At 36.1% G+C, this 144,179-nt stretch overlaps 7 protein-coding genes and 2 long non-coding RNA genes across 10 annotated transcripts in view; 6 read left to right on the top strand and 3 right to left on the bottom strand.

The window, feature by feature from the left end:
- Nucleotides 1-6,681: 6,681 nt before the first annotated feature.
- Nucleotides 6,682-40,924, top strand: LOC104897079 (nuclear pore complex protein NUP160). Of its 2 annotated transcripts, XM_010683894.4 has the most exons (28): nucleotides 6,684-6,895; nucleotides 7,057-7,261; nucleotides 7,940-8,072; nucleotides 8,202-8,466; nucleotides 8,558-8,618; nucleotides 8,843-8,991; nucleotides 11,624-11,709; nucleotides 11,892-11,996; nucleotides 12,243-12,340; nucleotides 13,685-13,805; nucleotides 16,080-16,262; nucleotides 16,439-16,631; nucleotides 16,757-17,328; nucleotides 18,232-18,394; nucleotides 22,463-22,740; nucleotides 22,847-23,034; nucleotides 28,450-28,520; nucleotides 28,606-28,952; nucleotides 29,336-29,404; nucleotides 29,485-29,800; nucleotides 30,109-30,234; nucleotides 31,679-31,787; nucleotides 32,034-32,105; nucleotides 32,258-32,372; nucleotides 34,842-34,949; nucleotides 35,596-35,733; nucleotides 39,983-40,156; nucleotides 40,242-40,924. In XM_010683894.4, exons 2-28 carry the CDS (start codon nucleotides 7,080-7,082, stop codon nucleotides 40,281-40,283), a joined length of 4,464 nt encoding a protein of 1,487 aa, XP_010682196.2. In that variant the 5' UTR covers nucleotides 6,684-6,895; nucleotides 7,057-7,079; the 3' UTR covers nucleotides 40,284-40,924. The 2 variants fall into 2 exon arrangements, 1 of the variants encoding a protein (XP_010682196.2); XR_008970005.1 differs by lacking the exons at nucleotides 35,596-35,733; nucleotides 39,983-40,156; nucleotides 40,242-40,924 and adding an exon at nucleotides 32,877-33,113 and having other exon boundaries at nucleotides 6,682-6,895; nucleotides 34,842-34,890.
- A 2,334-nt stretch (nucleotides 40,925-43,258) lies between these two features.
- Nucleotides 43,259-44,995, top strand: LOC130591700 (uncharacterized). Its single transcript, XM_057395379.1, has 3 exons — nucleotides 43,259-43,381; nucleotides 43,463-43,540; nucleotides 43,981-44,995. The coding sequence occupies exons 1-3, from the start codon at nucleotides 43,289-43,291 to the stop codon at nucleotides 44,833-44,835; spliced, it is 1,026 nt and encodes a 341-aa protein (XP_057251362.1). The 5' UTR covers nucleotides 43,259-43,288; the 3' UTR covers nucleotides 44,836-44,995.
- A 138-nt stretch (nucleotides 44,996-45,133) lies between these two features.
- On the top strand, nucleotides 45,134-46,546 carry LOC125499079 (uncharacterized). The gene is made up of 3 exons (XR_007275744.2): nucleotides 45,134-45,360; nucleotides 45,437-45,908; nucleotides 45,995-46,546. It is a non-coding gene; the product is annotated as an uncharacterized LOC125499079 (long non-coding RNA).
- Nucleotides 46,547-54,945: 8,399 nt separating this feature from the next.
- Nucleotides 54,946-55,389, top strand: LOC104897114 (uncharacterized). The gene has a single exon (XM_057395797.1). The coding sequence runs from the start codon at nucleotides 54,946-54,948 to the stop codon at nucleotides 55,387-55,389; it is 444 nt and encodes a 147-aa protein (XP_057251780.1).
- Nucleotides 55,390-72,417: 17,028 nt separating this feature from the next.
- LOC125498556 (protein FAR1-RELATED SEQUENCE 8-like) lies at nucleotides 72,418-73,380 on the bottom strand. Its single transcript, XM_048646786.1, has one exon. The coding sequence runs from the start codon at nucleotides 73,378-73,380 to the stop codon at nucleotides 72,418-72,420; it is 963 nt and encodes a 320-aa protein (XP_048502743.1).
- Nucleotides 73,381-85,612: 12,232 nt separating this feature from the next.
- Nucleotides 85,613-86,854, bottom strand: LOC125498555 (uncharacterized). Its single transcript, XM_048646785.1, has one exon. The coding sequence runs from the start codon at nucleotides 86,852-86,854 to the stop codon at nucleotides 85,613-85,615; it is 1,242 nt and encodes a 413-aa protein (XP_048502742.1).
- Nucleotides 86,855-113,343: 26,489 nt separating this feature from the next.
- On the top strand, nucleotides 113,344-115,640 carry LOC125499028 (uncharacterized). The gene is made up of 3 exons (XR_007275689.2): nucleotides 113,344-113,454; nucleotides 114,336-114,402; nucleotides 115,409-115,640. It is a non-coding gene; the product is annotated as an uncharacterized LOC125499028 (long non-coding RNA).
- A 2,280-nt stretch (nucleotides 115,641-117,920) lies between these two features.
- LOC125498554 (uncharacterized) lies at nucleotides 117,921-118,778 on the top strand. The gene has a single exon (XM_048646784.1). The coding sequence runs from the start codon at nucleotides 117,921-117,923 to the stop codon at nucleotides 118,776-118,778; it is 858 nt and encodes a 285-aa protein (XP_048502741.1).
- A 22,735-nt stretch (nucleotides 118,779-141,513) lies between these two features.
- Nucleotides 141,514-144,179, bottom strand: part of LOC104897080 (general transcription and DNA repair factor IIH helicase subunit XPD) — a 12,415-nt gene continuing 9,749 nt past the window's right edge. Inside the window, exons 9-12 of the mRNA XM_010683895.2 lie at nucleotides 143,050-143,128; nucleotides 142,886-142,962; nucleotides 142,351-142,459; nucleotides 141,514-142,210 (exon numbers count right to left, since the gene is read on the bottom strand). Coding sequence (XP_010682197.2) covers nucleotides 142,091-142,210; nucleotides 142,351-142,459; nucleotides 142,886-142,962; nucleotides 143,050-143,128 — 385 coding nt within the window. The 3' untranslated portion in view covers nucleotides 141,514-142,090. The remainder of the gene's footprint in view (nucleotides 142,211-142,350; nucleotides 142,460-142,885; nucleotides 142,963-143,049; nucleotides 143,129-144,179) is intronic.

The raw sequence follows: 144,179 nt of genomic DNA on the forward strand, positions 1-144,179 counted from the left end.
ACACATATAAAATGCACCACTTGAGATGGAAGTGAGAGAGAAGAGCTGCAACGATGGAGAATTTCCAAGGAACATGGGAAAACAGAGTAAGAAAGAGAGAGGGGGGGGGGAGAGAGAGGGAGGGTATATAAGGGAGTTATTTTTGGAGGGAAATGGATGGGAAAAGAAGAAAAGAGATATCACGTGCAACGCACATGATTAAATTAAATGACTCAACGCTGGATTATGGCGAGTTAATTTAAAATCTAGCCAAGGTTGTCTTATAAAAAAGTCTTAATCAAAGTTTTATGATGTTAGATTTTGTTTAAAAGGTGGTCATTCACAATAACTGGTTTCAAAAGGTTATTTTTCAAAAAAAAAGTACAATTTTATTTTTTAATGCTAATGAGCGACTAAGTACGGATATGTAGACGTGATTCAATCCAAGTGGGCACCAGTCTAGGGGTGTTCATAGGTGGTTATTAACCGTCCCGAAACAACATTTCGATTCGCTCTTTTTTGCGAACTGTAACCGTTCAGATTGGTTATCGCCTAAGTGGTTAACCGTTTTTCAGGAAGGTTTTCCGGTTAACCATTAACCATTATTTAAGTTATACTATTATGTTTTACTTAATTTACATATATATTTTCTGATTTTTGTGCATATATTGTAATATTATATATACTCTAATATAAAATATATTATAAAATAGATAATAAATCCATTAGAAAACATAGCTAACGGTAAGAATTCACTATATTTCCTAATTATAGTGTTTATATTAACATTAGAGTTTACAAACAATTACATACTTTATCTAATTATTGTAACTTAGTTCAAATATTAGAATTCGGGCCTGTTCGGCAAAAGTAGTTGTTGGGTAGCGGTTGGCTGTTGGAGTAGCTGTTAGCTGTTCGGGTAGCTGTTAGCTCTTAGCTGTGAAAGTAGCTGTTTACAATATAAGTGTTCGGTAAAAGTAGATGTTATGCTTATATATGATAAAAATAACATATTTTTTTAATTATAATATTAGTTATAATTATATGATTAATTACTATATGGTTAAATCAAATAATTATATTATGAACAATATGCATTATTTTACTTTTCATAACAAATAAATTTTAGTTGGATTTTACGACTCTTAATATAGTATTCAAATGTATACACTTTATAAAAACTAAAACCATCTTGTAATGAATAAAATATGAAAAAATATTATTATTTCGAATAATTCAATAATGTTGTATAGCTCTCCAAATAAATTTAGCATAAATTTAAAATTAGGATTGTGAAACACTAAAATAATAAAATGGCATTCATATGCATTAACTAAAAAGCAAAAATAGTCTTCATCAGGAACACATTCTACAAAAACTAATTATATCCTTTACATTAATTTACTTGGCTACGTTTAGCTCGCCATAAAGATTCCGCTATACAATCACGAATAATCTGCATTTCAGTGGAGCTTCCCGTTCTAATTCCACCATCTGAAGTAACATGAACATCAGGAAGCTCCAACGAGGGTATAAAATCAGGATACTCCTCTAAAACTCTAAAAAGAGGGTCATTAGGTGAATTTATTCTAATATAGTTATGCAATGCAAATGTAGCAACCATAATTTGTATTTGTGTCTCAACATTATATTGTGGCATGTTAGTAAGTACTTTCCACCTCTGCTTCAGGACTCCAAAACATCTCTCAATGCAACTTCGAAGAGATGAGTGCCAGCGATTAAAAGTTTCTCGATCATCTCGTGGAGGTGTGTGTTTAAATTGTTCTAGATGGTACCTTTTTTGGGATATGGTACCAAATAACCCTTTCGATCTGGATACCCTTTATCAGACAAGTAGTACTTACCTACATGAAAATTTGATTGAAGAAAAAATAATTTATTAGCATGTAACACATGTTATATTCCCAAATTTGTAAAATTATATTCGAAACATAAAAATGATTTGTAAATAAAAATACCTTCAGGTGGCTTAGGAAAATTTAATTATGGAGTTTCAATCGCATGAAGAAAAACCCGAGTATCATGTGCTGAACCTTCCCAACCCGCTGATACAAATGTAAAACACATATCAAAATCACAGACAGCCATTACATTAAATGTGGGAATTCTTTTCCTTCCTCTATAAGGCATTTGTTGATCCTCAGGTATACATGTTGTTATACGTGTACCATCTATACATCCAATACAATCCTGTTTGAATATCATATAAATCCCATATTAGACATATATAAACATTATAGTTTTATACATATATAGGACACAAATAGAAACCTTAAATAAAATGTACCTTAAAAATGGCATATTTGAGCTATTTTTGCAGGCACACTTGTGAAATCGGGATCATAAGGCTTTATAATATCATGTGCAAGACTCTTCACCTTTCGACAAGAAATTGAATTAAGAAGTTCATGAATTGCTCTACTAACAGAATCACCAGAACGTTGAAAACGCTCACCAAGAACTCTATTTGAGGCACCTTGAGCAATTGCGTACAAAAATATGCCGACTTTCTCGAAAATAGGCATGTTACTACTAGCTTTCAACCCATAATTTAATGATAAGTCCTTACATAATCTCAAAAATAATTGATGCTCCATCCTAAATGCATTGACACATCGAATAGGGTGGCCATTTATCACTTCTCTCATCCACATCTCCCCCGTTAAAATTGAAGTCATGCAAGGTTCCTTGTAAATATACTTATAATAATATGTAATTATTAGAGACATTGTGTACGCTATTGCAATACACATTTTGCGTTTTCTTTCGACATTTATATTATGTTGAACCTGTCAATTATGAAGCAAACCACAATTATATGCACCATAAACAAAGATTTTAGTAAATTCATATGAAATATAAATTCAACTACATCCTCAAAAGAAAAAAATACAAGAAACTTATTATCCACACACTTCAAACACAATAAAAACATGTAAAAGCAAATAAGAAATTAGTCTTAAACTAAAGAAGCTTTAATGCTTGTTTTCTCGTGAAGCAAGTATTGCAACCACTTAACCCTAGTTTCATCATCCTCCATACTAAAGAAGACTTCCCTACTACTAGGATCCTAAATTACAGTAGTAGCATAAAATCACAAATCACTACATTTTTCTAATTCATAATTTTCTACCATACGATTAAGCATTTTCATTGCTACAGGGATTGTGGACATAGATGGATCAATGCTATCAATAGAGCTGCTTTTACTCATAAGTTTGACACATTGTGACATTTCACAATTTTTTTTCCACGCCTATTTGGATTTCTTTCCACTTGAAACATTGTGATCGACCATTGTCTTTAATGAATTGAAGGCATACTTCACACAGGATGATAGTGTCCTCATCTGTCCACTTAAATACCTCTTTCGTCCCTTCTTTATTACTAGATGAAGCCATCTACGTATTTAACATAACCATGAAGAATATAAAATCTTAATTACCAAGCTAATTAATAGCAACAATAATAATAGAAACAAAGCAAAATTTATTGAAGGAAACAAAGAAAATCATGCTTAAGAAGATAAATGGATAAAAATCTAAAAAGTATTTAGCGTATAGATGCATTTTCTTGGGATGATGTTAAAGGATTAGATCGTAAGAGATCTACTAATATATTGATGATGCAATTGACATATAGCTTCAATCTTGTTTTTCGTTCATCTCAGTATGTTCACCCCTAACAAATGACTACTATCTGAACCTAATGGCTCTCCTTTTACCTATCCTTAGCCCGAGGCCAAGGTTTGCCAAATTTCAGATGCGTATTGAGTTCAAAGAGCATCAAGAATACTAGGCAGAATTCTGACAAGAAATTTAAAAGCTCTCATACCTACAATCTTCCAACAACTAAGTAACATTGTCCAGTCACTGAACATATTAGACAAAACTGAAGCTAAAGTTTAAAGATTATAAGATTTGGTTGAGATTATAAATGGTAAATAAGTCATTAAAGAGATTTCTCAATGAAAAAGTATCAGACTGCTTGTACAAAGGAGTTAAAGAAAGATGTGTGCTGCACGGAAGCCAAAATATGCAGAAATACCTTGCTAGTACATGTACAACCATACATCACATAGCAGGGAAAGTAAATTGCCAAAAAAGCTTAGGTTAATTTTCAAACTAGATAAATACAGGCCAGGGGAAGAGCAGCATATAATGTGTGCACGATGACGCCTTTTCACCACAAAAGTCCGAACAACTCCTAAACAGAATTCTGCAATCTTAGATGGGAGAGGAGTCTCATAGCTCACTGGTCATATAAGTAAGAAATTAAAGCATTTAGATGGGGTTAAAAAAACTCGAGGTTCTAGGTCATATTTACATTTTTTACGATTGCATACATAAATTAAAGCACTGCTAATTGTGACTCTTCCAACCTTAATGATGTTATTAGTTAAGCTAAGAAACTTAAGATATTAGAGTTGGTACAAGAATCCTTTCAGAGTCTTCAGGAAGTAAAACTATTAAAGAAAATATACAAATCCTTCTCAAGCAGTCCAGGGAAAAAATGAATTCGACCCCAAAAAAAGATGTCTAAATTTTTCATAGAAGCGCAATTATAATCTGATGAGATAACTGCAACAATTCCCATTAACTGTTCTCATTTCTCATACATAATCTCCAATCTCGACTCTGTTGCTAATGACCGAGACTAATACTCTACAAAAGCTACTGTAAACGAGCTATCGACATATATGATACCACCTGTGTCCTAGTTATTTGGAACTTGGGAGGGAGTATTACCTAATACCCTAATGAAAATTTTAATAATGAAGAAACAATAAACAGTAGCAAAATTGGAAACAAGATGGGTCCAACAAACCAAGATATCAGTACAGTGGACCAGTTAAAAGAAAACATGAAGAGTAATTAATTTTTATCTCACCCTTTCTAATCAAGGTTCATAGGCATTTGTTTCGAATTTCAGATGGACTTAAACACCAGATACTTTACTTCATTCCAAAACTATGAGAAATTTGAGCTGTGCACAAGAAACTCTAAACACCTTTGACCCTCTTTTTAGAAATAGTGACTTACTACTTACTAGCCTTCAAATCAATTCATTTTACCACCTAAAACTTCTTTTTTAAGATGAAAAGAAGAGAGTCTAATAATTCAATTAAAACAGAATTACAGCTTTTGGAACAATTAGCCCACTGATGAAAGGTTTATAAAATCTGACATAAATTAAACCATGAGATAACTGCAACAATTCAAAGGCTAAATTTATACTGATAAGTTGTACATCTACCAATTCCTCTATAAAAGTTGATCAAAGAACAGTGTTCTATATCTACCAATGCCTCTATAGATGCGGATCAAAGACCTAATTTAAGTTCTAGAAAGAATGAAAGAAATGATAAAAGGGAGTAGACAAAAGAAGACAGCCTTCTCCAGCTAACAAGAGAACAAAGGGAACATATGTACTTATGTCAAGAGGAAGAACAATGGATAGAGAACTCTGATTATAGTTTCTTTTAGTTTTGAGCTGATCATGGAGTTTTTATATGTTAAAAAGAAGTCATCTCGCAAACAAATTAATCTAATAACAGTAACAATTAAGCTCATCAATACAAAAACCACTTAATTCAATTTCCTCAAAATCAATCAAATTAAGCTCAAGTCAAACACCCCCAAAAAAAAACCCCAAATCCCCACAACTAAAACCCAATCAAACCCATTTTTTTTTTCCAATTCAACTATTAAAATCATACTCACTTAACAATCGATCAAACAAAAACCATCAACCCCCCCCAAAAAAACCCAAAACCCCCCACAAACTACAAAAAATCAGCAATCAAATTAAGCAACCAATAACTCAGCAATAAAAAGGTAATTTTTGAGATAAATCACATACCTTGGTTTCAGGTGATTGAATCTCTTCTAATAATTATGAACACAATGACAAATGAAAGAATCTGTACCATGCAAAATTCATACTTTAAAAGAAGAGGAGCAAAAAACTCTAGTCATAAAGTTAAATATAATGCAAGAGAAAGAGGAATTATAGACTTACCTGGAGGAAGAAATTTCAAGATGATACTGTGAATTCCCAAAGAATTTGTAAACGTATATATAGCACCTGAAGAAATTTCAAGATGATACTGAAATGTAGAATATCACGCATAGAAGAAGTTATAGCGCCTGAATAATAGAGATTTTGTTAATCCCAAATTTTCATCCATAAAAAGTGGAATTTTTTTCAAAGATTCAAGGTTGTAGAGTGATGCGCATCAGCTATGGAGGATTGGAGGTGTGGAGATGAGAATCAGTCTTCCATAAATTGTCACCTTATTTTTCTCTGAAAAAAGAAAAGAAAAGAGTAGAACACTGCTACCATAAATTGAACGCTATAAAAGATGACGTTTGGGAAAAGCTATCCAAAAGCTACTTTAAATTCCAACAGCTACTCCAACATCTACTACGCCAAACACTTAATTAGTGTTTTGACCTAGTCAAAACACTAAAAGCTAGTGCAAAAGTTGTTGTCGAACAGAGCCTTAATGTAATTGAATGAAAATGTTCCACAATAATTAAATAGATAATTTTTTTTTTCAATATTTCGGTTAACCATTCACTCCAAAATAATAACCGTAATCGTTTAACCGTTGATTCTATCGGTTCGGTACCAAAGTTCCCCTCCAGCACCCCTTCATCTGCACCAGACCGCGCTCAGAAGTTGAACAAAATAAAAATTTGGAGTAGCAGCAAATGCTAATAATAGCTTCTGCACTAAAACCCCAACTCCACTCTCTCCCCTTTAAACTCTAAACCCTACATCCTCGTTACCGGTATATCTCCCTCTTTCAATGATTCAAGCTTAGTGTTCTTCCCGATTTTCCGTTCAGATTCTTCACTAATTCAATTGCATTCGTATTCTCTTCATCGAGGTATTAAATTTTCTCTCTCCTCACAAGCTTTAATTTAACTTAATTGTTGTCAAATTATCGGAATCAATTGCGTTACTTTGCTTTATTTTTGGGTATTAAGCTTAAAAGTTCTTAAATTGGCATCAAATTAATCATCTGCATTTGGGTTTTCATGAGCACAGCACTGAAACTGCGGTGAGAGAAGATGGGAAGGAAATCATTAGTGGGAATGGAGGTGCCATTTATTGGCAGTGATTCAGTTAAGTGGGTTGAGGCATCGGTCCCCGATACGTTTGCTTCTGCTTCCGGTTTGCGGTCTGTAGCTCCTCCTACCGAAGATTGTGCCTCCTGTTCTATTATTGGGACTCCTCCAACCTATCTTATTTGGTATTTTCTCTATCTCTTGTCTTTGATGTCGTTTAATATATTGTTCTGTATTTTACATATTGGACAGTGCCCAGCTCGTGGCATCAACGATTCCTGGAGCACGCCAATTAGTTAATGACAGTGTTTGTGGGTTAATGAATTGTCCTTGTTTTTGTAATTATCCAGATGATTCAAATAGAAACAATTGGATGTCCAAGCTGGGCTTATATGACTGTAACCGATAATCATTCTGCTGCCATTTGATGTTTAACTTCATTTTTTACAAATTTGGAATGTTAATTTTGGTCTCTTTTGGTTAATTTTGTTCATCTCCCGAGCTAGACACTTGAAACTCCTGGCGTTGTTTGACATGTGAAAGTCAAGAGTTAATGGCAATGCGGTTGCCACTTTAACTGTTAACTTGCTTTTTGATGTGTGGGCACTTATAAGAGTAATATGCACCTGATTGTGATGAGGCGGAGATTCTCAAAGGAGCTAAACGAAAGCTAGAATTAGGTTTTAACAATAAAGAGTTCATGTCAGATAGTTTGAGGGTTCAGCAAATTTTATCAAAAGAATTACATTTCTACAGTTGTATTGTGTGTTTGACGGGGTTTTGTATCGACATGATACTGATTGACTTGACATGGATGAATCACTGATTTGCAATCTTTTAATATGTGCCCATACTTTTGTTAGGCGTATTTGTGAGAGACTGCCTCATGCTATTGAAATACTGGAGCTTAATGCTGATAAAGACACCCCAAGGGTCGGTTTGCGTGTCCTTTTCCCGGAGGCGTTGTCTTCTTTTGCTTATATATGCAAGAATGAGGTTTTGACACTTCCCTCTTGTCGTAATGTTGCTTTTAATTGAGGTTTTGTGATTTTATGCCCAACTTTTTGAAGTTCTCGGAATCATAACATAAGTATTGCAAATTTGTCTCTCATATGCATGTGACAGATAAATTCTGCTTATGGCGATGTGTATCTGCTGTACGTCTTGTCAATCTCCGGCACTGCTTACCTTCTTCGACTCAAGAATATCTCTGCTTATGCTGTCTCTTTCATTTTCTCATCTAATGAGATTCTGCACTTTGATACAAATCTCTCCCCTGACTGCTCACCCATTACTGCTGCCACTGCAACAACTGGTTGTTTTATTATTGGGAGAGATGATGGATCAGTCAGTTGTTTCAAACTTGGTGTGCTTGACGAAAATGCTCCAGGTAAAACTTTCTGTATTCCATACTGCTACGTATGCGATTTATAGGACATGGCTTCTTTCTTTCCCGCTCATTGTTCATGGTTTAATTCTAGGTTTCATGTACGAGTTGCGTGATGAGGCAGCTTTAAGTCGCTTGTGGGGTCTAATGTCCAGGTGCTCTTCTGCATCTTGTCCTTGCTAGTATCTTTATCTGTGATCTATTGAAGGTTGTACTAATCTACCTTAGGATTTTTACTGTCAAGCTAGGCCTCTCCTGATGATATATTTATGCGCAATGCTTGACTGATTCTCTTGGTAGTTGTTTCAGATTTTCCTTCAATGGATCACCAAGACTCTGTAATGGATATTAATTTTAGCTTTTCTTAATGAAATTGCAGAAGCAGGTTAGCTGGGTCAGTGAGGGATTTAGTGGTTTCTGATATTCATGGCAGAAAGGTTGTGTTTGTGCTCCATTCTGATGGATGTCTGCGAGTATGGGATCTTCACCGTCATGGCAAGATTTTTAGTCAATCTTTAAGTAGTCCAGGTATGATTTTGAATTCAATCATTCTTAATCATCTGTGAAAATTCCCCCTCAACTTGGATGAATTAAAAAACAATAGTGAGTTTTGCGAAATTTAAAGTACCTTAGATAGTTAAATACTCGTGAATTCATTGTGGTAAGTTGTACATCACGTATGAAAATGACAGGGTTGGAGAGGGACAGCATGATGTTTTAGAATTGATTTTCTAATGAAATTTCCTGTGGGATACAGTGTATTTCTGGTTGATTTTTGGAATTTTGCTTCTAAGGCTTTCTCTGGATTTAGACTGTTGGAGTTTCTGTACATTGGGGGATATCATGTTCATGTCCTCCCTGCTGTACTTATTTCTTCCTTGGTCACTTAAATCTTCTTTACCTACTTCGCGGTCTTCGCCCCCATGTAAAAAAGGGTAAGAAAATTTCTGACATTTTACTTCAATGTCTGATACATCAGTTATTATGATTATAAGAAGAAATCCGTTCGAAAAATGTTAAGCAATTTGGAAGGAAATTGCTGAATGTATTTCATACTTGAATAAATCGTTAATGAGATCTGACACTCTAGTGCTCTTTCCCTTTTGGCAGTTATGTTTAGCCTTGTTTGTTATTATCTGGGTGCAGCCTATTTTACTCGACTAGGATAAAGTTAAGTACTCAGCCGTTTCTTGGAAAAATGTTCCAGTTTTTGGTCCTTAATGAAGTATCACGATATGCGTCCAACACAGGTACGTGAAGAAATTAAAAGTGTCGGAGTAACATAGGTGCAGCCTGCCTTCTTATGTAAAAGATGGTCTCTTAGCTTCGGAAAGAAGGGCAAATACATGTTGGCTTGCTGAAGTGTTTATGTTGGCAATTTGGTGGTCCACTTGGATGGAAAGAAACCAATCAATTTTTTAGGGCATAGCCTCCCTTATTAGGGTTTGAGTTCCTCTTTTTGTGGATTTATTTATCTCTGGAGGCCAGTGCAAAAAATACCTGACTAAATGAAATAGCTTTTTCGGGGTATCTACTTGCTTGGATGTTCTTGGGTTTTGTGGTTAGGAAGGCGAAATAAATATTTAGAGTAGAGCTATGGGACACAGGCTATGTGCTATAGATTCTTGTACTTGCTTGGATTTGGTTCTACTCTATGGGAATTTTGTGCAATTGCTCGTGGTGATATAAAATGTGAGTGACATGCTATTGTTTTTCTTTTTATGATTTAACTTAGGAAAGGACCTCATAATTAATTTTGTGTTTTCAAGAGCCCAAGTGGGTAGGAGAAAGAACTAGAATTATGGGGGTATAACTTCAGGACATGATAAGCAGGTGTTGACATTATCATGGATGCTAGGAAAAATATCAATGTAATCGAGGTATAGAGGAAGGGTGAGAGGATTATAAGAGTAAAGATCATATGTGATAGAGAGATTGCGCATATCGATAGTGCTTATGTGCCTCAAAGTCGGTGTAGACTTCACTCTTAAAACTTTACTTTTGGTAGGATTTAGATGACGTAGTTCAAGGTATCCCCCACACAAAAAAGTTTTTAACTGGTAGAGATGTAAATGAAAATGCTGGGTTGGGGGGGGGGGAGTTGCAATGGTTTTGAAATTGTTCATGGGGTTTTGGATATGGGAGAAGGAATGAAGGGGTAAGACCATTCTATATTTTGCTAGTCGTATGACCATATCTTGACTAAACATGTTTCAAAAAGCTGGATACACACATGGTAACCTTTAGAAGTGGAGAAAATGCATCACAGAATCATAGATAGATTTCCATGTGGACAACCATCGGAGATAAAATCTCTACTTATGGTGACCCTTAGATGTGGAGAAAAGGCATATCGATAGGATCCATGTGGAACCGGAGATAAATTCCTTACTCATGCAAGCAATTCTGATAATTATGTGATTAGGGCTCTGACATTGTTGTTGCTCTTGGACAAAGACTCCTTGTCCTCTAGTAGTGTTCCTGCTTTATTTATTAATAGAAATTCTGTTTATCTTAAAGGCTACCTCTTCTTTGCCTTTTTTCTACCATTACCAACTGCTTCTATCATCAACAACTACTACTAGCCTATTAGTATTTATTGTTTATCATCTCTGCATAAGAATGTTCTGCGTGGCTTTTTCCATACAATCTCTCGTGCTAGAACATCTTACCCTTAAATGCACCTACTACCTGTATTAGTAACTAAATACTACCACTAGCTTAACAGCTTATTTTTTTCCCTCTTTTATTCAAATGTCCTTCTACATGGCTCATCCTCACAGCCTCGCTTGCTGAATACATCTTGACCTCTCTAGACATTCTGCTAACCTTTTCATCTCTTTATCAAATTGTTCATCCTGATTGGTTTTTCTTCTTGTTTTGTTGCTCTTTGTGTTCTTATTTCCTTCTTCCATTGAACTCTTTGTTTTAAATATCTTTGGATCAAGTAGCGTATGATGTGAAGTACACTTTAATCTCTCAAGACCTCTCATGCGGGGATCACCAACTAAATGTTATCTGTTTTGTCGTGTCTTGGTAGGAATCCCCTTTCTTTTAGGTTGCAGGTTATACTGTTATACTGTTGTTGAAAATTGCATATGATGATTGGGATGGCCTATTGTAGTGTTTGGCATGCTATCACAGCCGGTTTTCTTTTTAGGAAGTACTTTCTTACGGCTGTGGGTTGGTCCTGTTGATGTTGATGCGCTTACAATCCCTCTGGCGATTATGTACACACAATCCATGGTATGTACTTTTTTCATGTCTACAAGCCATAATATTATCAGTAGATTATGAGTGTTCCCGGTTCTCTATGCTCGCTGTAAAATTTTCTTCCGTCTTTGTCCTGCAATGAGTTTATTATAATCATCTTTTTCTCCATTTTAGTAGTTTCTGATACAAAAATGGCATCTGTTTAAACTGTGAAGGGAGTGAACACACAGGGAATTGGGATCTGTAACCTCAACATCTCCTTAGGAGAGAGGTATATTTTGTCACTTGGTTCATCAATGCAGTATATCCGTTTGTATCAGGTAATGAAATTCGTCCCTTTGCGTACTCTGTAGTGCTGATGTTCTAATTTTTTTTTTGGTCATGCCCCTTCCTGTAAAGGGCTGCACGCTTGCACCCCCTGGTTTCTTTTCTGTTCTTTCCTTGTTACTTATCTCCCCAAAAAGTTATTCCTATTTCCTAGTTATATTCTGGTATGCGGTCTCTTACTTTCTTTTTAATAACAAAATGTTCTATTTGTCTAAGTGAAAGTAACTCCTCATGTTTAGGGGAAGTTGATTGATGTAAAATTTTCATCAAAGAAGATATGGGTTCTAAAGGAAGATGGGTTGCTGGAACAAGACTTGACTTCTCTAAATATTGACGCGTAAGTGGTACTTGTGTATTCTCCTCAGACTTCATTTTTACTCTGCTCATTATCACATTTTTCATCTGACTATGCCTTTGCACATTTTTGCATGATGGCTAAAAACTGCATTGTTTCCTCTGTCTGCACAGATTTTTTCTTTCAATTTTTATCTATTGTACTCCTTCCGTCCCTCAATAGACTTCTCATTTCTCCTTTTCATGTTTGCCAATGCACATTTTGTATCATTAATATCTTCATTTACATATTAATAGAAATTATAAAAGTTTGATTTTTGTAATGTATACAATGAGACGAATCAAACAAGAACTCATATGACTATGTATTTTCTTATATATAAGAATTTTTTTTGGAAGATTTTCTTACTTATGAATAGTGCCAAAATTAGAAATGGGAAGTCTTTTGATGGACGGAGGGAGTATTAGAATAGTACTAAAAACATTGAAACAACGAAATGCGGAAACATTCTCTGATCTTAAGATTCATCCAGACTTTGTTTTCCTGAACATTTGTGATAGAAATCCGACGATAAAAGTTTGTGATCATCATTAGACTAAAAAAATTTGCTGATACTCTTTGGAGAAAAACGAGTTATATAATATTGCTTCTGATTTTCATGTAACACCAGTGACCAGTATGGAATTTAGGGTATATAGAAATCTCTGAAATTGAATTCTCAGCATAAATGCATAATTACAAATGCTCTTGTATAGAATGGTGGAAGCTAGATCTCTTTTTGCCTTGAGACTGTTGGCAAAAAAAATCATTGCGATTATGTCAATGAATGACCTCGCTGATGTTTTCTAAAACAATAACTCCCACTGTAGCTTAACGACTGTCATTCTACTGTTTTAGGGATATTATTTTGGAGTCATAATATCATATTAAGTGTGATTCCACAATTTAAATGTATATGTAATGTTGGCTTAAGGCGGAAGCCTTATCGGAGGCATTGAGGTAATCTTTATGACTTGGATGTTGCATGTATTTTTTTTACTCACTTTCCTTCCCTCAACTTTATCTTCCCAACAATACCAACAGGAGGAGTATAGTCACACTTTCTTTACCTCCTTGATTTATGTACCCAATTCTTTTTGAAACTTATCAATAACAGAAGTATTTGGACATCAACTCTTAAGATCCAACTTAATTGATACAAGTCTTATGGTATCTATAGTTAGAGGAGAGTAATGTCATGCTTTGAAGTTTGCTGTACTGCTGTATGAGACTTGTTATAGTTTGAATGAGGTCTCCTGGATGGGTGACAACATAATATGAGATATATTTATGTGTGCACATAGATTTTTATGACCATTATATTCACTTATGTATATTTTTTGGTAGGGAGAAGGGTCAGTGTTACTCCCTGCAGGAATCCTTCATTGCAGAGCAAATGTTTCAGAGTTCTGAGCATTCCCTGGATGATCTTTACCAAACCACCTGCTCAATATTTTCTTCTTCAAAGGTATTCCCATTATTTATTAAATACTATAGCATGTCTGTTACTTTTTGGTCCTTATGTTAGTTCATATCGGACCCTTTTTGTGCATTCCGTTCATTTAATGCACTTTTTGTTACCCCTGCACTACATTCGGGGGGGGGGGGTCTTGAGTGTCCTCCTGGCTTACTTAATCAAATATGTGGACGAATCATTTCAAGGATGATTGATGAGAAAGAGAACAATCGCTATTCATTTACTTGTATGAATGCTAAAGCCAAGGTTAATCTGACATTTGATTTTTTATTTTTTTTTTTTTTTTTGTTACTCAATTTGCATGAATCATTGCTAACTGCATTCCAGAATGGCAAAACCCAGGTCTTTTACATTTGTTTGTTGCTGAACAAACTAATGCATGGACCAAAGAGGTGAAAGTGGTCACTCAAGTCCATTGGCGGAGCCAGGATTCTCAAAGTGGGGGGACAAAATCTGACCGTTGGGCATTCGGAAAAAAATTAGAAAAAAAAACACTACAACACAAATTGTTTAATACTTGTTAGAATTAGGTGAATGTGAATCACTTGATATTTCCTATTAAATTGTTAAACATTAATTAATTACATGTCAAACCAAACTAGTCAATTATAAATCAACTCATATTTACAATTTCCAAATTATAAATTCGAAATTGCAAACTAAATAAACCTAAAACATGAATCAACAAATCACCTCAATAGATCATGATTCATGACCAAACCAACAACAAATCAATTCAAGTATTCAACAACCATAAATCCATAATCACAAATTCACAAATATCACAACCAAATAATGTAAATATTACCTAAAAAACATGAAATTAAAACTTTTTTTTTTGACAGGGAAACTAAAAAGGTTCTAGAAATTAGAAAAAAACAACTTACTGCCACTGGTGGGTGGTGACGTGACTGGACGACTTGGGCGTCGGGGTTGGTGACTGGTGTGAGGCATCCTGCGACTGGTGGCGTGACTCGTCGAGTCGTCGTTCCTCATATCTCCTTCGTTCGTTTGGCAGTTTGGCTGGGTAGTGGGTTGAGGTTCCCTCGAACTTCGGTGTTTGTTCCACACGGCTTGTCGTCGTCGCGGCTCTGGCTGGCGGTGGCTCGTGCCTCGTGGCAGGAAGTTTATAGTTAGGGTTTCAAAATTCAAACTCTCTCTCCTTCCTTAGTTCCTTAGTTTCTCTTCGTTTCAAAATTTTGTTTCACGCTCTCTCTATCCAGCGTCCTTCCTTCTTGGCTATTACTTCTAAAGAGAAAGGAGGATTCTCAGTTCTTTCAAGAGAGGCTATTATGACATAATGCTGTATTTGAGGAAAAATGGTCGGTGGGGGCTTACATGGTATGGGGGACAGTGAATTCTTGGCCGGGCTGCTTTGTTTTTATACAAGTGCCTATAGAAAGGTCAGTGAGAGGAGAGAGAGGAAAGTGGAGGAAGTGAGTATAACCAACGACAGATGGTGATTTTGTTGACCAATGCTCCTAAGTCCTAACACTTTGAATGTTTATGTTATCTGTATGAAATTTGAAAGTCTCGCATGCTATGCGAGAAAAGACAGTAAAAATGATAAGAGAGAGAAAGGGTGCTGTATAATTTTTAAATAAGTTCGTAACAGGTCAGCCCTTCCACCCCACCCTGGACCTCAATGCTGTAAGGGGATAAATTGGGTCAGCAAGATAGGAGAGGGAATATCTGAAAGCCGAATTTATGAAAGCAGAAACATCCCATTTGACTTACCATTCTTATAATGATTACACTTATTGAGCTAAATGGTAGTGTTCGAACTCAAGACCCGGAACTCGATCAAATTTCTTTAGTGTTGACAAGTTTCAAAACTGTATAACTCCAACTTGTAATTAGGCCCTGTTCTTTTGGTCTTATATCAATTTAGCTTAGCTCCATAATACTAATTATGATAATAATAATAATAGTAATAATAATAATAATAATAATAATAATAATAATAATAATAATAATAATAATAAACTTGAGAACTAATAATCATAATAATTATGATAAGCAACCAACAGTAACATTTTGATCCTGAATTCCGAAGGGAGGCTTTTTATGTTACTATTATCCCTCCATCTAAAAAGGAAGAAACATCCACATCAATAGCTAGCCATCTGTAAGATGGTAACCACTCGCAAACTGTAGATGCAGTAAAGTTCTGTTTTTAATTTTGTGCTTCTGTAGTTCTGTGAGTGTCATATGTTGCTCTTGAATTTCTTTTGCTGACTGCTAGTTTTTTCTTGTAATATGCAGGCACAAATCATTGGATTCGTTTCATCTATATTCTTACGCAGGCTACTGCATCCAGGGGTGTTTAATAGTAGCGTCTTGCGTTTGACATTAGAAGATTATGACAAACGCTGGACCGATATTGAATTTCAGGCCTTGACCATCGATGAATTGAGCAGGGAAATCCTGTTGCTGATTGAACACGAGGTCCTTATAACACCCTATATTTCTGTATTTTACTTATTTCTCAAGATAGGAAAAACTAGCAGGGGGGAAAAGGTGATCACATAGAGGGAGGATATCCAGCTTTGTCCATCTCTTCCAACTTATGAAGTTGCAGAGAGAAGATAGGAGTTTATCTAATTAATTTTATCATGTACTAGGCCATCAGCAGAACTTCATTTTCAGCTTTTAAATGCTGGAAAGAATTTTGTTCACGGTACTTTGATCGATGGTGCAAGAGCAATACAGCGCTAAGTTTGCTTGTTGATTCAACCAGTGGAGCCGTTGGATTGATCAGAGAAAATGGTGTTTCTCTATTTCGTTCTCTACAGGATATCGAGCTGCTTGTGTATGGTTGGCCTTCCATCCTCATCTCCTAGTAAATTTGTCTTGGCTTAAGTATTGTATAGACATTTGTTTATTTTTTGCTTACTGTGCTTCTGGCCCTTAAAATCCTTAAAATTTCTATCTTCTGCTAGGAAATTTTGAAGAGCTCAAAGATTTTCCTAAGTTTGGGTTTGATGTGTCTAGCAATGGTCTTGAGCGTGAGATATTGTTTGAAGTGCTGCGCTGCTCCAGGCTTTTAAGTGGACGATTAGGCCCAGCTATTTCACCTATTTTCTATGAATCAGTAGTTGGTGTATCAAGTATCTCTTCTGAGGATATAGTGCCTCGCTTGCTGAATTCTGTCAAATGTGGTCATAATGCATCTGATGCAGTGTCAAATGTATCAGATATAGGAGCTGATGTTCTTCGAAAAAAGGAGCTTTCAGAGCACAAAAGTTTAAGGAAATTCACCATGAATACTCTAATATCAATTCATGGTTTGTGTGATAAAGCTAGTGGATGGGGCAGAATTTTGAATGTTATAGAGAGCTATTTAAATCTTATAGTACCTCGTAAGCCCACAGAAAAGATGGATTCAGATTTGGTGTTGAGTGCCAATGTATCCATCATAGTTCAGGCGACCTCCCAAGTTGCTGAAATGATGTTCGAGTCCGCGTTGAATGTACTTCTGTTCTTAACTTACCTTTTGGACATCAGTGGCCAGGTAATCGATGATGTCTATTATAATTTGATGTGTATGAATGTTGTTTTGTGCTTCAGATACTTGCATTCTGGTAACTAGGATGTTCATGCTGCTGTTTCATTCAGTTTTAGAGCAAACACAAACCTGACCAAGCAAACGCTTTGGCATTTTGTCAAACTGCACCAAACGTATTGTATAATTTGTTTTGGTATAGTGCTATTGTGGTTTGATCATATTTTTCTTCATTATAAGTTGTATAGTGCATATATAGTAATACAAAATTTTCTGCGGACAATGCATTTTCCAGAACTTGAATTGTCCCAAATCAACAATTTTAAGCTTATACCTTACCTATAAAGACATGAAGAAAGCATACAAAAGAAAGTTGCATTGTTTCTTTATTGTTTAGAGTTATGAGTGTCAAATATTATCATTATTATAGTTTAACTATTAAATATCTTATGCTTTGCAAATTAAGAGTACTTCTTTTTACCTTAAAAAGTAGGCTTATTTTGAATATGGGACACCCAAGATCAAGTCACAAGTACTATAAATTCATACTTTGTTTGCTCTTATAAAATTGCAACGTTTTGACTTTCACGCTTGCAAACACATAACTTTGACCATTATCTTTATTACTTTCTCCAACCAGCTATCAAGGTACATAGTTTTTAATGATAAGTAATTGTTGGCTATCAAGTTTTATATTATTAAAAAGGTAGATGTGATCATGTGATAGGAGTTATTGGAGTATTGTTGAATTTAGAGGAGAGAGATTCCCAATGTATCCATCATAGCTGAGGCGACCTCGCAAAAATTGCTATGTCATGGTTGTCATCAAACCCCCCGCACAAAATAAAAGTAAAAGAAGCTTGCATTGACACCTATGAATAATTCTGAAAATCCTGATTTTGCTTGTTATAGGTTCATATGCAGCCTGATGATATATCTAAAATTCAGCTTGAACTTATTCCTATGATCCATGAATCAATTGCTGAGTGGCTTATCATCCATTTCCTGACTACGATGCCATCAAAATCTTATTCAGCCGAAGATTTCAGCTCTCAGTTATCGTCTTTGAAGATAGGTATGGCTATATTTTTATCACTACATTGGGTCTGATAAATTGTGTAGCACTGTCTCTTGATTGATTATAGTAGTTTACTTGGGCTTGTATCTGTCTGCTTGAATGTTGTTTCCTTATGTGACCTGGGGCTCTCTTCATCTATCTTTTAGTGTGTGTTTGTCTATATGCTGTTGTGAAATTATTTTTTCATGTATAGTTTTATTAGGTTTTTTTTAATACCGCAAGTGAACGGTGTCATAGCACATGCGAGTCAAACTCGTGCAAGATTAAACACTAGTTAATTCTAGACTATGAATTAGCTACAAAATTCAAATATCAAGAAGAGTTTATTAACTAGTAACTAAGCTAATAACAATATATGACAAACTTTGATATATATGATCATTAAAACACTAAGATTAAGCATCACCTATGTAGGCGTGTTTTTATACGCCTTACGCGGTGTGAACCCGTATCCAACTACCTCATTTATGGGTTTTATTGAAAAATATTTTCGAAGTCACCAACAAGTCTTAAAGGAAGGCTCATAAACCTAATTGGATATTTGGGAAACTTAGGGACATTTTAGGGACTTATCCAATATCAAATTTCCCGTTATAACTTCATTAATGGTCATGAACCAAAAATTGAGTTTGGGGGTGAGGGTACGAACATGATCATGAATCACGGTCACTCATTGCTGACCTCTACTTAATATCGATTCATAACAAGTTTTATGCAAAATAACAATCATATAATATTTCCAAGCACCCTAAAAAATAGGTTGGTTCATTAAACACATATAAAGATATAAAGACCGTTCTTTTAGTGACAAGTTATTAAAGATTCACATCATGAAAAGATTGTTAATAACTTCAATAAAATAAATAAGAAAAGAAATATCAAGGACCCTCATAAATATACCGGTGTGGCTTCTCCATGAGAGAATAGCAACCTTCAGGAGGAGCAATCATGAAGCATTCAACGAACAATCGAAGTATGAGTATGACTATGTTTATGTGTTTGTATGTGAAAGTATAAGAGTATGAGAGTGATCTTAGTATGTGTAAAAGTGTATTTTAAAATCTGGAAAACGTTGGCCTACTTATAGGAATTTTATTTTAAAAAGATAAAAAATAACATTGCACGGCACACACAATTAAAATTACTAGGTTCGTAATTAAATTATCCAATTATTTTATTAGGCATTAGAACAATTTCTTAGGTCTTCATTAGCAATAATAGGTGGTGAAAGCATAAGCATAATGTTCATAACAACATATACAAAATAAAAAGGAGAAGAGATGAAAAATGTATAGAGAACGATTATTTATTAAAGATTCACATCATGAAAAGATTGTTAATAACTTCAATAAAATAAATAAGAAAAGAAATATCAAGGACCCTCATAAATATACCGGTGTGGCTTCTCCATGAGAGAATAGCAACCTTCAGGAGGAGCAATCATGAAGCATTCAACGAACAATCGAAGTATGAGTATGACTATGTTTATGTGTTTGTATGTGAAAGTATAAGAGTATGAGAGTGATCTTAGTATGTGTAAAAGTGTATTTTAAAATCTGGAAAACGTTGGCCTACTTATAGGAATTTTATTTTAAAAAGATAAAAAATAACATTGCACGGCACACACAGGATTGCGTGGCATGCACAAGCTTTGCGTCCCTCGCACGGCTCTGAGCGCAATTTCATGTGCGTCACACGCAACTCCATTCTGGGCGGTTTTTTATTTGATTCAATTTTCCTAAAGAATTTTTTTTAATCTCTATCAAATAATATCTTTTTAAATCCGAAAAATAGCTATTTTAAATAGATAAAGTATCAGTTTAGTAATAAATCCTTCATTTTCATAATATCCTTGAAAAATATTTATTTATTTTTGAAAATATTTATTAAAATAATTGATCAATACAATTAATCATCATGAATAATTAATTGAGTTTTATCAAAGGATTGGGCTCAAAATAATTAATTTTGGGCTCAAAAATACAATTAATAATGAGGAATAAGTAATTGCGCTTTAAAATTGGATTTTGTCTTTAAAACAAATAAACAGGCTTTATGATTTTGAAAACGGTTTTGGGTCTAACTATTCAGATTGCTCTCCCTTAGATTGGAACAATTAAGATCGCGATATGTATCATCATGGGGTACTCAAATGGGAAGACACGATTATGTGTCTACAACCACTAATATGAATTTGATCAAAATATAACTCACATCCTAGTTATTCAATTATAGCTTAGGCGAGATTGACATTCTCTTATGACTCAGTATTTGCGAATCGAAACTAAATCCTTAGTCATTCGTCAATACCTAGAGCTCACTTTCGTGATAGCAAAAGGCCTAATTGACATGCATGTCTCCTATTTTCATGGCTTACTTACATAATTAGAATCATAAAGAACCATGTCAAAAGAATTCTCAATCCTAGTTCTCACCTATTTTCATGGAAGAATTCAAATCAATGACAAGATTATCTAAATTAAGACCCCACTTTCGTTGACAATATAAAATTAGGGCTAAATCATAATGCAAAATTAACTATAAGAACAATTTTATTAAACCCTATGCATATGATTCAATAACATCGGAATTAAAGAGAATCTATATGATCAATCAATACGAGAGCTTAACTCAATTCTAGATAAAAAGATTACTCACTAATAATAGAAAAATCAATAAACTTAATTGAAAACATAATTATAATAAACAAAAGAGAAGGGAAAGAATAAAACTTGATTAATAGTACTTGAATGGAAGATGAATCTGAAATTTTGATCAAACAATCTCGAATCTCCAAAATAGCAATAGAAAATAAACTAGGCTAATATGGAAAACCTAGGGAGAAGACCTAGAGAAGAAGATAACGCACAACTTGAATAATAAATAACTCTCTGACCTAATTGGAAAACCTCTAATATAAGATTGTATCTCCTAATAACAGTAGAAAACTAAGTTACAAGATAAAGAAAGTCAATTCAATCATTAAAAGAGTGGAGTTCACTAATCTGCGTATGCGAAGCCTTAGAAAACAGTGTGAACTTGAATGCCCATACCTTCCAAAATATAACTTGCATTGGGCTCATGCAATCTATTATAGGAAAGTTCTTCAAGTCTAGTCTCCAATGCCGGTGGAATCATCCAATTATCATTATCGATTCAAAAGTTATGGATGAAAGAGAAGACATGACTCAATTTTCACAATTCTTTTATCAAGTTCCAACTTTGTTTTGGCTCCAATTTGCACTCAGATTTGTACATAGCGATACTTACCAATGTAACTTCCTTTCAATTGCTCCTAAATACTTAAGCTTGTCCGATAATACTCTAATTATGTTCTCCTGAAATTCATTAAAAAACACCAAAAAGACACAAAAGGAGTAATATTACAATTCACCTAAATGTTCTTAAAATGCAACCTAAATGCGTCTAAAAACTATATAAAAGTACGAGACATCAAGTTCACATTTACTATTCAACAAAGAGAACGAGTAGTCCGCCTCTAAGTAGAAGACTAAAAGACAATGTTCTTATCACGCAGAAATGAAAGATAAAGGCTGTTCCAGAAAAGTTTGCAAGGCATAAGTCCAAATTTCAAAGTGTGACCAAGAAGAACAAAGAAAGCTTTTACAGGAGCACTTTTGACTGAAGATTGTCCTTCCTTTCGAAATGAACACCCCCCGAATGGCCATATAAGCAAAGAGCCAAAGGTTTTTTTACTTCTGTTGACCCTACCATAGCCAACGTAAGACCTGCAGGTTCATAGGAACTAGACAATCAGTAATCCACTTCAAACAACATTGAACTTCTTGATGCTTTGTTTCTTTTGTGGGAGACTTACTCTCTTAGATGCACTTCTGTTGATAAAAAGGAATATGCACTGTGTTTCTGAAATGTGCTGGTATGCATGATGTTTGACAAATGAGGGACATTAACCATGTAGAACCATGTGGTGCTGTCTGAATGAATATATGTATGAGTGTATGACCAAATACCCTTATCAGGGTATGGTTTGCTGCTTTACTCTCATCCTTATACATCCTGTGTCCTCATTTTCTTTTGCTACAGATAACGACACTGGTAAAAGATTATGGACTGCAAAGCTTGGTTCAATTGACTTCACCCTGGCCTATATTTTGGTATTGGATGCACAGGGTTCATCTGAAGGGTGGAATTCTCAGTATCTGAGTGATCTTCCTAATCCAGGAAGCTTCATTGATTTAGTTCAGCATTTCAGTGGTTGGCTAGTTTGGGGCACGTCTGCTGAAACGCCTTTATATGTTTTTGGGCATTCAACTGAGATTGCGTTGAGCCTACTGAGACATGGCCAGTATAATGCCGCTGAGGTTCGTTTCCCTTTTTTTTATGCTTTATCTAGACAGGCAGTCATAATCCTATTTAATGTTTGGCTAAATCTTGTCATCCTGTTACACCTACATCTTTTGGTAATAGAATTTGCTCATGATCTTGGATGCCCACTGGAGAAATGAGAAGTCATCTGTAAGTTATCAAAACAGTGATGGCCAGTGGTGTGTGCTCCATCATCTTCGAGGATGTTCACTTCTTGCTCAGGCTCAATGTGGACCATGTGGAGGTTCAAAGGAGAAAAAAGTTTGTGAAGCCATGAGATGCTTCTTTAGGTAAAATCTGTTTGTGTACCTAATTTTCTTCCTCCCTCTCTATCTATTTTCTTTCTTGTCCTTTACTGAGTGGTTTCTCATATGATTGCTTTTGTAAACACTAGCAAAATTCTCTTGAAACTCTTTTTTCCTACCTATCCCCATGAAGTTTGTTACGTGATTATCAGATTGAGGAGAGAGAGACCATCTGTTTTTGCATTGGGTTTGCTCGACTTTTTTGGCTCTAAATTCTTTGAGTTTGTGGGTATGGAGTGGGTATCTCCTGCTTCTCTCTTGTCCCTTGAAAATTAGCATGCTGGATTTGGTAGCCATAACAGGCAGAATTTTCTTTGTCATTCTTCTTTAGTACTGTGGTTATGGCTGGAGAAGAATGATAGTCGTACTGCATCTTGTAATAGAATAGAGCAGTTTGTTGGCCTCTCTTTAGTTATATAGCTTTGTGATTTGTAGAATATCTGTGAGTGATATTTAGCGTCATTGATACTCTTTCTCCTCATCTTTCAATGTCTATTTAGATGGAGGACAACTTGTCCACTTCTAGGACGCTCTTTTATTCTCCTATGGTGGTGGCCTTAAATAGCCAGAAATCAGAAGTCAGGTCCTTTGTAGACTGTTACTTTAATGTTGATACGAGAGCCTGGAGAAGGTGCTTAATACATTGCCTTTAAAAGATAAAAGAGGTTAGTCCAATCATCCACCAAAGATGATTTGGTGAATCACCCCCTACTTCCCAGCTAGGGAGGCGGGTCAGGCACTCACTGAAGAAGAAATCTCATCTTCTTTAACTACAAATAATATTGAATTACGAATTTTTGAATTCACATAGAGTCTAACAAGCTGGACTTAACGGATCAAATCTAATTCAGATTGGAGGAAGTCGGAAAATACACCTGGTTTGTCTGCTTTGCATTTACTATTAATGAATCCTTTATTGTGAAAAAGAGAAATGTGAATACGTGTCATCTTTTGAAGGGCCTCTTATATTGGAGTCAAACCTGTGTTGCTAGCTTGGGAATTGAGAAAGATTCAAAAATACATCTTCCTTTCGGTTTCTCTCATTCTAGCAACTTCACAGTCTATAATCCGCCAGTTGTCACAAATGCAACTGCAACTGTGCATCAGAACCATGATTGGATTTGTACCCGCCACCCGGTGTCTCTGGTGATGGTGTTTATTATCGAGAGACGTTATACTTGAGGACAAAATATATGCGCTTCGCCTCCGAGTTGCATATAGGTGACTTTCCCTTAATTTGTTTATTAGTTTCCTTTATATATTCAGAAAGGAAAAGAGACAAAAAGAGATTTTCGGAATTTTAATATATCTCTGATTTATTAGTTTGTGATTTGTAGGAGTTTAATATTAATTGGAAGAGTTCCCTTTGTAAATACTTTGTGAGGCACAAGCTTGTGGACAATGATAAACCATGATATGTTGAAGATAACTAACCATGTAAGGCTTGTATCTCTGGGAGAAGTGAGTTTTAGTGGAAGTGAATTGAAGTGGTTTGATATCATGCGACGTTATTCTAGAGTTTTTGAGAGTAATACGGCCATTTGCACCACCATATTGATGATAGCCAAAGTAAATTATTTGAACCTTCTAAGTCCACAGTTCTTATCTATTGTATGGTTGACTGTTGTTTTGTATCAGATTAAGAGTGACTTGGAAATAACATCTCTATTGTCCTAGGGGTAAGGATGTTTACATTCAATCCTCCTTACCTCGACCTAGGACAGAGCCGCTTTGGAGGCATCGGGGTGATTTTGACGTTTATGAGAATGATATGTGGTTATTGAACTCCAATTCGATGCTGAAAAGAATTATGCAGGGTGTTGATAGTGATGAGTTCGGTGACATAAGTTAGAAGCATTTTCAATATGGTAGTGTAATGTTGTCAGAATTTAGCTTTAACGTGGCATGTTCTCTCTCTCCCTCTCTCTCTATATATAGTAAGAATCTTGGGAGTTGTAAGAAATCGCATGCCTCAAAATTGGAAAGTGGCATTAAGACGTGAATTATGTCGACTTTTTTCACAGTTCCGAAGCTATAGTGGTGGATTCATGATAGAAGTTCTACGTTTGTGTTACCAAAGATAGGACTGTTAAGTAACATTTGGTCTTATAGCGAGCTTATTGATGAATGTTTCAAGCTAGGAAGAACAATAACAGCAGGGTGGTAGAGATTCTAGGTGCTGGAACTCGAAATTGCGAAAACCTGGTAAGCCTTAAGCGTAAACTGAATGTGCTCACAATGCTATCCCCTCGTTGGAAACATCTTGGTCTTTCGTAACGTGTGGGTTGGGGATGTTCACGCGTTCATTTTTACTTACAGGAATGGTAAAAAGGATAGAAAAATGGGAGGTAAGATAATATTAGGCGAAAAACCATTTGGGTTTTGCTAGATCAGCCTCGAAGCAGCTAACCTCTCTGTCTCTCTCCCATCGCAGTCCCATTCTCTCGGTCTGCTCATCCAACCACTGGAAACCCCCTGAAGTATGTGTACGGCTCTTTATAGGCTTTAGTGGTGTTTGAAGGCTTGACCTCACTGGTTTCTTTCTTTCTCTCCCTCATCATTAAAGGCTCTGAGACAGATAAGGCTTTTAGTTTTTACAGAGAACGCAAAAGCTATTTCTAAAAACGGTACGGGCAAAGAAGTTGAGAGTGAAACAAAATAGAGGGCATTGACATTCAAAGAAAAACGAGTGGATTATGAGGAGCAGTAAACTGTGGAGTATACTGGATTGTGCTTTTTACACCCAGTTCAATGAAAAGTTCTATAGGTTATAATATTTTCAAATTTATCGGACCATTATGTTCAACAGTTGAGATACTAATTACTAATGCAGTTCAATTTGATAAGATTCTTTTGGGAAGATGTATTTTTTTTTTTTTTTACTTTCTTTCCTTTGTACTCTTTGAGACTTTTGTGACACATGCAAAGGCGCCTTTGATTTAGTATTCATCCCTTTGCTTGTCTTGTTGAGTTCTTTTATCCCGATTTAGTGATCAACCCTACATTACTTGTCTCTAGTCCTTTATGTATCTTGTATGCAAGCCTAGATAGTGAGTAGCATCGAAGTTGATGATTAGAATTTGTGTAATGGTATTTTGGTCATTTTGAAGGACATGCAATTAAAATGAAATGCATTTGATATGATATAAAAAATGAAAGAAAATGAGAAGAATTATAAAAAAAGGTTCTGTAAATAATAATAGAATGTGAAAAAGTCAAAAAATAAAATTTTCCAAGAAGTCGTGAATTGAGAAGGGTCAAGTCAACATTCTTGGTTTTGACAAGGAAGTATGCTGTTCAAATTTCTAGTAGGAGCCTATGTTGCCTTTGCTTCTAATGACCATAGATATTGAACTGTTTTTCCGCCACTAGTTGGCTTGTTGCACACTTGCACCACATTCCCAAAATCTTTTCTCTACCTTTACCTTATCACGTTATAATCCTTTGCAATTCCTCATGATCTATATGCATCTTGTACCATTCTTAAGGGGAAAATGAGACAATAGTAAAGTCAAAAGATAATACTTCATTGACTTCCTCTTGATACAGATTTGAGTGAAAATTTATAACCCATAAACACATGAGAGGAAGTGTGCTCGCCTAAAACGAGGCTTACTAGGTGTACCTAAGTCTAGCTTGGAGGAAGGTTTGTGTTACTACACACTGAGGCATACCACGAGTGCATGAAGTTCTATGAGGTTTGATCAAGGGTCTAGCTGAATCTGAAATTATAATTTTATAATCTTTCAACTACCGGGATATCATATTCTCTAGGTTGTATGGTTGAAATTTATGATTATTGCAATGAAGGTTGGATGTTTGAGTGGTTTTTGATTTCTAGTTTTTTGAAATGCTGCTTTTGCATTTCGTGCTATCTAGGTTCCAACTGGCTCAAGCTAATGATGTTTTGGACTGTACATTCTATCATAAAAACATGATGAAGGCTGAGTTTAGTTTCAGTGGCCACCAACTTGGAAGCCGGCAATTGTATATAGCACTGTTGGTAAATTCAACTCCTTGTGGTCAATTGGGTTAAGGTCATCGATAGCTTCAGGGTTGTACAAAGTTGGATTGTAGTTAGCATTTCAAATGCTTTTGAATGAAACATTGAAGCCAGGATTCGATCAAATCATGAGATACCAAAGGAGGATCTAAATCAAATTACAGTGTCATATGGTGATGGAGGGACTTATTAGGAGCTCTATACAAATCTGCTATTGCTAGTAGACTAGCAGGCATAATGGTTACAAAGCAATTAGATATTGCATGGCAATGTGTCAGCTTGTAGATCTTTGTATGCTCAATCTTTCTAGTGGTGACTTCGTAAAGCTGTTGGAGCTGGTATTGAGTAGGATTCAGAAAGAAAATGTCTAATTTACTTGTTTTGTGCCAATAATACGTGAAGATTTTATGTTAGAACACAATTTTGATAATTCTTTTAGAAGAATGACTATGTAAGTTTCTGAAGTCGGGTGATTTTGCTTTTATTCTTGCTGCTTAGAGAGAGATAGAGGACCTGATGACGAGATGGTTTAGAATATCACGGTAATATTATAAGGCATTTGTGATACACCTTAGACCTTGCTCCTAAAGTTTAATCAAAGAAAGGTAATACAATCCTATCTTTCTCTTTGCATTTGCCATCCAACCCCTTCATTTCTAATTATAAGGCATTTTAGCCAAAAGTGTTTGTTTTTAAAATATAAGACATTCTACAATACCAATATAATCAAATGCAGCTTTAGAATATCAAGGTACCAATGCTATATCTAATATCAGTTGTTATTGCCGATAAAAATTAAACTATAGTCTTCTAAATTCTTAAAATGTGTAGAATTGGTTAAGATGCCTTATAATTAGAAAAAGGAGTGAGCAGTTCAGAGAGGTCTTTGTGTTCTTTAATCTATTGTAGCAATGTTGCTTTCCGTCATGCGTTTTCCATTGTTTTTCCATCATTTGGCATTTCAGTCGTCATTCTTGAATTTTTTTGAGTGAAAGTTGAAGAGCGATCAACTATTCCCCTCCATAATAAACAAACAAGAAAAAAGAAAAGATGATCATTTATGTATCCACGCTGGAATAAAATGAAGTTATATGGTTTTGCACAAATGAGGTGATGCGTTGCCCATTTATACAAATAATTTGTTGCTTCATCATCTTTTTTAACCCACTCACCACTGCCTATTGCTTGCTTGTATGTGCATCTTTAGCTACATGTCTCTCCGTCATGTTGAACAAGAGCTCTCTAGTAAGTGATATGCTGGTTGGTGGAAATGTATAATTGTGCGTCTTGAATTTATGGTACCATTGATGATTGGACATCTGTATTGAACACCTTGAAAGATGCAGCTCTCTAATAGTTCCATCGTGATTCATGGTCTAATAATGTTCTGTTTTCAGGGCTTCATCTGGAGAAGGTGCCGCTCATGCACTGCAGAAATTGCCAAATGAGGCTGGATTGTCACATTTGGGTATTTACATAGTTAATGATATTTTATCAGCCTCAGTGGTGTCTCTCTTGTCCTGCTGATTGTTAATGCATTTTCTTGAATGCAGATGAATGTGTATCTGCTGCAGCATGGAAGCTTCATTATTATCAATGGGTTATGCAGAAATTTGAGCAATATAATATCAGTGATGTCGCTTGTCAGTTTGCTCTGGCTGCTCTTGAGCAGGTAGATGAAGCTGTTGTTCCTGATGGTAATGCTACCAACGTCATTTTCGCTAATGAATCTGCAACTGCTATTAAGGGGAGGCTATGGGCAAATGTTTTTAAGTTTGCCTTGGACCTCGATCAGTACTATGATGCATACTGTGCACTAGTTTCAAATCCTGATGACGAGAACCGATTTATATGCTTGAGGCGATTTATAATAGTTTTGTATGAACGTGGTGCAACAAAGGTTAGTAGTCCAACTATTAGTTTTATGTCTGGTAAGCCAACTTGTTGAGAATAATTGTTTTAAAGCATTGATAAGCCCCACCCAAGGGCCAATGCCCAAGGGTGGATGCTGTCCCCGGGAATAGGAGCGAGTTCTGTTTTGTCTGGATATATAGAATCTATATTAGTAAATTGTGTTGGCTTCCTCTAAATGGCTGCCACATCCACATTTGTTAACTTGCTTTCTTTTTGAAGGATGGATGTATCCACTTCAAAAAACTTCCAGTTTTATGCCTGTATATCCGCTGAGCAATTCTAGTTTATGTATGGGATTTGTATTGAGGAGCACTTCTATCATCATGGAATAAGTGGAAAAATTGATTTTTCCTTCAATGTTATATGCAGATTCTCTGTGACAGCCATCTTCCCTTTATTGGTTTAAATGATAAGGCTGAGCAAGAGCTGGCTTGGAAGGTAATTTGGCAGCATGTCAGAATTCTTTTTTGTTTTGATTTTTAAACTGCTTGTGATTGCGAATATTCTCCTATATGCAGGCAGCATGCTCAGATATATCAGCGAGGCCAAACCCTTACAAGCTGCTCTATGCATTTGAGATGCATCAACAAAATTGGCGAAAGGCAGCAACGTACATATATTTATATTCTGCTCAGTTGAAAAATGAAATGACACTGAAAAGTCACCAGAACACTTCACTTGCTATTCAAGAAAGGCTGAATGGAATTTCCGCTGCTATAAATTGTCTGCATCTTGTGCATCCTTTATATGCCTGGATTGATTATCAGATTGGCCGAAGTCATTTGCAAAGTGCTTCTCATCCATCTAAGAAGGCTAGGACAGAGGAAGAACAATGTAACCATCATAATTGCAATTTATTAAATGTCTTGCTCGTCTAATGTTGATATTGCAATTTGTTTTAGCCCCCTCATGTCTTAATTGTCTTGCTAGTCTAATGTTGATATTGCTATTTGTTTTAGTTCCCTTAACTTCAAAGTTTCTCTCTTCTTGGGAGAAGTTTCTGATTCTTCGACTAAAACCTTTTACTGTAATTGGTTTAACTTATGTTAATCTTCAAAATATCTTTTTTAACATTTACTACTCATGACTTTTGGTGAAGTTACAGAAGGCAGATGTTGACTTCTTTTAATTTAATGTGGCAGATGGAATTAATGTCCAGGCTCAAACCCAGGACTCATACATTGGTATTGAGAAACTTGAAGATGAGTTTGTGGTGACATCTGCTGAATATGTGCTTTCCCTGGCAAATGTTAGTTGGACGCGTACGGGTAAGAGCCTTGATTTTGTGCATCTGTGCGATGTGTGCACTTCTGTGAATGTATGTGCTTGGTTATGTGTCCATGTGTTCTGTTACTTCTCTACCAGGGTCAGGGGTAGTTTATTTTATACCTGTCTCACTTTAGTCTGATTCAGGTTTGTCTCTGCTTGATTCTGTAACTCTTTTAAGGTGGCTGGAAAATTGTTAAATCTTATTCCATAAATCCAATGTTGAGGGTCTTTGCACCAGTGATTATGAATAAGTTTATTGGTATGCTACCTTGTTTTACTGTGCAATTTCTATCCTATTCTATGGGGAAAATAACACTCGAACTCCCCATCTCCGGGAGGGGGAGGGAAGAACATCTTCGAACCTGCAACCTCAGGCGTGGAAGGGAGTTAGCTGACCAGAAATTAGATCCAGGCTCCCCAAAAGCACACGGACACCAATTTTTTGAAACAAAAACCTCCCAGAGGACACATGTCGACTTCTCATGCGAACTTAATAGGTTGATTTGAATATACTTGGATTTCAAGTGTTCCTTTTTAGATAAACAAATTGTATAAACTCTAAGAGAGAAGAGCACAGTAGAGAAAGAGCCCTTGAAAAAAAATCAATTGGGAGAAATAATCATGATATCATTCTTGATAGCATCGAAATAAAATGCCTGGAAACCCCCAGATAAATGGCTCTGAGATGTACATCTTTATAACACTAGGCTTCTTGACTAGTACTTATATTGCAAAATATTCTGGGATTCCTCCCAGCATGAAGCCTGATGGGTGGCCTCGTATATCAAGTGAAATAGGAACTTTGTTCACTTATTTCTTTTGATGTTCAAATCACTCTCAGGTATCCTGCAGATTGACAAAACTGGAGGTAAGTTTATATACGCAGATCCCTCTAAACCAAATAACCTCTAAATGAATTTGTCACCTTACTTGGTCATTCTCATGAGCAGATCTGCCCTTTTTCGCTATGGGTGTCAACTGACACCCCTACTTTTATTTTAAAATGCACCTTTACTATACTTTTTTTTAGCCTTAAACAAATAAAATTTATCAACTATTGCCAATTTGTGCTGAGCCATTGATTGATTCTTTAATGATTTAGTGTAGCTGAATATATAATTCATTATGCGTTCCTTCTAATAATTGACTAAAGCCAGTCATTTTCCCTCTAGTTTCCACCTTTTATTCAGAGGGTCTATTCTTGGATATTGATGAATTTGTTCATTATTATGTTGGATGATCTATGAATTTCTTAAAAGGAATTATTATGTGGGATGATCTATGAATTTCTTAGAAAACAGCTTCCAGATCAGTTCTCTCTGTTTATAGAGTGTTTTTGCATGCTCTTACATTTCCAACGGGAACTTTTTCTGTTACATCTATTATAGTCAGTGACTCAGTTCTCATTTAGTGTGATTTCATAATTACTTTTTCCTTATTCAGGAAATGGAAATGTGCCCTCAGATCTAGTCAACCTTTTAGTTGACACAAGTTTGTACGACATGGCATTTACAGTTGTGCTGCGGTTTTGGAAGGATTCTGCATTAAAAAGGTATATGTATACCTAATTCCAGGCCATCTGTTTTCAATAAAGAACCTCCTTTGCCCTCAGATGAGTTTCCAGGATCCAGCTGGGATCAAAGGGACATATTCTGATTCTCAAACAAGAGCACATGCAGCTCCTTTAGTGGCTGTCAAATTTTTTCGTCTCATTTTTTTGTTTTTTTTTTGTTTTGGTTAGTCGGTCCTTTCTCATTAGGTTGTTTTTCTTTGTGCTTTTTTTTTTCATTTGGTTCAGGGAACTTGAAAGAGTCTTCTCTGCAATGTCCCTGAAATGCTGCCCAAATAAAGCCAGTTCTCCAATGGTTGGGTAAGTTCTCTCTCCTGTTTAGACCATCAACTCCTTTCTAATGGAACTCCTAAACAAGGTTTCTTGCTGTGTATGTTTTCAGCACACTCCAAGTTTACTGGCTTTATCGCATGCTAAATTTTTTTATCTTGATACATTCTTCATGACTGTAGATCATCTGGTCTTTTACTAACATATTCGACGGATGAAATGATGTTTAATGAACCATTTAATGTGGACACTCAACAAACAAAAAGCAGTCAGTGGGAAGTGCTTCAGCAATATCTGGTATGTGTTTGCTCTAATCTTTTACCATATGACATTTCTATGAAAGAAACTAGAGTTGTTGATCCCTCTGAATGTAGAAAATGAATTATGGGGCTGATAAGAGATGGAGTGGCAATCTTAGTTTTATGTTTTTAGTGGATTGGTTTTGTTCGATTATGAAGTGTTTTTACTCTCCTCTCTGGCTTAACAAAGCAGAAATATTTCTAGTCAAGTTTCACTTCATTTAGGAGTTGCATCTAGTTGGACTTGTCAATCTTGGGGTTCATCTAAAACGAGGATGCCCCTGTTACTATGTTTCTCCTGTGGGATTTATCATTGATTTTCACATTCTCTGTATGAATAAATCATTTTGATTATGAATATGTAAAACTCACTGGTTGGATTAGCTTTATAAACTTTGTCTTGCTAGGTGCTGCAATGTCCATGCTTTATATGTCTTTTCTACATATTATCTGAGGTTGCGACCATCTTTGGCCGTCTCCAATAATACTTCTATTATCTTAGGGACATGCTGCAATTCCTCTGTCTTCTTGTAGTGATAAGTGTGCAGAAGTCCCGAGTAGGGACGATAATTCAATCCAAATCTGATGCGTGTCTTCCTCGGTACAAAGAAAAAAATTTCTATTCAGATCCAAAAGTAAAAGAAAGATCTGAGTCCTACATGTTGTTGAGCTTATCAACAATTCATCCGCTCAATAGTGCCACCTCATCAACTAGCAGATCTAAATTACATTACAATTGGTATTTATGGTTGCATTATCATATATGAAGTTAGTTAGTATAATTGTTATCTAATTTCTTTTTTGTGATGTGATAGTCCATTCTTACTCATGTCCGACCCGGTGTGAGGTACAATAGTCTAACCTGAATTCGATTTAATTAGTTTGAGTTCTAACACAGGTTGGTTGAATATGGAGTTTGGAAAATCCGTTTCGATTCGACTTGTTGCCATTTCTAGTTGCTAGGTTGTCTCCTAGAAGCGGCGTGCCACGCCTTTACCCTAGTGTGGTGTTAAATACACAAAGGCTTCTAGTTTCTATGCAACAAATTTCAGGGAAGAGCGTTGAAACTAGGTTGCATAAAGTATCTTGGGATTTGGGAACATATTACAAGAAAGGTAGGAGCATTGGTAGAAGTGATAGGGAAGAAAAATCCATGTGCACGTTTTATCTGTGTTCTAGAGATCAAATGGGTAGGAGAAAGGATTAGAACTCTTAGGCCTTGGCAGTGTATGTAAGTGCTGGTGTTCTGGATAGAATACGAGTAGAAATAAGTTGATATCAATATCGATGATAAGCTAGTAAATATTGTAGTTGGGCTTAGGAAGTGCAATATGATTTTGAGTATCAAGATCGTCAATAATATAGAGATTGTGTATACGGTTAGTGCATACACAATTAGACATTATACACTTCTGCTGGATGCGAAAGAAGCTCTTAAAGATAAAGTTTTGAAGGATGTATTCATGACAAAAAATACTGGTAGAAATTAAATGGTTCCAGGTAGTTCAAGGATTTAGACGTGGATTTAGATAATAGATAAGCCTAATAATTTAGTTGGAATGGAGAGAATATGTAAGAGGGAGAGTCAATTAAGGAGAAGGCTTGTATAGGAGGGCATTCAGAAAAGTTTTGGAGAGAGAGAGTAACACTTGAAGGAGAGAACCCGTTTCTCGAAAGTGGGCTAGCTATGTTATTGATCATTTTATCATCTTTTGCGCAATTAAGATCAAAGTCCTGCTTATTCCTCCCTAATATTTCTTCTGTTCATCTGGTGAATTCTTAAGCAGAGAATTGAGGTTTGACATTGCTTGTAGTATAATGGATTTTGCTACTCTATAATCTTTGCATGAAGCATCTAAGCAATTGTGCAATGCTTAGCGACCCAAATGTCTTTGCCCACTTAATGATATGAATTTTGCTATTGAAGCCATCTAAAAGCACTTGATTATGCGTTTTGTTGCTAGAATTTATTTCCTTGCTTTCTTGGTCCTTATTGTTGATAATTGTTATTGTTAACATTTCATTGTTGCTTCTTAACATTTCATTGCTTAATTTGGATCATGATTGAATCGTGTTGTTCCCTTTTTATTATTTAACTACTTTATAAGGACCGAGGTCCTTATTTGGTAAGTTGATATTTTATACCTATGAAAGTTTGGTTGGTTGTTAATTATGTGTATATACCTTCTCAATAACTCTTACATAGAACATATATAGCAAAGCCAGCACCTTTGAACATATTCAAACTGAGATATATGTTATACTTGTGTGTATATATACCTTCTCAATAACTCTTACATTCATCGCACGTTCTGTTTATAAGTTTCGGAAAGTTTTTTGCACAGAATGTAAGGTTATATAGAACATATATAGCAAAGCCAGCGCCTTTGATTCCAGAACAAAATATTAAAATTTGTTACCTTTTGCGATAATTTTTGTTGTAATATATTTTGATGGGGATTAACAGGAGAAGTACAAAGGATGTCATGGAAGACTACCTATAGTAGTTGCAGAAACTCTCCTGCGCTCTGATTCTCAGATTGAATTGCCTCTTTGGTTGGTAAATATGTTCAAGGTAATTTTACTGGCCAATAATGTACAGCCTGACTTTCAGAGTATTTTGATTTTCTTTATTGAAAGTCTTGTGTCCTCCCACATGTCCTCTTATGGATTCTTTTATTGATATCAAGGTTATCCTTCCTCAACATTGACATTTTTGCTTGCCATATGAGAGAGGGAAAAGTGTTGTCCACTTCTTCCTTAAAATGTCCCATATATCTCAGTTTGGTGCTATTTAATTCTGTAGGATAGGAGGATGCCTTAAGCTCATATAAGCTAAATTACCCAGATAGTGAACCCCCCCCCCCCCCCCCCTCCCCCAAGAAAAAAGAGAAGAAACATAAAATATCCCTCTCCATATCTCTTTATGGGGAAAGGAGGAGCTCTTCATGGTTATGTCTTCGGTTTTTTTTCTTTCAGCAAACAAAATCAACTTTAGGAAAATATCTTGGTGATTAACAACTTATCAACTTAGAGTGTAGTTTATGTGTTCTGAGTATGAGAAACATTGGTTATTTTTTCATCTTTTATTGCTGAAATGCATGTATGGAAGTGTGCAGTAAATTAATCATTGATACAAATTGCAGATTAGGAGGTGATGAGCTTCTTGACCCCAAAGATAAGAACATACTTCTGATGCGTATATCTTTGAATTTGTGCAGGGTGCACGGAGAGAAAAAAGTGGGATGACTGGCCATGAATTAAATCCTGCTACTCTTTTTAGATTATATGTTGATTATGGAAGATATCCAGAGGCTACAGAACTGTTGGTTGAGTATGTAGAGGACTATGCTTTAGTGGTAGGTTTCCTACTCCCAAGCATTGTGTTTATTCGTTTGGCTTCTAATTTCCATGATTTTATGATGTCATCTTGTGATCCAATACATAGTATCGTCTTAACATGTACATTGTAGTCCACTTGACCCCTATGATTTTGTGTTTGAACATCAATTTGTTCCCATTTATGAATGAGAAGAGAGCTTAACCTTGAAGCTCGATGGTAATTGAGCTTTCTGTTCATGGTCTGTCATATGAAGGAACAAAAGACAGATTTTTTTATAGGTTAAGCTGTACTACTAAATTAAGGCTCAGTAAATTATTTGCACTTCTAATTCATTATGAAGTAACAATTTGATGTCATTCAGATGAACAGTATTGGGAATAACAAGTTCTGTCTAATAGTAGGCTAATATTGTGTACATTTGAGTTTGCGCTGCTCTATACAGGAGCTTCTTTGTAGACATAGGTGGTTATGTCAATTAATTAAGTTTCAATTACCCTTCAAAATATTTGGTAAATTTTAATGCTACCTTGGAAAGATGACTGTTCTCTGAGATATTTTTATTATCTCGATTAAGACGTGAAATTTAGTGATAACTTATGACCGTAGAATTGTGGTGGAATTCTAGAGTTACTAAACATCTAGCTTGCACTCCCTATGAAAGTCCAAAATCTCGGTATTTATGTAATGGAGTCTTTCTAGAAGAGATTGTTAGAACTATTAATCTCCAAGTTGATTATATTGAAAAGAAGCTTTATATGAAAAAGGATTTTTGACCAATGTCTTCTAATGAGTATATATCAGGTTTTGTCTAATAAAATAAGTAGTCCACTCTTCCCACTAGGTCTTGGCCTAGAGCTCATTTATGGGGGGACGATAAAAGTTTGATACAGCTCTAGTGGCAAATGCAATAGTTAACGATGTTTGCCAAAGTTGTCAAAAGTGAATTATTTTCTCCGTCTGAAAAGATTATGCACATAAATTGTGGATCTGTTAAGTGTTAATTATTGCTTTTGCGTTCAAAGCTCACCAGTAATTTAGACATATACTTCACATGATGACTTAGCTAAGATATAATATGGAATAGAAAAAGTTCGTTAAATGGCCACTTATTTTTCTTGGAGTTTTAGGAGGTTTATCATAGAGTTAGAGCTTGGATAAGGTGATAGAATGTTATGGTTTTCTTGGAGTTTTAGGAGGTTTATCATCCGTTCTTTTCAAACATTGGCAAAAGATATCTTGGAAAATTTGCCAGGAATAATCGCACCTTTGGCCGATCTTCCAAATATAATCCCACCTTTGGATTATTCTGGAATAATCCTACCTTTGCTTACCAAACGATTTTTTGATCCCAAAAACCTGTAACTTGGCAAACTGGTAAGTTTTCCCTCCTAGACCCCGCCTCAGCCACCAGGCCCCCATCCCCTCTTTCTCCTCGTCGCCGCTTCTCTCTTCCTCCTGTCTCTCTCCTCTTTCTCTCTCTCCTCTTTGCGGATTTCAAGGTGGTGTGAATGGTGGATGATGGTGGTGAGATGGTGCGAATGGGAGGGGGTGGGGGCTGTGACAGGGGGAGGGGAGGCTGCGACGGGGGGAGGGGAGGGGAGGGGGAGGGGGGGCTGCGACAGGGGGAGGGAAAGGGGGCTGGTAACTTTTTGTTACCGGTCACTATGTTCTTGGGACCAAAAAATCGATTTAGTAAGCAAAGGTAGGATTATTTTTGGAAGATCGGCCAAAGGTGGGATTATTCCTGACAAATTTTCCAAATATCTTTTGCCAATGTTTGAAAAGAACGGATGTAATGGGATAAAAACATCTGACGTGGCGAGTTCGCCTTACGGAACGGATAACGCGGCGAGTAGTATGTGATTTTATTATGGCGTTCAGTAACGGGATTTTGCAGAATTGAAAATCCAAAATCCGTTACAGAACTGTCGTTCTGTAACGAAACATGAGAGTTTTAATTCCATGCTACTTATAGAGTTCTGCCTTTATGGTGGCGGATCACTTGTAGCTTGTGCAAGTGCATAGGGTTTTTTGGGGTGGTAGAGGTGTAGGTAATCTTTCTGGTAGCAGGTTATATGGTCATCTCTTGGCTGTTATGGATTGAGAAGAATGACTGAATTTGTTGGCGCAGAGCCGCAAAACTTCTTGATGGGAGTCTTTGTTGGACAAATGAAGGGGTTTTTCTGTTTCTTTTTTTATGGGGTTGTTTCCTTGTTTAGGCTAACTGATGTTCAGTAAATGGGCTTTTATTAGCCTCTTCTCAGAGACTGGTTGTCTATATGCTGTATCTATTCTTATATCTCAATTTTCCAAATCTTTTTTCTTTAATGAGAAGGCAGTTCAGAATGTCTGCTCTGTTGGGCCCTTCTCCCATTGAAGGTAGGATTCTGAATGAATTGGCTGTTGACACCTTGAGCACGGGCACAGCTAAAACTTGTTTCTTTTTGTGATTTAATAGATAGACCAGCTTGGACAGATTTGAATTCTCTTATGACATATAAGCTTGAACGTGAAAGGTTCATGTATGCACATGACCAACTCATTTATTTATCTGTGATTAACTCCTTTATTCATGCTTATGAATAGAACATTTTTTCTCTCAGTTGAAAGGACTTGAGTCTCGAAAGAGGTTGTTTGACTCATATAAAATGTTATTGATTCCCAATAGTGATTATATATGTTTGTTTTTTTTTTTTTGGAGAAGACTGTTAATGTTATACTTCCTCTATCTCTAAATACTTGACACACATGCTTTCGCAGGCAAGGTTGCCAATGTATATCAGAAATCATTGATATTACTTATTCTCTATAAGCAAAAACTAGAGGATTTTGTTATTTTTGAAAGTATATGTCGAGATTATTGCAACAAGATTCCACATGACTATACTTTTACTTACACATAAATCACAAAACAAAAAAGAGAGTATGAACAGTGCAAAAGTTTAAACTGTGTAAAGTGTTCGGAACTGAGGGAAGTTTAAACTCATTATAATAAAATTCAAATGAGTCATAGAAGGATAAAGCTAATTTGATTAAACCAGCTATGGAAGAATAAAACTTATATACTCCCTTCGTCCTTTATTAGTTTACCCCTTTTGACTTTTCACATTTATCAATGTAAAACTTTGAGTAATAATATCTCTAATTATGTATTTGTAAAAATTATAAAAATTTAATATTCCAAAACTACATATTGAGACGAATCAAACAATATCACACATGATTATATTTTCCTTACATATAAAGTACAAATGACGGTCAAAGTAATAAACATGAATAGTGTTATAAGTCAAAGTGGGTAAACTAATAAAGGACGGAGGTAGTATAATTTTGGTTTGATTGATAAGCGAGTCCAACTCAGGCATTATTTTCCTAATGTACTGAGTTTCAAAAGATTGCTGAGCTTGACCAAAGTTATTAAATGATTTTCAACATGAACAGGATGATACTAGACTTTTTTTGGAAGCCGTACGATTTTGTCCAATGCTTGAACATCATATAATCCAGAAGTTGATTACGTCATCCGTCCTTATACTACCAAAAGCTGATACGTGGGCGCCAAATATGCTATGAGGCTTGATCACTGTATCACAAAAATATTGCGAAAACTCCCTGTAAATTGACATGTCTAATAGTGATATCTGGAATTCTTGTTACCACATCTGAGCATTATAGATCAGTCTATGTAGTCGACGTTGATGTTAAATATTTGTTCAATATGCTGTACAAATTGGATAGCACATGATATGTTCTGCTTAAGTTATTTTCTTCTGGTATAACTGTGCAAGTAGCTTGATGAGTTATGATTTTGCAGTCCATTTACGCCTCATTTACGCAAGGGCTTAAATCCAAATGAGTATCATCGTCCAGCCTGAACATGATGTGGTGGGGTGCCCATTGCTGTTTTTCTCGTGTTATTTATTTGGCTTGTTTAACCTGAGCAAAGGCTTTGTTCTCTTCATACCTCTTTGATGTTACTATACTCACTTATACTGCCAGTTCGCATGCACTGGGACAAAGCTTTATTATGTTTTTCTGCTTATTGAGACCTGAATAATAAACTCAAGTCAGGGAACTCCCTTGTTATAGAACTTACCTTTATTTTTTAGAGCATCTGACATGAAGGTGGTCTGATGCCCCAATCTTTGTGATTTTGACTAGTTGGAGTAGAATTTCTTTCTTGCTCCATTCTACTTCCATGTGATATGTTGCAACTTGCTTGAAAGGCTGGGGTTGTGCTGAAGAGATGTATTTTTTAACTGCAGAGACCATCTGGCATAATCCATCGGAAAAGACCCTTTGCGACGTGGTTCCCTTACACATCAATTGAACGCCTTTGGTGTCACCTTGAAGAATCAATACGTGTAGGTCATATGGCTGATCAGTGTGAAAAATTAAAAGCTCTTTTGCGTGGAGCTTTACGGAGCCATCTCATCCTGGTATGTCTGCTCTTTCAGTTGCCTATTTTAGCAGTCTACTCTTATCCATAGTTTGTAGTAATATTTTGTTCTTGCTGCTTCTTAGTTGAAAACCGACTCAGAGGATGCTGTTTCTTCTTTTGCTTAAGAAGATATCAGTTGCAATTGACTTGATATGGCATGATATATCAGGATGTGCAGAGGTGGGCACTCATTTTATAGTTTATTCTGATGAGAAAGGAGCCTTATTTCGTTGCAGAAGTTGCTTTGACTTCTGCATATCTTTACCGATTGATGATCGGGGAACTGCGATGTAATATGTTCAGCGTGCTTGTGTTTAATGAGATCTTTCCATGTAAAGAAGCCAGCATTCTCACTTTCTGCAGCATATCCATTGCCAAATTAGAAGCAAAACAGTGAAGGGGCTTAGCATTACACTGAGATTTGAAAGGATCCTGTTTTCTCTCAAATACTGACGAGTGAAACTCGATGATTTAGCCTGATTGCAAGCATTTTGTCCTCTCTCTACAGTAATCAGAGTTGCAAAGGATGGCTTAGCAGCTAGATTGTCTGCAGAATGTAGCTGTGTAAATGCAAATTTAGCGCATAGCAACTGCCAACATGTGCATTCATTAGGAGAATATCATAGCTAAGTTTGTGGCCTCTGTTGAGATTGTTACTACATTTACTCGGCATTATCCGATATGTTTGTTAGTTTAGGCCAGAAAGAAATGTAAATGTAAATGTTAATTTGTATTTATTCAGCGCATTACACATCACTTGTATTTAGACTTGCATTTTGGCTTGTTCCATTAACCCTCTGAGTACAAATTATTATAAGATGGAAATCAGGAAAAGGGAAAGATTGCGTGAAAGTAGGATAACTCCAAATTGAGGGTCAATGAGTTCCACAAATGTTCTTGGTGGGAAAAAAAAATGCGAATGGAAGATTCCTATTGAATTGTTTAGATCCTTAAATCAAGTAGTTTAGGTAAAAGAACAATGTCATACGAAAATTTCAGTTGCAATCTTTTTCTGTTTGAAAATTTCAGTTGCAATCTTTTCTGTTGTCTGAAAATTCCACTAATGTCTTGTACATCTAATAGGCCGTGAACAAAATAAGAATTTTTGACTGGTGTTGTCAGAAACAGTCTATTATCTTGCCAGAAAGTGATACAGATGGTGGTCCTACGATGCCTAAAATACAAAAAAAGAAAGGGACATTCAAGATTTTTTACCTTGTCAAGTAAACTGTGTAATTTTATTTTATTTTTCTTTGGGAAAATATGTAGGTTGACAACAATGCTAGCTTGCAGAGGAATGATAAACCCATATTGGACATTGAGTCCTGATTCGCGTATACCCGTTATTGGGGGATTGTTGTAAATACCGGGGTATTTTTGTCAATTGACCCATTAATAAGTTTTAGGGGGTTATTTTTAAAAGAAGGTAAGTGAGAAGTGAGAGAACCTGCGAGAACTTCAATTTTTCCGACAACAAATTAAAGATTTAGAGCAAAGAAGCATCGGAATTTTGATTTGCATGTGTTAATTAAACCGGGGAATTGGTTATCTTCATATAATTGAGCTGAAAGTAAAGTGAAGTGGTGGTGTTGTGGTTGAAGAACTAGGTTTTTGGTGCGGAAATCGGTAAGTAAATACACAAATTTTTAATTAGATATTATAAAATGGTTATAAATTCTTAAGAACTAGAATTGTTTGAATTGTTGGAATTTAGGTGTTAATTGTTGGAATGTAGGTGTTATGTAAGTGTTTATAGAAAGTTGATCAATAATAATTATAAGTAGAAGTGTTGTTTGAAAAATTTTTATTGTTTAAAGTTGTAAATTTGTAGAAGTGTTATTATGATTATTTTGGTAGTTCATATAATTGTATGAGTTTTGTTGGTTTCTTGTTGGGTAACAATTGGAGTGAGTTGATAGTGCAACTAAATGGCGATAGTTGAAGAAGAGGCCACTAGTGGAAGCTATGTGGAGGAAGCTGAGTGTTTAGAGGTTAGTTAGTAGACTGATGTACATGTTTATGTTTTTGTAGAAGTTATTTAGTAGACTGTTAATTTTAATGTTTGTGATCTGGGCAGGGCAATGCGAGGAAGCGAGGAAGGAAGGGTAAGAGGAAAAGGAAGGTTTAAGAAAGCAAGGGAGGGAAGAATAGGAAGGGTGATGCAGGTGAGAGCAGCAAATTTGTTGTGACTGGAGCTGTGTTGAGGGTAAGCAAGCATAAAGATTTTTGACATTTAATATAATTAGAAATGTTTAATATGTTTATATATATGTAATGTGATGCAGTCCCATGATAGTGAAGGTGGACAAGTAAAATTACAGGCAGAGGTGGTTAAAACACAATTAGATAAGTGTAATGGATCACACCCAAATGTGAATTGTAGGGTAGAGACTTTGGGAAGAATAGTTGGTGGTTTTGATGATCTGAAAATTAAGTGGGTTAGGGAGATGGGGTTTGAGGGAATCCTTCATTTGAAGAGAAAGAGATTGCCACGTTCATTGTGCTATTGGATAATGTCTTTGTTTGATCCTTTTAACAAAGTATTGATATTGTCGGGAGGTGTTGAATACCCGTTGGGTAAGAGCCAAGTGTATTGGATTTTGGGAATTCCGCATGGACCTAGGAAGGTTCCTATGGTAGCACGCAGTGAGGGGATGAAGATGGCAGTGAAGAATATTCGTGAGAGGTATGCAATTGATGTTGGTGTTCCATTGGTTAAAGTAATTGATGTTGTCGAGGGGTCCGTATGCGTTGATCAAGAACATGAATTCAAGACGGCTTTTTTGATGCTTTTGTTAGGGGATTTTCTGTGCCCGACAACTTGTCGAAGGTTAGAGAGTAAGTTGGTGGCTGTTTGTAGTGTGGCGATGGATGCAGTCAATTATGATTGGTTTTCCCTTGTATTGGATAAGTTAGTTGAGCATGGGTGCCACTTTTCAGAGAAGTTTTATAAAGATGGTTATGCAAAGGGATGTGGGGGATGCACCTACTCCCTTGCGGTTAGTGAATATGTATTATGTGAATTTGAAAATGTAAATATCTTTGATGTGGTGTAATGGTAAATTGATAGAATGTGTCTTTGCAGATTCTTTACTTGGATAGGCTGAACCGTCGTCCTTTGAATTGGGGGATGTTTCCTAGAGTGAAAGCATGGTCAGTGCAAGATGTGAACTTAGCTAAAGCTGAGGACAGAATTGCAAGTGGTGACTATGGCAGCCTAAAGGTAATTTCGTCACACATCATTTGAATTATAAGTATGTGATTTTGAGAGTGTTTTAATGTGAAGAATTTCTGTATTTAATAGTGCATTGATGTTGCTTATGGTGAGAATCATCCGATGATGCCGAGGGACACGATGGGTCCGGAGTACATGGCTTATGAGGTATGATTAGTTGTTACGGAGTAATATATACATATATATATATATATATAATATTATATATAATATATATATATATATACATATATATATATATATATACATATATATATATATATACATATTATTATATTATACTATATAATATATATATACATATATATATATATCATACATATATATATATATATATACATATATATATATACATATATATATTAATATACATATATATATATATATACATATATACATATATATAGATATATACACATATATATATATATATATCTATATATATATATATATATCAAGGAGATGAAATTACTAACTTCCTTGCAGTTAGTGAAATTGTAGCTTGATAGTTAACTTTATGACATAGTTTTGAGTGTAAATAATAATTATTAGACCAAAAGTTTTTATAATATGTGAAATATGTGCAGATTGTTGGCCTTGTTCTCAGTGGTTTGGGTATAGAATTACCTACTGCGGCAGCAGCACATGCACGCATGGGAGGTGGTGGAGTTGGTGCACACATAGGAGGTGGTGGAGTTGGTGCACACATGGGAGGTGTCATGGAAGGTGTTGGAGTTGGTGCAGACAGGGGAGTAGAATCAGAAGGTGAAGAGATTCGGCCACGACCTAGGGGTGGCAGGGTTCAGATGAGGCATAGGACAAACAAAAGAGAATTGAGGGAAGGTAGGGAAAATTCAAGGGAAATTGGAGATCTTGTTGGAGAAGCTGGTAGGCAAGGAGAAAATGTTATTACTGAAGAGGAGGGTGTGAGGCAAGGGGAACCTTATGTAGAAGAACAATTTGTTAGGCAAGGGGAAGAACCTTATGTAGAAGAGCAGCATGAGGATGAGGGGGTACATAGTAATAGTAATTGGAGTGTGGGAAGCCTAGTTAAGCGTTTGAATATTGGGTTGTCGGAGACGACGCCAATGAATACGGGTAGGTATGAGTGGGGATCAAGCTTCAGGGGTCGTGTTGAATTAGATCCAATTAACGTTGGTGGTGATAATATAAGCTTGGGCGGTAGCAATATGGATGGGAATGGGAATAGCAAGGGTGGCGGTGTAAATGTGGAACAGGGTAGTAATGATGCACTTTCGGGGACCCAATCCAAAACAGCAGATGTGGTTGGTAATGTGAAAAAGAGTAGGAGGCGGAGATGCACAAGGGCAAGTGTGAAGCTTGGTAGTGATTTTGATGTGCAAATTATTCCTAAAGTGTACCCACACTATAGGTTAAGAATTGTGAAGCTTGTTTGCAACTACACTTCGTCCTCTGAGTAAGTAAAGTTAAGATAGTAATATTGTTAAGTTAACTTTATTGTTTTGCAAGAAGTCATCCTGTTATTGGTTGCATTTGCAGTGACGATCCTGTTATGGTGAGATGTGGTTCTTTATCTGCCACGGTGCGGGATTGTAAGACTGTCGTTGGTGTTGATGAAGTTTGTGTTGACGCAAATGTTAGTTTGTTGGTAAATATAATTGATTATATCGGAATTTCACTTATTATATATATTTAATGGATGTTCTTTGATATGACTTAGTATGTAAGGGTTGCGGCAGCAATGTATACAAAGTCATGGAGGAAGAAAATTGTTGGTAGCCTGTGTCTTATGATTGATCCGATATTTGCTGTAAGGGTTAAGTTAGTATTGTATTGAAAACCTTAGATGAGTGATTGAGTGCGTATTAGTTGATATTGAAACTTGTTTTGATGTGCAGAGTGGTGTTTTGGGAGACGATCCGGCAACGGAGTTGCGGTAGACCTGTAATGATTTGAAAGGGGTGCGTGCTGATAGACTATTTGTGGTAAGAATATCCTTACTAAATAGTCTGTGTTAAAGTTATGAAAATGAGGAGTAACTTAACTTATTTTTTTGTTTAGGTGTTTATTCCAGTTTTACAGGGAAGTCATTGGTGGTGTCTTGCCATTTCTGTGAACACAGAGGAAATTTGGGTGATGGATTCACAATGCAGCAGACCGCTTGAGGCGCATTGTGAAGCTATCGAAAAACTGGTAAGTAATAAAGTTGATAATGGTGTAATTTATTGGTAATGAAATGTTAAGATAATGTGTGGAACTCTGTTAGGTAATGGGAGGTGACAAATTTTTTTCGTCATTTGATGTAAGTTGGTTAAGCGGTGAGCTATGCAGGTGGCCCTGAAAGGCTGTGAATATGGCCTCTTCTCATACGGATGGGTAAGTAATTGGGATGTTTTCCCGTAACCCTGTCCTGTCCCTACAGAAGTGAAGTGGTGCATTAACATGAAATGCTTATGGTTGTAACAGAAGTGGGATTCATATGTTGCTTGCTATAAAGGGATGTGCAGCTCGTTTGAAGTTTGACTATTGCATTGTAAGTGTTTGACGAAATTTAGAAACATTACATTTTAAGATATATTGTGGTTAAGTATAGTATAGTGAGTGGGTAATTGAGTGCAGGGTGGTGGGAACATAAAGGAGGAGAGTACTTGGCTGCTAACAGAAGATGTATTGTGCGATGAGAACGAGGTGAAGGAGAGTGTTAAGGGTATGCTTGACAGGGTTTGAAAGAAGTAAATTTTGGTATAGGCCATAATTTTATGTTGGGCCAGGATTTTGTATAATTTTGTATAGGGCATATGGCCGTATGGCCCATAGTTTTGTATATGTCCAGCCATAGTTTGGTATATATGTCGACCATATGGGCATTGTATGGCCCATAGTTTTCTTAAGGGCCATATTGTAGAATGATAATTATTAAGGCTATTATATTGGAAAATTAACAGAAGGTTGAAATGCAAATAGTAAGGAACCTTGAATATTGAAATGCAAATAGTAAGGATATTACATCCGATTACATACTAAGGACATTACATCCGATTACATACTAAGGGACGTTACACCCAAATAACACAAAAGCTTAATAAAAGCCCAGCAGTGGATTACACCCAGTAGTGGGAGTAGTTGGGCCAGTAGTGAAGAATTTGGGCCAGTAGTGGAGAAGTTTAGGATTAGCAATTGCTAGAAGAACAACTTGGGCCGGCATCATCTTCAATAACGTCATCGAGGCTTGAAATTATAATACGAAAAATATTGTAGCACGAGGGAGAAAAGAGGACTGGACAATAGTTGCATGCCTAAGGGTTGTGTGACCATAATCTTGTTTTGTTAGGAACAACCTTGTGTTGATAATCCCGCTCCAGTACAATTCCAAACATGGTTTAACGTCCCGGCCAGAGGAGTGCATAGTCTCTACAGTCCTCCAACGTGGCTCAATTACTGACCATGTTGTATTGATTAGCCAAACTGAGAAGCTCGTTTGCAACTGAGGACAAGAAAGTGGACCTTGTTGATAGTGCATCCATGGCGAAGTAGGACCTACAAAGCGCAGTGATTGAATCAACAACAACCATGCGCAATGGGCGGGATGTTGCCATTGAGTTGTTTATAAATGATTTCAAATTTTGTAAAACAACATTCATTTCATTAGGAGTTGTGACTTGTTTGACAATGACATTGTCTAGTGGATTTTCCCCAGAATCGTATAATGTACTTATTTTATCTGCTAGTGTTCTTGCGCGTTTAGCGAGGAATGGACCATTAGTGTTCAAGTAAATAGAGCCACAATAGATACCTCCATAGTTGGGCGGTAGTTGGGCAGTCATAACAGCTTGGAGACAAAGTTATGTTTTTCCGGTACCACTTTCGCCGCATACTTCTGTAATGCAACCCGTAGGAAGCCCACCATTTAGGATCTTGTCTATAGATGGACACCTTATTGCAATTTTTGGAACCTTATTCATTTAGATTAGTGGGTATAGGAGAGTGGATGAAGGTTAATTGGGCTTCTGAATTAATTAGATGAAGGATTAGTGGGTAACTAGGCTGCTGAATTAATTAGATGAAGGATAGCCCAAACTTATGAACATGGGTTATGGGTATACAAGAAATGCGTCAATTGGTTAATATATAGGAGAGCCCAAAAAAGCAGTGAGCTTGGTGTTAAGGAAATTGGCGAGAGAGAAGGCAAAGTGGTAGACAGATAGATTTTGGGCTTTAATGGTTGACAGATAGACAGAGGCTGGGTTTTATGGGTTAACGTGTACACGCTTCTCTATGTCCTTTAGGCCTAATGTTACACGCTACTATCAGCATCCATCATACCACATAGCATCATTACATCTACACCCCAATAATGACTTCAGGCCTATAAGTATTCAGATCCAGTGAGCATTTTTATAATTTTTTTTTTTGTAAAAGATATTTGTAATTGTAAGGTCTAGATATTTTGTAACATGTAAATAAATTTTGGAAATTTATTAAAATTAGTAATAATTTTAATAAATTTGAGGCGAGGAAAATAAAATATATAATAAAGGGAAAAGAGTGAAGCAGCAAAAAAAAAAAAAAAAAAAAAATCAAGGGAAATAGGCAAAAAAAATATGTATGAAAACTAACAATAGTCCATAATAGTCAGTCGATAATATTATAATACACAAAAGGTGTCCTACTACAAAATATTACATAATATTATAACAACACTTTAATTCATCCATTCCTCCAAAATCTATTATATAACAACAATATTGTTGTAATTCCATCGGAATACCCAAAAAAAGTGGTTCTTGAAATATGATATAAACCCGAATCGAATATTCCAAAAAAAGGATGTAGTCCAATGCCGGAATACTAACGACCCTGTAAATTGAAACAAATGATATATTTAAAATAAGTAAAAAATGGAATTAAGTAATTGACAAAGTGTAATTGAATACCTTCAACAACACTTTCATCCTAATTGCTCCCATAACCGTGACGGGCAACGTAGAAATATCCAAAGCCATGGAGTCCCACATGAGGATGCTACCACTTGTGTACTCAACTCCAGGTGCATAAAACCACTTCAAATGGGTGCCCCCGACATCGTCTAGGAGTGATTGGAAAATGTTCCTATTAACACGTGTTTGACATAACACGACAACCTTTAGTTTGTGGATGTTTATGACATGTAGATGATGATCTATGAAACCTGGCCTTGTTGCACCCCTTAAATTCTAGATTATTATTAGGGTGTGGAGAGGTATTGTTACAGCATTCTCAAGCATGTGTGGGTGCAATTTGACAAAGGTGAAGGGCATAACATTTGGTGTTGGTGTGCCATACTCGGTTAACAACAATCTAATACGATTAACTTACCCCATAACGTGGAAAATGGTTAGTTCATCTTCGAAGGTTGCCATGCCAACGGTACATCTCGCTGCATGGAGAAGGAAAATGAACCCTCTCGTTGGGCTCTTTAGGTATGGGTCCATATAACGTTCCCGTTGCCAAGGAACAGTTATATGTTCAACATGTTGTTCATCCATCACTCTCATTTCCCACTTTATTAGCACCCTCATAGATTCTGGAAGGCGACCTAAGTCATTCAAGGATGGAATGAAACCAGGCATGACATTACCATCTTCTCTAAGCATATACAAATTCTGCATATGCATCGGCCAACGAAAGAAAGGAGTCCTCATCAGGTGTCTTACATGCGCGGGACTGAGGAAAACACGATTATCTTCATCTCTATCGTTTCCAACGTAAACGAAATAGAATGTTTCATTGACGTTCACCAACGACGACTTCCTTGTGAATGGGTGGTAACGATTGATGAGATTTTCTGGGGCTGGGTGGTATAGGAAACCAGCTGGAGGGGGGAAGATTGGATATGCCATGGAACTTAGTTTGTGAACAGTTAGTGGAGAGAAGATTTAGGAGGTTAACATTAATTGGAAAGTTTAACTTCCTTAAATAGGAAACCGAATGGATTTTATTGAAGAGGTGTATTATTTGTGTTAATGCAAATCCATGACTGGGAGAGGTGTACTAATTTATTAGATTAATTAGAATAAATAAACTAATTATAAAAGGTGACATGTAAACCGGGGGGCCCATACCTAATAACAGAACCCAAACCAACAACAACCCAACCCACAACCCAACTAAAGATAATAACCCATTACCCAACTTAAGATTATACCCCACAAACCCAAAATTTGATCGTACAACAATGGGTGATTCTCCGACGACTTCTTTAAAATCAGAAGGGAGGAAGAGGAATGTCCTCAAATGCTTCCGCAGGAGAGATGCGAAAATGCGCACTGCCAGTCGCGGTGTTAATGGTGGCTAGAGTTTTTTTGGCCGCGCTTCATGGCCGGTAAAATCTAAACTTCAACTTGAAAAATAATATATTACAAAGTACTTGCTTAGATTTAATTTTTTTTGGATGCCAGCAAGACGACTGCGGTTTCTTCATATGGGAGGATGACTTGCTAACTCCGACAATGGAGGTATTGGAAAAAAAACAAAGATGTAGTTATAGAAGATATGATTAAGAAGAACAAATTGCTCGAAGAGAAGGTGTTGAGGTTGAAGGGGAAACAACACTCATTTCTGAAGGAGATTAAAGAATTACAACTTACTCTTCAACAGCAAATTGGGAGAGAGAGGACAATTGTGGTTGCATTGGTCATATCTTGGATTGTTTTTGCATTTGCACTTTACTTATCTTAAGTTCGAAGATATTAGATATTAATGTACTGAACTGATTTGTAATGTTGGAAGACAAGACATTGTATCTATGTAATTGTGGTTTAATTTAGTTATCATTTTATATATATATATATATATATATATATATATATATATATATATATATATATATATATATATATATATATATATATATATATATATATATATATATATATACATATATATATATATATATAGGAATGGGATCTTGTGAAAACCACCTCTTAATCTAAAAACTGAAAACAAACAATCCTAACCGTCGGATTACATCTAACGGACGCGATCTATTCTTATAGGTAAACACTTGAAACGTCATTGTTCCTCCCCTTTCTCTCCTCTCTCTCCTCCTTCTCTTTTCTCTACAGCATTTCACTGACTTCACCTCTTCCTGCAACACCATCTTTTCCGATCTCCAATCCCTAACTCAACAAACTTCCCACAACAACATCTTCGCCTACCAACTCTCCGACACTTCCATCTGCCTCCACACCTCCCTCTGAAATTCTCTCTCCTCCCCTATCCTCAAAACGTGGCGTCCTTCACCGCCCTCACGCGCGCAAGTCGACGGCGCGTATCGATCACTTCGAAAGAGTTTTTCGGCTAAAGGAACACTGAGTTCCGACGAGTTTGCTGTAGTTTTGTTTGCGGATGCTGTTGTTTCGAATGCGTCGAGAATTGTGGCGAGTAGGGTTTGTGTTGGAGTTGCGGGGATTGGTGGAGTTGGAATGGCAGCCAGAGTTGGGGGTGGTTTGATTGGGTCTGTTATTGGTGTTTATGCTCTTGGGGTTGCTACTTCTGTTTATGTTAGATTGGGTTAGGTTAGGGAATTGTGTTTGAAAACAGATGCACAATTGAATCTGTTGATCGATTTTGAATTTCAATTAGAAGAAATTTACGTGATTGTTGTCGGTGATTTGATCTTTGACTTGTGAATTTTTGGTGGATTTTGGTGTAGATTTGTTGAAGACTTAAAAGTTATCCTTATAATATTAAAAGTTATCCTTATAATACTCAAAGTTACGCTTATAATACTCAAAATTACTCTAGAAAGATGAAAATTAATTATGACATAATAAAGTTATCCTAAACGCACTAAAACTTACCCCTTATCATATATAAAGTTGCCCTTGAAATATATAAAGTTATCCTTAATATAATGAAGTTACCCTAAAATAGGCAAAAGTTACCCCTAAAGTATATAAAGTTACCCTAAAAGTGGTAAAAGTTACCCCGTTTTCAGTTTTCAGATTAAGAGTTGTTTTCAGCGGATCATATAATATATATATATATATATATATATATATATATATATATATATATATATATATATATATATATATATATATATATAAACCAAAACAAAGCTGAAAACTGAAAACAAGCCATCTCAGCCATTGAAAAATTTAATCTAATCTGAGCCGTTAGATTTTCCACATTAGTATTACGTTTCTGGGTAAACCTACATGCTACTGTTCTCTCTCTAGAACACGAAGATCCTTGCAAACCCATGAATCTCGAGATACTTTCATTCCAAACCATGAATTGCGATCTCTAAGTCAAGCTTCAAAGGACGTCAAATTATTTATAAGCTTCGAATTCTGATTTCATAATCCCTAATTTTCGAGATACTTCAAGTTTTCTCGATATGCGGCTTGTGATTTAGTGCGAGACCTTCAAGTTTTGCTTCCATGGATTTAGATTAAATCGAATTTGAAGGTAATACTCATATATGCAATGTTTCTCATGATTAATTTCGACTTAGAGAATTAAAAAAAAAATAAAGCTTGAGCCTTTATTTCTGGTTATGAATATCAGTATGCAAGTAATTTTCACTTGATATTTACTCTTTCAGTTATGTAATTTAGGGAACTTATATCAGTTATGGTTTATGATTGGATTTCTACTATAGTAGTGATTGGATTAAATGATTCATAGCTTGATGGGAAACTTAATAGTTCCCTGATTTCGCATGTTTGGGATGAAATTGTAATCTTGATAAAATAACTGAGTAGAAATTATATGCTTAATTTGTACTTTGTAGCTGCCATATGTCGGGGATTTGAGTAATTAAAGGAATGCATGTCAATTGTCAAGGTTGGTTAGGTAATGTATCTTTTGAGAATTGCCAGTCACTTATTATTTTCATTAATGACCAGATTATTGAATATAAGAATTTAAGTATCCATAGCCAGATAGATGTGGTGAGTACATGATGAATTAGATTGAAGTACAAGTATATATGCATAAAGAATTCTTATTGCAAATTTGCCACATGCTATCTCTCACAATGACCATAGTCGTCTTTTGTTGGGGGTGTATGCCATTAAAACAAAAAAGATACAAATAAAAATATCCTTATCTGATGCATAAACATAAAAAATAATGAAACTCCATATCCATTATTAGAGTAGAAGCAGATATTCTGTAAACAAAACAGAACTCATACCACTAGCTATGGGGGAAAATCAGGAAAAAAAAAACCGTTCAATATCTATTTGTACATTCCACCTACAGGTATGCTGGGTAACTTTGAGCTTAATATGGGTAACTAACAAGAATAAATGGGTAACTTTCAGCTTATGAATAAAATTTCTTGCCTAAGTTTGGTTGTTGCAAATAATTTGTTGGGTTAAGGAGCATGAATATCAGTTTCTTATCCTCACTATATCGTAAATATACTTTTGTTTAGAAGGGAATTTCATAACAGTTGGTAGTTGTGCTAGACAAAATTTGACATGGTTTTGAGTATTGAGTCGGTTTCACAACCTGAAAAAATTTGCTTACTAAGAAAGAAGAAGGTGCTCTTTTCGAATTACTTCTAGGACAATACTTTACAATATGTAAGTTTGAATTAGTAGTGATCATTAGTAATTAGGTACTTTATTTTTCAGTTTACTAAATTATTATTGATTTATATTCTTGTTGTTCCAGTAATCTACAATAGAATGGAAGATGAAGAACTTGCTCCAACTCTTTGCATTGATGCAACTCCAACTCCTTGTGTTGATACAACTCCAACTAATGCTACTCAAACTTCTAATGCTCAAACAACAAGATCCACATTCACTCCTCGTCCATGCTACACGCCTAGAGGTTCAAAAGAATGGATCCCTTGCTGCCCTCCTGAGTTAAAACCTACTGTGGGTATGCCTTTTGATTCTCTAGTTGATGGTATTGAGTTTTATAAAGCTTATGCTCGGTTTTGTGGTTTTGTGGAAAGATTGGCTACTGAGAAAAAAGATAAGGATGGTCATGTTTACTTGAAGTACATTTATTGTAATAAACAAGGATTTAAAGAAGATGGTGAGAGTAAAGCAAAGAGTAAAGCTATGACAAGCTCTAGTTCTCGTAAAAGAAGTGCAAATCGTGCTGGTTGTCAAGCAAGGATAGGTTTGAGAAAACGTAGTGATGAAAAATTCATGGTATATCTTTTTCATGAATCGCATAATCATGTATTTGCCACTCCCAAAAGCATGCATTTTCTTAAAAATTCTCGAAACTTGACTCTTGCTCACAAATTCATAGATAATTAAACAAGATTGAATCGGACCAAAACAAATCTTTTAGATTGATAAAAGAGCATGTAGGAGGATATAGAATGTAGGGGCGTCATTGGTTGATTTTAAGAACTTCAGTCGAGATGTTAAAGCTTATATACAAGATGTTGATGCCGATTGTTGTAAATAATTTCAAAGAAAAGGCAACCAGTAGTGGTGGAGGGTTTTTCTTTGACTATTGTGTGGATGAAAATCGACATTTGACTAGAGTTTTTTGGGCGGATGCAATTAGTAGGAAAAACTATTCCTTTTTGGTGATATGGTATCATTTGATACAACTTTTGATACAAATAAATACTGTATGGTTCTTGCCCCATTTACTGGAGTTGATCATCATGGAAAATGTGTTACTTTTATGTGTTACTTTTGGTATGAGCCTACTTCTAAAGGAAGATATATAATCTTTCGTTTGGTTGTTTGAATGTTTTTTAAAAGCTATGGGGTAATTGTCAACCTACTTGTCTCATTACTGATCAAGATGCAATAATGAAACAAGCAATTGAAAAAGTTTTCTCTAAGACAATTCATAGACTTTGCATGTGGCATATCATGAAAAAAGTGCCGGTAAAAGTAGGTCCAGATATGTGTAGAACAACGAAGTTTCTTGAGAAACTGAATGCTGTTGTTTGGGATAGAGACCTTGAGCCAGATGAATTTGACAAAGGGTGGAATTCTGTGATGCGTGAATTTGGCTTAGAAGATGATGGGTGGTTTACTGATATGTTTAACATAAGACATATGTGGATCCCTTCTTACTTTCGAAATCTTTTCATGGGTGGTATTTTGAGGTCCACACAGATTTCAGAGTCTGAGAACAACTTTTTCACTTTGTTTACAAATGCAAATCTTCTTCTAGTTGAGTTATGGTTTCGGATAGAATCAGCCATGGATGCTCAAAGACATGCCCAAAACAAACTCAACTCAGATTCTAAGAATTCCATGCCTCGTCTCATTACTCCTCTTCCTTTAGAGAAGCATGCATCTCTTGTTTACACACACAATATGTTCTACAAATTTCAGAGGGAGTTTCAAAATGCAATTTTTAATTGTGGGTTTACAAAGTACAAATAAGGAAGCTGTTGAGGAGTTTGAAGTTGCAGATAATACAAGGAAGAAAACATATCATGTACTTATATTCCTGATTCTCATGATTGTTTTTGCTCTTGTAAATGTTTGAATCCATGGGAATATTATGTCGGCACGTGCTTTTTGTGATAAAAGGGAAGTTTTTGACTGAAATTCCAAAGCAACATATATTGCATCGATGGACTAAAGATGCTTCAAAAAAAGCCTATTTTCGACTTTTGTGAGGACTTTGATGGTATAGAAATAAATAAGAAGAAAAAAGTTGTTGGAGATCTTTGGTCGAAATTCTTCTCATGTGTAAGCCTTGTTGAAAATAACACAGACCATCTTGAGTTATTATTGGAAAGGTTATCTGCTTTTGAGGACGAGATGAAACCCGGAAAAGAAAATGTTGAGCAACAATCTAAAGATAAGCATATTGAGTTGTTTGTTGGTTCTAATATAGTATCAGGTGGTATACTTCCTCCAAACAAGTCTTCAAACAAAGGAAGTGGTACGGGAAAGAGAAAGAAAAGTGATCAAGAGATAGCCATTGAAGCAAGCAACAAAAAAGAGAGACTTTGTAGATCATGTGGTCAACTTTCAACTCATGATAGTCGTAATTGCCCTGAGAAAAAGAAAAACCTAGAATGAGGTAAGTTTAGAATAATATATTATTTATACATCACTATCAAATGAGAGTTTCTTTTCATTCATTTATTAATACATTATTTATCACAATTTTTGTTTCTTTTGCAGTTACATGGAGGATAGTGATAGGTGATGATGACAAGAATCATGATGATCAAAAGGGGAGCAAGTAGATTTTACATTACACTTTTTGGGGAACTTTTGTTTTGTTTTATAAAGTGTTACCTACATTATTAAACTTCTTTCTTAACAATACAGAACTTTATTTATTATAGCATTGGTTTGTTGAAGTATTGACTATTTTAATTATTTATTGTAGAACAAAAAACATCTTTTTAAATAATTACCCATTAATCATTATTAGTTGCTCATATGATGTTGAAAAGTTTTTACATTTTCTCTTTCACTTGAAGTATGGGGAAGAAGTGGACTCTAGAAATACGACTTAATTCATTTGAGCTGAGCAAAAAAAATTGTATTGTATCGTTTGCTTTATAAATCGCTCCACAGAGTATCTTTAAATATAATAATGTCAATAAAATAGCTATTTTAGACTTCGTAAACTGTAAATGAAATAGGCCAGGGTGATTTTTAAGACCATATAAATAATAAAATGAAAACAAAGATATATATATCACCACTATTTTCAATGGTGACATATATCTTAAACGCAATTAGTAATAAAGGTAACTTATAGATTAATAAGGGTAACTAATAAGATAATTTGCAACTAACAATTTTATATATACATTACAAGTAATTAAAACACAAAAAAATAAAGTATTATATGGGTAACTTATACATTGATAAGGGTAACTAATAAGATAATTTGAGCAACTAATGATTTTATATGTACATAACAACTAAATAATAATACACGTTACATTGACTATGTCCTTTCATCTTTATCAAATAAAAAATAATGCTTGGGAGATAGCTAATACAAACTTAATCATTAACTTGTTTCAATATCGAAAGTCCATCTCTTACCCTTGCTGCCACAATTGGCAAGATCACCCAAGTGGGAGGTCAAAAGAAGAAAAAAGCAATTATCTAGATACACATAGGCAAAGTGCACATCTTCCAGGAAATAAAAAACCTTTATGAATCCAAGTAACATATCATATAGTCTTTCAAGCAACAACACCAAACAGTATTTTCTCCAATTGCAATTAGCCAACAATCAAGCCACTAGTAACAAACCTTGTCGAGAGTTAGAGACTATATACATAAAACTTCTATCAGTTGTGAAAACTAGAGATTAAAATCCTACAAGATTGTCGATAGTCCAAAAGTTCAAGTTCTAAAGATTACTTTTCAACAAAATATGCACAAAAAACTACCCACTTTACTCATAATTACAAAAAAGTTTACTCATAATCATAAGCAATCTAACTCAATCTCCTTTTCTTGATGATCCTTTTTACTTTTGTCCCACTTCCCTTCTCCAAACCAACCATCTTCTGTGCTTTTTTCTTCTCTTGATTTATCCTCTCCTTCTCAGCAGCAACAATAGCCTTCTTTCTAGATCTTACCTCAGCAGCCAACACATCTCTTTTTTTGCTAAAATCATCCAACTTAGACAATGTATCATTCCTTCATTCATTCATATCCGACAACACAAGAGTGTCACAAATCTATGCTCGAAGAAATCGCCTCCCCAAAGCCTTACAACAAGATAAAGAAAAGAAGATCAATCATATAAGAACCGATAAGAAAAAAAAAATTTCTACCATGTTATATAAGTAGTACAAATGATATAGTAGAGAAGAAATAAAGGAAATACCTTCATCAAATGCGCATTATCAAACTTAGTCCCCTTGTAGAAATGCATGTGATAAATCAGAAAAACACCACAATCATCATTACTCTTACTTGATTTCCAATCAAATTCTTGAACTTCAAATTTATAGTGTGGAACTAATTCTGCATTTGGATGATTTCTTTTTGCAAGAAAATCACCCATTTGATCACACTACATAAAGATAGGATCATATTAGAAATAGATGTCCAACATCAAAATTAATGGAATGAAGTGACATAATTGAGAAGATTAGGAAAGTGGACAGTAGAGTTGTAAGGGGGCTGCCGCAGAGTTGCTCGGCAGGGGGAAGGGGGCTGCTAGGCAGGGGAGTTGGCAGGGGGACGGGGGCTGCTGGGCAGGGGGAAAGAGGGACGGGGGCTGCTGGGCAGGGGGAAGGGGGCTGGTGTGATTAATACAGTGATCAGTGTTTTGTGAATTATGTGAATGCATGAACGTGTGAACATCTGTGTGTCTGACTAGAAATCAGAGTTAGTTTGTAGAAAATATCTTAGAAATTGAGTATGTAAAGATTGTAAACTAGTGCAATGAGAAAAGAGAATAATTCACCAGATCAGCATGGATCTAGCAGCTTAAACTGTGTTACAACAATGTGAAATACAAAAGGGTTACATTATATACCTTGATATTCACGGAAATTTCAGATCAGTCAAAAGCTTTCTACTTTTTAAGGCAAAGAGAAGTAACTTATCAGCACCGTTAGGCCTTAAAAGACACAGTGAATTTGTATGTAAATGAATCACAATGAGACATGATATGTTACGACACTTCCTTTTATCTGATGTGGTGCTGAACATTTACACACTAACAAGGGTACAAAATCCTTATTCTAATAAAAATGTCTTGGAATGCAAATATAAGTTTCATTCATTCCATGTCCTGCACCCATGTCCAGTTTCAAAACAGTGCTTGTAACAAGTCTTGGTTTGTCTAAAACTTGGTTATGCATCTAACCCAACATAACAACACTCATACCCGTTTCCAAGTAACATAGCATATCACAAATTCCCTGATCAATTTATTGGGAGAATAGTCAAATTTTAACATGATCATGATTTTGAATCACATATGAAGAAAGATGTAACATTGTGATAACATGAATCTACTTCACTAAGAAGGGCATTAACATGATCTGAAGTGTGGAGCGCTAAGTGTTTTCTCTTTGAATCATTGTCGACTATGTAGATAAATCATTTGAACATCAATTTTAATTATGGACTTCAAGTAGCTCAAGCAGAAGAGAGGACATATAGGCACTAAAAAGATCCATTGATTACGTTATGGCTAACATCACAACAATGAACTGCCTGGATAGTTGGCAAAGAGGTTTAATTATGGGTGCATCCTAGATAACTATAACCTAGGAACACAGCAGAGAATTTTTCAAGTAGCTCAAATTACCAACTTGATATAATGAAATAAGAGGATGCTGCAAGAATAAAATTAAAAATTACCACATGAAATGAAAGATCTCGAAAAATTGCAATTTTTTCTTCACTCCAAATTCTATTGTCAAGGTACTGGACTTTTTGCTTCAGATGATCGATAACAAATAAAATATAATGGTCCTCATAAAGAACAGGAACATATATCTGCAAAATGATCAATATATATTACTAACACAAACCATATGTTTTTTAAAAAATATATGGGAGAACACAATTCAAAAAAAAAACTTTACCAAATTTGCAACAAAAATATCACAGCCGCTATTGAATGAAGTAACCCATTCTTCCCAACAATTTTGCAAGTCATTGGCATACGAGCTATTATCCGAATCTCGATAATCAAAGAATTTTAATAAACAAAGCTACAAAACATAAAAGAACAGTTAAATGTAGTTAGAATAATATTTCTACACTAACAAATTTAAAATTTATGAGATATAAACACTTACACTATGCCGGACACCAAAGAAGAATTTTCGAACACCTCCACCTTCCAACCTATTTAACTCGTTTAGAAACAATGAGTAACACTCAACAATGCTTGAATATATTTGTTTGCAAGAATCCAAAGATAGCATATCTTCTCTTGGTATGATGTGAACCAAACCAAAAGTCACAAGGCTCTCCCTACATAATTTTTTTATACAAAAGATATAAAAAAAAAATACTATTGTAATCAAACTAATACAATTAAAGATAAAACATGCATATTAAAGAAATAGGGGCAACTTATAAGCTCATAAAGGTAACTAATAAACAGAAATATATCTTTGAATTTTGAAAACAATAACACAAGTTACCTTGACTTCATTAGACAAAGGATAACTTATAAATTAAAAAGGGTAACTAATAAGATAATATGAGGAACTAACGACTTTTGATATACTTAACTAGTTATTAAAATACAAAAGTAAACTATTAAAGAAATATATGCAACTTATAAGCTCATAAAGGTAACTAATAAACAGAAATATATATCTTTGAACTTTGAAAACAATAACACAATTCAAGTTACCTTGACTTCATTAGACAAAGCATAACTTATAGATTAATAAGGGTATTAACTAATAAGATAATATGAGAAACTAACGACTTTTTATATACTTAACTAGTTATTAAAATACAAAAGTAAACTATTAAATAAATAGGGGCAACTTATAAGCCGATAAAGGTAACTAATAAAAAGAAATATATATCTTTGAACTTTGAAAATAATAACACAAGTTACCTTGACTTGATTAGACAAAGGATAACTTATAGATTGATAAGGGTAACTAATAAGATCATATGAGGAACTAACGACTTTTTATATACTTAACTAGTGATTAAAATACAAAAGTAAACTATTAAGCACATATGGGTAACTTATAATCTCATAGAGGCAACAATTAAAGGTAAACATGCATATTAATACATGAACTTCCTTAATACATAAAAAAAGAGGAGAATTAACACATACCCAGAATCCATGGAAAAATCATCAACCATGGAGTAATCAACAACTTCCAAGGCCAACCGAGACAAGCTTGTCATCAAACGAGCATTAGACTTCATGAAGCAACTAACATAAGTGATACTACCATCTAATTCTCCACAATCCAAAGAGCAAAAGACTTTGCAACTCCTAGTGGCATACGAACCTTGCTCATTTATCATGCCCAACATCTCTACAACTCTTTTAGCACCCCCACTTAGTCCACCAAAAGCACGAAAAAGTTCAGTGGCCGACCTCATCTTTGTAAACTTTTCAACAATACCATCAATCATGTCTAACACCTCTAGATCTGAAAAAAACTCTTGTGTTTGAAATATCTCCGGGGAATCATATGACAAAGAAGCATCTCCAAAACAAAGGTATGTTGCAAGCTCCTGGAAAGTCTGAAATCGCTTCGTGTACACATGTGAAATGACCTCCATATCCCTCTTCAAAAACAAATAAGCCTCATGGATGGCCTACAAAATTTAGTAAAATAAAATCACAGAAAATAAGTAAGAATCACAAAAGGTTACAACATTTTTTTTAAAAAAAGAGCAACTAATGATTTCATAAACTTAATAAGTAATTAATATGAAAAAAGGGGGAGGGAGATGCCGCAGAGTTGCTGGACAGGGGGAAGGGGGCTGCTGGGCAGGGGAGTTGGCAGGGGGAAAGGGGCTGCTGGGCAGGGAAGTTGGCAGGCAGAAGGGGGAAGGGGGCAGCTGGGCAGGGGAGAAAGGGGGAAGGGGGGAGGGGGAAGGGGGGCAGTTGCCGGGAAGGGGGAGGGGGGACCGGGGACCGTGCAAACATTAATTAGTTATCTAATATAATGTTCTAAATAGTATTAATTAACCAAACACATCAACAAAATAGAGAAGGAAAAAGAGATAAAAACTTACATAAAAAAAAGGAAGATAAAAACTTACATTTCTTGCACTAGATACAATCTCTCCATCAGTCATTGCCCCTTCCGGAAGTTGAACTTCAATAAATCTTCCTCCAGTACTAGAAGTAGCTTTGACATGGTAATGGATCCTTTTATCTCCTTCCTCCTCAAGAAGAATAGGTTGTGGTAGAACCCCATGAACATGCTCATAACGCTCACTCACCGGATATGTTGATTCATCCAGGGGCCCTTGTCCAAAATCATTAGCCATTTTCTCCAATTTCACTCTTTTCCTAACCCTCTCATCCGTCCAATGTTGTATTAGAGGAATGGTTGGAATTTCCTTCTTCCCTTGGAATTTTAACCTATGAAAATATATAATCTCTAACAACAACATGCAACCACACTAGTGATGGCCACTGGTGCGGGTTGGACGGGTCGGACCATGGGCCGGAGTGGGCTGGGCTGAGATTTCACGGCCCAGGACCAGTACCCTGAAATTCATGGGCTGGGCGGGCTGGTCCGTGGGCTGAAAAATCTTGGCCCACACCGGTCTGTTACCGGTTTTCACGGTTCGTGGGTTTGGTGGGCTGGATCGGGCTGACGGGCCGGCATGAGAATTTTTTTTTCAAAATTATTTAATCATTGAAATTATTCATTATTGTTATACAAAATCTTTAAAATGAATTAAAATATATACAAATATTAATATTAATAAATAATTTCATTATTTTTAAATTTTATTGAATTATAATATATGCAATTTGATTAGAATATATACAATTTGATTAAAATATACACAATTTGGTTCAATATTTACTTGGATTGGGCTGGTCTGGTTCATGGGCCGGGTTGGACCGGTTTCATGGTCCGGGCTGGGCGGTTTTAGTAGTGGGCTTTAGTGGGTTGGGCTCAAGAAATCTGGCCCACGGCCCACCCACCAATTTCACGATTTGAGTTGGGCTGGACCGGGCTTTTTGCTGGCCCGGCCCACATGGCCCACGAGGTGGGCTGGGCTGGATTGGCCCGCACTGTTGGCCATCTCTAAATCACACAAACTTTCTTGCTTCTCATGATCCTTAAAATGAGATGCATGTTTACCAAGTTGACCCAAAACATATGAGCACCAATCATAATTTCTAATTTCACTAACGACATGCAAGGCTTTTGCTAATTTCAAATCAACCGTCCTATTGGCGGTGGGAGTAAGAAAGCTACAAAGGGCATGCATCACAAAGAGTTTTTTAAATTCATCACCTCCATCTATTAACTCTCGAATCCTAGCCTCTATCATTCCAAGAGGAATACCATCATAACCATGAACATTAAATTGTTGCTTCCATACATCTTTCAATAGAGAATCAATGTTTTCACCCACACGAACAATAGCTATCTCAGGCACATCATTTCCCACATTCATTGGCAAGCAAAACACATCATATCGAGTAACAACAAACTCCTTATTAGCACCAATGTTAAGCATTAAACTAGCACCATTAAACCTTTCAACTAACCATGACATGATTATCTTACATGTCTCAATTAACTTCAAACCTAAAATCCCACCAAATCCAACATCTTTTATAGCATCAATCTGCTTTGGAGTAAGGTCCTTTATGAGTAATACTCCAACGAATGAGGTCTGCAACGTACTTTCATGATCCTTGCAGCACTAATATAAGCAAAATAAAAACAAGAAAGCAAACTAAATATAATGTCGAACAACTATTATATTACGAGAAAACAGTAACTTATAGCATCAAATGAATAAATAACAGAAAAATAAATCAGTTAGACAAATAATAACATAAAGAAAACTAACAATCAATGTACAAAAACATGTGAGGAAATTCACAAGGATATATCTTTGAACTTTCAAAACAATAATACAAGTTGTCTTGACGTGATTAGACAAAGGATAACTTACAGATTGATAAGGGTAATTAATAAGATAATATGAGGAACTAACGATTTTATATATACATAACAAGTAATAATGATACAAAAGTAAACTATTAAAGAAATAGGGGCAACTTATAAGCTCATAAAGGTAATAAATGAATAGAAATATATCTTTGAACTTTGAAAACAATAACACAAGTTACTTTGACTTGATTAGACAAAAGATAACTTATAGATTGATAAGGGTAACTAATAAGATAATTAGAGCAACTAACGATTTTATATACTTAACTAGTCATTAAAATACAAAAAGTAAACTTTTCAGGAAATATGGGTAACTTATAAGCTCATAAAGGTAACAAATGACCATAAAGATATATTAAAACTTTCAAGACAATCACACATTACATTGAAATGATTAGATAATGTACTAACACACACGTAACATACACAGATTCATTCTCGTTGCTAACTGGAGCATCCATCTTCTTAGTAATTGCTTTGTTCTTCTTCAATTGACCCCGGGAAATAACCATACGCATATCATGTTGTTCGGGCTCATAATTCTTGTCACTAGCTTCCTCACCATCATCAAGCTCATCATCTATCAAAACTAATTTCGAAATTAGATACGATAGTATGAACATGTCAAATAAAGGAGAAGTTAGATAGATTACCTTCATTTGGTTGAACTTGAACTGTTTTCTTCAATTTCTTAATAGGAAGCTTTTTATTTTTCTTCCCTACATTCTCCATTTCAGCTACACAAAACAGATACATAATAAATATACTTAAAAACAAACAAAATAAAGAAAATCGCAAAAGCTAACACATAATAACAAATAATCTAAACTCTATGTCATTTTACTTGGAATTACAGTTAGGATTATTATGAGAATTAGGCCCTTATCAATTCTAAGCCTCTAAGGCCTGTACCCAAACACCCATGCACTGTGAGATTATGATGACAGTGGAACAACTTGAAATGTCCGATTGTCGTATGTTGTAGTATTAGAGGAACTTATCCAAAAAGGGGAAAAGAAAACCAATTAACTGTTAGATTCAATCATAATGAATTGCATTATGCATCCAATATGAATAAATGCATTGATTTCCAAACTTGGATAGAAGAAACTAACTTATACAATACTTGCCAAGTGCCAATACTTTTGCCAATTAAATGGTAAATTCAGATTTGTAATTTTAATTTGTAACCATTAGGGATATATAATATGCAACTTCTGTAAAGTGCAAAACGTGGAATACCACCAAATTATCAAATTATCGGCTGTAGTCTATACTCGATCATAGTTTGTAGTAACAGGATGGCAAATGAGAAACGACTAATAATATTATCAGTTTCTAAGCTTGCTGAAAATGGAGCATCACTGTCTTGAAAAACTATATCTTGTTACTGTAGAATATTATAATGCTGTTAAGATTAAATTAGGAAATTATTATGTCATATCTTTTAATTTACACCATATATCACTGTAATTTTGCAGATTTGGTAGCAAATAATCTAAACCCTATGTCATTTGGTAGAAATTTAACTTAACCAATCTCAATAGTCAAGACACAAAAGTATGAACATGTCAAACAAAGGAGAAGTTAGATAGATTACCTTCATTTGGTTGAACTTGGACTTTTTTCTTCGATTTCGTAACATGAAGCTTTTTATTTTTCTTCCCTACATTCTCCATTTCAGCTACACAAAACAGATACTCCCTCCGTCCCAAAATATAGTTCCCATTTCCATTTTGGGTGTCCCAAAATATAGTTCCCATTTCCATATTTAGTTCCACATTTTTCCGTAATTTGTCTAGAAAAATCGTGTCCCATCATTTATTTGCTTCTTGAATTTTGTTTTTTCCTTTGTTTATTCAACCAAATTGTTACAATTAATGCTCTTTCACCAATTATCTCCATTCTCTCTCCTAAAATCATCTTTTCCCATACAACATTTATTTAAATAAACAAAAAATCTTTACTATCTCAACTTGCATAAATTACCGTGAAAAAAGAGAAATGGGAACTATATTTTGGGACGGATGGAGTACATAAAAACTATACTTAAAAACAAACAAAATGAAGAGAATCACAAAAGCTAACACATAATAACACATAATCTAAACCCTAACAAATAATCTAGCGATTTCCAAGTCAAAGAATGAGTAATAATTGAACTTTCATGAACAAAACCATGAAAAAAACAAACGAAATTATACCAAAATTCATATCATAGAAGCAGCGAACAAATTACTAAGCCTAAAAAAATCCAAATGTGACCTAATTCAAGAAATTAAGCCTAAAAATTCGAAACACATATAATTTTCAAATAACTAGAACAAAATTAAGCTAAAATTGATGTGAATCTAGCGATTCGCAAGTCAAATAATGAGTAATAATTGAACTTCATGAACAAAACCATAAAAAAAAAAAAAAACGAAATCATACCAAAATTTCAGATCATAGAAGCAGCGAACAAATTATTGGAAGGGATAGAACTAGCTGCGACGAATTGATGAAACGCCGTTGAGAGAGAAGCAATAGGCCATGAGAGAATCGAGCTCCAGAGAAAGTAGGATGAAAGAGAAAAACCAGTGAGAGAGGAGGAAGAGAGAGAATTGCGTGTAAGAGAAGAGGAAGAGAGAGAATTTCGTGTGGGAGGGAGTAGGAGAGAGAATAAATCCCCACCATTCATTATCAGCATTTATTAACATTCATCCGATTATAGATGGACGGTTAAGATTGGATGTTTTCAGTTTTCAACCTAGGAGTGGTTTTCACAAGATCCTATTCCTATATATATATATATATATATATATATATATATGTTGTTTTAGTATGTTGTTTTCTAAATATTATGATCGGAATTCAATATACACTGATTCGATTTAAGTATGTTATGATCAGAATTCACTATGTAATGATCTGAAATCAGTATGTTATGATCTCAAACCAGTATGTTATATGTTATAATCTGAATTAACTATGTACAATAGACTAAATAGAAAGTAATGCTAAACTAGCCATGTAATAAGGCTTCTCTTATTGTCAATAGAGTACTTCTCTTATTGTTAATCTATATACAAGCTAAATAATGTACGAAAATGATATAAAATGTTTATTATATAAAATGATAGTTTAAGTTCTATAGTGATGGTTTAAGTTGGATAGTGAAAGTTGAAGTTGGTCTACGGATTATTAATCTTGCACTTTATACTGCTAGTTTAGATTTAATGTAATACTTGTTAATATTCTAAGTCCAATAAAACTCGTGAATATTGATTTAATGTAATACTTGTTAACATTTTCATAAAACTTTACACTTTGATTTAATGTAATAGTTGTAAACATTTGATAACACGATTTGATTTCAGTACACTATGATTTCATAAAAGTATACCATGATCTGATATAAGTAGACCATTATTTGATATAAGTTGACCATGATCTGCTAAAACTTTACTACAAGGATTTCATATAATTAGGTTGTTTAACCGATATGTCGATGAATAAAATGATCCCCTACTAATGATTCAAGTAGTTATTCATATATTATGTAGTAGGTTTGTTTGTCCGATATGTCCATGAATGAAATGATCCCCTACTAATGATTCAATTAGGTGGTTTGTCCGATATGTCGATGAATGAAATGGTCCCCTACTAATGATTCAATTAGTTTGTTTGTCCGATATGTCGAAGAATGAAATGATCCCCTACTAATGATTCAATTAGGTTGTTTGACCGATATGTCGATGAATGAAATGATCCCCTACTAATGATTCAAGTAGTTATTCATATATTAAGTAGTAGGTTTGTTTGTCTGATATGTCGATGAATGAAATGATCCCCTAATAATGATTCAATTAGGTTGTTTGACCGATATGCCGATGAATGAAATGATCCCCTACTAATGATTCAAGTAGTTATTCATATATTAAGTAGTAGGTTTGTTTGTCCGATGTGTCGATGAATGAAATTATCCCCTACTAATGATTCAATTAGGTTGTTTGTCCGATATGTCGATGAATGAAATGATCCCCTACTAATTATTCAAGTAGTTATTCATATATTAAGTAGTAGGTTTGTTTGACCGATATGTCGATGAATGAAACGATCCCCTACTAATGATTCAAGTAGTTATTCATATATTAAGTAGTAGGTTTGTTTGTCCGATATGTCGATGAATGAAATGATCCCCTACTAATGATTCAATTAGGTTGTTTGTCCGATATGTCGATGAATGAAATGGTCCCCTACTAATGATTCAATTAGTTTGTTTGTCCGATATGTCGAAGAATGAAATGATCCCCTACTAATGATTCAATTAGGTTGTTTGACCGATATGTCGATGAATGAAATGATCCCCTACTAATGATTCAAGTAGTTATTCATATATTAAGTAGTAGGTTTGTTTGTCTGATATGTCGATGAATGAAATGATCCCCTACTAATGATTCAATTAGGTTGTTTGACCAATATGTCGATGAATGAAATGATCCCCTACTAATGATTCAAGTAGTTATTCATATATTAAGTAGTAGGTTTGTTTGTCCGATATGTCGATGAATGAAATTATCCCCTACTAATGATTCATTTAGGTTGTTTGTCCGATATGTCGATGAATGAAATGATCCCCTACTAATTATTCAAGTAGTTATTCATATATTAAGTAGTAGGTTTGTTTGTCTGATATGTCGATGAATCAAATGATCGCCAACTAATGAATCAATTACGTTGTTTCAATTAAGTTGTTTCAACTAATGATTGAAAGATAAGTAATTACTAGCTACCTTGTACTAATGATTGAATTGACTTTGCTTGTTTCTCAATTAAGTAACTTTACTTGTACTAATCATTCATCATTCATCAACAATTATTAACTTCAATTATTGAACATAAATAGATCAATGAACTTAAAGGAAGGTTAAAATTGTTGGTTCATTACATAACATAAAGTGTCATAATTTACTTTGTACCTTTATAATGTAACTTTTTTACTTCATTACTTTCATACCCATGATCTGAGTTACTTTCAAACTGATTTGATTTACTTTCATACTGATTTGAGTTACTTTCAAAATGATATGAGTTACAATAATACTGATATGCGTTACAATCATTTTGATCACTTTTAATATACTTTTTATAACTTATTTATGTATACGATCTGAATTATTTAATTCCTGATCTGATATAGTTCGTAAATGATCTGAATTATTTAATTCCTGATCTGATATATATAGTTCGTTCGTAAATTATTTAATCCAAGATATGATATTTAATCCCAAGATATGATATTTAATTTAGTCCCAAGATATGATATTTAATCCCAAGATATGATATTTAATCCCAAGATAACAACACAATTGCATACCGTTCGTAATACAAGTCGATAACATAATACAACCAATTATAACAAAACACTTACATACTATACCGTAATACAAACTGTTACTACTTTGATACCCGTAATACAAACCGTTACTAGTTTCATACCGTTTTATAACAAAACACTTAGATACTATACCGTAATACAAACCGTTATTACTATAATACCGTTGCGTAACAACAGACTTAGATACTACCCCAACACGACGTATATGACGTCACCATCAACAATACCTTCACTTATAAAATTTCCATCCAAATCAAGGCAATTACCATTTTGGTACAACTTAATTTTATCATATTCAATGTCTTGTATAGAGGCCCATAACATTGCCATTTTTCTAATTTTCGTTGTGCATTTCATCTTGAATATTTCAACAGTAGGCTTGTTCTTAAGGTCCCGCATCGTGATAAAGTAGTAGTTCGGATCAAAGCTAGGATCACCAGCAACAGCCACTCCCGACTACAAATGAAACAATAATATTAAAATTTCATCTTACTTATTACAGCTTCTTAAAATTTAATCTTAACAAATGCAACTTACATATGCGAAAATCTACAGCTTGATCTAAGTACATAACTTTAAGATATGCTTTATGCCAACCACAATCTGAGATAGAATTACTTTGATCTAATTATGATGAACGTACCTTGGAATAAGCTAGTACGAGTTCGGTGTCATCAAACCCGTACACAAAAGATGTTGTATCTGGTCGAAGATATTGTCCCCGACACATAAGATACAAATCATTCACACCAACTCGTGTTGCATACAAGTCATGAAGGGAAGAAAGTTGCGTGTGTGGAGATATCACGTAACCAACACCATTATCTGCTAGATCACCCGCTTTCACAAGTATCTTGATCTTCGGAGTAGGAGTACTCATGACTTTTTTTTCTTAGTTTTTGTGTTCTCAACTGATTTTTTGTTGTGTCTAAAATCACTTCACTATTGTTATTATATAATCCAACAACATTTACTACATTTATTAGTTCATAACACCTTTTCCTCTACCTATTTTAATTACACAACACACAACTCCACTTCTTCAGTTTAATGACACATTTGTTTCAACACGCATTTGGGCCTCCTTACACACAACACACAACTACATTTATTAGGCCCATTTTGTTTCGTTTCTTGCACTCTCGCCCAACAGTGCATTGTTTCTTGCACTGTTGCACTTAGGAAAAATTGACAATAGAGGTCTGAACTTTGGGCGATAATTTTTAAAAGGTTTGAACTATTGATTAACATGTGTAGGTCCCAACTTTAGGGGATCTTAACTTTTAGGGGCCTCGGTGACTTAAAACTGACGATTTTTTTTAAAATCTCACCTAGTTCTTACTTCCCTCCCTCAATTAACCCTTCTGGTGTGACCCAAGTTTTACAAGTTATGACCTATTAAGCCAGTTTCAAGTCACTAAGGCCCGCTAAAAGTTAATACCCCCTAAAATTGGGACCTACACAGGTTAATCAATAGTTCAGACCTTTTAAAAATTATCACCCAAAGTTGAGACCTCTATCGTCAATTTTTCCCTTGCACTTATTGGGCCAACTCAATCCATAACTCTTCTTATTTACAAAATAAGCTCTTCAACTCAAATCCTTAAGTTTTCTTCTTCACTTTAATGACACATTTGGGCTTGCAATTCCATCTTCCAATTCACATTTAACTGGGCCTGCAACTCAATTCCTTTTCTCATTTACTAAGTCTTTTGAACTCAATTCCTTTTCTCATTTCTTCACTTCTCCAAGGATGTGGGCTATTTTAAACCACTTCCACAAACATATCAATCACTTTTTTTCATTTCTCATTAAAAGATTGCAAGTTTACAACCTCATCATTTCTAACTTCAAAATTTCTAAACAAAACATTGCAACTTTTTAATCTTTGCACAAAATTAACTATGCGACATTGCAAGTTTACAACTTCAAAATGTGACATTTGCAAGTTTTTAATCTTTGCATAAAATCAACCATGCATTAGACCCTGCAACAGATGCATTCGTGAATCGACTCCCGACTCCTCCGCTACTAAGCAGCCGAGTAAAATAACCTATCGACCCATCTGAATCTAACATTGGAATACCACTGTGCGATTCTCCTAACTGTTAAGAATTGCACCAATTTCATTATCACTTTCCATAACACAAAACTTATAACTACAAACATTAAAATGTTTAAATATGCAATACCTCCATCGATACACCAAACCCACCACTTGGTGTTGATGTAATGGCAGACCCAACTGTCATGCTCATGTAGCCGCCTCCACTTTCCGGTGTCTACACAATGTAAGTAAGTTATTTAGTTCAAAAATATTTCACACAACTAAACTACTGCAAAAACATTACTCTCACTTACCTTTAAAGCATACGGGTTCAACAATGGTGAACCATTCAAACCACTCTCACCCAGCTGCATGTCCAGCGATGTAGTACCCCTCTTCTTCTTCGTCAGTGTCTTCCCTTTATTCCCTTTCCGACATTTCTTCTTTATTGCTTTTTCAACAGCACCGTAGAATCGAACATCACGAGCTCTGTGAGGCAACATTCGACATGGGGGGTCCTTCACATTTACCTTCTCCGCATCTTTGCTTTTCAAACCACCCTTGTTTACTGAATCAGGGGTGCACTTCTTCTTCTTATTACCCACTGAGGATGGATTTATATCATCCTCCTCCTCTCCATTCAACCGCCTCACAACCATCACACTACTCTCACTTACCCTTATTGCAAGCAAATCAAGCAACTCCACGCATACAAATATATTTTCCTCATACACCGATGCATTCTCACAAATAGGAACAAACTTCTCCATTATAAAATCATAACGACGTACCTCATCTGTTTTCAAAGGATCATGATAGGCAACCTTCACCCTTGTGTGCTTCCTCTGCACGTGTTTCCTCCATCGCCTAAGTATATAATTCTTAGCGACCTCCAACTTATCATGCATCTCATATGCCATGATGGTGTGCTGACACATTATTCCGTGACACTCAAATAATTTACATAAACAACCGACGTCATTCAAAACCAAGTCTACCATAATCTTGTATGTCCGCTTCTTCTTGATGGAATTTCCTTCTTTGTTTCCCAACATCGAATCCATACTCTATCCTCCACAAAATGCTCTACAACGTTATCAGATATAACATTCTTCCCATGGAACATTATATATATTATTCTATTGCACTCTCGTTGCACCTCCTTGAATTTAGAATCAGTGTATACACGATGGAATACTTTCTCTACCGCACAATCAGTCATTAGTTCACGGACATATCTTCCTGAATTTGCGTCTGCAAGCTTCTCTGTGTTCGCACGTACTTCCGTTGCTTCACAATAATGCTCCGCAAATTCATACAACCTCCCTCGTATGTTTATTAACATACCCGTCGAAGAAACTATTCTTACTCTCCACTCTTTGTGTTGTTTTCATTCCTGCCCAAAACATGTGCCTTAGGTAAGCAGGAACCCACATCTCCCTCTCCGAATATAAACCTACAACAGCTCATAACATCAGCTCGCTCATAACATTTTTCCACAGCAGCATGGTTATCATTTAGAGGTCCAACTTACTTTTCCAAATACCTACAACATGCTACTGGATTCAATTTCACATTTGTTTACAAACAATCACACATCTACTGCTTCACATTTTCACATTTAATATACAAACAGTAATCATGCAAATATATTCATATTTAAATAAACACAAGCATAACACTATTAATAACTATGACTATGCAAAAAAATAGAGGACAACTTCATAAATTACGCATCAATATTACTAACCTGCCAGCCACTCATTAGAGGACAACTTCTTGTATTTCAATATAATTGCACTCCAATTCGCCTTAAACTTCATAAAAGCTCGTCCTTGAAATATTCATACCCCTCAATCATCCCAAGTTTTGCACAAAACTTTTCAGTGATATGCCAAAGACACCAACGGTGACGAGCATTAGGCATCGATGTTCGCAACGCTTTGCACATTGCTGCACATTGGTCAGTCAAAATCCCACCTGGAGACTTACCACCCATACATATAAGCCAAGTCCTAAATAATCACTCAAACGTTTCAGTATTTTCATGAGACTAGAGCACAACCAAGAAGAATACTTTGCCCATGGTGATTTACACCAACAAAATTAGAAAATGGAAGCTCATATTCATTCGTCAAGTAAGTAGAGTCAAAGCAAACAACATCACCAAACTCCTCATATGCAACTCTGCTCCTAGCATCAACCCACATTATGTCCTTTAAGTAATTATTCTCATCCAACCTATGCATATGGAAGAAATTTTGATTATTTGCAGTCATTTTATTGAAATACTCAAGCATGGCGTTAGCATCACCATCCCTAAGTCTTAGCCTCTTAACCTTGCTCACTTCATTAAGCAAATCTCTCTCCGTTACAACATAATTCTCAACCCAATTCCTCTCTCTAGCCAAACAATCATGTATTTGGGGTATCTTCACTCCTGAGTTATAATCATTGAATAGCTTTCTCCTTACATGATTAGACAACTCCTCTTTATGATACATACTTATGTGTCGGGACTTTGATGGTGTAGGATCATGGTTTAAATGTTCTAACACAACCCTCTTAATCACCCACTCATCATCTTCATTCAAACTTGCATAGATCATGGCAGGACCTTGACACTTCTTTGACTTTTTCACACCAGTTTCATCACTAACCAGTGAATCCGTCACAAACATCGAACCACTCACTCTTTTCTTACTTTCAGGCTTACCATAACATTCACATGTCCATGACCCATTACGCTGTTTCCTTTCTTCACCTAGTTTCTTCTGTCTAAAAGCCGAAGATGCCCGAACAACCCCAAACCCTTCTTGCTTACCATATTTTTTATAATAGCTATCACTCCCTTCCCAGCTAGGAAAAACCATACCAACATACGGGGGGTCTAACACACTAACCTCACCTATTCTACATCCAGTTACTTTCCCCTCCGGAGTAACAGCTACTATATCATTACCCTCAACATGTATTGACTGTATTACAACACCTTCACCAACATGCATTTCTCCGTTCATCTCATACAATTCAGGACCCTATTCATTAAGAACATAAATTTTCAAATGCATATGTCAAAAATATATAACAAATGTCATACACACCAACTGTTTTTTAACAATATTAATAGTCAAACAATAATCCCTCAAATCTGTGCAATTAATGGTCCCCTATTTACTTGTAAAATCAAGGTTGCTTATTTATTATGATGAAGACAAATTTTTGTTATACATAATTATACATAATACAATACATCATTCAATTCTTTGCGCTGAAAAAATTGACAAAATTGCCATAACCTATTAAATTCACAACAACCACATTCCCTTTTCATCAACAATAAATGAAAACAAAATTCATTGCAAAGTCAACATTTATATACAGCATGCATGCCCCAATTGTCCCCAAAGTCAAACGTTTTTTCACTTACATTGCCCCAACATTTTCTCCTCCTTCGCAAATGCTCATCATTGCAAATTCAGAATTTCTCCTACCACAATTCAATTCTGTAAATTAATTCCTCAGAATTCTTCGCATTTCTCTTAATTAAAATCTCGCCTGGTTTTTTTCCGACATTCTCTCAGCTCCTTAACTCTCTCTTAACCTAAAAAATTAATTGCCTAAGTCAACAAGTCCAACATTTATCTTTGTGCGTCAAATTTACAAAAATACCCCGGTATGGACAACTACCTTCCAATACCGGGTATGCGTTGCTACTTTCTCATTGGATATTGGTTAAACCAATATATGGGGTAAAATGGTAATTTCGCCAGTTATTTTACCTAACCCAAAAAACCAAGTCATGTGAATTCTGCAAGTCAGCACCCAGCACCAACGTTGTATAAGCGTTAAATTGTCATGTAAATGTTTGCCGGTTATTTCCCCTTGCAATTAATTTTATGTTTTTAGCCCGTATATTGTGTTAAATTGTCATGTAAATGTTCGTTTTTGTGGTATAAATGTTGATAGTTGTTTTAACAACAAATTTTGCAGTCATTGAACATAGATTTGAATCAAGTATTATTAGAATTGGAAACACAAGAGAATCATTTTGATATTGTTGACTTGTACAATGATGACTTGGACTTGAACAATGATTTAGATGTTAATGATAGTCAATTGTATGATCTAGACTTGAACAAGGATGTAGTTGGAGATAATGGGTTTGAACAATGCAATGAATTGGAGACTCTAACAGCAATGTCGATCAATAGTCTAGTTGCACCCACAATAGGTTTTTGGGTCTTGGGAGAACATGGAAGAATGTTTTTCTAGGTATGGGAAGCGTGAGGGTTTCGCAGTAGTTAGGGCAGGTGGTTCTAAGAGTAAGAAAGGTGGAGAGAATACCATAAGAAAGGTGAATGTGCAGGTGAGGTTGACAAGCAGCGATTAGTAAATGGAAATAGAATATCTATCAGAAGGAATGGTGTGGATGTATCTACTAGGAAGGCTAAGAAGTGTGGTTGTCCCATTATGTTGTTTGCTAGTGTTAATGAAAGTGAACCTCACACATAAGAATCATAGTCCGACACCGGGGAAGGCAAGGTACATAAGCAAGTATTGGAAAGAGGAGGTAAATTGTATGGTGAGACGGGAGTTGTTTAATGATAGTGCCATCGGCGTTGGTATTTCCAAAATTCATTGTTGCCTTGCCAAGGAAAGGAATGAAGTAGAGAATTTATCCGTAACTGAATGTGTAGCACCCCGATAATTCTCTCTTTCCAAAAATACCTTTTCAATATGAAACATAGAGAATTACCAAAGCATTATCGCCCGTGTGATAACGTATCAGCTTATTCATCGCGAAAACAATATATAACTAAACTTCATACTTTAAATAAAATAAATAAACAAAGTACTTAAAACCAACACACTACAAATGGTAACTTCAAACCAAACTTAATAATATGCTCCTACTCAAACAATAGATAAAACAATATGTTACACAAGCTCTCCATTCCCAGATCTCCATGAAGCAACATCTGCAAACCTGCAAATGTCAATGGTCTAAAGAATCTGCTCACCAAAATGGATCATCACATGATCAATAAGGCAAAGCCATGATCAACATTCACAAAGAAAGCACGTAATCAGCAGACCTGAGTACTACATAATAATAATAATAATAATAATAATAATAATAATAATAATAATAATAATAATAATAATAATAATAATAATAATAATAATAATAATATAATAATATAATAATAATAATAATAATAATAATAATAATAATAATAATAATAATAATAATAATAATAATAATAATAATAATAATAACAATAACAATAATAATAATAATAATAATAATAATAATAATAATAATAATAATAATAATAATAATAATAATAATAATAATAATAATAATAATAATAATAATAATAATAATAATAATAATAATAATAATAATAAACATTTCTAACATGATACTAATAAATAATAAGAAGGAATAAATAATAATACTTCCTCCGTTTTTTTAGATGTTACACTTTTCAAATCACGGACTTCGGGGTAATTTTTGGACAGGAGAGAGATAGAGAGAATGAACAACAAAAGGGTCCCATGTGAATATGTGATAGGATAGAGATAGAGAGAAGTTATTACCCAAAATTAAAGTATAACATCTAATTTAAAAACTTCCTAAAATAAAAAGTGTAACATCTAAAAAAAACGGAAGAAGTATAACTATCTAACATTCTGAATATAACTTTTACTGAACTCAATTTTAACCATGTTTTCATTACTGGAATGGAATAGTTATTGGACCGAGTTGTCTAACTAAAACATGCCTTGTAATCCCCTGTAATTTTATGGATTTTATAAATATATTTTAGTATTTATATATTTATATTTAAACATAATTTAGTTTTAAATGATTTAATTATTTAAAGAAGGTTGACTATTTTGAAAGTCAAAAGAAATTATCTTAAGGATTTAAGGAAGTTAAAATATTTTATTTAGGCATGCTTTGAAAAATGTTTGAAATACTAATTTGATATGGAAAAGAAGTTTAAATGGGCTTGAGGAACCCAAAATCATAAGCCCAAAAGGCCTCTTTACAAATACCTCGGACCCAATTATTTTACCACACAAGAATTTATTTCTCTCTCCTCACAACTCTAAATAGCCGGATCTCTCTCTCATCTACTTCAACGTGAGTTTTTGTTTTTTTCCTTTCTCTCTCAAGTTTTCTTTCTTCTTCTTCAAGTAAAGTTTCTTCTTCAACAAGAAACATCACCACACCTCCATACTCACATTGTTCCTTGGTGCGCCACTGCTGCAGCGTGTTGTCCCCTTCCTGCGCCTCTTCCTTCTTCTTGATTCTTTGAGTTGTTGGTTAATTTCTTTCTTCTTCCTCAAGTTTTCATTAAAGATCATGTTTTTTTATGCTTTATTTTAATACTAATCATGATTATTAACTTTAAATGATTGTTTTAATGATTAATCTTAATTCATATATATTTTGTATTAAAAGAATAAAATTTCAGATTTGATTATTATTTTTAGATTGAGTTTTTAATTATCAAAGCATGGATTTTTAGGGTGTTAACTATTCAAAAATCATAGTAACATGTTATAAACTATGAGATTGTTTTAAATTATGAATTTAAGCATGTTTATGTATGTTTAAAGAGAGATTTATAATTTTATAAGTTGTTGGAATTTTAGAAAGGGTTTTAATATTGGAGTTTTAAGGATTTTAATTACTAGTATGGTAGGGCTATGCTAGATATTAAAAGTAATTGAAGTTTTAATAGTAAAAACAACTTTTAAATATTTTTAAAAGGGATATCAAGTATTTCAAAGTTGTTTTATTTTATTTAGAGTATTGATTTTTGTTTATATTGATTATTTTAGGCGGAGAATATTCAATAAGTGACTTTTAAGGAATTAAAGGTGGCCTATCAACTGGTTTACATAAGGTACGTACATACCTATGTGCTATGTGATATAGTATCATGATTTAAGAAGGAAAAGTTGTAGTATCATGTATGGGAACTTTATAAGTTCATATGTGATTTCTAGTATGATTGGATTTTACATATTTTTTACCTGTGCGCATACATGTTAATTATGAGACTGATTATGAGTTAAAGATTATCATATTTGTATGGAATTATTGATGCAAGCATGTGGATGGAAACTTTAGCTATTAATAAACATGGGGGAATTACTAATATTATTGAAATTGAATCATGATTAATCATGTGTTCCTTTACAGTATTATTTTCACTACTTCATAAGGATTGTGGGTCTTATTTGGTAAGTTGATAAGTTATGCCTTTGAAAGGTAAGATTGATTGTTTAGGTTCAACAAAGTAAGAAAGATTGAAATTAAAGAAAGTAATCTTTGGATTGTAAGTTGTGTGATCACTTACTAAATCCTAAGATAAAAAGAAGTTCAGTTGTGAATGTTTGATTTGATATTTCTGTGTTACTTGTGTGAGTGTCATAACAAGTAATAAATTGTAAATCACGTAAATTGTAACTTGAATAGTAAAAATTTTTAGACTGGTGACGTCTAGAGTTGGGTAATCAAGAGTTGGAGTACATTGTGGTAGCCCATGGCTTTTTTTGGGAATGGATTGATCACCATTCCTATTTTTCAAAAGGTTCCTCGATATCACAGGTCATTCTGGAATACGGATTCGCGCCCGTATTTCGTCTTCCTAGGTGAAGGCAAGTTTAGATAAGACAACTCGGTCCAATAACTATTCCATTAAAGTAATAAAAAGAAGTTTAAAGTTTAGTTCAGTAAGAGTTATCTGCATAATGTTATATTGTTATATTATTATTTATCTTTGCATGTTATTTATTAAGTATCATGTTAGGAATGTTTATGTAATACTATGTAGTTCTTAGCTTTGCTGATTACGTGTTTTGTTTGTGATTGTTGATCATGGCTTTGCCTTATTGATCCTGTGATAATCCATTTTGGTGAGTAGATTCTTTAGAGCATTGACATTTGCAACTTCGCAGATGTTACATCATTGGAAATTTGGGAATGGAGAGCTTGTGTAATCTATGATTATATTTACTATCTTAGTAGGAAAATATTATAATAAGTTTGGTTTGAGTAGACATTTATAGAGTGTTTGGTCTTAAGTACTTATTTACTTATTTATTTATTATATTAAAGTATGAAGTTTAGTTAATTGTTTTCCGCTGTAAAATTCTGAATAAGCCGATACGTTATCACACGGGCGATAGTGCTTTGGTAATTCTCCATGTTTTATATTGAAAACGTATTTCTGAAAAGAGAGAATTATCGGGGTGTTACATCCCTTCACCTAGGAAGAAAAAATACGGGCGCGACTCTGTATTCCAGAATGACCTGCGACATCAAGGAACCTTTGAAAAATAGGAATGATGATCATCCAATTCTCAGAAAAAGCCATGGCACGCTCACCATGAACCCAACTCCTGATTGTCCAACTTCAGACGTGCACCAGTCTAAAGTTTATTACTATCCAAGTTACACTTTACGTGATTTACAAATTATTACTTGTTATGACACACAAGCAACACAGATATATATAATCAAACATTCACAACTGAACTTCTTTTTATCTTAGGATTAAATAAGTGATCACACAACTTACAATCCAAGATTAATTTCTTTTTATTCCAATATTTCTTATTTGTTGAGCTTAGCAAATAACCAACTTACCTTTCAAAGGCATAAATTATCAACTTACCAAATAATGCCCACAATCCTCATAAAGTAGTGAAAATAATAATATAAGGGAACACATGATTCAACATGATCCAAATTAATAAATATATTAATTTCCCATGTGAATTAATAAATAAAGTTCCGAACCAACATGCTTGCATCAATATTCCATACAAACATGATATTCAACTCATAATCAAATCTCATAATCAACATGTTTGCACACATGCATAAAACATGTAAAATCCAATCATAATGGAAATCACATATGAACTTACAAAGTTATATGATACTATAACTTTTCCTTCCTAAAATCATGATACTATATCACATAATGCATAGGTATGTACGTACCTTGTGTAAACAAATTGGTAGGCCACCTTTAATCACCTTAAAATCGCCTACTGAGTAATTTCCGCCTAAAACAACCAATATAATCCAAAATCAATAATCCAAATAAATTCCAGCAACTTTAAAATACTTTAAATCCTCTTTAAAAATATTCAAAAGTTTTTTTATCATTAAAACTTCAATTACTTATTTACCTAGCATAGTACTACTATATCAGTCATTGAAATCCACATAACTCCATTAATAACAACCTTTCTAAAATTCCAGCAACTTATAAATTAATGAAACTCTCTTCAAACATACTTAAACATGATTAAATTCATAAGTTAAATCAATCTCATAGTTTATAACATGCTACAATGATTTTCCAATCTTTAACACCCTAAAAATTCATGCTTTGATAACTAAAAACTCAATCAAAATATAATAATCAAATCTAAAATTTTATTCTTTCAATACATAATTTATATAATCATAGATTCATCATTAAAATAGTAAATCAAAGCTACTAATCATATTTAGTACTAAAACAAAACATAAAAACATAATATTTAATCAAAATATGAAGAAGAAAAGAATTAAACCAACGAAACGAAGAGAACGAAGGAAGAAAGGGGTGCCGGTCAAACATCAGCAATGGCGGCGATGATGGTGATGATTGTGGTGGTGTGTGACGTTTCTTGGCAAAGAAGAAAGTATTTCTTGAAGAAGAAAAAAGAAAATTGGAAGAAAGAAAAAGAAATGTGAAAGAAAGATAGAGAATAATGGGTGTCGGTTTGGAGGCTGTGAGGAGAGAGAAAATTTGTGTGGTAAAATAATGGGGCTCAAGATATTTATATGTAGGCTTTCCTTTTGGGCTTAGGAAAAGGCAATTGGGTTTGAATAGAGTTTTATGATGAATATGATTGATGATTTATAACTCCTAACATCAATAGAAATCCTTTTCCTAATCCACTTAGAATTTGGATTCCTCAAACCCATTTAAACTTCTTCCATATACCAATTAGTATTTCAAACATTTTTCAAAGCATGCCTTAACAAAAATATTTTAACTTCCTTAAATCCTTAAAATAATTCCTTTGACTTTCAAAATAGTCAACCTTCTTTAAATAAATAAATCATTTTAAACTAAATTATGTTTAAATATTAATATATAAATACTAAAATATATTTATAAAATCCATAAATCCACGAGGGATTACAGAATGGGACTTGAGAAACATGGTTGCGAAGTAACGTAAGTTGAAATTTACGGAAGATGATGCAAATGCAATGATGAGGTACTTTGAGAGAATGACTACCGTTAATTAAGATTTTTTTTCACATGCACCGGTTAAATGAGTTTGAAAACTTGAAAGACGTTGTGTGGGTTGATGGCAGGAGCAGAGTGGCGTATGAGTATTTTAGAGACGTTGGTTGTTTTGATGGTACTTACCTCACTAACGATTATATTCTTCCTTTTGCCAATTTTTTTCGGTGTTAATTTTCATGGTCAGTCCATTTTGTTTGGGCGTGCTCTATTGTCGCACGAGGATGCAAAAACGTATGCGTGGGTTTTTAGTACATGGTTGATGTGTATGGGTGGTAAACCTCCATCATGTTTTTTAACTGATCAAGACGCGGCTATGAGGAAGGCTTTTAGGCTTGCGATGCCGAATACAATACATCAATGGTGTCTTTGGCGCATTCTATCGAAGTTTAGGAAAAAATTGGTTATATATGGGCGTTGTAAAGAATTTAAAGTTCTTATTGATGTCATATATCAAAGTATTTCAAAGGAGGAATTTGAGAGGCTTTGTTGTGGTGCTATTGAGGAGTTTGAGCTTGGCGATGAAGAGTGGTTAAAAGGTAAACATTTTTTTTTTACTCTTTTATGGTATGTTCTTGAAATGTTTGGTGTGTTTTGATATTAAATATGGTGATATAATAATTTTGTAATTAACTTGAATTTCATATTTAATATTTGGATGATTGTTATGATATAGTTCGCATTTACCACATGCATGCATATGTATATAGAGTGATTAGATGATTTTCTTACTGTGCACATTCACTTAACTTGATATGTTATATATTTAAGTTTGACATAGCATGTGATTTTAAGTTTGGATAATATGTTACAATATTGAACTTGGCAAATTCTTTATTAGATTAGTATAATTAAAGAAGTATAATATGATGTGATATGATTTTCTATGACTTACTGTCCAAGCTCACAGGTATAGTTAAATTTTTTAGGTTTATATGAAGAGAGGAACATGTGGGCCCATCTTACTTGAAACACCTTTTTTAGGCGGGAATGAAGACGACCCAACCATGTGAGAGTATTACCAGTTTTTTCGATGGTTATGTTCATAAGAATACAAAGTTGACAGATTTTTGCGGAGCAATATTGTCTTGCAATGGAGACAAGAGCAACTGCGGAGAAAGCGGTCGATGCTAAAAGTAGTAGATATGGCCGAAAGAGTTTTTCCAATGTGTTTAACAGATGCTAAATTCAAGGAAATTCAAGCGGAGTACTTGAAGATGTTATATGTCCATTGGAGGAGGGCAACACAAATAGGTGAGAATGAGTTTGAACATACATTTTCCGATTATGTTTGGGTTATATGCAAGAGGACAAAATAGGAGGTAGCTTTGTCTAAAAGACAGAGCTATTGTGTTCAGTTAGACATGGCAACTACAGAAGCATGTTGTGAGTGCAAGTTGTTTGAGTCCAATGGGATTTTGCGTACACACATTATCAATTTGTATGATAACTTGAACATCAATGAAACCGAAAAAGTATATTATTAGTCGTTGGTGGAAGAACGTGACCCGAAAGTGCACTATGGTGAAAGTTGCCTACCATGACCCATCGAAAACGAAGGAGGTGAAGTGCTACGATAAAATGATGGTTATGTTTGAACCAATACGCTTGAAGACATCACATCATAGTACAACTGATGACTCATAGGAAAAGGAAAGTGCTAGGAAAATTCTAGCTAGGGAAATAAGGACATAATAGACTAGGCAAAAATAGTAGTGATTGTTGAGTATTTCTCAATACTCCGCCTCAAGCTTGTGGGTGAAACTCTGGTGCAACTCCAAGCTTGGACAGAATGTGATGATGTTGTTTCACTGGTAGTATTTTTGTGAGGACATCAACAACTTGTTCTCAAGATGCAACATGCTCAGTAATGATATCACTAACTGAATTTTGTCTCTGATGAAATGCTTGTCAATCTCCACATGCTTGGTACGTTCATGCAGAACAGGGTTTGCTGCAATAGCTAATGCAGCCTGATTGCAGGTGGTAGATGCTTAAGGCCAAGATCTTTCAAGAGTGTGGATAACCATGTGACTTCACAGCAAGTTAGAGCCATGGCCCTATACTCTGTTTCAGCAGTGGACCTAGCAACTACCCCTTGATTCTTTGCCTTCCATGAGATAGGAGACTGGCCCAAAAGGACACAAAATCTAGATGTGGACCTTCTAGAAGTAGGGTAGCTAGCCTAGTCACTATCACAGTAAGCTGTGAGCTGGGTAGCTGATGAAGATGCCAATATGATGCCATGAGATGTGGTGCCAGATCGGTATCTCAGAAGTTTTCTAGTTGCATGCATATGAGAGGTGTGAGGTTGATGCATGTATTTGGCTGAGTAATTGGACTGTGAAAGAAATGTCAGGTCATGTAATTGTCAAATATATCAATTTGCCAATTAGCCTTTGGTATAGACTAGGATTGGGCAACAAATCTCCCTTGTCTGCAGTTAGCTTAAGATGACTGTCCATAGGTAGTTGTAATGGCTTCACATTAAGCATATCATTCTCTTTCAACAAGTCTAGGACATATTTCTTTTGTGACACAAAGAATCCATCAGCGCTTCTGTTAATTTCCAGACCTAAAAAGTACCTCAAACTCCCCAAATCCTTCATGTGAAAGTTAGTGCACAACATGTCTTTTAATTGTTGAATGTTGTCCAAGTTATTGCCACAAATCAATAAATCATCAACATATATTAACACCAAGGTTATGATGATGTTGCAATGTTTTGTGAACAAGCTGTAATCAGCCTTGGATTACACAAACCCAAACGAAGTGAGTGTGTATGACAGTTTGGAGAACCACTGTTTTGGAGCTTGTTTTAATCCATACAAGGATTTTTTAAGTTTGCACACCTTGTTTGTGCAAGGGAGAGGTTGAGATCCTAGTTGAATTCTTCTCTCCTAGTGAGTGTAGCCTTGTGGCAGCTTCATGTAGACTTGCTCATATAGGTCTCCGTGCAGAAAAGCATTGGTCACATCCATCTAGATTGTGAACTAATCTTTCATGGCAGCAACTACTAAGAGAGCCCTTACTGTGGTTATCTTTGCCACAAGGGCAAAAGTTTCTGAGTAGTCTTGCCCATACTTCTGTTTGCAACCAAATATTACCAACCTAGATTTCAGTCTCTCAACTGATCCATCAGGGTGGTACTTTATCTTATACAACCATTTATAACCAATAGTTGTTTTGGCAACATGTAACTCAACCACTTCCAAAGTATCATTAACTCTAATGCTTCCAGTTCAACATTCATTAAGGCCACCCACTCAGGGTGTTTTACTGTTGCTTGAAATGAATAGGGCTCACAAGACCGAGTAAATGTAGTCATGAAGTAGAAGAATTCATGGAACACTGTAGTATAGGCTATGTTGGCTATGGGAGTGCCATGATTTGGGTCTAGGTTAGGAATTTGTGTGAGAAAGTCCTTGAGCTGAGTTGTGGGAATGTGAGGTATGGTGGATCTTCTAGGAAGGAGAAATGCTTGAACAGGAGAGGGTTGAGTTACAGGAGAGTGTTGTGGAAATAAAGAAGAGGCAGGTCTGCTTGGGCTATGATGGGCTGATGTTTCAGAGGTTTTAAACTGAGGTGAGTATGTTTCAAGCTCATCATTATCAGGGTACTGAAGAAACATGTCATCTATGTGTGATCCAGTGATTGGTTTGGGTTAGGTGTAGGTAGAGGTTGCATGTATGAACTTGTTGAACTATGTGTGAAGGGAAAAATATGTTCATGGAAGATTACATCTCTATAGACAAACTGAACCATAAACAACAAGTTCAGCAGCTTGTAGCCTTTTTTAGTGGTGGGGGTGGGGGGTAACCCAAGAAGACACAGGGAACCCCTTTGGCTTGAAACTTATCAGTGGTGTGGCTAGGGTTACTTGCAAAAGCTAGGCACCCCATTACTCTAAGGTGATTATAGTTAGGTGGCTTGTTATATAAGCACTCAAAGGGTGTGTTGTTGTTCAAAATAGGGGTAGGTAGCCTGTTAATCACATGAGCAGCACTCATAACATAATCTCCCCCAATATTTGAGAGGGAGTACAGCTTGAAATCTCATAGCTCTAGCAATTTCAAGTATATGTCTGTGTTTTCTTTCCACCCTAGCATTTTGTTAGGGCCTTTTGACACAAGAAGTCTGATGAACCATGCCATGAGATGCAAAGAATTTTTTGCAAGGTTCATCATCAAATTCCAAGGCATTATCAGACCTTAGGAATTTGATTTTTCTTTGAAAGTGGGTTTCAACATATTGCTTAAAAACAATCAAGGTGTCTAAAGATTCAGATTTGTATTCAAGAAGATATACCCAGGTTGACCTACTGAAATCATGAACTATGATAAGGAGGTATCTGAACTTCCCTCTTGTTCACTCCTTATAAGGGCTCCATATGTCGATATAGATCAAACTAAAGGGAGAAGTGGCATGTGATTCACTGATTTGAAGGGTAGTTTGGTGAATTTGGATAGGGGGCAGGTAAAACACAAAGGAGGATCGGCCTTTATGTGAGGTTTGATACAATCAATTTGTTGTAGCCTTGACATGGAAGCATGTCCAAGTCTGTGATGCCAGATTGTGCAGGGATCAGGTTTAGTGTTTTGTGAGGAAGCAGCACTAGCTGAGGAAGTGTGATTATTTGGTGGTTTGTTTAGAAGGCCAGGTTTCTCACAGTTTGTTCTGGGATCACAAGTAGTGTCAACAAGATAATACAACCCATTTCTAACATTACCAACTCCTTTGAGTTATTTAGTTCCTGCATCAATAATAACACAGAATTTTGGGAAGAATTGTACCTCACAAGGCAATCTCTCACAAGCTTTTGAAGAGACAAAAGACTATGTTGAAAGTGTTGCACACACAACACTTCTTGCAATGTGAGAGACTTGGTGGCCTGCACTTCTCACATGTGAGTAATAGCAACAGTATCTCCAGTTGGAAGCTTGATATTAGGAGTTAGGTTTGTCACTAGAGTGGGCATAATTAGTTTTTGAAAATGGGGTGTCATATGGTCTGAGGCTCCAGAGTCAATGATCCATCCAAGATCATTGTTCAAGGCATTGTGATAAGACATCATGCCAGAGAAGTGACTATCCAATTTATCATCTGTTTTAGAGGCTTTGCTTGGTTGTTTTGACAAGCTAGGTAACAACTGCATCAGCTGTTCCAGCTGTTGTGGAGAGAACACTACAGCATTTGAAGCGCTACCAGCAACGTTACCAGCAGGTTTAGGCTTATTGCCTGGATTGTTCTTATTCCATATGGACCAAGATTGATTCATAGATCCAGGTTTCATGAGAATTCTGCCATGATTTGGATGTCCATTAGGAAATCCTACCACATACCAACACTTATCACTCAAGTGAACCTTACCTCCACATTCTTTGCACACAACTACCCTGTCACCACCAGTCTGCCCTCTACTGAACATAGCAGACATTTCCATATCATGTCTAGGGTTGCTCAACAGTTGTCTTTGTAATTCTTCTTGTTGAATGACTGAGCTAGCAGTCTCAACAGAGGGTAAAAGGTTCATCATGAGCAGTTGGCTCCTCATAGGGACATACACTTCATCCAAACCATTCAAAAATTGAAATAACTTAGATTCACCTTTTCGTTTCTCAACTTCTTCTAAATTTCTTTTTACTTCATCTGATACAGTGGTTATGATGGGCAACATGTTCATAGAATCCATTTCCTCCCATATAACATTCAATGTAGGGAAATAGTCATAAACAGAAGTTGAATTTTGTTTTAAGCCATACGAATCCTTGTTGAGTTTATACTTCCTAGAGCCATTACTCAAGGCAAATCTAGTCTCTAAGTGTTTCCATACTTCTCTAGCAGTAGTGAAAAATAACACAGACTTCTTTATGCTAGGACTAAGATTAGTATGGATCCAAGCAATTACCATATTGTTGCATGAATCCCACTGATCTCCAAGTGTTGCATCTTCAGTTGATCTGGTGACAGTTGCAGTCGCAAATCCAAGCTTTCTCTTGGAAGTTAGGATGATTTCCATTTGTCTGCGCCAGGATCTGTAGTCTTCTGGTCCATGTAGTTTCTCTATTTGGATGGATGATGATCCATCAGATGGGTGTAGAAAGAGTGGGTTTTGCATATCAGCAAATGTCAGTTTTGACATGATGAAAAGAAGAATGAGAGAGAAGAGAAGATAAAAAGGAAAATCAGAAGAAATAGGGTTCCAAGAAGCTGGTGAGATCACAAGGACAAAAATTTCAGTTTTTTTTTTTGGAAAAAAAGATAATTTTGATAAGGCTTCTTCTTTAGTATTCAGAGGCTGTGCATGGCTCTGATACCAGAAAGAGCAAAAAATCCAGTGCACAACAATGAAAAGAAGGAGCCAGAGAGAATAAGAAGAATAGAAAAGGAGAACTTTGATTTATCTAGCTCACCTATCCTTACAGACCCTGTTTGCAATAAATAGAAATAGTTGCATAACAAGACAAAAAGAAATGACACCTACCTACTGTCACAACAGTAATCAACGAGAATAAAAGGTAGTAGGTGACATGACATCATAGTACAACTGATGACTCATAGGAAAACGAAATTGCTAGGAAAATTCTAGCTAGGGAAATAACGACATAATAGACTAGGCAAAAATAGTAGTGATTGCTGCGTATCTCTCAGTAGAAACAGAAATTGTGGTAAAGGCACTACACCATCTTTTCGTTTGGAGGAAATACATGCGTTAAAGATGACGAATATGGAACCTCCACCTCCCAATGGTACCATGGCCCCTCATATGTTGGTAACAATAGCAACGTGACAACTCTCGGATCAATATCCAAAGTGAGCAAGGAAATGGTGATGATATTATGTTGACACCACAAAATAACGAACAAGGTGCATGTAATGTGCTTGACCCCCCAAAAAAGCCTCAGAAAGGATCGAGTCGTTTGAAGTCCTGTGTGGAGAAAAAATTCGAAGCAGAAGAGTGGTGGTGATTGTGATGATAATGTTGGTGGAGGCAATAACAAAAAAGGAGGTAAGAAAGTGGATGGTGTGGCAGACAATAAGAATAAGAAAGCTAAGAAAGCAGTTGAGGTAAGGTGATTAAGGAAGCCAATTTTACAATGCTTCCTTTTGTTATTAATGTTTTTTTTAAGGTGTTTTATTTGTTTATGATGATAGCTGGTGTTGGATGCATGTTGAGGAGTTGTATGTGTTGGATGCATGTTGATAGGTTGGCAATGAAGTGCGAGGTTCTTTAAACCCGTGGGCCGATTTGTGATGAATTGTGAATAGTCCAATTTACTCGTGGAGGGAGCTAGGAAGATGAGATGTGAAGAAGTTGGGCCTTTAATCCTTGTAACCATTGAATTTATTTTGTAAATTTTGTGAACATGGGGCCCAAATGGTATTTTGGAATGTTGGAGTTAATTAAGTATAACAACAATCTAAAAAGCAATGATATGCGCCATTATTTTTTCCAAATTGTATTAGTTGAACTTAACTTTATTAAATTAGGCTGCATATATAATACAAGTTTTTTTACGATAATGGTAAAAATATACAACGATTATTATAGACAGTACAAATATGTAAAGAATTATTAAAGCGGATAGATGTATGTAAAACGGATAACAATAGACAATAGGAAGATGTAAAACAAATAATAATTATTAACGAACTAAAACAGTTCAGATAGTTAATTTACTCGAATATTTGGGCGAGTAGACAATATAAGTACAATTATTCGTTCATGATCCCGCTTGAGTGGATGTTGAAGTTGCATTCATTGTTTGGTAGATATGGCGAGAGAATGACCTTAAACATACGATTATCATTCTTATATCCAACGAAAAACCTATTGGATATGCAGTTCTTCCATGCTAATTCAAGTGCATGGTGTATTGGACGATTTGTAGCCGATGTAAGGGTGACATTGTTAGTGGTGAAAGTTGTACCGTAAAATGTGTCTCGCGTCTCATTTGTTATTATTAAGACTATGTTAAAATTCCTCACAATTTCACGTAATTTCACCAAAATATTGAAAAAAAATTAGACCTTTTATCAATGTCATGCCTTGTGTTGTTGAACTCACATTGAAAAATTGATACAATTGACTCGATGACAATTAGTCGGACATTTCGACACGTTTTGGACGCATTGATGCACATTAAACGTATCGAATCAATAGTATTTAGAATTTCTCTAGACGTATCCACCAACATTACTTGAACATATTCCATACTTAGATAGTTATTATTATTGTCGTTTAATTTACTTTTGGACCCTTCCAGTAGTTCGTTTAGCCTCCGTGCGGGAAATGTGTTATTGCTATGTATGTAAATGGAGGATCCATAAAATCCCCTTATGGCAGGAGGTGATTGACAAATAACTACTATGTGAAGGCAAATTTGAGTTCTACCTGTTCCACTCTCTCCAAATATTTATGAGATCATCCCCATTGGAAACCACCTTGCAAAACAATATCAATTGCATTGCATTGTATTTCAAGGACAATCTTTGTTGTTGCACACGAACACTTTGAAGGGGAATTGGGGTTGGGCCTTCCATTTACACGGCCCAAATAGTAATTTTGTGGAGCAATATATGTGATTATATGTGAATATGGTTGTTTCCCATGGCCACTATTTATAGGAAAAAGGGTTACAGAAATAGCACAATAGGTAACAACAATATATTAATTTATTTTATTTTAAAGCTCAAAGAAGATTATGGAGAATTTTTCATCCTTCGTATGACATGGTAGCTCCACGGTACATACATAGTACATGGTAAACATAGCTACATGGCAAAAGTAAAACTGTTTTTACATGGGTCATGAGCTGACAGCATGCCACGTTTCGGCACTATATTGGACCATTTTAAATTTGTTATGGTCAAAGGCCTTAAGCGTACACATAGTAAGACTAGTAATTAGGATAAAACTTATACTAATTTAGACGTAATAAGATAATGGAAAATATTAAAATTCAGATGAAAAAGCATACTAGTAATTGTTTAGATAGGATTTATATCTTTAAATAGTATGTAAATGTTTAGATTAATTAAATATTACTAATAGAGACGGAATATAATTTGTTAATAGTTTACGACTTAAAAATAGCTAAACATGAACCACATACTAAATCGACAAAAACTAATTATGACGTGGTTGTTGTCTTCTCAGATGTCTTCATACTTAGTGGCCGAATAATCTTTTCTTTGAAACTGGATAAGGCTTTGCCTAAATTAATCAAAAAATATATATGTTAAAAATCTAATATACAAATTATTATAAATACCAAACAAATATACTCCTATTAACAACAAAAGTAATAAGAATCACTTCCACAAGACCACAACAATAATGTATCACAACTTTACCTTTGAAGGTATGCGTTACTATTGTACCTGCAATAATTAGTATATTAACTATTAACTAATAAAATGAAAAATTAACAATAATAATTTGAACTATCACCATTCTGCTCAAAATAATCCCAACTATGGGTTATTCTAGATTAATCCAAACTATTGGGAGTACTTTCTCAAAATAATCAACTTTTAATTCTCCTATATATAATATATCCAAAAGGAATCATTGAAGGCAAGAAAATTAAAATTTTGGATTATTTTAGGAAGGTACCCGAAATAGTTTGGATTATTCCAGAATAACCCAAAATTGAGATTATTTTGAATGAACCGGTCATAGTTGGGATTATTTCTATCAATTTTTCTCTAATAAAAAGTAATTCTACTAGAAAATTAACTAACAAAAGGTAAATGTTGATGAAGTTGTATTAAGTCGAAGTGGTTTGGTGGATTCCTAGTTACAAGCTTAGACCTATTACTTGCCATATACAAAGACTCGAACTTGTCGGAATAGGAAAACTCTTTCTCCGGATATTGAACAATTTCTCTAAAGTAACAAATGTCTGCATCAATGTGGCCATACATCCCATGTGACCATTTGTATGCCTAGTTATTGGGATACATTTCAGGTGCCCTTGGGATTGTAGGCTTGGCATATGTAGAAAGCTCGGGGCGTTCAACAATGTAACACCCGGATAATTCTCTCTTTTTCAAAAATACTTTTCAAATATAAAACTTAGAGAATCATCAAAGCATTATCGCCTGTGTGATAACGCATCGGCTTATTTAGAATTTTGCAGCGAAAACATATAACTAACTTTAGAATTGAATTTTTAATAAATAACAAAGTCAACTTTTAAACCAACCGACAACATTAATGTTAACTTCAAACCAAACTTAAATATAAATGTAACAACTAAAGTACGATAAATAAATCAACATGCTCCACAAGCTCTACATTCCCAAACCCCATGATGCATCATCTTCACACTTGTAGATGACAATGCACTAGAGAATCCGCTCACCAAGAATGGATCATCACAGGATCAATAAGGCAAAGCCATGATCAACACATACAAACAAAGCACGTAATCAACAAAGCTGAGTACTACATAATAAATAAACATTCCTAACATGAAATTAAGTAGGGATAAATAACAACATAACAATCTGCAGATAACTTTTACAGAACTAAACTTGAACAACATTTTTATTACTTTAATGGAATAGTCACTGAACCGAATTGTCTAACTAAAAACCAGTCTTCCCCTTGGAAGACAAAATACGGGCGCGGCCCCCGTATTCCCATGACGTACGATATCGAGGAACCTTTTGAATTAAAATAGGAACGATGATCAATCTAAACCCTGAAAAAAGCCATGGCCCGCTCACCATGTACCCCAACTCCTAATAGTCCAACTTCAAACGTGCACTAGTCTAAAGTTTATTACTATCCAAGTTTCAATTTACTTGATTTACCATTTATTACTTGTAATGACACACAAGCAACACAGATAATATATAATCATACATTCACAATCTTATTTTTATCTTAGGATTAAATAAGTGATCACACAACTTACAACCCACGATTAATTCCTTCTTTAATCCAATTTCTCTTATTTGTTGAACCTAGCCAACAACCAACTTACCTTTCAAAGGTATAAAAAAAAATATCAACTTACGAAATAAGGCCCTCGTTCCTCATAGAGTAGTGAAATAATAATAAGAAAACATGATTTAATCATGATCCATACCAATAAATATATTAATTCCCCCATGTGAATTAATAAAATAAAGTTCCCAACAAACATGCTTGTATCAATCTTCCATACAAACACGATATAAATCTCATACTTAAGATGTTCCCACACTAGCATAAAACATGCAAATTCCAACATAATAACAATCATATATGAACTTACAAAGTTCCTATACATGATACTACATAACTTTTCTTCCTAAAATCATGATACTACATCACTCAACATATAGGTATGTACATACCTTGCGTAGACAAATTGATAGGCCACTTTGACATCTTTAGAAGTCGCCAAGACATAACTCTCCGCCTAAAACAACCAATAAAAATTTATAATCAATATCCAAATAAATTCCAGCAACTTTAAAATACTTGAAACCTCCTTTAAAAATATCTAAAAGTTGTTTCCATCATTAAAACTTCAATTACTAATACTTCCTAGCATAGTACTACAATACTAGTCATTAAAATCCATAAAACTCCATTAATGACATCCTTTTAAAAATTTCATCAACATATAATTTATTAAAATTCCCTTTAAACATACTTAAACTCATAGGTATAACCAATTTCATAGTTTATAACATACTACTATGACTTTCTAATCTTTAACACCCTAAAAATCCATGCTTTGATAATTAAAAATCCAATTTAAACATAATAATTAAATGTGAATTTTTATTTCTTCAATACATAAATTATATGATCATAGATTCATAATTAAAATATTAAATTAAAGCTTCTAAACATAATTAAAACCAAAGAAAATAAAAAAATATAATCTTTAAATAAAACTTGAGGAGGAAGAAAGGTAATCAAACCAACACAAAGGAAGAACAGGACAAAAAGGCGTCGGCTGGGATGTGGCAGCAGCAGGTAGTACTCGTGGTGGTCGGCGGTGTTTCAAGGTGAAGGAGGAAGGTTTCTTATTGAGGAAGAAATCGTTTCTTGGAAGAGAAGAAAGGAAGAGAGAGAGAGAGAGAGAAAACGTGAGTGAGAGAGAAGGAAATTAGCCTCCGGTTTTGTGAGAGGGAGGAGAGAGAAAGTTTTTGTGTGGGTAAAATTTGGGTCTCATGTATTTATATGTGTGTTTTCCTTTCGGGATTAGGAAAAGGCAATTGGGCTTAAATAGAGTTTAATGATGAATAGGATTGATGATTGAACTCCTAACATCACTAGAATTCTTTTTCCAAAACTAATTAGTATTTTGGTTCCTCAAGCCTATTTAAACTCCTTTTTCAAATCCAAATAGTATTTTAGATTTTGTCCAAAGCATGTCTTAACAAACACTTTAACTTCCTTAAATCCTTAAAATAATTCCTTTGAGTTTCAAATAGTCAACCTTTCAAATAAATAAATTATTTTAAACTAAATTATATTTAAATATTAATATATATATATATAGATAAATTTACGGGGGATTACAGGCAAATATCCAACCACTAGGAAGGTCGTAGTTGTGTGGGTTAGAGGGTTGTTCCATGGTGGTAGTGCGTGTATGCGCGAGAGAGAGAGATAATAAAGAATAGTAGGGAACCAGTGGAATAGTGTGAGAATAAAGGGAACCAGTTGGAGGGATGTGGAAGATAATATAACATGAGAGATATGAAGGATATGAATATTAAGATTGAAGAAAATGACTTCAGGCATTAATATATTAAGTCATAGAGTAATGGACATTTACAAGTGTCCTTTTTGTAGCAAATACAAAGTCCAACTTGTATACAACATGTTTTTAGAAATAATAGAGAACTAAGCCTTACTACAAAATTATAGTTATCATCTAACTATTTTCATATCAAACATACTCCCATTAAGGGATTTAGTGACCAACAAGTCCATGCAATTAAGTCCATAGGACAATTTTAAAAAGTAACTAATGACTATGTGTTGCTGCAATACTTTTACGAGGGAATGAGAAAGTTTGCAACCAAATTTTTACTTTCCCTCCAATTTTTTCAAATGTCATTCAAATTTTAAAACCATATGTTACGAAAAAATGCCACGTATATAATGGGTTCCAACGTTTTTTAACAGACAACAAAATTACTCAAACTAAAAAAAAAAACAGAGGTTCATTAACATTGAGAAATTTTATTCCATTACAAAAAAAAAAGGATAGAGAAAATTATTGAGAGAAGACACTGTAACTTGAGGAATGCATGGCTATCATGTTGGAAGATGAAAGTGCTACTCTTGCTGCAAATGATGGAGATACCATTGTTGCTGCTGAAAATGATGATGAAGGATTCATCCTAGAGGAAGAAATGTTGTTGCTTGAACTAGGATTTCAGGTAGGTGAGGATGAATATGAATCTGATGAAGATGGTTATTTTGATTACATAGAGAACCTTGAATCTGAAATATTAGCACACTTAGATGAGTTATATGAACAAAGAGTTTTGAATGATACAACAAACATAGATGGGTTTAAAAGAAAAAAACCGGAGTTAAAAAATTGTCAAAGGAAACTAATTGTAGTAACACGTACTCTTACGGAAATCTGATCAAAACATGAAGTTACCCAAGGGTCTTATGAACAACCTTACACAACTATTTAGTGTTTGTAGACAGACAACTGGTATATTATGAAAAGTGATAGTTCCACAAGTTAAATAAGGGACCAATATCAACATAAAGAATGGGAAAAGAGGCACAGTAGGCAGGAAACCAGAAGTCATTAATATTGAACAAACGAGGGCTAAACCAAAACGACAAGGGAAATTTCCTCAGATACCCTTGAGGTTTGACGTAATTCCCAAATTACCCCCCACATTTGGCGAATTCCTCAGATACCCCTGAGGTTTGTGTTTGGGCTCAAGATAACCTTACTATAGACGGAACCCTAACGTCGTTAGGTTTTCCCTCTCTCCCTCCAATTTTCTCTCTCCTCACATTTCCCCACCCACTGCCAACACCCCTCCCCCAGCCGGCGACCAACAACCGGTGACCCTACACCCTCCCCCAGCCGGCCAGAACAGCAGCACCCCCAGTGACCCCACCCTCGACGACACCCCACCCTAGCCATCCCTTTCCACATTCTCGATTCTCCCACCCCACCTCGACACCACCCCCACCCCCCTTTCCCCTTTTTGAAATGGCCCCCCTTCCCTGTCTCCCATCATGAGTCGACCCCTCCCCTTCCCTACCCAGATACGCCGCCCATAAACCCTTAAACCTGCCCTCGAAACCACCCTCGGCTGCTGTTCTGCTATTCTGGCCGACGCTAACGCCAAGGGTGAGGGAATCGGGAATGGGGAATGGAGAGGGTAGGGTTGACGGCGCCGGAGTGGGGGACGGGGGGTTTGGCAGTGGGTGAGGGAATGGGAGGAGAGAGAAAACTGGGGAGGGAGAGAGGGGAAACCTAACGGCGTTAGGGTTCCGTCCATAGTAAGGGTATCTTGAGCCCAAACACAAACCTCGTTGGTATATGAGGAATCTCCCAAATGTGGGGGGTATTTTTGGAGATTACGCCAAACCTCAGGGGTACCTGAGAAAATTTCCCAAACGACAAAGAACTAACTTAAGAACCTTTGCTACTGCCTTGGGTGTTAGCCCATCATTCATTCATAGATTACTTAAATGAGGGGTTTGAGAAGTCATAGCAATGCCATCAAGCCAACATTAAACATGCTCCCATGCACATCCAAAATTCACCTGCAAAACTGCTTACCAAAAAGGTAACAACACAAAGTCAAATAGGAAAAAGGAAATATGCGTCAGTATAAAACTAAGTACAAAATGTACTAGATACGTAACACATTTGTTAGTTCGCAACACTTTCATTTTGAAAAACTCCATCACTAATAATTCAAGAATAACTTTTAAGAAAAACTCTTTCCAAACACTTTAATAATAATTCAAGAATAACCTTTTAAGAACAAACTCTTTCCAAACACTTTAACTAACAATTCAAGAATAACCTTTAAGAACAAACTCTTTCCAAATAACTTGGATTAAAAATAATCTTGAAAACAATTCCTCTTCTTATCTGCCTTTCCTTTTCCTAAGTGTGTGCACACCCCACAACCTAGTCATTTATGACGCATCTATATCAGGGGTTAAACAATAATTGACAACAAGTCACTAGTAGAATAATTGCTTATTAGTGCGGTCATTAAGTGGCCTATTGCGGCGGTTTGCCCGCGTAGCAATTAAGGGCGTAGCGATAGATAATTAACATATTACTGCGGTTTTTGAGTGCATCAATAAGCTAATATATTGTTGCGGTTTCTAGCCAAAACCGCAGCGATATGGTGTACCATATTGCTGCGGTTCCTAGCCAAAACCGCAGCAATATGTACTAGAACAGGTAATTTTTTTTATTTTTTTTTTGCATTTTGTCATCAAATTTGAAAAGAAAAATGCTGAAAAAAAATAAAACACAACAAATTCAAAGTAATGATATATGTGCTCTTATAAAAAAAATTCAGCTCATATAAAACAAAAATTGGTGGCGCGGGCGACGAACATCGGGTCTGCGGCAGCACAACCAAACGAAACAGGGGAGACGCAAACCATGAGGAGAAAGAAAAAAAGTAGCAGCAGCAGCAAACACGAACAACAACACCACAACACGAGAGAGAGGAACAGGGCAATAACAACAACAGCGACGAAACAACAGCACCGGTGTGGTGGCTTGCGAGCAGCACCACACGCACAGCTCCGACAAGGGAGGAAGGTGATGCCACATCGTGGTGGCCGATAACGTTCGTCGAGGAACCAAGCACCGGCGAAGCACTTAACAAGGGAAGTAGGGGAGACGAAAGAAGAGAGAGAAACAAGGGATTTGGGGGTTTTCAGTTTTGGGGTTCGGGAGATTAGAAGACACGGGGAGAGAGAGAAGTGATTGGGGTGGGTTCGGGGTTTCATCAAACCGACAACATATCAAAAGGGTTGGATGGTTCGAGAAGGAAATCGACTTTGTTTTGTTTGCAAAATCCCGCTCAACTAATTGCACAAAAAGTCACAATATAAATAATAATAATAATAATAATAATAATAATAATAATAATAATAATAATAATAATAATAATAATAACAATAATAATAATAATAACAATAATAATAATCTCATAAAATTAAATAAATAAATATATTACAAACACGATAATATAATTCACATTCCACATCTCAAGTAAAATAAGAATTTCCGAAACATAATTAACTTAATAAATATATTTAACGTTTAAATAAACGCTCTTAAATACAGGGCTATTACAATACTACAACTTTTTCTCCTTAAATCATGATACTAATCACATAGTAAACAGGTATGTACATACGTTGTGTAAACTAGTCGGCAGGCCACTTTTAATTCTTTAAAAGTTCCCTACTGAGTATTCTCCGCCTAGAAATTGATATAAACTAAAATCAATACTCTTAAATAAAAAAACAGCAACTTTAAAATATTGAAAATCCCCTTTAAACATATTCAAAATTTGATTTTACTATCGAAACTTCAATTACTTTTAATTCCTAGCATAGTACTACCATACTAGTAATTAAAATTCTTAAAACTCCATTAATAAAGTCTTTTATGAAATTCCAGCACTTATAAAATCATAAAATCCTTTTTAAACATATGTAAATATGCTTAAATTCATAATCTAAAACAATCTCATAATGTACAACATACTACTATGGTTTCCTAATAATTAACACCCTAAAAATCCATGCTTTAATGATTAAAACTTCAATCAAACAGTAATAAACAAATCTGAATTTTTATTCTTATAATATATAATATATATGAATCAAGATTGTTTATTGAAACAGTAAATAAAATCAATAATCATGATTAGCATTAAAATAAAGCATAAAAACATAGTCTTTAATGGAAACTTGAGGGATAAGAAAAGAAATTGACCAACAAAGCAAAGAACCAAGAAGAAGATGAAAGAAGGCGCCGGAAAAACAGGGCCACGCAGCAGCACCTCACGCCCAAGATTAATGGTTGAAGGTTTTGTGACGTTTCTTGTCGAAGAAGAAACGTTACTTGAAGAAGAAGAAAACTTGGAAGAAGGAAGAACTGAAAAAATAACGTGAGGAGAGAGAAAGCATAGGTTGGCCGAAAACTTGGAGAGAGAAAATAATCTTTGTGTGGGGTAAAATAATTGGGTATTAAGATAATTATAAGGAGGCTTCCTTTTGGGCTTAGGAAAAGGAGATTGGGCTCAATTAAAATTAATGATGAATAGGATAAATAAATTAGAACTCCTAACATCAATATAACTCATTTTTCCTAATCTACTTAGAATTTGGATTCCTCAAGTCCATTTAGACTTCTTTTTCAAATCAAATTCGTATTTCAAACTTTTTTCAAAGCATGCCTAAATAAAATATTTTTAACTTTCTTAAATCCTTAAAATAATTTCATTTGACTTTTAAAATAGTCAACGTTCTTTAAATAATCAAATCATTTAAAACTAACTTATGTTTAAATATAAATGTATAAATACTAAATATAAATATATAAATACTAAATCTATTTATAAAATCTATTGTGGCCTAAAAATCAAGGGCTACCAAGATGACACGTGGCTTCATCCTAGCCATACATGTGGCATATGTTTATGAAAGTAAAGTACATGGGTCAGAAGATTATGTGGGCTAAAGTATACTTTTCTGAGGAAAAAGTTGTACTAAATCCACTCTTATGGCCCAAATCTGTAGTTAGGCCCAGCTAAAACCTCTTATACTCCTGTATAAGGGTGAGGTGTACTAACCAATCAGTACTTGCCACGTGTCACCATTTTACTGCTTAGCCAATCAGATGCTCTCTAATTAGGGTGACATCAAGGTACAGCAGTCGTTTCTAATAGTATAAATAGTCCTTGAAATCAGGGGAAAGGTACGTTTTTCAAAACATAGTACTGATTCTGCCATAAATTCTCTCTCTCTACTTTCTCTCTCTAAAAGTTCATTCATATCCCTGATATCTGACTTAAGCATCGGAGGGGGAAATACCACCCAAACCTCCTGGGTGGTCCCTTTTTGCAGGTTGCTGATCAGAGTTCTGTACCGGGATCCGAGCCCAATCATTGTTGCACAACTCTCCAAATCAAGAACCCGAAGTTGGGAGCTGTTGTATTAGTTTACCGTAACATTTAGCGCCGTCTGTGGGGAGACGCAACAATGACAGATTGTCACTCATCAAATGTGGCAAGAAATAGGAGTTTCAGGATTCAAGTAGAGGATACTGTGGATGACGAGAGGCCACCCCGAGGACGGGACATGCACCATACTGTCGTTCATCTTGAGGGAGGGACTGTGACCCCTGTCATCCAGGAAAACCTTGATCGTCCAGTGACAGCTGGTCACTTGGAGACTGTTTTAAACGACTTCCAGACCAGAATGGCCGCTGTCATGGAAGAGCAGATCAAGAACAATATGTTGTTCTTTCAGATAAGTCCAGGGGGAGAGGCTGGGGAGCCGCTCAAAGGAAGGTCTCAAAAGGGTCTTCCAGGGACTAGTCGGCCACCTCGGCCAGAGTTGTCCAGGCCGCCTTCTAAGGGAAAGCAGCCAACTGTTAGTGAGTCAAGGAGGAAGATGGACTGGAAGCTGGTTGTCCGTCCAGGAGATAATATTCCTCCCACTGGTCACAAGATGGAGACAGATGCTAGAGAGTACCTGGAGGCCAAGAGAGCTTCCGCTCTTCAGCGTTCAGCCTCTGGGTCTACTCCTTACATGAAAGATCCGTCATTAAGAATTCCATCTAAAACAGCAGGAAGAAGTCATGGACCTTCGGCTTTTCAGCCAAGGCAAGAGAAGACAGTTTTGCAGCCCATGGTGTATAGGCGTCAGGCCTTAGCTAACACCTCTTCAAACCCATTATTGAAGGAGTACCGCAGGGAGTACATACCCACTGAGGGTCAGGCTGGGGCACTTCAGATTAACTGGCCGACCCCCTTTTCGGTCAGAATCATGGAGTCTCCTCCTTTCCCAAAGGTTAAACTCCCGACGATCGAGCCTTTTGATGGTACAACAGATCCAGACGATCATTTGTCAGCTTACAAGCACCAGATGTATGTTCACGGTGTTGACGATGCTACTTGGTGTAAGAACTTTCCAGCCACATTGAAGGGAGTGGCGCAGAAGTGGTTCAACAATTTACCTCCTAACTCAGTGAACAATTTCACTAAGCTTAGTATCTTGTTCACCAGCCATTTTGTGGCAAACCGTCAAGAACAAAAGACAAGCATGCATTTAGGAAAAGTAGTGCAGGGGCCTAAGGAAGCCTTGAGAAGTTATGTGAAGAGGTTCAACCTGGAAGCATTGCAGATCCAGGATCTGAATGCTGGTGTGACGTTTGACGCCTTCATCCGAGGTCTAAGACCGGGCAGTTTTAAGTTTGATTTGGTGAAGAAGAAAATAACAACCTTGACAGAAGCTCTGAAGGAAGCCGAAGCCTTCATTCATGCCACGGAAGTTTGTGCAGAAGCCAAACAGCCGGAGGTAAAGAAAGCTGAAGAGGCAGTCCAGCCAAAAAAGAGTCTCCCTAAGAAAGCTGAAACTTGGGCGACTTCAATGACCACCTCGTCCAAGAGGAGCACGAGGTCAGAGCCGGCAGCCTCATTTGAGCCCATAGAGTTCAACAAAGATCAGTATTCCATTCTCATGGAAATTAAAGATCAGCGTGAATTGAAGGCGCCGACGGAGATGAAAACACCCTACAGAAATAGGGACAAAAGTAAATACTGTCATTTCCACAAGGATTGTGGTCATGAGACGAATGAGTGCAAGCATCTCAAGAGAGCGTTGGAGGATTTGGCCCGAAAGGGAAAAATGAACTCTTATTTACCTTCATCAGGAAGGAAGTTCCAGAAAAAAGATAATAGTCAAGGAAGAAGGAAAGATGACGAAAGTACTGATGAAGATGTTGTAGTGGTAATATCTGGGGGATTTAGGGCTGGAGGACCAACAACTCGCGGCCATAAAAACTATCTGAGGGAACTCAGCCAGGTGATGCTCACCAATCAGTCAGAGGCTGATCCTTTCCCCAAGATAGTGGTCAGTGAGCAGGATAGGGAAAAAATAAGGACCCCTCATGACGACCCGCTGGTGGTGGAAATGAAGATTGCTAATCTAAGGGTGCGACGGATCCTGATTGACACAGGAAGTTCCACCGACATCATCAGCGCGGATTGTCTTTCAAGATTAAGGTTTGATGAAAAGAATTGGTTCCGTAAATCATCCGATCATTGGTTTCGGAGGGGGGTAATTCATCCTATGGGGACGTTACCCTACCCGTCAGAGTTGGAGACAAAGAAGCTGAAAGAACGCTTTTTGTGAAGTTCCTGGTAGTACGAGATCTGGCGGCATACAACGTCATCCTCGGACGACCTACCTTAAATAGATCAAAGCTGTCATAGTTACTCACTTGATGCTCATGAAATTTGAGTGTGATAATGGGAAAATTGGGTCCTTGTATGGAGACCAGCAAGCGGCAAGAGAATGATACCTTACTACATTAAAACCATCATCCTGGAAGGAGAAAGCAGAGCGGCCAAAGGCCACAGAGGACGAGCCGGCCGAGAAAGTGAGAGGCCAGATAACTGAGTTGAAGCATGAGGTAGAGAAAGCACAGGCAAAGCCTCTCCAAGAGGGCAAACCGTCAATGCTCTTACCCAGCAAGAAAAGGAGGTGTTTGGCTATTAAGGAAGAAAAGAATTCATCCGAGGAGGTTATGGCAATTATGAGCTTGGGACTAGAACGTCCAGAGCCAGTAGAAAGCCCAGAGGAAATCTGCTTAAGACTAGAACGTCCGGAGAGGACATTAAAGATTGGGTCTGTCCTGAGTTCTGAAATCAAGGAAGCCTTAGTCGCACTGCTCAAAGAATTTGAAGATGTTTTCGCCTATACTGTGGAGGAAATGCCAGGGATAGATCCTGAAGTTGCAGTGCATAAGCTGAACATTGAGCTGGGGCAGAAGCCAATCCGGCAAAAGAAGAGGCATCTTGGGCCGGCCAGGAATCATGCCGTTGACCAAGAGGTCTAGAAGCTGCTCAAATCTAAGTTTATCCGTGAAACCTATTATCCAGATTGGGTGCCAAATGTGGTAATGGTTCCCAAGCCGAATGGTACTTGGAGGATGTGTGTTGATTACACGGATTTGAACAAGGCTTGCCCTAAAGGCAGCTTCCCACTGCCCAAGATTGACCGGCTGGTTGATTCTATAGCTGGACATGCACTGTTTAGTTTCATGGACGCCTACTCAGGCTTCCACCAGATTCCCATGTGACCCGACGATCAGGATAAAACCTCTTTCATTACTGAAAAAGGGTTGTATGGCTGGCTTCGGATGCCCTTCGGCCTGAGGATCGCGCCGGCCACCTTTCAAAGGCTCATCAATACTGTTTTTCAGCCGCAACATGGCAAAAATATGGAGGCTTATATTGACGATATGATCGTCAAAAGTCGAGAAGAAAAGGATCACTTGGAAGATTTAAGAGAGACCTTCATCACTTTGAGGAAGTACAAGTTAAAGCTCAACCCGCATAAATGCGTATTCGGCGTAGTGGCCGGGAAGTTTCTAGGGTTTTTGGTCGATCAACGAGGGATTGAGGCCAACCCTGACAAGATTCAAGCAATTCTAGATATGACCTCGCCGTCCAAGGTCAAGGAGGTTCAGCGTTTGACGGGATTTCTGGCTGCACTTGGACGGTTTCTTTCAAAATTAGGAGATAAGTGTCATCACTTCTTTGCGACTATAAAAAGAATGCAAAGTTTGAATGGACGGAGGAAGCTGAGAAAGCACTTCAGCAAGTTAAAGACCATCTTCGGCAATTACCTAGGCTAATCAGCCCGGCCGAGGGAGAAAAACTATATGTTTACCTGGCCGTGTCCCCATTCGCGGTAAGTGTTGTTCTCCTCGCTGAGAGAGATTCAGTACAAATACCCGTTTATTTTGTTAGCCATATGCTAAAGGACGCAGAGGGCAGGTAGTCGTCCATTGAGAAGTTCGGCCTGACGCTGTTAATGGCCAGCCGGAAGTTGAGGCCTTATTTTCTTGCTCACAGTATTCTTGTTTATACAGATCAGCCGTTAAGGCAAGTATTGCATAAGATGGACGCATCCGGCTGAATGTTGAAGTGGGCAATTGAGCTCAATATGTTTGATCTGACGTTTGAGCCCCGAAAAGCAATCAAGGGGCAAGCTCTAGCGAACTTTATTGTAGAGCTTACTCGGCCAACAGTGGAAAACATTAAGGACCCAGCAGAGGGAGAGAGACATTGGACCCTAATGGTGGACGGATCATCCACTGCTAATGGATGTGGAGCCGGGATCATTTTTCAGTCGCCAGAAGGGGACAAGTTTGAGTATGCAATGAAGTTCCAATTCCAGGCTTCAAATAACGAGGCAGAGTATGAAGCTCTCTTAGCCGGCATTAGAATGTGCAAAGCGGCTGGAGCCCTGGAGACTGAAGCTAAAACTGATTCTCTGCTGGTAGTCAGCCAAGTGAATGAAGATTTCGAATGCAAGGAGGCGTCTATGAGTAAGTATATGAGCCTGATAAAAGAGGAAATCAAGTCTTTGAAACGATTCGTCCTAGATCAAGTGCCAAGATCTGAAAACCATCAGGCTGATGCCCTCTCTAAGCTAGCCAGTTCGGCTGAAGGGGATGTTCCTAGAACAGTCTTCTGGGAGGTCAAGGCGGCCAAGAGCATTGATGCCAAGGAAGTTCTGTTTATTAGCCGAGAAGATAAGTGGATGAGCCCCATTATTGAGTACAAGAAGACAGGTCGGTTGCCCCTTGATCCTTTCAGAAGCTAAGTATGTGAAGGCTCGGGACAAGTGGTTCGAGTTGTGGAATGAAACTCTGTACAAAAAATCCTTCAATCGGCCTCTTCTCAAGTGCATCAGTAGGAAGGACGGATTGGACGTTTTGAAAGAGTTGCATGAAGGAGCATGTGCTTCCCACATTGGGGGAAGAGAGTTAGGAGAAAAAGCTCTAAGGACTGACTATTTTTGGCCGACCTTGAAGGAGGACGCCTTGCTTTACGCAAAGAAATGTGATAGTTGTCAAATGCATGGCAACATCTATCAAAGCGTCAATTACTTAATTCCAATCCTTTTTCCTCTACCCTTTGCTAAATGGGGAATGGACATCCTTGGCCCTTTTCCTATTGCGGCCGCCCAGAAGAAGTTTGTAATAGTAGCCGTCGACTACTTTACAAAATGGGTGGAGGCTGAAGCACTGAGAGGCATTACCACCAACGATATCAAAGGGTTCATATGGAAGAACCTCATCACAAGGTTTGGTATGCCCCAGTCTATTGTCTTAGACAATGGACCACAATTGAAACACCCAAGCTTCGTCAATGGCTGGCCGATCAAGGAATCAAGGCTCACTTTGCTGCAGTGGCTAATCCACAAGCTAATGGGCAGGTCGAAGCTTTTAATAAGATCTTGTCGGCCGGAATCAAAAAGAAGTTAGATAATGCAAAAGGATTATGGGTTGAAGAATTGCAGTTGGTCTTGTGGTCAATAAGAACAACGGCCAAGAACTCAACTGGAGAAACCCCTTTCATGCTGGTATATGGCTCAGAGGTCGTCCTTCCCATTGAAGTTGAGGAACCAACACTGCGAGTGATGATGTATTCAGAAGATGCCAACTAGGCTGCTCTTCGGACGGCTTTAGATCTAGTTCCTGAAGTCAGGGCAATGCACTTCTGAGAATGCAACTCTACAAGCTAAGAATGGCTAGAGAATTTAACAAAAGAGTTGCAAGGCGGCCACTGAAGCAGGGAGACCTCTATGAGGAAGATGGAAGCGGTCGGCCGAGCTAAAGAGCTAGGAAAGCTCACTTTAAATTAGGAGGGACCCTACAAAATCATCGAAGTAGTTCAGAATGGCACCTTTCGTCTGGAAGGCATGGACGGTCGTTCTATTCCTAGGACGTGGAACTCTGACACTTTGAAAAAATACTATGTTTAAGATATCTTGAAAAAGTGTAATCCTTTCTTAGTGCCTGGCAATGAAAAAAGTAGAAATGTATACATGTACCTTGGCTATTCGTCAAGTAAAAATTCATATAATACAGTTCTACTTCCCTCCTATGACTGTCTTTCTGTTTGATTTATTTGCTTAAGTCACATACTATCGTCCAAAGCTAACTAATAAAACAGAGCAGTAAGTAAAAGCACCTTCTATTAGGAGATCGGTCAACATGTTATCATCCTAATATGGATAAGAACATAAAATCGGCCGATCGTCTGTTTACTTAAAGAGTTAAACATCTCCTAAACAAGGTCGGCTGGAATTAGGACGCCTTAGTAAAGGTATCCTACTTTCCGTCCAAAAGCCAAAACTTAGAAATAACAACCTTAGTAAAGGAACAAGTTATTTCACAATTTAACATAGATGGACGTCCAAGTTATTTAAGCAAATTATGGTCTTTTTCCTTCTTGAAGTAGAGGAAGGTTACCAAAACCTCCTCGTCCAAGAAGGGGGGCATATAGGGACCTAATTTATTAAAAATAACTAAGTCTTTGTTCAATGACGAATGATTACCAAAATTCAGGCTAAACAAGTTTTTAACTTAGACAACTGATAAACGTTTTGGTATATTCGGCCAAAAAGAGCCATGAGATCAGATGAAAAGTGATTGGACGAATTGCTTTTGTACTTGGGCATAAATGTTTGATCATAAAACAAGGCGTCCATTGCATGAAAGTATAAAGCATGGGAAATGGAAAAAGATAACTCTTTTATAGATAAAAGAAAAGATTACAAGCTAATCTAAAAATTACAAAAGCAAAACTAAAAAACTACAAGTACAAAAAGGCCTGCGGCCGAGAGGGGGAATGGGAAAGTTAAGCCTCTGGAGGAGTGTTGTTCTCTTCGTCTTGGGCTTCAGCTTCGTCTTCCTCTTCATCTTCAGAGGATTCTTGGAAGACGGGGGGGTTCCTCCCCTTTAATGTTAGCCTTGTGCAGACTCTCTTGAAATTCTAGCCGACTAACATACCTAGGGATGTCGTCCTCCTCGGCCAGTATTTCAAAGGCCTGCACAGCCCAAGCCTTCGAAGTATTAATCACTTCGTTCATAGCCTCCTTGGTCGCCTCCTCAGTAGCCGAAAGTTCCAACTTCAGCATATGGCCCTTCCCTCGGAGATAGCGGTTCTCTCTTCAGAGTTCCGCCGCGGCCAGCAAGGCCACATTCCTCTCATTCTGGAGAGAGTCCCTCTCGTCCAGAAGACTGGTCAGCCGGAGGAGATAGTGTTTAATTTGGGCCTCCATCTCAGCCGACCGTTTTTCTCAGGCCGTCTTCGATTGCTGGTGCAGTAACTCCTGCTCGGCCATGGAGAACTGGGCATGGTTGGCAGCTTTGGTAACATCAGCAACCAGTTTCTTGTTCTCTTTCCTCAGCTGCTTTGCCCAGTCTTCGGCAATAAAGCTGCGAGCAAAGAGCTGTCAAAAGAAAGACGAAAAGTGTTAGAACGGATGCAAAATTGAGAAAATACATCTAAGTATAGAATTCAAAACGTCCAAAGAAATAGTTACGTCTGCAGTCAGTTGAAACATGTAGCCAACATGCCCTGATGTGGCTCCCCTCAAACCCTTGATGTAAGGTTCAGGGAAGCATTTGAAAAGCTCCAGCTTGAGCTTCTCTCTGTCGGCCGAGCTCATCTTCAAAAAAGCGGCCGAAGACTCGTCGTCAGAAAGAGTTGGAGAACCGGCTGGAGCTTCTTCAGCTATGCCCTTCCCCTTATCTAAAAGAGTTGACTCGTCAGTATTTCTGACGGGTATAACGACAGTCTGACGGTTGGAAGGGACTCATTGGCCGCCCGCCAACGCGCAGGTTCTAACTATGTTAGAGTAGTAAGACTCACCAGAGGATCGGAGGCCGTCCTGTATGCCTCCGGCATCTGGGAAACCAGTTTGGCAACTGGCCCAGAATAGGCAGACCCGTCCGGGGCCGCGTCCGGCATGGCAGGTTGGGTCCCTACTCCGTCCAAATGAACATCCGCGTCCGGATGCTCAGTGGCCAGTGGGCCGGCAGGGCCCCTATAAGTAACCAAGGTCAGTTCCTCGACCTTGGGAGGGTCGTCCTCAGCAGGAATATTAATCACGACCTTGGGAGCAGGCCGTGATGATTTCTTCTTCTTCGCTGTGAACCCCTTTGATTTCTTTGGAGGGGGCATCACTGGTGGTGGCCGGTCTTTCCTTGGAGGCCGCCTTCTCCGCCAACGCCTTGGACGTTGGGGCATTTTTCTGAAAAAAAGTTAAGTAAAAATGATTAGTCTAAAGGAAAGTTTGGAAGAAAAAGGAAACCGTCCAAATGAGCTCATGAATTCCTATCCTTTAAAGAAGGAAGACGTCCAGAAACAGCTTTGGACGTTCTGCTCCGTAAAGAGGAAGCTCGTCCAAGTCATCCCAAGACGTTTTGTCCTTCGAAAAAGGAAGACGTCCAGAGACAACTTTGGACGTTCTGCTTCACAGAGAGGGAGCTCGTCCAAAGTCACTCCAGGACGTTCTGGTCATCAAAGGTGAAGATCGTCCGAAGTTAACTATGGACATTCTGCTCCACGGGGAGGGAGCTTGTCCAGAATCTTTAGGACGTTCTGGTCATCAAAGGGGAAGACCGTATTTAACCTTGGACGTTCTGCCCTTCAGAGGAGGAGACCGTCCAGAGTCAATTCAGGACGCTTTGCTCTTCAAAGATGAGACTCGTTCAAAACCAAAAAAAAAAAAAAATATTTTCATACCAGGGTGTCCGTCCTTTTTTCAGCACCAGTTTTGCTGAACTCCTTCCAGAGGGAGTCTGTGAACTTGGACGAACTCATGTCTCCCCTCCAAGATTTTCTGAGTTTCGCCTTGGCCGAGTCTGCATAAGAAAAGGAAACATGGTTAAGATCCTAAAACTAGGACGAGGGCATTTACTTAGAGATCATTGCAGGATATACCTCTATCCTCGGCCCGCCGCAAACCGGCCGCGACCAAGAAATCGTCGCTGTAAAACATCTCCTTGAAAGGGATCCAGTTGGACGGACCCTTGAAGGAGACGTCGTTGATGGAATACTCCGAGATTCTAAAGTATTCCACCAACTCTTCAGCCGAGCTGTTTTCCAGCTCCAGAAAGGACGTTGTTCGTCCAGCGTTGGTAGCAGCCCGGCTAGTATAGCGATATCGTCTGGCTACCGCCTCGTTGGGAGCTTGGACGAACAGGAACTCGGCCTTCCAAGCATGCATCTTGGACGTCTTGTCCCATGACGTCATGAAGCCTTGACGGTTGCAAACACTGAACCAGGCCCCATCAACAGTTTTGGGAACCTTGGAGACGTAGTGTACTTGTGAGAAGGCCGCCGTCGACGGACGCCCTTAAATTCACATACGGCTATGAAGGTCAGGATGTTTTGCCATGAATTTGGGGCAAGTTGGTTAAGTCCTATGTTGTAGTAATAAAGGAGTCGGCTGATGAAGGGGTGCAAAGGAAAACGCAGTCCGGCATCTAAGGCTAGACGATAAACAGCGAAATAGCCAGCAAGAGCACTAAGTATAGTGTCCTCCCGGCCAGAAAGAACAAACTGATACCCCGGCATGGGTATGGCTGAAGAAAGGTGGTCAAGGTGAGAACCTACTCGTCCTAGCCAGACGCTTTCGGCCAGGATATACTTAGGGTCAGACAAGGGGCCAAGACGCCGCCTTATTTCAGAAGAAGTTGTGGATGGCTCGTCTGAGTCACTAGCCGGTTTAGAAGAAGTTTCGGCTTCGTTCGACTCATCTGAGGCCACCCTTGGATTGGACGGGCTGGGGTCTGGAGATCCCCAAACTTCAGATTCCTCCTGGACGAATTCAGGAGACGGACTTGGGTTTGCAGGACGAGCGCTCTGGACTTCTCGCTCTCCATCAGCGGGAATCCGTCCAGTTGATGCCTCCATTTTCGAGCTGGAGGCCGGCATGTTAACCCCTCGTCTGATACGAGCCGTTTGCTTGACGCGCGCCAGATTACCCTGCACAGGTAAAGACTGGGTCGTCTGACTTTGCCGTCCATGACTAAAGAAAAAGAATGCATGTCCGGCCGAGATAGGTCCAACTCTAGAAGATGCCGAGGAAGACAGGCCCTCTGTTCTAGGGTTAGTACCAACCCCTGAGCGGCCAGGATTGTTCGATGAAGAGGAGGAATCCATTTTCTTAAAATATGCTTGAAAATACAAAAGAAATGAATGATGAAATACCTGTAGAAAAAGTTCGGACGAATGTCAAAGACGAATGAAACTTCGGACGAACGGAGTAGCAGAATGCAAGAGCTTGGACGGGAGTCACTTCTCTCTCTAAAAAGCTCAGTAAAAATTGCAGAGTTTCTCTCTCTAGAAATTTTCTCAGCGGTGTTAAAATGATTTCAGAAACGACAAAGTCACGTATTTATAGAGGGCTGAAACTGACCCCCTCATCCGGTAAAAGTAACCGTTGCCATTGAAAGTTGACCTATGGAGACCGGCAAAATGGCGCCTCTTTTTTGAAAAAGAGGAGGGCAGTTCCAAGTCGGTTAAAAGAGGAAGATCAACTGTCCTGGCGCCTAAAAAGTAACTTCCTCTTTTAAAGGGCAAATGTTGTGCCTAAAAATCAAGGGCTACCAAGATGACACTGGCTTCATCCTAGCCATACATGTGGCACATGTTTATGAAAGTAAAGTACATGGGTCAGAAGATTATGTGGGCTAAAGTACACTTTTCTGAGAAAAATTGTACTAAAACCACTCTTATGGCCCAAATCTGTACTTAGGCCCAGCTAAAACCTCTTATACTTTTGTATAAGGGTGAGGTGTACTAACCAATCAGTACTTGCCACGTGTCACCATTTTACTGCTTAGCCAATCAGATGCTCTCTAATTAGGGTGACATCAAGGTACATCAGTCATTTCAAACAGTATAAATAGTCCTTGAAATCAGGGTAAAGGTACGTTTTTCAGAACATAGTACTGTTATTCCGCCATAAATATTCTCTCTCTCTACTTTCTCTCTCTAAAAGTTCATTCATATCCCTGATATCTGACTTACGCATCGGAGGGGGAAATACCACCCAAACCTCCCTTTGCAGGTTGCTGATCAGAGTTCTATACCGGGATCCGAGCCCAATCATTGTTGCACAAGTCTCCAAATCAAGAACCCGAAGTTGGGAGCTGTTGTATTAGTTTACTAGTTTTGTACTACGTAACAAAATCCTTTAAAATTATGGGGGATTATACAATGAGTAAGTAGTCTCTTTTTTAGGACAAAGTGAGAGAAGCCATGTTTATACTATGATATTTTCTTTGGAATTGATTGATTTATAGTTTAGGATTCTGAGTAATTCCAATTGATATGTTTTAAATAGTTTGATTCTTGTAATTGGCCAATATCAAGAGTTAATTAATTTTCTAATAGGAATTAGAATCGAAAGATCATATTATTAGAGGCTTCATTACAATTGGCAATTTTGAATATGTTAGCGATCGTACTGCATAGGTTGAATTGAAAGTGTCAGTACCCGACCGAAGGGTTAACCATTTCTTTAATTACTCACCCTCTAGTTTATTTGTTATTGAATTTATTTGTATTCTTTGAATGGTATGAGCATGGTGGACCGAACGTATGCCCTAGACTTTTAATTTATTGATTAAACCAACATTTTGATATTGCTTGATTCTAGTTTAGTTATTATTCAAATCAAACATTCGTTTTCTGAGATAGTTTATTATAATTAAGCAAAAATCGATAGAAATCCTCTCCTTGTGGGATCGACTTGTATTTGCTGAGTATCCGCTAACAATGGACACCGTGCACTTGCGGTATTACTTTTTAAAATCATGGGTTTTAGAAAACAAAACTCCATCCCCATTTACTATGAATCCCGACAGAAAATATGGGCCAAAAAATTTTTTTAAAAAAAAAAATTTGTGACTAGGATTTAAAACCAAAAGCTTAACAAATCCAATTTTGGCACCATCTTCCGTTAAAAAAAATTTAAAAAGAGTGAAATTGCTAAAATACCCTTTGCTTAAAATATTTATTTTCGAAAATAAATATTTTAATTACTTGAATAAATACTCAATATATGGGATATTACAATCATCATCGTGATCTCCATCATCATCGTGATCTCCATCATCATCATCCTACATTAACATCACAATCACATTTCAGACTGCTTTAAACCATAACCACCACCACCCCCCCCCCCCCATGAATAGGATTGTCAATGTATTACCTTTTTCCTCTTCTGATATTGCCCTTTACCCCTTCCACTTTGCCCTTCCACTTTGCCCCATGCCCAATTTCGTCGGATATTATTCTAATTATTCCAATTAATTTTTCAGTTCAACGTTTTCAAAATTGTAGAAATTACATATATTAAAATAATTACAGCAAAATTAACATATTACACAAATTACATGCTCAAATCCTATGGAGAAAGTAATTGGATTGTGAGTGGAAACTAATACATAGAATTAATTTGATTGTCGGTGGATTACAAGCTCAAAGTAATTTACGCATGTTTTTCTTCAATTGCTGAAAATTATTTACGCTTATTTTTGCGTATGTGCAACAGAACATTAAATACAAATTAATCAAATTAAACTTTGGAGATTCCATTAAATGCGTAAACAACTAGCATATGACAACCTAATTTATCCGATTTCCTTTCCAATTATTTGATTTCCAACTTCAACTGCGCTGGAATTTCGAATTTTAACTCACGATTTGAAGGAAATTTCCCCTTTCAATTTTTGGAATTTAAATAAAATTTCGAATTTCGTTTCACCCACAAAACCAATTAGCTTCAACCATTTCTCTCAAAATTTTGAATTCCGATTTTGGGTTTAGAAATACACAAGTGTGTAGCTAGAAGTACAAGTCCATTCACATTGAAAAAGTACTTTTGCTTTTTGCAATATTTCTTTGACAAGGATGGTTGCTGAGTTGCAAAATTCACGTGACTTGGTTTTTTGGATTAAGTGAAATAACTGGCGAAATTACCATTTTACCCTGGATATTGGATAGCGAAACCAATATCCAATATGGGTTTATCATTTCTCCTAGCTTGCATTGGTTTATTGAGGCTGTTTGAAAATCTTTTGCTTCAAAATTTTGCTATCTCGTTGACATTTGTAGATTAAATTCGTCAATATGTGCACAATATAAGAAACAAAAGGAAGGGAAAAAATGTGCATTGTTCGAAGAATTGTTCATGCGCTTACATTTACATGTATATAATTGTTTTTTTCCTCCCACTGTTTGGATAGGCTAGTTGATGTGAATTGGCGCATATTGGATATTCGACCAAGGACCCTTTAAAAATATATCTAATCCTGTTTTGCTACTGAATATAGTTGAAGGTTGATAAGAAAACAAGTACTTCACCCGAAGATAATTTTTTGTGAAAAAATTACCATCAAGAGCTAAAGCATATTTTATTTGCGTTGGCAAAATTGGCCTCAACATCCTGAACTATAGCTCGGGAGCACCCAACACCACAAACTACGAATATTAGCCTAAACACCACCAACTATGCAGTGGGGTGCATTCCGTACCATAAATGAGGACGGAAGCCTAAAATGTTGCCGAAAATGGTGGGTTTTATGGTACAAACTACACCCCACCTCATAGTTGGTGGTGTTTAGGCTATTAGTCATAGTTTGTAGTGTAACACCCCTCTGGGGACCGCGAGCCCGCTAGTAGATATTGTCCTCTCTGGGCCCTAGCCCGCAAGGTTTTGCTTTGGAGTGGGACGGCCCACCCAAAAGGCCTCTACTAGGTTGAGGTATCCACCTCTATATAAAGAAGGCTTTGTTCTTCTCAACTTCCGATGTGGGATGGCTTTTACACCCTTTCCCCACCCCCCTTAAAGGGTGTCTGCGTCCTCGAAGGCACGACAGGACATCGAATCGAACCTGGCTCTGATACCATCTGTAACACCCCTCTTGGGACCGCGAGCCCGCTAGTATATATTGTCCTCTCTGGGCCCTAGCCCGCAAGGTTTTGCTTGGAGTGGGAACGGCCCACCCAAAAGGCCTATACTAGGTTGAGGTATCCACCTCTATATAAAGAAGGATTTGTTCTCCTCAACTTCCGATGTGGGATGGCTTTTACTCCCTTTCCATTGTAACACCCCGTATTTTTTATACCCGTTAAATAATTATCTGTATTAATTTATTTAATGAAAATGATTTAAGATTTCTTTTATTAAAAATATATTTTTTTACTAACTTTGACTTTACCTTTGAAGTGGTTAAAAAAGAAAAAAACTGATTCCTAGATTTACTAGGTTACTATCTAATACTTAGCACTATATTGTTAGTATTATAAGGAGAGAGGAAATTAGAAAAAAAAAAAAAAAGAAAGGAAAAGAAAGTAGGAGTTGTACTGCTCCTAGTTTCCAAACACCAAAACCACGTTTCACTTTACCTTTCTTTTCTTTCTTCTTCAAACTTTTGCTCCAACCAAATCCTCCATTGAAGCTACAATTTTTATCTTTTACCACCATCAAACATCAACTCTATCCATCCATCTTAATCATATCTTGATTTTGGGGTATCTTGAAGGGAGAATCGAGTTTTGGCTTTGCGGTTTCGGGTCGTGAATCAATTCAAAGAGCGTTTTTTTGGGGTTCCTTGTAGAGAGTAATTTCACCCTATTACTTCCCTTAATCAAGTAAGTTATAATCTTAAGTTTTATTTTCGTATTTGGTGATTTATTTTCATAATTTGGGGTTTAATAAATTAGGGTTCATAAGAAAATCGAATTGGGGGAAATTCCTACTATGCGAAATTGGTATAATTGGGTTGTGTTTCATGTTTAATTCGACTTAGTTAATGTATTTTCGAGTTGGATTTGTGAAATTATTGTTTCTAAAGTTTACTCTAAAATTATTGTTATATGTGGATTGTTGTTCTGTTTTGCACGCAGCTACTGTTTTGGCCTTTTTTCGATAATTCTGTCGGTTTTTAGACCTTGGTTTCTTCATGAAAGTTGTAGAACTTGAAGAGTTAATGAATTTAGGCTCAAGAATTGCGTGATTTGGAGTTGTATACTAGGAGTTATGCCTTGTGCAAGTTCTTGCTGTTTAGCTGTTTTGGTGTTATGGTGGTGGCGTTAAATTGTTATTGGGATTGTTGTGTTGTGTTGGTGTGGTGATGTGGTGTTGTAGAATGTATAAAAAAAAAAAAAGTTTATGGTTTGTGCAACTCACATTTTATTGAAAATCAACTTACTAAATTCAAGATAACATGATGAACCCACTTTCATGATGTAAATCGATCTAGACATGAGTTTTCAGATTTATAAAAAACAAACCTTTTAGTATTAGAGTTAATACCGTCCTTGTTATTTCACCATCCAATTTTAATAAGTTGCTCAAGTTACTTCTATTGACCTTAATCTATGAACTGTAAATCGTGACTTCTTAGATTGAGACAAGTTGAGTTGGTTTCGTTTTAGTGAAAGCTTGTTAACTATGTTGTGCTATCTATGGATGAATTGTGTGAGGTATAGACTAGTGACTTATACTATATTATTATTATATTATATTATAGATTGCGGGTTCGTAGAGGAACCTTTCTGACTTGAGATTGAGTTTTGTTAGCTGTGGTTGCTGATAAGGTAAGATTTCTTACTGTGCTTGTACAGATGAGTTGAGAAACTGTTTTATAATGTTTGGAAATTTATTTTTACGATGAGATTGTTTTATGAAATTTATACGTTGAGATTTAAATGGTTTTCGATATTTATATTGAAAGAGTTTATGAGATTATTCATGAGATTTATATTAAAAGGAGGAAGTTCCTCAATGTTACCAAGTTGAGATTTTGAAAGGAGAAAGTTCCTCACCCTTACGAGGGTTATAGAGTTTTATTGTGGGGTTGCCGGTAAGCGGTATTCTCCGAGTTTGGAAGTATGTTGAGTTAACAGTGTCTCAACAATATATTTTAGTAGTTGGGTGTATGTTGATCAATACACTTGTCATTAGTCTTCCTTCTTGGTACGTTATCAAGTTAGGGGTATGCATACTAGGGACTTTGGTGTTTACCTTGTCTAGTGAGCCTAGCTAGCTCATTGGATTTTTATATACTTCCTACTCACAGATTACGAAAGGTTATATTTGAAAGTTTTACAGAATAGTTCAGAAAGAAAGAAAGATTGTATTTGAGGTTATTAGAAAGTTAATTATATATATATATATATATATATATATATATATATATATATATATATATAATCTGTACAACTTTTAAATGAATTCGTAAGATATTCCTATACTCCCTCCGTTTCATATTAATCTACACACTTTGACATTTTACACTATTCACAAATTGCACTTTGACCCTCGTTTGTGATTTATACGTGAATAAAAACATAGTCATGTGGGATCTTGTTAGATTCGTATTAGTATGTATTTTATTAATATGTACTTTTTATAATTTTTACAAATACAAAACTAAAGATATATGTCCTCAAAGTTTTACATTGGCATGCGTGAAAAGTGTAAGTGTGTAGATTAAAATGAAACGGAGGGAGTATATCTTACCTGCACATTGAATGGTTTTGTTTTATTACAGTATTAAATCTTGCTCAACCTTTGGCTGATATTATAGTGTTTAATGTGCAGGGACTTGAAGATAGTTAGCTCCAGTTGGGTTAAAGAGTGCGTTGGATCTTTTTGATTTAATAGGACTTTTAAAAAGACTTCCGCTATTATTTATTTATAAGATTTATGTTCTGGTTTGTAATAATTAATTTTACATTCTATTTAGTTGGTCTGTAATAATTAGTTAAAACTTTTGGTTATTGTTTTAGTTAGAACCATTAGCCTTGCGGTTATTATTAATAATTATCGCGGCGTGCATCTTTGGATTTCCGAGTTATTTTTATTAAGTTGATTTTAGAAGTATTGGAAATTCAGGGTTGTTACAGTTGGTTATCAGAGCTTTAGGTTACTAAGATTTCCTTAAGACGACTTTAAATAAGAATAGGTAAATAATAAACACAACAAGAATATCACTCTTTTCCGTCCGCTAAAATCGGACGCTAAAAATGCGGGATCGGACGGTAAAGAGGTTAGCGTCCGTCAACGGACGCTAAAAGGTTGATGCAAAACCCTTAGTCGCTAATTCTCCATTTAGCGTCCGCTTGGCGGACGGTAAATATTTAGCGTCCGATTTTTTGATTTAGCGTCTGACAATTCAGATGGTAATTAGTGTCCGAGAATACGGACGATAATTAGCGTCTGATAAGTCAGACGCTAATTACCGTCCGAATACGCGGACGCTAAATCACAAAGGCGGACGTTAATGGCACAGACAGCATAATAATATAAAAATTCAAATATTACTCTAATACTTTTTTCTCTCTTAATGATGTAAGATTTTGATAAAGTTTCTGATGTAAGTTTTCTCTCTAAATCACAAAGGCATACGGAAATTGCACACAAAAATGAAAAGAAACATTGAAATTGAAACATAAAAATGAATCTTTATAGAAGTACTTAATATTAATTGTAATGGTAAATACAACATAGTTTACATCCCAATTGAAATCCCAGTAATATCTAGAACAAAATTACTTAAACTAAAATGTTAAATAAAAAAATACACTATTCAACTAATATCTGGAATCAATCTCTTGAAATAATCCTTCAACACATCTGATCTGCAACCACAAAGATTGAACAAAAATTAATATAACCCCAACATTAAAATAAACATTTAAGACAAGCAGTACCAAATTTAACCCCAAGCATAATTAAATGAGATTAACCAAAAAATTAACCAAATCCCAACTCCATAACCCACAAACCCGAAACTCATAATCAAAAATCAGAATGACAAAAATTAAGTAAGAAAAATCAAAATAGAAAAAAAAATTAAAACAAACAGAAAACGAAATTCAAATAAAAAAACGAAATTAAAAAACCACAAAACCAAAAAAAAAATTTAAATAAATCAAAATGAAATCTGTGCAGAAATTTTTTTAAAAAAAGGACAAAGATGTTATGAAAAAAAAACTCAGATCTACCACAATATCGAAAAATATAAAAAAAAAACCATTTGAAATAAAAACCCCAGCCCAGAACAACCCTTGCGAAAACCCTAGCCGCCGCCACCTAGAAACCCTCATCACCGTCGACTAAAAAACTATAACCCTAACCGCCGTCGACACAAAAACCATAAAAACAGCGCAAATCCAACTAAAAATCCCAATTTTAAGAAATCAAATTTAAAAAAAAAAACGAATTTTAAAAAGTTTGAAGAAAACCAATTTAAAAAACCAAATTTGAAAGGAAATCAACCATCAAAACGGAAAACTACCCAAAAAAACAGAAATTATGAAAAAAAAAATACTAGATCTAACCTTGAAATATGGCGAAGGCGTTATTTCAACTGTTTTCGTGGAGCCTGTGATGTTGGGGATGGATGGCGACGACAACAAACGATGAGAGAGAGTGAGAGAAACATAAGGAGAGAGAGTGAGAGAATTGGGAGATTATGAGTGAGCGAGACTGAGAGAGAGTGAGAGAATTGGGAGATTATGAGTGAGAGATAGAACGCTTTAAAAGAAAACTGTTTTGTGTGGATGAAAGAAAAGTAGGGTCGTCGCGTCTTATTAATCACCCGCAAGATTAGCGTCCGTCTTATGGACGTAAATGGTCCTAGGCGGACGGTAAATTGTTTTATTTTATTTTTTTATATTTGAGCGGACGTAAAAACGGACGGTAAATAGTGTCAGGCAGAAAAACGGACGGTAAATTTTGGAAATCGGACGGTATTTAGCGTCTGGTTTAATTCGGACAGTAATTTAACTTTACTGTCTGCTAATTTAGACGGACGGTAAATGCGGACGGTAAAATGGCGGATTCTTGTTGTGAAACTTATTAAAATTGAAAAGCCGTTGTGAGGAAGTGATATGGGAAGACAAGGAATTATACTATTATGAGCTTATGTTATATACTTTTCTTTTCATGTTCTTGCTTGATTTATTTAATTTATTTTATTTTCCTTCCCCTCTTTTGTTAAGAATTATTTGGTAAGGGTGAATCATTCTTGGTTTATCTTTGTTTCGATTGTGTTTTTAAGATGATGCGTAGACACGCGCGTGCCAGAAACTCAAGCTCGAATCGTATGATGCGTGGGATAGATCAATCCACTCGAGCCTTAACTGATGCTATGGAGAAACTTGCCGAGGCTCAAGCTGCTGCCCTTAATACTCCTGTTACACCTGTTGCTGGCAATGTTAGTTCAAAAACCGCTGTGATTTCTAAAGCAATTGACCAGAAGAAACCTTCTTCTTTTGATGGTAAGGGTGACCCTACCAAGATGGAGAACTGGATTAGAGAATTTGACAAAATTTTTACCACTCTCCAAGTCCCTAATGAGATGAGGGTTGATGCTGCTGCCTATTATCTGGTTGAGGATGCTGATATTTGGTGGACTCACAACAAGTTTGATTTGACTACTAAGGTGACTGTGGATGAGGAAGGAGAAGAGCTCATGGAAGAGAGAGAGTTTGGTTGGACTGAGTTCAAGAAGGCGATTCGTGATGAGTTATTTCCAGCCCATATGAGGAAGAGGAAGAGGACGGAGTTTAATGATCTCGTGCAGAGAGATATGACCGTTCATGAGCTCTATGTGAAATTCCAGGAGTTGGCTCGTTTCGCTAAGGGGTTAGTTCCTGATGAGCAGGAGAGGGCTGTGAAATTCGAGGAGAAGTTAGACCCTGAACTTCATTCGAGGATGGGAGCTGGTGAGTATGCCATAGTGAAGGAGGTGTACACTCGTGCTTGTAATGCTAAGAGGATTGAGGAAAAGAGACTAGCTGCAAAGAAGTTGAAAGCCACTCCAGTAGGGTCTACTCAGGCGACCGAAAAGGGTGATACATCTGGTTCCACTGGTTACAACAAAGGTAGAGGGGGTTTCAATCAAAATCGAAACTTTGGGAATCGTGATTCTGGTGGTAACTATAACAAGGGAGGTTCCAGTTAGCAGTATTCAAAGGACAACCAGAACTCCACTCCTTCCCGTAGCCAGCCCCAAGGTCAAATTCAGAGGACTGATCGAATTTTCTATTGCAAGCGTTGTAGTGAGAACCACCCTGGCAAGGATTGTGATGGTAATTTGGTGGAGTGTAATCACTGTGGGAGGAAAGGGGATCGTGCTAATGAATGCTTTAGTAACCCTAGATCGAGGAACTTCAAGCCTGAGATGAGTTCGAGGAATGGGGCAAAAACAGATAAGAGACCCCAGAATGGTAACAACAGTCGTCCTGCTCTTCCTACACCAGGGAATGCTGCACCTAATCGCAATGGAGGGACTGCAAATGCTACTCAGGGGCATAGAGGTGATGTGAGGAGGAACACTGGGCAGGTTCATGTGATGAACCAGACTGAGGCAAACACCAAGGGCAACGTGGTCACTGGTACTTTTTCTATTCATTCGATGTCCGTTTATGTGCTATTTGATTCTGGTGCTTCTCATTCTTTTGTGTCTGAACTTCTTGTGAAAAAGTTAGGGTTAGAGAACTCTAGGACTTGTGATGTAGACATCTCTATTCCTTCTGGTGTGATCATAACTTGTAATAATTTGTATCCAGATGTCCCTATTATGTGTGGTAGTACCACCCTAGTAGCTGATTTGATAGCTTTTCCTTTGCATGATTTTGATGTAATTCTAGGGATGGATTGGCTTAGTAGGCATAAAGCCAAGATAGATTGTGAGAAACAAAAGGTGTCTGTAGTTGGTCCTAGTGGAGTCCATGAGTTTTATAGAGGGTCTTCTTTGAAAATCATTTCTGCTTTGACTCTAAAATCCTATTTGAGGAAGGGTTGTCCTATGTACTTGTGCCATGTTCACGACACTAGTAAGGAAGACCACGTTTGAAGATGTTCGTATTGCTAATGAGTTTGTAGATGTTTTTCCTGATGAATTCCTGGCATGCCTCCGAGACGTGATGTTGAGTTCAGTGTTGACTTGATGCCTGGAACTGGACCTATTTCTAAGCCTCCTTATAGAATGGCGCCTGCTGAAATGAAAGAACTTAAGGCTCATTAGAAGAGTTGCTTGATAAGGGCTACATTCGGCCTAGTGTATCCCATGGGGTGCACCTGTTTTGTTTGTGAAGAAGAAAGATGGGAGTCTTCGTTTGTGTATTGATTATAGAGACTAACAATGTTACGTGAAAAACAAGTACCCCTTGCCAAGAATAGATGATTTGTTTGATCAGTTGGTGGGAGCTGGAGTTTTCTCGAAGATTGATCTGAGATCTGGATACCATCAACTTCGTACTGCAGAGAATGATATTGTAACACCCCGATAATTCTCCCTTTCTAGAAAATACCTTTATAACAAATCTATAGAATTACCCAGGCATTATCGCCCGTGTGATAACGTTTCGGCTTACTCAGAATGTTGCAGCGGAAAACTTATTAAAACAAAAATCAACTTTATTAAACTTGTGAAACCAAATGACAATGTCAAACTTAACACACCAACTAAATAAACCTCAAACTTAAATGTGGATGTTCCTACGAAAACAACTTAAATAATACTAATGTCACAAAAGCCTCTCCATTCCAGATTCCCCAATGGTATGCATCTTCGAACCTGTAATGTCAATGCTTTCTTGACTCTGCTCCCCGAAGGATCACCACAGGATCAATAGGCAAAGCCATGATCACAAACACAGACAAGCACGTAATCAGCAAAGCTGAGTACTACATATCAGACAACAATAATCCTAAACATGATACTATAACACAACTTGTAGAATAAAATAATAATAACATAACCATTGCAGATAACTCTTACTGAACTAGACTCTAACTTTTATTTCTTCTTTAAATGGAATAGTTATTGGGACGAGTTGTCTATACTGAAATAGGAAATACGGTCATGACTCCGTAAACCAGAATGACCTACGATATCGAGGAACCTTTGAACTAAAGAGGAATGGTGATCAATCCAACCTCGAAAATACATATCACGGCGGACTATGTATCCCAACCCTTAGTGTCCAACTCTAGACGTGCACCAGTCTAAAGTCTATAACCTATTCTCGTTTCACTTTACGTTGCATTCATTTTATACTTGTGTTGACACCAACCAAGCACTAATACTCACAACTACTAATCACAAACATCACAAAACTCCTTTTTAATCTTAGAATTAATAAGTGTTCACAACTTAGCATCCAAGACTCTTTTAACTTCTTTTATTCTTTACTAACTTGCCTGTTGAACCTAGCCAACAGTAAACTGTACCTTTATATAGGTATAACTCAAAATTACCAAATAAGATCCTCGGTTCTTATAAGATAAATGATAAACTCAAAGAATCCATGATTCCAATTTACTTACATTAATTCACTCACGAATTAATACCAAACTAAACTTAGTTGCTTGCATCAAACTTCCATACAAACAAGTCATACTTAAACATATTCTTAGTTTACATGTAGCATCAAGCAAATAACATGTAAAGCCATCTCAGTAAATCATATATATGAACTACAAGGTCCTATACATGATACTACAAATTAAAAACATCCCTAGAGCATGTTTCTAACCATTTAGCACGTAGACTATGTACGTACCTCGTATAAACGTAACGGTAGGCCACTTTTAAGCACTAAAAGTCCCCTACAGTGAATTCTCCGCCTAAAACAACCAAGAAATCGAGTAAATACTTGTACTAAAAAAATACAGCAACTTTAAAACGTCCCAAACCCTTCTAAACTTCTTTAAAAATCGTTTTTTTATAATTTAAACTCTCATTATTTTTAATCCCTAGTATAGATAAACTATTCTAGTGATTAAAAACCATTAAAAACCTTAAAATATTAACTTTCTGAATTTCCAGCAACTATAAAATTTTCTAAACCTTCTGAAAATATTTTAAATGAATATAAAAATCGTATTCCAATCAAAATTCATATTCATACTCTAAATATACGATTTCTAGTGATTTAAAACCCTAAAAATCACATCTTTCATGATTAAAACTAAAAATAATAAATCTGAAATTTTTCTTTTATACATATGATCCGAAAAATAATATTTCATAATAAAAATAATAACTCAAATCGAAATCATGCAAATAATAATAAAATAACAATAAAAATTAGAACTTTAATGGAATCTTAAAGGAGAAGTAAAGAAAACAACCAAAATAAGAGGAGGAAGAGGGGCGCCGGACTGAACAGCAGCAAGGACCGGCGGCAGACAGCTTTTTCGGCTTCAAAAAAGTTTGTGACGTTTCTTGTTCAACAAGAAACGTTACTTAGCGAAGAAGAAACGATTTTTGAGAGAAAAGATGGAAAGTCACGCTCAAGAGGAAGAGGAGAGAGAAAATGTCGAGTGAGAGAGGCTCAAGATCACGTGCAAGTGAGGAGAGAGAAAATAAGTGTAGGGCAAAAATTGGGTTTTAGGATATTTAAATAGGCTAATCCTATTGGGCTTAGGAAAAGGAATTCAATAATTAAAACAATAGGCTAATCCTATTGGGCTTAGGAAAAGGAATTCAATAATTAAAACTTTGATGACTAACAAGATGGGCTTGTTAGGACTTTAGTCATCAAATTATCCTTTCCCTTTTTATTTCTTTTGGGCTTTCGATTCCATTAAGTTTCTTTTCAAATATACTTTTAATAATTAAACTCTTATTTAAAACACGCTTAATTAAAATTTACAAACTTTATTAAGCTTAGAAAAATATTTTTAGTTGACTTTTAAAATAGTCAACCCTTTTTAAAAGTCAAATCATTTTCCAAACTCATTTGGATTTAATATAATTACATAAATAACTTAATATATTTATGAAAATCCTTTAAAAATGTGGGGGATTACAGTCTACCCCCCTTAAAAGAAGTTTCGTCCCGAAACTTAACACTAAACTCATCATTTCGAAAATCTTTGAAGAAAAGATAGTGCCTCTGGTGCACTTTCCCATTTTTAAACACTTGTGTCACTTATGAACACTTTTCTTATGCGGAGACTCTACTTCTTTTGCACTAACATGTGCAAATTGCCCAACATAGGCATACATATACATGAAAATGTCATAAAAATAGACAAAAAGCGCGAAATTTATCGCATTCTACCCCCCTTAAAGAAAACGAGTTACGCCCTCGTAACTCACCTCAAGGAATAGGTCTGGATACTTTTTCTTCATATCCTCTTCGGCTTCCCACGTTGCCTCTTCTGACTCGTGGTTAGACCAAAGAACTTTGACAATATGACATCCTTGTTACGCGTACTACGCACTTTCCTGTCGAGAATCTTGACAGGTCTTTCCTCATAAGTGAGGCTACTATCTATCTGCACTCGTTCAGGCTCTAACACATGGCGCTCATCAGGGATATAGCGCTTCAATTGGGATATGTGAAACACATCGTGCATCTTTTCAAACTCCATTGGCAATGCCAATCTATAAGCTACTTTCCCAATGCGCTCCAAAATTTCATATGGGCCTACATATTTAGCACTCAGCTTGCCCTTTTTCCCAAATCTCATAACGCCTTTGGTGGGTGATACTTTCAGGAATACTTTATCACCTACAGCGAACTCATCTTCGCGCCGCTTTAAGTCTGCGTAACTCTTCTGCCTATCTTGCGCAGCTTGAATTCAGCCTGAATCAATCTAACGTTCTTGACGGTCTCCTCAATGAATTCTGTCCCCAAAACTACATTCTCACTATAGTCGTTCCAGCAAATGGGACTTCTACACTTCCGTCCATATAACGCCTCAAAAGGTGCCATCTTGATACTCGCATGGTAACTATTATTGTAAGAGAACTCAATAAATCTAATTGGTCCTCCCAACTTCCTTGAAAATCTATAGCACAAGCTCGCAACATATCTTCCATAGTTTGGTTAGTCCGCTCAGTCTGACCATCGGTCGCAGGGTGAAAGGCGGTACTCATCTTTAATGTTGTCCCAAGGTTTGCTTGACCTTCTTCCAAAACTTAGATAGAAATCTAGAGTCACGGTCTGAAATAATGTCCTTTGGGACTCCGTGCAATCTCACTACATGCTTGATATAGGTTGTAGCGAGTTGCTTCTTCTTCCATGTCTCCTTAATAGGTATGAAAACAGCGGACTTGGTCAGTCTATCCACTATAACCCAAATGGTATCATTTCCACTCCTCGACTTGGGTAAGGCAGTCACAAAGTCCATAGAAATCGAATCCCACTTCCATCCAGGAACCTCTAGTGGTTGGACTGTCCCCATGGGCCTCTTATGGTCTATCTTCACTTTCTGACAGGTTAGACACTTAGACACATACTCGGCTACCTCTCTTTCATGTTCGGCCACCAATATATCACCTTAAGATCCTTATACAACTTGTCACCCCCAGGGTGCACAGAATAGGAGTATTATGCCCTCATCCATAAGACGTTCTTTAGTCGTCACACTTCTGTGGTACACACCACCGTCCCTTAAACCTTAGACTCCCATCCTCATGAATCTTGAAGTCTACTCCTTACCTTGCTTCATTTTCTCTTTTATCTTATCTAGATGCTCATCCCCAACTTGACCCTCAATGATCTCATCGAAAACTGACACTCCCAAAGAAAGATTACTGAGTCTAGCCTCACTTTCCCCAGGATTTAAAATTTCTAGGTTCAACCTTTGCATATCTCTACACAACTCCTCAGGAACTATCAAAGCACTCAAGCTATGACTCGATTTCCTACTCAAGGCGTCAGCCACCACATTGGCTTTCCCTTCATGATACTGGATGTCTAGATCGTAATCCTTAATCAACTCTAGCCATCTCCTTTGTCTCATATTCAAGTCTTTTTGGGTAAATATGTATTTCAAGCTCTTATGGTCTGTGAATATCTTGCAGGTTGCCCATAAAGATAATGTCTCCAAATCTTCAATGCAAATACATATGGCAGCTAACTCTAGATCATGGGTAGGGTAATTAGCCTCATAAGGTTTCAGTTGACGCGATGCATAAGCTATTACCTTCCCATTCTGTTGCAATACACAACCCAAACCATTCTTCGAAGCATCACTATAGACCTCAAATCCCTCATTCCCATCAGGTAGGGTTAAGACAGGTGCAGTGGTTAAACGATCTTTCAAGATCTGGAAGGCTTCCTCACACTTCTCATTCCACTCAAACTTGGTCTCCTTTTTCATTAAATTCGTCATAGGTCTCGCTATCTTCGAGAAATCCCTCACAAATCTCCTATAATAGCCAGCTAAACCCAAGAAACTTCTAATGTCAGTCACACTCTTTGGAGTTGGCCACTCACTCACAGCTTGAATCTTAGCAGGATCTACAGATACTCCTTCCTTAGACACAAAATGACCCAAGAATGCTACTTTCTCCAAACGAAACTCACACTTAGAGAACTTGGCATATAATTGGTTCTTCCTCAAGGTTTCTAAGATAATCCTCAAATGTTCATCGTGTTCGGTTTCATTCCTCGAATAAATCAAAATGTCATCGATGAAAACCACTACGAACTTATCTAAAAACTCATGAAAGATTCTATTCATCAAATCCATAAATATAGCAGGAGCATTGGTTAACCCAAATGGCATTACAGTGAACTCGTAGTGACCATAACGCGTTCTAAAGGCAGTCTTAGGTACATCCTTATCAGCTACCCTCAACTGGTGATATCCTGAACGTAAGTCAATCTTCGAGAACACACTAGCTCCGTTCAATTGATCGAATAGGTCATCTATTCTAGGCAAAGGGTACTTGTTCTTGATGGTAACATTATTCAACTCCCTATAGTCTATACATAATCTCATACTCCCATCCTTTTTCTTCACGAACAAAACAGGAGCTCCCCAAGGCGATGCACTAGGTCTGATATAACCCTTATCCAAAAGTTCTTGCAATTGTCTTTAACTCACTCATCTCAGGAGGTGCCATTCTATAAGGTGCCTTAGATATAGGTGCAGTTCCAGGAACTAAGTCTATGGTAAACTCACAGCTCTTGCAGGCGGCTACCTGAAATTTCCTCGGAAATACGTCCATAAACTCATTCACTATTGGAACATCCTCAAGTTTTAACTCAGCTTCTTTACTCACATCTTGCACACTACAGAAAAACAGCTCACACCCTTTCTCATCAACTTCTGCACTTGTAGAGCAGAGATCACCCAAAGTTTTTAGGTTTCCCAAATCGTCTATATGAGGTAAATTTTCCCGAAGGGTTTCTCAACACTACTTTCTGGACTTCACAATCGATCCTGGCCTTGTAATGACTCAACCAGTTCATCCCAAGAATCACATCTAAATCTCCTAAGTTAAACTCGATCAAATCGGATGGAAAACACTCCCTCCTATCTTCAAAGGTAAGTTCTTAATAAACTTAGTACACTTAACGACTTCCCCAGTAGGAATACTAACAGACAAGTCAATTGACTCATACTCCACCAATCCCAGACTCTTTAAAACAGAAGGCGAAATAAAAGAATAAGTAGCCCCCGAATCGAATAACGTTTTAACGAAAACTGAGTTGATAGAGAAATTACCAGTTACCACATCCGCAGATCTCTCTCCTCGTTATGACTCATCACGAACACTTTTCCTGCAGGTTTGTTCTGGGAGAATTATCATTAGCAGCAGGCCTACTATGGTTCCTTGGTTATTTCTGACCTCCAGGCTTAGGACCCTGGTTCCCTATTTGATTAGACCCTGGTCTAGCCTGATTACCGTTTCCCTGATTCTCAAACCTTTTCCGTGCTTAGGTAGCACTCATACTCTCTGTGACCCTTCTTCTGGCAGTAATGACAGGTCACTGCTCTCCTTACAGTCTTCCCAGGATGGTTTTTGTCACAGAACTTACAATGTGAACCCTCTCAGGTCTACCCTGACTACGATTATCCTGGTTGTTCCTTCCTTGAAAGTTCCCATTCCCATTCCGGTTTTTCTTAAAGTTACCTTGGTTTCCTCCAGTACTAACCTCCTTTCTCTTCTCACCAACTATTCCAGCCTTCTTATCTCTTCTCGATTGCAACCCATAAATATGAGAAGCTCTCCCATACACTACATCTAAGATGTAAAGGTCTCACCCCCTAATCCCAGCTGGATCTCATCAGTCAACCCCTGTTCGAACCTCTGAGCCTTAAGCTCCTCAGTAGCTACAACCTCAGGTGCAAACCTAGACAAGGCTATGAACTTACTATAGTATTCAGAAATGGTCATACTACCCATTCTAAGGTTGATGAACTCTTGGGCTTTCTGCTTCCTCATGAAGGCAGGGTAAAACTTTCCTCTCAGCACAATCACAAAGGCTTCCCAATTGAATCCCTCAGCAGCACTCAATCTAGCCCCATTTTCTCTCCACCACAAGTCAGCCTCATCTTTAGGTATAAAACAGCTTGTCCTACTCTCATGTCAGCAGGGCAATTCACTACCTCAAACAACTTTTCAAATTCCCTAATCCAGTTTTCTAGGAAAGTAGGGTCAGCTTGTCCCTTAAAGTAAGGTGGTTTCACTTTGGACAGTCTTTCAAACATTTCTCCAGCAGTCTCTGGACGTTCAACCTTGTCCTGGTTCAGTTTCTCCGCCAAGAGGCGAATAGCGTCGGCTAGTTCAGTGTTGTTAGCCATTCTACTTCGGGACCTGAAAGTAATATAACTCTACTCAGGCTCCAGAAAACTAGTATAGACATCTAAGCAAGACAATACTTGATTTGATCACTAAAGATCGCATCACATACAATTTCACTAAGTTTCAACATGGAATGTTCACTAATATTCATACAGTTGTTCACGTAAGTAAATTCATAGTCACATGAATTTAGGCAAGAAAAATTGAAATCACATAATGAAAATAAAAAAAATATTCCCCATTACGTGTCCAAAATAAATTTTACTCCTTGAATAAACAAACTAATTTATTCTTCCATAGAAGGGAAAAGAAAAATGTGAAATAAAATAACACACTAGTATATATATATTTTCCTAAAATGCTAATCCTATAAAAACCTTTGTCGTTGATATACCAACTATCTTAACTAACTACCATATATATATATATATATATATATATATATATATATATATATATATATATATATATATATATATATATATATATATATATATATATATATATATATATATATATATAAATATATATATATATATATTATAATATATAAATAATATATAAAATATCTATAAGTATAACCTATGGCACTACACTGCCATCCTTGTCCTTATCTTCCTTATATTGTTGAGGTACAAAGTCTTCATCACTAACTTCGTCCTCTTCGTCAGTCTCATAGTAGTCAACGAATTTCCTCTTGATCTTAGACTGCCTAGTAGGTATGGTGTCCAAGTCTTCCTCGGGTTCAGATTCCACCCTCATACATGCATCATATATGTCTTCCCTGGTAGTTCCTCTAGCATGATCCATTTCTATGATGACTTCATCATCCCTAGCATAGTGTCTCCTCAAGATGCGACGCATTATCCAATGCAGTTCTTCATATTCCCTATGGTCAATGGGTGGATGATGGTCGTCGTCTTCATCGTCAGTCAGGACGATAGGGTTAAAGTAGTTTCCTAAATTTGCAGCCATAATAGTAGAGCTACATCACAATAACCCAAAAGGTTTAGCACTCTTCCTTAACGTATTCCCACCAAGAATCAAAGGGTAAGAAAACAAAGGCATGTAAAATATAACACTTTAATAGGCAAAAAGGATATAACAATTAGCTGGAAAGAAAACATTCATGCATCGTTAGTAGGGAAGAAAAATAATAGTGCACTTATTTGCAGGGAAGAAAATTTATAATGATGCTGAACTAAATTTTCAATGCAGGCATATAATATTTTTATCCTATATGCCCTTCCTATACTACCCATTCTCACAATGTCATGTTGTAAACCCTTAAAGGTATGAAAATAATGCACGCACTTTTTATAAATAACATTACTTTTGTGCCTAAATAAGTTTTCTAAAAAAAAAATTTCGAACTCAAAGACATTCGAAAAAAAAATTTTACTCGACTCAATTTTTTTTTTTTTTTTTTTTCGGCTCCTAAAAATTTCCGAAAAAACGAAAACGACAAAAGAAAATTTCGAACTCCTCGATTTTCGAAATTTAAATTTCGAACCCAATTTCCGAAAAAAATTTCGGTTCTAAAAAAAAAAGTTTTGATCCTCAAAATATTTGTGTTCATCTTTCGAAATGAAACGTAGGAGCAATACTAAGGTTTCCTTCAAATAATCAATAAGTTAGGTAACTTAAGAAGCTAAAGTCACTTAATAAGCTAGTTAGTTAGGCGCCTATAAGTCTTAAACTAACCTAAAGCTCCCAGATACCACTTTGTAACACCCCGATAATTCTCCCTTTCTAGAAAATACCTTTATAACAAATCTAGAGAATTACCCAGGCATTATCGCCCGTGTGATAACGTTTCGGCTTACTCAGAATGTTGCAGCGGAAAACTTATTAAAACAAAAATCAACTTTATTAAACTTGTGAAACCAAATGACAATGTCAAACTTAACACACCAACTAAATAAACCTCAAACTTAAATGTGGATGTTCCTACGAAAACAACTTAAATAATACTAATGTCACAAAAGCCTCTCCATTCCAGATTCCCCAATGGTATGCATCTTCGAACCTGTAATGTCAATGCTTTCTTGACTCTGCTCCCCCGAAGGATCACCACAGGATCAATAGGCAAAGCCATGATCACAAACACAGACAAGCACGTAATCAGCAAAGCTGAGTACTACATATCAGACAACAATAATCCTAAACATGATACTATAACACAACTTGTAGAATAAAATAATAATAACATAACCATTGCAGATAACTCTTACTGAACTAGACTCTAACTTTTATTTCTTCTTTAAATGGAATAGTTATTGGGACGAGTTGTCTATACTGAAATAGGAAATACGGTCATGACTCCGTAAACCAGAATGACCTACGATATCGAGGAACCTTTGAACTAAAGAGGAATGGTGATCAATCCAACCTCGAAAATACATATCACGGCGGACTATGTATCCCAACCCTTAGTGTCCAACTCTAGACGTGCACCAGTCTAAAGTCTATAACCTATTCTCGTTTCACTTTACGTTGCATTCATTTTATACTTGTGTTGACACCAACCAAGCACGTAATACTCACAACTACTAATCACCTAACATCACAAAACTCCTTTTTAATCTTAGAATTAATAAGTGTTCACAACTTAGCATCCAAGACTCCTTTAACTTCTTTTATTCTTTACTAACTTGCCTGTTGAACCTAGCCAACAGTAAACTGTACCTTTATATAGGTATAACTCAAAATTACCAAATAAGATCCTCGGTTCTTATAAGATAAATCGATAAACTCAAAGAATCCATGATTCCAATTTACTTACATTAATTCACTCACGAATTAATACCAAACTAAACTTAGTTGCTTGCATCAAACTTCCATACAAACAAGTCATACTTAAACATATTCTTAGTTTACATGTAGCATCCAAGCAAATAACATGTAAAGCCATCTCAGTAAATCATATATATGAACTACAAGGTCCTATACATGATACTACAAATTAAAAACATCCCTAGAGCATGTTTCTAACCATTTAGCACGTAGACTATGTACGTACCTCGTATAAACGTAACGGTAGGCCACTTTTAAGCACTAAAAGTCCCCTACAGTGAATTCTCCGCCTAAAACAACCAAGAAATCGAGTAAATACTTGTACTAAAAAAATACAGCAACTTTAAAACGTCCCAAACCCTTCTAAACTTCTTTAAAAATCATTTTTATAATTTAAACTCTCATTAATTTTTAATCCCTAGTATAGATAAACTATTCTAGTGATTAAAAACCATTAAAAACCTTAAAATATTAACTTTCTGAATTTCCAGCAACTATAAAATTTTCTAAACCTTCTGAAAATATTTTAAATGAATATAAAAATCGTATTCCAATCAAAATTCATATTCATACTCTAAATATACGATTTCTAGTGATTTAAAACCCTAAAAATCACATCTTTCATGATTAAAACTAAAAATAATAAATCTGAAATTTTTCTTTTATACATATGATCCGAAAAATATATATTTCATAATAAAAATAATAACTCAAATCGAAATCATGCAAATAATAATAAAATAACAAAAAAAATTAGAACTTTAATGGAATCTTAAAGGAGAAGTAAAGAAAACAACCAAAATAAGAGGAGGAAAGAGGGGCGCCGGACTGAAACAGCAGCAAGGACCGGCGGCAGCAGCTTTTTCGGCTTCAAAAATATGTTTGTGACGTTTCTTGTTCAACAAGAAACGTTACTTAGCGAAGAAGAAACAATTTTTGAGAGAAAAGATGGAAGTCACGCTCAAGAGGAAGAAGAGAGAGAAAATGTCGAGTGGAAGAGAGGCTCAAGGATCACGTGCAAGTGAGGAGAGAGAAAATAAGTGTAGGGCAAAAATATTTGGGTTTTAGAATATTTAAACAGGCTAATCCTATTGGGCTTAGGAAAAGGAATTCAATAATTAAAACAATAGGCTAATCCTATTGGGCTTAGGAAAAGGAATTCAATAATTAAAACTTTGATGACTAACAAGATGGGCTTGTTAGGACTTTAGTCATCAAATTATCCTTTCCCTTTTTATTTCTTTTGGGCTTTCGATTCCATTAAGTTTTTTTTTCAAATATACTTTTAATAATTAAACTCTTATTTAAAACACGCTTAATTAAAATATTACAAACTTTATTAAGCTTAGAAAAATATTTTTAGTTGACTTTTAAAATAGTCAACCCTTTTTAAAAGTCAAATCATTTTCCAAACTCATTTGGATTTAATATAATTACATAAATAACTTAATATATTTATGAAAATCCTTTAAAAATGTGGGGGATTACAGATATTCCTAAGACAGCTTTCAGAACACGTTATAGGCACTATGAGTTTACTGTTATGCCCTTTGGGTTGACTAATGCTCCAGCAGTGTTCATGGACTTGATGAATCGGGTCTTCAGGCCGTACCTGGATAAGTTTGTGGTGGTGTTCATGGATGATATACTAATTTATTCAAAGGATGCTAGTGAGCATGAAGAGCATCTTCGCACTGTTCTGCAGGTATTGAGGGAGAATAAGTTGTATGCTAAGTTCTCCAAGTGCGAATTCTGATTGGAGAAAGTTGCTTTTCTTGGTCATATCATTTCTAGGGAGGGTGTCTCAGTTGATCCATCAAAGATCCAAGCTGTTTCAGAATGGCCTACTCCAAAGAGTGTGACTGAGATTCGCAGTTTCCTCGGCTTGGTGGGTTATTATAGGAGGTTTGTGAAGGACTTCTCGAAAATAGCTCGGCCGTTGACTGCATTGATGAGGAAGGATACTAGGTATCGTTGGGATGATGATTGTGAGAAGGCATTCCAGATTTTGAAGGAGCGTCTTACCACAACTCCTGTGTTGACCTTACCTGATGGGAACCTTGAGTACAAAGTGTTCACAAATGCTTCGAAGAATGGGCTTGGTTGTGTGCTTATGCAGGATAAAAAGGTTGTTGCTTACACTTCCAGACAACTGAAGAACCATGAGTTGAATTATCCGACGCATGATCTAGAATTGGCAGCTGTTGTTTTTGCACTTAAGATCTGGCGTCATTATCTGCTTCGCACATCATTCAAGATATTTTGGGACCACAAGAGTCTGAAATACATTTTCACTCAGAGAGAGCTGAACATGAGGCAGAGGAGATGGTTAGATTTAATCAAGGATTATGATATGGAGATTCAGTACCATGAGAGTAAGGCTAATGTTGTGGCAGATGCACTTAGTAGGAAATCTTCTCACTGTTTATAGACCTTGCGTTCGAGGAATCGTCTTCAAGAGGAGTTTCAGAATCTTGATGTGGAGATAGTGCAATTGGGAGCTCAGCTTAACTCTCTTATGATTCAGTCCACTTTGTATGATGAGATCAAGAAAGCACAAGTACCTGATCAATTCTTAAAGGACAAACAAGCTAATGAGCCTGTCAATTTCACAGTGGTTGAGGATGGTAGCATGAGATTCAAGGGGAGATGGTGTGTTCCTAATGTTCCTGAGTTGAAGGAAAAGATCTTAGAAGAAGCTCATTTAGCACAGTACTCAGTTCATCCTGGATGGGATAAGATGTACAAGGATCTTAAGCAAACTTTTTGGTGGCCGCATATGAAGACGGATGTTGCTAAGTATGTCTCGAGATGCTTGACTTGTCAGAAGGTCAAGAGTGAGCACAAGAGGCCTCAGGGGATGATTCAACCTTTAGAGGTTCCTACATGGAAATGGGACTCGATCTCAATGGATTTCGTTTGTGGACTTCCGAGGACACCAAAGGGGAATAATATGATTTGGGTTATTGTGGATCGTCTTACCAAGTCTGCTCATTTCGTTCCCATGAAAGATACTTGGAAGCATGAACGATTGGCTACTGCTTACAGAGAGCACGTGATTAGACTTCATGGTGTTCCGCGTGATATTATTTCGGATAGGGATCGCAGATTCTTGTCTAACTTTTGGCAGAAGCTTCAAGAAGCTTTGGGGACTAAGTTGAAGATGAGTACAGCTTTTCATCCTGCTACAGATGGTCAGACGGAGCGCACTATTCAAACATTGGAAGATATGTTGAGAGCTTGCGCCTTAGAGTTTCAGGGATCTTGGGAGGATAAGCTTGATTTGATTGAGTTCTCATATAATAACAGCTATCATTCTACTATTCAGATGGCACCATTTGAAGCCTTGTATGGTAGGCGTTGTCGTACTCCTTTGTGTTGGAGTGATATTGGTGAGTCGGTTGTGATTGGTCCAGAGATGATTCAGGAGACTGTTGAGCAGGTCAAGCTCATCCAGCAGAAAATGAAGGCGGCACAAGATAGACAAAAAAGATATGGTGATAAGCATCGTCGCCATGAGGAGTTTCAGGTGGGAGAGAAGGTGTTGCTTAGGGTCTCTCCTATGAAAGGAGTTATGAGATTTGGGAAGAAGGGCAAGTTGAGCCCTAAGTTCATTGGCCCGTATGAGATTCTGGAGAGAATAGGAGAGGTGGCTTATAGATTGGCATTGCCGCCAGGCGTTGATCGTGCGCATAACGTGTTCCATGTTTCTCAGTTGCGGCGATACATTAGTGACCCTTCGCATGTGCTACAACCAGAGTCTCTCCAGTTAGATGATAACATGACTTATGAGGAGTTTCCAGTTCAGATTCTAGATCACAAAATTCGTAAGACTCGCAAAGGTGAGACAAAGATCGTGAAGGTGTTGTGGTCAAACCACAACTCGGAGGAGTCTACTTGGGAAGCTGAGGATGCGATGCATCTTAAGTATCCCCATCTCTTCACCCAGGTAAATTTTTAGTTACGAGGACGTAACTCCCTTTTTAAGGGGGGTAGTATTCATATTGGTTTAGTGCATGTGTGACTGAATGAAAGTTTTCTGATAAACTTCGATGTGTTTCACTCCCTACTTGTTATATTACAATGATTCCTATGATAAAGTTTGTGAGTTGTTTTCAGAAATAAGAGTATAAGTTTGATCATTTGAGTAATACTTTAAGTTTCGGGACGAAACTTATTTTAAGGGGGGTAGATTGTAACACCCCGTATTTTTTATACCCGTTAAATAATCATCTGTATTAATTTATTTAATGAAAATGATTTAAGATTTCTTTTATTAAAAATATATTTTTTTACTAACTTTGACTTTACCTTTGAAGTGGTTAAAAAAGAAAAAAACTGATTCCTAGATTTACTAGGTTACTATCTAATACTTAGCACTATATTGTTAGTATTATAAGGAGAGAGGAAATTAGAAAAAAAAAATAAATAAAGGAAAAGAAAGTAGGAGTTGTACTGCTCCTAGTTTCCAAACACCAAAACCCACGTTTCACTTTACCTTTCTTTTCTTTCTTCTTCAAACTTTTGCTCCAACCAAATACCTCCATTGAAGCTACAATTTTTATCTTTTACCACCATCAAACATCAACTCTATCCATCCATCTTAATCATATCTTGATTTTGGGGGTATCTTGAAGAGGGAGAATCGAGTTTTGGCTTTGCGGTTTCGGGTCGTGAATCAATTCAAAGAGCGTTTTTTTGGGGTTCCTTGTAGAGAGTAATTTCACCCTATTACTTCCCTTAATCAAGTAAGTTATAATCTTAAGTTTTATTTTCGTATTTGGTGATTTATTTTCATAATTTGGGGTTTAATAAATTAGGGTTCATAAGAAAATCGAATTGGGGGAAATTCCTACTATGCGAAATTGGTATAATTGGGTTGTGTTTCATGTTTAATTCGACTTAGTTAATGTATTTTCGAGTTGGATTTGTGAAATTATTGTTTCTAAAGTTTACTCTAAAATTATTGTTATATGTGGATTGTTGGTTCTGTTTTGCACGCAGCTACTGTTTTGGCCTTTTTTTCGATAATTCTGTCGGTTTTTAGACCTTGGTTTCTTCATGAAAGTTGTATATCTTGAAGAGTTAATGAATTTAGGCTCAAGAATTGCGTGATTTGGAGTTGTATACTAGGAGTTATGCCTTGTGCAAGTTCTTGCTGTTTAGCTGTTTTGGTGTTATGGTGGTGGCGTTAAATTGTTATTGGGATTGTTGTGTTGTGTTGTGTTGGTGTGGTGATGTGGTGTTGTAGAATGTATAAAAAAAAAAAAAAAAGGTTTATGGTTTGTACAACTCACATTTTATTGAAAATCAACTTACTAAATTCAAGATAACATGATGAACCCACTTTCATGATTTAAATCGATCTAGACATGAGTTTTCAGATTTATAAAAGACAAACCTTTAGAGTTAATACCGTCCTTGTTATTTCACCATCCAATTATAATAAGTTGCTCAAGTTACTTCTATTGACCTTAATCTATGAACTGTAAATCGTGACTTCTTAGATTGAGACAAGTTGAGTTGGTTTCGTTTTAGTGAAAGCTTGTTAACTATGTAGTGCTATCTATGGATGAATTGTGTGAGGTATAGACTAGTGACTTATACTATATTATTATTATATTATAGATTGCGGGTTCGTAGAGGAACCTTTCTGACTTGAGATTGAGTTTTGTTAGCTGTGGTTGCTGATAAGGTAAGATTTTTTACTGTGCTTGTACAGATGAGTTGAGAAACTGTTTTATAATGTTTGGAAATTTATTTTTACGATGAGATTGTTTTATGAAATTTATACGTTGAGATTTAAATGGTTTTCGATATTTATATTGAAAGAGTTTATGAGATTATTCATGAGATTTATATTAAAAGGAGGAAGTTCCTCAATGGACCAAGTTGAGATTTTGAAAGGAGGAAGTTCCTCACCCTTACGAAGGTTTATAGAGTTTTATTGTGGGGTTGCCGGTAAGCGGTATTCTCCGAGTTTGGAAGTATGTTGAGTTAACAGTGTCTCAACAATATATTTTAGTAGTTGGGTGTATGTTGATCAATATACTTGCCATTAGTCTTCCTTCTTGGTACGTTATCAAGTTAGGGGTATGCATACTAGGGACTTTGGTGTTTATCTTGTCTAGTGAGCCTAGCTAGCTCATTGGATTTTTATATACTTCCTACTCACAGATTGCGAAAGGTTATATTTGAAAGTTTTACAGAATAGTTCAGAAAGAAAGAAAGATTGTATTTGAGGTTATTAGAAAGTTAATTTTATATATATATATATATAATCTGTACAACTTTTAAATGAATTTGTAAGATATTCCTATATATCTTACCTGCACATTGAATGGTTTTGTTTTATTACAGTATTAAATCTTGCTCAGCTTTGGCTGATATTATAGTGTTTAATGTGCAGGGACTTGAAGATAGTTAGCTCCAGTTGGGTTAAAGAGTGCGTTGGATCCCTTTTGATTTAATAGGACTTTTAAAAAGACTTCCGCTGTTATTTATTTATAAGATTTATGTTCTGGTTGTAATAATTAATTTTACATTCTATTTAGTTGGTCTGTAATAATTAGTTAAAACTTTTGGTTATTGTTTTAGTTAGAACCATTAGCCTTGCGGTTATTATTAATAATTATCGCGGCGTAGCACCTTTGGATTTCCGAGTTATTTTTATTAAGTTGATTTTAGAAGTATTGGAAATTCAGGGTTGTTACATGTAGTGTTGGGTGCACCCGAGCTATAGTTCAGAGGGTGTTGAGGCCAATTTTGCATTGTGGCATCACTTGTTTGAGTCTTGCTCAATCCAAAAACTTATAAAAAGAATTTTGTATGAATCTTATCTAATTCCCTGCAAATAAAGGCTAAGAATATTTTTGCATTTAATAGGAAGCTTTAAAAAATAGTTTGGATCATGTAAAAAAATTCTTCCAACTTAAGAAAGACAATAAGGTTTCCATTTCGTAATTGTTAAGTTCATTGAAAATATTTTTCAGACATGTTATCAATAATGAGAGCCTTGGTAATTTTCAAGAGAATGTAATAACTCGTTTATAGCAAAGATTTTGTAAAAGCCATTATATTATTCTTTGACACATAGTATTTTCAGAATTTCTTGGTGTAACTGTCATACCATAAGTAATGGTGTAGCAACTCATTCGCATGAAATCAAAAAATTAATCCAACAAACCTGAACATTCCTCTACCTCCATCTCTCTCCCCTCCCTTCGCCTCCCAATTCTCTCTCATCCTCTTATAAACTTCTTCGCTACAGCAAAGACGTCGGCGGCAGTGACGTAATGACGATTGGGGTGGTGGCAAAGTGGTTGGTAGTGGTTGGTGCGGGTGCAGGTGGCGAGGACAGAGGGCTCGACAAGAGAGAGAAGAGGAATGCACCATGAGGGAGACTGAACTAAGCCGAGGTTGATCTATGATTGTTCAGGGTTTGGCAGGCAGTGGAAGAAGGTTGCTGGTGGTCAAAGGGTGGAAAGAAGACATGTAATGAACAAGCAAGACTATGGAAGAGAGAGAATTGGCATTGGCTGGGAATGAAGCTATGAGAAAGAGCCAACGATGCCGTTGTACACACATATTGATGTTCTAATTGGTCCTATCCAAAGGAGTGCAATACGAGTTAAGTCCAAAATTGTTTTAAGACTACAAATTTATTAATTTGTTTAAAAGATTTTCAACCGGTTGTTGAAAGCCCAATTAATTATCCTACATAATTAATTAGATTTTTAATCGTAATTAATTAATATTAAATTAAATAATATCACAATAATCGAATTTTATCTTCTAAAAGGATGATTTTCGGTTTTCAGCAGTAATATTTAATAAAGGATAAAAAAATAGTTTAATTTTGGATTTTCAAAAACTCGACAAGATCATAGATTGCGCACCGCGCTATCATGTTGCTTCCCACGCACAAGTTGTACGCACACGACACTCTCGAACACTACGCAAAATCTAGAAATGCTCACAGGGATGCGTCCGCGCAGTGTTGTGAGTGCGGCGCACCGCTGTTGCTTCCAGCGAAAGACCATCGCGTGTAGTGCAACTTTTTTGTGCGTTGCGCATTCTTAGATCTTATCTTATTTTTCATATCTTCCTATAATAGGCTTCATTCCACCTGGTTCTTGGCACGATTTTCCCCTTAGATTTCACCTCACTTACTCTAAATATATTCCTCCTAAACACTTCAAACACTCATAAACTCTTCAATCTACATTTATTTCGTTTTCAAGCTCATATATTGCTTTTCCCAAAGGCCGTATACTCAATAATACCCAAGCGACACAGTATATTTTTAAGGGTTTTTATTCTTTCAATCTTATTTAATTATTTGAAGTTACTAACGCGACACCGTATATTTCTAAGGGTCCTTAATCTTTCAATCTTATTTAATTGTTTGAAGTTACTAACAAGTTTTTCATGATGTAGATATCTAAATAATGCGTGTTCTTTGTATATTCCTATCCATTTTTCTCTTTCTGTCTTGTGTTCCATTTCTGTGCGTGCGTGAATGTGTGTATTCAATATTCATGTTTATGTATTTATTGCTTTCATCCCCTTCATATTTTTATTTCGCTATCAAGACCTAAATAAATATTTTCATCCATAATAAGATAATTTGGACAATTAATCTAAGAAGCTAATACTTTGGTTGCTAATAAGTCTATCACCAAAATTAGTCTTTTGTGTTCAATAAACCAACTTAGATTAATTTTTAGGGTGTTTGAAATAAATATTACTTGGTTGTTTATTTAAATAAACTTAGACTATGAATCGTATTTACGGATTTGATTCATGATCATATTTGTACTCGCATCCCGAAACTCGATTTCATTGATCAATTATGAAGTCGTGACGGGAGATCTATATTGAATAAGTCCCTTCCGAATGTTTCTTTGGTTTTCCAAATATCCAATTAGGTTTATGAGTCTTCTTTTAAAAACGTGTTGACGTCTTCTTTACAAAATGATTTCAAAATCAAAAATTTCACAATGAGGTACTCAATATGCGCTCACATCACGCAGGCTATAAATATGCCTACACTGGTTGATGCTATTTGATTTCCCAATTCCGTAAGCAATATACTTGATTTTGGACACCCAATCGAAACTCAAAAACTAGGTTGGGTTTCTCGTTTTGATTGGATCGAAACAGTAGAAAGTAGAAAGTATCGTTGTAGACCCACTTTGGCATATTTGTACTCTTACTGCCCGTTTGGTAGTCGTTAATAAATTGCGGTAATGGGAATGAATTTTAAGTGTAATTTTATTAGGGAAGCACCCTTAAAATCTCCATGGGGAGGCAATTTTTCTCCATGGACAAGCAATCTCACCCCTAAACTTGTGTTTTGTCTCCAAGGGGAAGCAATTTTCATTACCACTCATTACCACCCTACAAGGTGGTACTCCCTCTGTTTTTTTTTATCATTCCTACTTTGACTTTGCACGTTTGCCAATGCACGTTTTAAAACTTAAATATCTTTCATTATATATTAGTAAAAATTATAACGATTGAATTTTAATAAAGTACTAATTGAGACGAATCAAACAAGACCCCACATGACTATGTTTTTTCTTATAAATTGAGAACATTTGAGAAGATTCTCTCTATGCATGAATAGTGTCAAGATTCTAAGTGAGAAAGATAAAAAAAACAGAGGGAGTATTGGATGGGAATGAAAATTCAAGAAGGAAAGTGGACACTTTAGGATAAATTAGCATTACCATGGTAATGGACAATGATATTTTTCACAAATTTACACACAAATTCATTCCCATTACCACCATTTATGACCAACTACCAAACGGGCCGTTACGGTATGTGGTGGTGCAGTGGAATAGTGTTTTTGTGGTGGTGCATGGGGTATGACCAAAATAGAGCAGAGGGGAGAGTATAATTCAGTGGCTTGGGGGAGCTCTGTCGGCAACGTTTTCTGGCAAAATTAAAAGGAAATTTCCGACGAGCTAATGGATTGTGGAAAGAACTCCAGTATGGAGGTATGAGTGAGTTCCAAAATGATATGAAACATACTAATAATGACCTGAATGATTTTTTGTAAATGACATGAAACAAATTTAAAAAAGATATGAAATAGTTCTAAAATGGTAAAAAAAAAAAATCAATGACATAAAAGAATTCCAAAACAACATGGAACATAATTCAAACTAATATGAGAGAAATCAACAATGACATGAAACAAATTTAAAACTAGCATAAACATACCCATAAATTTATAATGACTATAAAGATAAGAGTTTTATAAATGATATGAAACAGTATCAAAATGATATTGAACACACTAATAATGAAATGAAAGATTTCTATAATGGCATGAAATACTCATATTAGTTCGTACACGTGAAATTTTTTTACACAATAAGTTATAATATAACATGTTACATTCAAAACATTCTCTTAAAACTATAAAGAGTTTTATAAATGACAAAAAACATTGTCAAAACGATATTGAAAAGATTTTTATAATGGCATTAAACACTCATATTAGTTCGTACATGTGAAATTTTTTTACACAATAAGTTAAAATATAGCATGTTACATCCAAAATAATTTCTTAAGAAATTCAATCATATTGTCCTATCATAGACCACAATCATTCTTTTTTGGCAATTTAAATTGCGTTTTATTAATTACTATATAACTTCAACATTATCCCTTGAACATTTGTAAAGAAGAGATAGATAAAGTGAAAAACATTCCGCTGTTAAGGCAAACGCTTTTTTTATACTTCCTCCATTCTACTATTTAAAAAATATTACAATTAATATAAATAAAGTATCACAAAATCATAATATCATCTAAGATCATCACAAAGGGGTTTCTACCCTGATTGCCAGCAGAGAGCAGTAGAAAAAATCTTTGCATCGAGAAAATTGCTTAGTTATTTTTTTTATCTTTTTCACTTTTCTGTGCACATCTTCCAATACACATTTTTGAACTCAAATATCTTTCATTATATATTAGTAAAAATTATCTTTTTCACTTTTCTGTGCACATCTTCCAATACACATTTTTGAACTCAAATATCTTTCATTATATATTAGTAAAAATTATAATGATTAATATTAATAATGTATTAAGACGAATCAAACAAGACCCCACAAGACTATATTTTTCTTATAAATTGAGAAAATTCTCTCTAAATATAAATAGTGTCAAGATTCTAAGTGAGAAAGACAAAAAAAAAAACAGAGGAAATATAAAAGCTTTAAGTTCCCACAAACACAGTAAATAAACATGCAAACACAAGATTCCTAATTCGGGATAAATCCATCTTCAAGGCAAGCCGTTAACGAGAACGGAGAAAGACATTGACTAAAGTACATTGAAATCCACTTAATCATTTTATCACTAAACCCAATTGTCTGAATTTTAGAATAAAATTCCATTTTACATCAGGGTTTTCCTGTTTGAGTCTCCTGATCAGCATTGTGAATTTTACAATAATTTCTGTATAAATTTCAATGTTTACCTAATAGACTTCCTTGACCATTCATCTCTCTAGTTTTATAAAAGAATATTTCATTCTACTCTAACGGAGGTTGGCGAATTCCGCGGCAAAGAGAAACTCTAAACCATCAACCACAACTTTTACTCTCAATTTCATTTTGTACATGAGCAACCTATCCCAGTAACCAGAGAAAACACAACAGCGGTACACAATCTTGAGTTAATACTAACCACCAAGCCTACAACTATATCCCGTTGATTGAATGAATAACTTGGGACATATACTTTTTTTTTAGCCCCAACTTAAAATCATCTGCAAGAAGTGGGATTTAGGTAGCTTCTCTTGCTCCAGGTGCCGCTCAGAGGACAAAATTTCAAGTCCTTCATAAAGCATGGCCAGTGGCAGAATGACCATTTGCATGCACGGGAAAATTGCTCAAAAGTCAAAACATGGTCTCATCTGCACTGCCATTGCTCATCTTCTCAATGTCTTCTTGAGACAATAGGGTTCTCTTACCACTGGCACCGGTCTGATCATATGGTTGAGCCATCTTTCGAAGGAACTGCAGCAGAAAGAAACAATGCTCATTCACAAATGCAATTGCCAGGAGCCCAGGATTGGCAGTCTTGTTGAGAGGTTATACTACAAGATTTGGAAAAGATTTCATTGGTCAAAAAAATATAAAGCATCAAAATGACATACCTCACGTGCTATGTGTAAAGCCATATCGGTGCTCAAATTCAGGTAGGCATCACGTAGGTGAGACAATATCCATCCGGGCAGCTTGGAGCGCTTATCATGCCGGCTGTATCTGCAACCAGCAAAAATTTAAGCATTTCAGGACTCAATAGGGCGAAGTTTATTAATCAAGCAAAGATAATTTACATCAGATGATTTTAGCCCATCTTTAGACAACTGCAACCAAAACACAGCTCATAAACTTTAAATCACAATGCTCTGTTGCCAACAGCTTCTTAATGATATTTAGATCTGTAACACGGACCTAGAGGGTGATCCAAGGTGTGACTCACTAAGGTTGCTTTGAAAGAAATATTGATATATTTGATGCTGTTTGGAACTAGAGAGCCACTATATCATATATAATGATTCCATATGCAATACATGTGAAGTACCCAAAGGAGCCACTAAGCAAACTTGTGCTTCTCATATTAGTAGGATTCATTTTTGTCAAACAGAGCATAGTTTTACATAAGATTTCTGAATTGGTATAACAAACCTTTTGTCCGCGAATATCATCATTCCATAATCAGCCTTTGACCGAATAACTCTTCCTACACATTGAGCCGCTTGTCTCTGATTCAGAACATTTGAATTAGTCCAACAGCTCAAAACAAATAGTAGAGATAGTAAAAAACAACAATAATGAGGCAAAAGTTGTACCAGTGCATCAAAAGTCAGAAAATCGCCTTCTTTTATCTGAAAAGTGTCTCGCAAATATTCCAAACGGGCAAGCAATATTCTGCCATATTAAGATCAAACAAACTCAGTTTATTTGGCCTCAATTGGTGACTAACAATAGAAAAACAGTATTGGTAATCACAACACTGAAAACAATTCGAGCTACTTACGGACTGTATGGCTCACTACAAAAAAAAAAAGACAATAAACAAGAACGAGAACTAAGGGCTAAGATATTAAGAAAAGGAATTTGATAAACATTGCTTGATTCAAATGATTTCATTCCTTCTATAATGTTTAGTCCAAACATGAAAGAAGAGAAATCTACTCTCCTTTGCAAGATCTTGTATGAGGCAGACTTCCAATACTTTTTCGTGAGACCAAGGTGGCTTATTTTCATTTCAGGGATCACATCTAATTTTTTTATGTTCTTTATCATTTGGGGCAGGTAGCTTTTAGAGCCTCATTATAAGATGTTGTAATCCAACCCCACATGATTTGTTGTTCTTTTCTCTACTCTTTATGAATTCTTCTTCTCCCTCCTAATCTGTCATCCTCCGTTATACTTCCTCTGTTTCACGATAAGTGAAACACTTTCCTTATTTGGAATAATCACAATAAGTGAAATCAAGCTCCAAATAGTAAAAAAAGTTCATTATTTTACAAATATACCATCAAAAAGTAAGAGGGGACCACAACTTCAATACTTCTTCACTCTACTTTATTGTGGTCCCAACTTTCTCTCTCTAAATTCCTTGGTAACTCCCCACTTTCTCTATGTTTCACTTATTGTGAAACGGAGGAAGTACATTAGAAGATTATCACCATATCCCTCAACCCAACACTGTCATCCTCTCTTGACAGTAGACTAAGTGCTAGTTTGATGATTTAAATGAAATTCAGAGGAAGGAAAGGCTAAAAGTTGTTAATTGATAAATACACTGAAAAAAATAACTTCACACAAAATGGAGAAAGTGACTTACCTACTGACGTCTACTTAAGTGAAACTTAATCACTCAACCAATCATTTTTAACCGTTTTTAGGATACGAACTTCCTAGGAATTTCAATTTTGTGGAACTATACCTTCTTTATTCAACCTAGTGATACAAG

Source organism: Beta vulgaris, chromosome 6 (genome assembly GCF_026745355.1).
Source record: "Beta vulgaris subsp. vulgaris cultivar EL10 chromosome 6, EL10.2, whole genome shotgun sequence".
In the NCBI taxonomy this organism is placed as follows: domain Eukaryota; kingdom Viridiplantae; phylum Streptophyta; class Magnoliopsida; order Caryophyllales; family Amaranthaceae; genus Beta; species Beta vulgaris.

Excerpts from the sequence above, each read along its gene's own strand:
- LOC104897079 (XM_010683894.4), top strand. The coding sequence starts at position 7,080 with ATGGGAAGGAAATCATTAGTGGGAATGGAGGTGCCATTTATTGGCAGT. Across the intron at positions 16,263-16,438 it reads TGTTGCTGATTGAACACGAG|GCCATCAGCAGAACTTCATT; the intron begins GTCCTTATAACA and ends ATCATGTACTAG. Across the intron at positions 28,953-29,335 it reads ATGAACGTGGTGCAACAAAG|ATTCTCTGTGACAGCCATCT; the intron begins GTTAGTAGTCCA and ends TGTTATATGCAG.
- LOC130591700 (XM_057395379.1), top strand. The coding sequence starts at position 43,289 with ATGTTTCCTAGAGTGAAAGCATGGTCAGTGCAAGATGTGAACTTAGCT. Across the intron at positions 43,382-43,462 it reads GTGACTATGGCAGCCTAAAG|TGCATTGATGTTGCTTATGG; the intron begins GTAATTTCGTCA and ends TGTATTTAATAG. Across the intron at positions 43,541-43,980 it reads CGGAGTACATGGCTTATGAG|ATTGTTGGCCTTGTTCTCAG; the intron begins GTATGATTAGTT and ends AAATATGTGCAG.
- LOC104897114 (XM_057395797.1), top strand. The coding sequence starts at position 54,946 with ATGCTTCAAAAAAAGCCTATTTTCGACTTTTGTGAGGACTTTGATGGT.
- LOC125498556 (XM_048646786.1), bottom strand. The coding sequence starts at position 73,380 with ATGCATGTTGGTGAAGGTGTTGTAATACAGTCAATACATGTTGAGGGT.
- LOC125498555 (XM_048646785.1), bottom strand. The coding sequence starts at position 86,854 with ATGTCAAAACTGACATTTGCTGATATGCAAAACCCACTCTTTCTACAC.
- LOC125498554 (XM_048646784.1), top strand. The coding sequence starts at position 117,921 with ATGCGTGGGATAGATCAATCCACTCGAGCCTTAACTGATGCTATGGAG.